The sequence below is a fragment of the Muscardinus avellanarius genome (genome assembly GCF_963383645.1).
Source record: "Muscardinus avellanarius genome assembly, chromosome: 11".
NCBI lineage: Eukaryota > Metazoa > Chordata > Mammalia > Rodentia > Gliridae > Muscardinus > Muscardinus avellanarius.
The window spans coordinates 5080748-5216763 of NC_137797.1; the positions used below are offsets into that span (position 1 = coordinate 5080748).

At 56.9% G+C, this 136016-nt stretch overlaps 2 protein-coding genes across 2 annotated transcripts; one reads left to right on the forward strand and one right to left on the reverse strand.

Annotated features, from left to right (window-relative positions):
* Nucleotides 1-49295: 49295 nt before the first annotated feature.
* On the forward strand, nt 49296-65805 carry PHF21B (PHD finger protein 21B; the record flags this gene model as incomplete). Its single annotated transcript, XM_080704760.1, has 11 exons — nt 49296-49442; nt 50929-51255; nt 53957-54091; nt 58113-58164; nt 58952-59028; nt 60877-60931; nt 62336-62358; nt 63613-63771; nt 64120-64195; nt 64406-64509; nt 65587-65805. The coding sequence occupies 11 exons, from the start codon at nt 49296-49298 to the stop codon at nt 65803-65805; spliced, it is 1374 nt and encodes a 457-aa protein (XP_080560886.1).
* A 12124-nt stretch (nt 65806-77929) lies between these two features.
* On the reverse strand, nt 77930-110531 carry LOC308269375 (rho GTPase-activating protein 8-like; the record flags this gene model as incomplete). Its single annotated transcript, XM_080704761.1, has 12 exons — nt 110498-110531; nt 108161-108304; nt 102507-102594; nt 100551-100682; nt 99462-99548; nt 94032-94130; nt 92340-92450; nt 82903-82976; nt 81739-81816; nt 81247-81375; nt 79327-79430; nt 77930-78193 (listed from the first exon to the last, which is right to left on the reverse strand). Exons 2-12 carry the CDS (start codon nt 108237-108239, stop codon nt 77930-77932), a joined length of 1245 nt encoding a protein of 414 aa, XP_080560887.1. The 5' UTR covers nt 108240-108304; nt 110498-110531.
* Between the last annotated feature and the right edge of the window lie 25485 nt (nt 110532-136016).

Sequence of the window (136016 nt, forward strand, 5' to 3'; positions counted from 1 at the left end):
TAAAGCGCCTACTGTGGCACCTGGTGTGCGGCAGGTGCCTAATGCAGGCTATCTAATTTGAAATCTGTATGTTCAGACGTGAAGCAGGGGGCGGGGGAGGGAGACCGAGAGGTGGTCAGGGCTCTGCCCAGCTGCTCCAGGATCCAGTTAACTAAAACAGGTAGAGAGTAAAAGGGATTTTTCAAAAGTCTTTGAAAGTTTTCAATAAAATACAGAAAAAATAGAGCCGAACGCAATGGTACGTGCCTGTAATCCCAGTACTTGGGAGGCTGAGACAGGAGAATCACAGGTATGAGGCCAGCAACTTAGCAAAACCTCAGCGACTTAGCAAGACTCTGTTTCAAAATAAAGAGATAGAATGACCCTGGATTCAATCTCCAGTACCCAAAAAAAGAGAGTTCTGGATCTGTGAGTGAATAATCTACCCCGACTAACTTCTCTTTCTTTTTCTTTCTTTTCTTTTCTTTTCTTTTTTTCCTATGGCACTGGATATTGAAGCCAAGGGCATTCTACCTCCAAGCTACACTCCAGACCTTTTCCTTATTTTATTTTTATTTTTTGGTGGTACCGGGGTTCCTGGAAGCCCTTCTACCTCGGGGCTACACTCCCAGACCTATTTTATATTTTTGAAACAGGGTCTCTTACGCCAGCGAGGCTGGCTTCGAACCTGCGTGATCCTCCTGTCTCTGCCTCCCAAGTGCGGGGATTACAAGCGTGCGCCACCACGCCTGGCCCTTTTTCTTATTTTTAAACATGGTCCCACTAAGTTGCTGAGGCTGGCCTTGATCCTGTGATCCTCCTGTTTCAGCCTCCCAAGTACTGGGATCACAGATGTGTGTCACCATGCCCAGATTGACCCCAACTTTCTGCCTGCAAACACAGGCCACCAGGGAGATGTGCACAAGATTTGAGAACAGTCAAGCATAAGGAAGAAAGATGGTCCCTCCTACCATCACGAGCAGAGGGAGGCCGGTCGACCCAGGCCGCTGGAGAGTGGAGGGAAGGTCAGTCTAATGGAGGTCGGGCTGCGTGGCCTGGCTCGGGGATACCAGTTAGAAGAATCAGGCCTGTCCCTCAAGTAAGGAGATTTAGGACTTTGATTCTGGTGGCTAGAGAAGGAGGGGACTACCAGAAGCAAGATGAGCCTGGCTGAAGAAGAAAAAGGAAGGGAGTGTATCAGTTTGCCATGGCTGCTGTAACAAGCTACCCTACTACAAACCAGGCAGCTTGAAAGAGTTCTGGCGGCCAGGAGTCCGCACTGTGGGGCTGTGTCCCCTGGTCCCTGGGGTCTGCTCCAGGCCTCTCTCGGCTTTTGGTGTCGCTGGTGGCCCTCCGTGTCCTCTGCATCTGCCAGCACGTGACATTCTCCCTGTGTCCCTGTCTCTGGGTCTTTTTTCTTCCTATGAGAACACTAGTCATATTTGATTAGGGCTCATCATCAACTAGGAAGACCTCCTCTTAACTTGATGACATCTGCAAGACTATTTCCAAAGAAGGTCACATTCTAAAGTTCTGGAAAGATGTGGTTTTGGTAGGGGACACCATGCCACCCAGCACAGGGAGGGCCTGCAGGGGCGAGAACAGGACAGCAGGCTGGTCACAGGCCCGCTTCCTTCCCCTTCCCGTCTGCCCTTCACCATCCACAAGGTGACCCCACACACCTCTGTCTCCTTCCCATGCCCCAGGCTGCTTCCTGGGCCCTCTCCTTTGCTCAAATAAACTTGGAGATCCGTGTCTGCCTTCAGTCCCTACTGAGCCCTGCCGCCCCCGCTGCCCCCTCTCCAGGCGTGCCTGGCCCCAGCCCTCCGTGCACTGGAGCCTCCACACCAGGCTCCCCACGCCCCTTGCCTGGAGCAACCTGGCTCCCCACATCTTCAATTCCAAGGGAGCCCACATCTCTGGGAGCTAGGTCCTTGCTGACACCCACCAACTAAGAGCCTTGTGAATCACCTGGGCACCCTGAGCCTCAGTTTCCCTGGATGCATCCTAGAGATGAAAGCAGCACCCCCACCTCTGCCCGGGTCGTCGTAGGCTCAGTGGATGAGGAGGGTCAAGCTGCTGCCCTGAGCGGGGCGCGTTTGTGGGGCTCGGCAGCCCCACTTTGTATCTCTGGAGCAGTTCATGAGACAGGCTGAGACCTGCTGGTCCCCACAGCCCAGGAAGCTCCTCCAGCCAGTGCCCGACACGGGACCTGGCAGGCCCTGGTGGAACGGAGCAGGTGCTCCTCACCCCGTCCCCCATCGACTTCCAGGGGCCCCTTGGCGTGTCCACAGAGGGAAGAACCAGGTGTCCACTCAGAGCTGGACAAGGGGATGACTGACTAGTTCTCTCTGAAAAGGTCCCAGGATCAGAATCCCCGCGGCCAGGTGCAGAAAGCCGCGGATGTGAAGAGGAAGGGCGGAGCAGTAGTTCCGCTCTGTGGCCCCTCTGGGTTCCAGGCGCAAAGGCGAAGGAGTCAGGACTTATCTTGTGTGTCAGAGGGTTGTTTTTTTAATTCTCCTTTTAAAGGGCATCCTACATACATGTGCAACACGGTGACTCACTTTCACAGGGGAACTGAATGGCTGATCTGGAATGTGCGAGGACGTGGGTGGGAAGGTACCAATTAGGATGGTTCTGCTAATAATAGCAACTTTGGGACAAAACGCTCTTAGGTGGGGTAAGGGCTGGGCTCCCATCGCCGCAGTCTTTGTGGCCCCACTGGGAGCCTTCTGGGCAGCTAGGTCCTGCCCTGGCCATTTCCCCACCTGACCTCATTAATCCACTTCTGTGGGTGGGGTGGATACTGGGAATTGAGCCCAGGAGTGATCTACCTCTGAGCCACACCCCCAGCCCTATTTTTATTTTTTATTTTGAAACAGGATTCACTAAGTGGCTGAGGCTGGCCTCAAACCTGTGATCCTTCTGTCTCAGCCTCCCAGTTACAGGCGTGTGCCAATACACCTGGCTCAGCCCACTTCTTTGTGCTCAAGAGAAAAGCAAAACTCCCAGACAAGAAGCAAGGACCCCTCAGACACCTGGTGGCCTTGAACCCACGGCTTCTGACTCCAAGCTGGCGCGCTACCTGAGGGCGAAGGCCTTCCCTGCTGGGCTCCTTCCTGCTCAGGCATCCTCCTCCCTCCTGTCCCTGGGAATGCTGGGCTCCCCAAGAAAGAGTCACAGACAGTCCAGGCTCCCCATCTGGCCCCGCCACTCCCGAGCCCCAGGAAGCCCCCTCGGAGGGCTCCCCAGACACTTGCTCTGGGAGTTGCTGGGGCAGGTGTTTGAGGGTCTGGATTCAGGCAGAGGATCCTAGCTGGACGCTGTGGCTCACAGCTGCAATCTCAATGCATGGGAGACTGAGACAGGAGGACGGCAGGTTGGAGGCCAGCCTCAGCCACCTAGTGAGACCCTCGACAGCTTAGTGAGACCCTGTTTTAAAATAAAAAAAACAAAGCCGGGCATTGTGACACTCATTTGTAATACCAGCACTGGGGAGGCTGAGACAGGAGGATCATGGTTGAAGGACAGCCTCAGCTACTTAGTGAGGCCCTTTGCAAACCAGCGAGACCCTGTTTCAAAATAAAGAATAAAAAATAGGGCTGAGGGTATAGCTCGGAGGTCGAATGCCCCTGGGTTCCACACCCAGTACTGCAAATAAATAAATAAATAAGTAAATAAATAAATAAACAAACAAACAAACAAAATAGGGCTGGGGACGTAGCTCAGAGACAGAAAATGCCTGGGTTCAATTCCCAGTAACAAACACACACAATAGATAGATAGATTGATCGATTGATAGACAGGTAGATGGATAGATAGGTAGATAGAAGGATGGATAGATAGGTGGATAGATAGAGCTAGCAGTACAGCTCAGAGGCAGGATGGTCCTGGGTTTGATCCCCAGTACCAAAAAATAAAAAAAGAGGGCACCCAACACGTTGGGGGTGCCTCCGGGCAGTTTATCTTTGCTGCGCCCCAGGGTCCCCATCTGTAAAGGGGGCATAACGTTAAGGTCTCCAGGGGTGTCAGGGGTCGGCCATCAAATAACATAAGTACTATACCTAACCTGCGCAAGTCCCCTCTCTAAACGCCAGCCCCCTCTGGCCACGGCCTCTCCCCTCATGTTGTGACCCTCTAAGAGCCAGAGCCCGGGGCCGCAGGTCCCCCCGCTCGGCTACTCCGACCATCTCCTGCGCAGAGCCACAGACCCAGGGCGAGGACCTCGCTCCCCCACGGCCTCAGCTCCCTAGTCAGCGAAGTGAGCCCCCACCAGAGGCGCCAGGCGAGGCCAGCACCACCAAGGGGTCTAGGACAACCCGAGTGAGTGTCTCTGTCCAGAGGCTGCAGTAGGAATCCTCATCTCATGAGCGTGCTCTCTGGGGCTCAGAACACTGGTCCCCAGGGCAGCCCATTCTACCAGGCGTCCCCGAGTAGGAAAGGGTAGAGATCCTGACCCCCATCCTCATAGAAGGAAACAAGAGAACCCAACACTAGGCAGGGAAGACACTCTGCTGCCCGCTGCGCCCTGAAGTGGGAGGGCCGGGTCTGCCCAGGGCCCCGGGGCCAGCCTTTCTATTTTGTATTTGGTCAACACTGCTGGTCCCTGGCTGGTGCCAGGCGCTGAGTTAAGGGATGGGGTGCCCTGCACGTTTGGAGAACAACTCGCTAAGTCATTTGTGGGAAAAGTCCTAATAGGGCCAGAACAACTCCGGGCCTTTGCCTGGAAAAAATAAAATAAAAGAGTTCCGATTTCTGCTGACACTAGAAGGTACGTGTGACGCGCTGGCGTTTGTCCAAGGCGCGTTTGCCGGCAGCGCTTGCCTGAGTCATTCGGGGCTCTGGAGCAATACGAAGTTGTAACGAGGTATCAATCTAAACGTTTACTTTGAAATGCAATCGCGCCCCTTCCCCCAGCGCCCCTCCAGCGCCCGCGAGCTGCCAGCGGGGCACAAAGCATTCCGGCATTAATTGATGAGGACCGTCGCTCCTCGACCGTAATATCGACTCGGAGGCATTAACCTCCGGGCTGGGAGTTTTGAAATGCGATCTGCGCGGCTGTGGTTATAATTGTTTGATGTCACATTGACCCGGCATGTTTACGAGTTTTAACAACTGTCTTAAAAAGTCCAGTGACATCTGTTGAGGGTTTAATTGTGAGTGTAAAAAAAAAATCATTAAAGGAAGAGCCGAGAGATCGATCTTCATAGCCTAACCAACGCGGTGGCCATCGGCGGCGGGGGAATCTGGCGTCTGGACAAGTTGGTCTCCCGAGTCGCAGGGCGGGGAGACCGAGGGGACGGAAGGCCGCTTCCACGAAGCTGGGGAGAGAGCAGGGGGAGGAGACGCGGTGAGCGCTAGGGGCGAGGGAATGAAGCAAACGGGCATTTATTTCCCTTCCCGCCCGGGTCTCCCCCGCCCTGGAGTGGGGCTGAGCGCCCAGCGGAGGGGATGGGGCGCCTCGCTTTCCTCGGAGGGGACGCCGCGCGCTCTCCTCGAGCTCGGCCCGAGCTGGCGCCCCTCTCCTCCGCCACTTTTGTTCTCCGCTCCCGGCGCCCGGCCGCGGCGGGGACGCAGCGCGCACGCGCGGGCGGGCGGCGGGGGCGGGGCGAGCGTCCCGGGCCCCGCCCCCGGCCCCGCCCCCGCCGCCGCCCGGGCCCGCTCCATCCGGGCACTGCCGAATTAGCCTCGCGCCGAGGCACAACTTTGCCGCGGCCCAGCGAGATCCAGGCGCGCGCCGGAGGAAATATAGTCCCTGCCCGCGGCGGCCGGGCGCGGGGCTCCGGGCGCCGGGGGCCATGCCTCGGGCCGCGCCCGCAGCCCGGGGACCCCGCGCCACCGGCCGGGCAGCTTGAAGAGTGGGGGCGCCCGGCAGCCGTTCTCCCGCCCCGCCCGGCCCGTGGAGGCGGGGGCTCGGGGCCCCCCTCGAAGGCCCGCCCCGCCCGGCCCGGCCCGGCCCGGCCCCCGCCGAGCCCCGCAACTTCCCGGGAGCCGGGGCCAAAGTGACCGCAAAGTGCCGCCCAACTTGCCGGGATGGAGCTGCAGAGCCGGCCCGGGGCGCGCGCCGCCGCTCTCGCGCGCCGCCAGGTAGGGGCCGGGCGGGGGGGCGGGGGGACCCCCGCCCGCGACCCCCGGGCCCCGCGCTGAGCCGGCCGGGGCGGGGCGCACGGACCGGGCCGCGCTCCCGCCGCCCCCGAGCCGCGCTGCGGGCCGGGGTGCGCGGCCCGGCGGGTGCGGGCTGCGTGCCGGGGGCCGGGCGCGGGCCCCCCGCCCCGCACGGCTCGCCGAAGTAGTTTGGGGGCGCTGCCCGGCGGCGCGCGCGCGTGGGGGAGGTGAGCACGCGACTTGAATATTTATGAGCCGGCTCGACGCGCACCCGCCGTGTTTACTTGGCTCTTTGTTCCTCCCCCCCGCACGCGCGCCCGCCGGCAGCGCACCCGCGGCAAACTTGCACGGCCGCCCCGCCCCGATGAGGCGGCAGCCACAGGTAAGGGCCGCCGCGCCCGGGACGCTCGGGGCGCCCCGCGTGGCCGCAGAGCGGGGGCCGAGAGGGGGCGCGGGCCCGGCGCCCGCCGGCAGGGCCCCCCGGGGCGGCCGCCGGGCACTTGGGCAGCGCCCGGACAAGTGCCAGCGTGGGCGCCGCTCGCGCGGACTCCCGAGGGGCCGGGCTGCCGCCCTCAAAGTTGCCCCCCCTTCTGGAAAGGAAGAGCCGGCGCCGGCCCCTCCGTGGCCGAGGGAGACGCGCTGCCCCCCGAGGCGCGGGCAGCCCGGCGTCCATTTTGCGTTGCTTGGTGGACATGTTTTTGGAACGCGGACCTCCCCCGGCTCGGCCCCCCGGCCCGGTGCAGGGGCGCGAGGGTGGCGACCCTTCGCGCCGGTCCGACCCCCGGGGAGCCGTGCCTGGGTTCCCCGGGGCCGGTCTGCAGACCCTTCCTCTGGGGTCCCCCCCCCACTTCTCCAGCTTCACTTTTGATTCTTGGAGCCTGACGCCAGCTCCCGGGGAACAAAAGAAAGGCCCCCCCGGGCCCCCCCGCTTCTGCCCCAACTTTGGTCTCCGGGCCTTCGGGGTCGGCGGGGACCCCCGGGAAGCTCCCGTGCGGCGGGCACGGCCGCCGACCCCCCCCCCCCCCCCGGCGGCCCCCGCGCGGAGGAAAAGTTGTCCATTGTGACTTAGTTGCGCCGAGCTCAGCGCCCGGGTTTCAGCACCACGAACAGATGCCGCCGCGGGAGCCCGGCCGGCCCGCCCCCCCCCGCCCCGCCCCGCCCCGCCGGGAACTTTGCGGCCCCCCCCCGCCCCGCGCCCCCCGCCCCGCGCCCCGCCATCGATCGCGCTTCCTTCGGAATGCAGCCGCCGCCGGCGCCAAACTTGGCCTGCTCCGGCCCGCCGCCTCCCTCCCTGCCCTCCCCCACCGGCCCGCCCCCTCGGGCGCCCCCTCCCCAGCGGGGCTCGCCGGGGGGCGGCGAGGCGCCGACCCGGCTGGCGGGGCCCCGAGAGCGAGAGCCCGCCGGCCCCGCGGTCCTCCCGAGTCTTTAAAGTTGAGAAGTGGTGGGAGGGGGCCGGGAGGGAAGATGGCTGTTCCGCCCGGCCTGCGCCTGCTGGGGGGCGCCGCGCTCCCGCGGGCTGGGGACGCAGGCTTAACCCCGTTCCGTCGCCGCGGCCCCCACCCCCGGCAGCGCGCCCCCGTCCGGGAGCGGAAGCGCCCATTCCCGGCGCAGGGGGGCTCGGCGCGCGGCCCCGGGGAAGTCGGGGAGTTCGCGGGGGGAGGGGACCGGCCCGCATTACCATTTTGATTGCTTCGAGGCCATTTTTGGAGGGGGAGGGGTCGGAAGACCCTTCATCGCAGAGCACAAAGATGTTTAATCACTGCGTGGAATCAAGTCAGATAGTTTCTTTAAAAAAAAAGAAATCCGCCAAATCTGGCGCTGCGTGATAGCGAAGGTCGCGAAGCCCTTCCCCCTGATAAAGCGGCAAGTTGTGGACTGAGGCTGGAGTGGATTCGAGAGGCGCGGAGAAGCGGTAGCCGGGCGCTCACGGCAACCATGTCTTTATGTCTGCCTACTTTCACTAGTTGGAGTGGCTCCGCGGAGCTTAGGTGTGATCGCTTCTTCTGGATTGTAGCAAGTGTTTCAAGGCTGTTTACATTTTATGATAGTAAAGGAGTAGCTGTTTATTATCCTTCATCCCGGAATTTAGATAGGGCCAAAAGGGACATTTCAAAATCCTGCGTGAGGCGGTGGGGCTGCCGGGAAGGAGCTCGCCTACCCTGGCTGCCTTTGCCTTTAAATTGGTTCAACTCGGCAAGGAGGTCTGTGAATGAACACGCCTCCATCTTTTTTTTGTGTATGTGTGTGTGTGTGTGTTTAAGAAGAAAGGAAACAAGAAAACTTTTGTTCTCTGGCCTTTTAAAAATGTTTCTCTTTTAGCTGGCTAAAAATAACATCCGGTAGGCTGGCAGCCTTCGGACTTGTGTTTGTAACCGCGAGTGTGTGGCTCTTCTTTCCCTTTGTAGGATTTCATACAAGGGCTCATAAAGGGGAGGGAGGCTGAGGCCAGCCGCATGCTAATCAAGCCCGGAGCGCTGTGGAACTGCTCAGGGCCGCCTGATGTCGGAGTTGGGGGGACTTAACATTTACTCTCTTCTGGAGAGACTTTGCTGGTGTTTGGCGTCTGGGCCTGGGAAAGGTAGCTCAGGAGGTGACTCTGGGCAGAGCCCAGGCTTTGAAGAGCCTCTGGCAGGGGAAGCTTAAATGGAGGGGTGAAGAAGCTTGCTCAACATAACACAGAGAATCCCAGTATGGACCAACGTGGGGAAAGAGTGTTACCAGGTCCACCTCTGGGGATGTTGCCCGCTCATCCTCCACGTGAGATATCAGCTGTAAAGGTTAAGTTCAATCGAAAGTGCAGGTGCAGAAGATGACTTGGCCAGGTCGGCCCCTGTTCCCGTTAGTTATCCACGTGTTAGGACAGCAGCAACCGTGTGTCCCCCATGCGCAGCCGTCGACTTCCCACCCATGCCCTTGGCACTGGCATTTGTTTTAGAAATCGAGCCTGGTGTTCAGAGGGCTCACGAAAGCCGATACCTCGGGGGCCCAGGTGGGCAGGTCCCTGGTGCCCAGTTTTCCTCTCACCATTGCGGTTAGAGGGCAAACTGCCTGCCTCGGAAGCTTGCTGCTTGAAAAGGGAATTCATATTTTTTCCTTGGGGAAGGAAAGGGGCTTGGAGGAGTTGATCTAAGCTGAGTGTGGCCCCCGGGAGACAGGCCAGGCAGCATTCAGATGTTAACACAAGGGTTCTGAGTCCGGTAGAGGACGCACTGACCCCTCTTCTTCAATAGGATTGATGTGGGAAGACACCAGCTCCGCTGGTTTTACCAGGAGTCTGCCGGCCAGGCCGGGGCAGGAACATTGTATCTAAACTGCCAAGCAGCACATTTCCACATCAGTAACAGGCCGACCATGACCGCTGGGGGTCTTTCCCCCTTGGGAAGTTCTCCGCTCCGCACTGGGTGCTGCCTGTGGGGGCATCTGCAGGCCTGACTTCCCCCAGGCGCAAGAGCCTGTGTGGGGACTATGGAGCATGCTGCGCCCGCCAGAGAGACCTAGGGCTGAACTCGGGGCTCTGAGCACCGCCAATCTGTCACTTGACAGACTGGATTCTGAGGGGCTGCCCTCAAGCGGGGCAATAAAAATCTGTCTTCCTGGAAGGCATTATGTCTGCGGTGCCTGCCCAGGCCCTGGATCTTCAGCACAGTTCACTAGCCCCCTCCCGTGCCAGCGGGTGTCCACTCAGAGGTCTCCGCCAGAGGGAGCGGCGCTGAGGGCTCACAGAAGATGGTGTGTGTTCGCTTGGTCAGAGGACATTCTGTCTTCCAGGCTCTCCTCCAGGAAGGTAAATTTTCGTCTTCCTCGTTTATAACAATATTCAGACCAAACCCAGGCTGGCTCCGAGAACCCCACCTTCACGCTGTGTGGGGGAGTGTGTGGGGTCAGCAGCGAGACCCCCATAGGACTTCAGCTAGCGGGAGCCGCTTGTCCCCACAGTCATTGGAGCCCTTCCCTGGTCCCTGAGCCCCATTCTCCCCCAACTCAGGGTTGTAGTAGCCCCCACACTACCTGCTAAAGAAAAAAACTACTTTATTGAGATAGTCTGTACACACACTGTTCACCACCGAAAGCATGCCGTTCAGTGGCTTCGTACATCCTCGGTTCTGGGCTCCCTTGCCTTCATTTTAGAACATTTTTATCACCTAGAAAGAACCCGCTGCCTGTCATTCCCTCCCCGGCCCCAGCCCAGGCACTTCCTGCCTGGACGTCAGTATGAGCAGAATTGGAGGTGCACAGATGAGTCCTGTGGAGCCCGGCACCTTCACATACCACAAGGCTTCAGGGTTGGCCTGGCGGCGGCCTGCACCAGAGCCCCCTTCCCTTATGTCTGCATAGCCCTTCGTGCAGGTGGAACAGATTTGTTGAGCCATTCACCGATCAATGGACATTTGAGTGGCCTCTGACAGCAACGTGCAGAGCCTCCCTTCCCCTTCTGGTGCATTGGGGTTCCCAGCCCTCTCTGCTGGAGGATGGGTTCCCACCCCCTGCACCTTCTCGCAGCTCCACCCCACCTTCGCCCGCTCTGGGGATCTTTCGGGCCACTTGCTTTCTGGGTGGACTGTATGCTACACGCAGGTCTTTTCTCAGTGTGGCTGGGAGGAGGGCCAGGATCCAGTGAGACCCAGACTGGCAGGCACGCGGTGTGGATGGTAGAATACTTACCACTTAGGTTTTTAACTTTATTGGTTTCATTTTATTGCCTACGCATAGTGTATTTAATGATAAATAATAGGTCTATGTTGGTTTCTGCCCCCCCCCAAACTCATATACAAAGCCTACATATAAAATCAATCCAGAATAATGTTACTAGAATGGAGGTCTGTTTTTGATCTCAGGAAAATAATTACCATTTTTCTGCTCTGTAGTAAGATCTATCTAAGGAAGACAGCAATCAAGATTCTACTCTGGAACATTTAGGGTAAAAAGTCCTACATTTAAGAAATAGTTTGTATAAAAGCGATACATGTTTGCCGAGGAACTCACAGTCCAGGCGTGAAGACTGCACTCTTGAGTCCCCTTCTCCGTTGCCTGTCCCGGCCTGGGTGTGCCAAGGCGTGTCCCCTGCGTTCTGTCCCTACACACCCCTGTCCCTTGATGTGAGTGTGGTGCCCATGTCAGTGTTCCTGACCTTGCTGTTCACGCTTGGTGGGTGCTGCAGACGTCTGCTGGAGAGAACCCAGGTTAATTCTGAGCTAGTCCAGGCTCTCCCGGCAGACCCTGGGGGCGCTGCGGTGGCGGGGTGGGGCGGTAATGGTGACGTCTCACTTTATAACCAGGGCTTCCGCTTGGGCGCTGCTCATGCCCTCTCACGCAGTCAGGGAGACAGGTGTCTGTCCCCGAGGGCCAGCAAGGTCTTGGCCTGAGCCATCTAGCCACCTGCAGCAGATGGGACCATATGCCCCGATGGCATCGGTGGAGGTGACCTCAGTCCTTGTGGAGCAGCCGGGGGGTGACTGCACGCACGCTGCAGCGTGCCCTCCTTTCGGATTCTGTTCTGTTGCCTCGTTGAGTCTGAGCAGATCAGAGAAGGGCAGCTTCCCAAGGTCAGATAGCTTGGGACCGCAGAGTGTGGGTATGTGGTTCTGCCTCAGGCTCGGGCGCCCTCTGCTTGGTCCCCAGTCCCCCATCTGGTGTCCCCCATTACTGGGTATAACCTGATGCAGCCGAGAGAGCACAGGCCCCACGTCGAGCTCCGTGCACCCAGCCCTGTAGCCTTGGGCAGGCCATGGTGGGGAGTAATGAGAGCCGCCTGCCCGGGATGCTGAGATGAGATCAGAGAGGGTGTGGAAGTGCCCTGAAATGGCAGAGCAGGTTCACACGGGGCTCAGCCTGACCGCAAGTTCAGCACTGCCCAGCCCGCTCAGGGTGGTCTTATCCACGAGAGGTGGCTTGACTCTTGCCAGGGAAGGCCTACGGAGACCAAGCTCCCCGCGTTGTCTCCCCAGCCCGTCCAGAGAGCTCACTCTGATATCTTGGCCTCCTAAAACACCTGCTGTCAGAACTGTACAGTTGATTTCAATTAAGTTTGAATTTTTTCAAGAGACGACTCTGATAGTAACTTTGGTAATCCCAGGACGCCTCATTAGGGCTGCTGGCTATGAAGATTAGTGCCGTGTTTAGCAAGTTCTCTCACGCCTTTTGTCTCTTCAGGAACCCAATCATGGGCTCGGCGCCTTTATATCTTACTCGTAGGAGCCAGTGGTAAACTGAGGCCTCTCTTCAGCAGCAGGGCCTCGGGGTGCTGCTTACCTGCGGGGTAGGTCAGCGAGGCCCCTTGAGTGTCTGCCCACCCAGCTCTCCCCTCTACGATCGCCCCGCAGGACGCTTCAACTTCTGTCTCTGAGAGGCTGTAAACAGAGCTGTTGATGGCACAGGCTTTAAAAGCCGGCCAGACCAGCCGCAGCTCTGAAGGTTCCAGTCCTTAGTGTGTGCTGCCAGCCAGCCGGCACGGAGCTTCGTGTGTGGCTAGCACCGAGAAGTGTTCTAAAGAGGCTGCAGGAGGGGTGGCGCGGTGTCCTCTGGGCCCGGTGCGTCCTTGAGCAGTGCAGCTCTTACCACACTCACAGCCCTCCAGGAAGCCCCTTTCTGCTTTGCTCTGGAGACGGCTGAAGCCCAGAGAGGTTGGTGGCACCTTGTGGTCACACAGCTCCGGCTGCATCATCTTTTTTTTTTTTTTTTGGTAGTACTGGGGATGGAACCTTGGGGCATTCTACTTCCGAGCTACACCCCCAGCCTATTTTTTATTTATTTTGAAACAGGGTCTCACTCAGTTGCAAAGGGCCTAAGTAGCTGAGGCTTTCTGCAAACCTGCAATCCTCTGGTCTCAGCCTCCCAAATACTGGGATTATAAATGTGTGCCACCACGCCTGGCCCGGCTGCATAATCTTAACCCCTGCACTGGCCTGTGTGTGGAAGAACGGCAGTGCTTTATACTGTGAATGTGGACAGTCACGTGTGGAACCTAACTCCTGGGGTAAGAGTCAGTGGAGGTGACCAGTGGCAAGGGCGGTTCAGGCGGCCATGAGTGGGCGTTTGTTTCTAAAGGAGAAATAGCAGAACTTTTGAGGCGGGTCTAGACCCCTTCTCCTGGGAGTCTTCTGCTGGCTGAGTACTGGCTTGGGGGGCATGTGGCAGGCGGGGGACAAGGGCAGGACCCTGCCGTGTCAAGCCCAGCCCCCAGGAGCCGGGGGTGAACTGACCCAAAGCAGAGTCCCTGGAAAGGCGCGGGCGAGGCCCGAGCCCTCCGAGCCCTCCCTCCGAGCCCTCCCTCCGAGCCCTCCGGTGCCGCTGTCCTTTGATTATTGTTGGGATGCTACGATTTCATGCTGTAAGGTGGAGGGAGGCGTCTTCTCATTTAGGAATGGCCTCTGTTCTTCGAAAGCACAAGCATGCTTCCTTAAGAGTTGGTTTATTGGCAGTTACTTATTGTTCAGTAGCAGCAGCTCCAGCCCGGGAGAAACCGCTGAGGTGGCTTCATCCTGCTTCCAAACTCCACTGCCAATGGCGGGCGTCCCTGGTGGCCTCAGTTGGGCCCTGCTTTACGTCATTATTTGTTTTCAGCTTGGCACTTGTGCTGGTCTTGTTAAGACACCGAAGGAAGGGCTGCAGCTGCAGGAGACTTGCACCCTTAGCCTGGAGGTGATGGGGAGGGCTGGCCTGGCTGGGCCCCGTCCTGGGGTTGTGCCGCTGCGGGGCAGGATCGTCCCGGGAGGAGCAGGAACGGGCATCCTTGGTGCGGTGAAGGAGGCTGTTGTCTATTTTACTTCATTAGCGTTTGTATTACGGGAAGCTGGTGGGCTGGAGGCCTTTTTTTGTGGTACTGGGAATGGAACCCAGGGGCATTGCACCTCCACGTACACCTCAGTCCTATTTTTTAGTCTTTTTATTTTTTGAAACAGGGTCTCACTGAGTTGCAAAGGGTTTCACTAAGTAGCAGAGGCTGCTCTCTGCCTCCCGAATGCTGGGATTACAAGTGCCCAGCCTGGCTGGAGACATTATTACCTCGGAAAAGTAGAGGCCACTGTGGCGTGCGCACGTGTGTGTGTGTCTTACTGGGGGTGGAACCCAGGGGCACTCTACCTCTGAGCTACACTTCACAGGGTCGCTCTAGGTTGCCGAGTCTTGCTAAGTTGCTGAGGCTTTCATCAAAGCTGCAGTCTTCCTGTGTTAGCCACAGCACTGGGATTACAGGCATGCGCCACCGTGTCAGGCTAACTGGCTTTTGTTGGGACTGAATCCTCTGAGTTGCTTTTAGTTTCCGTGGGCTGGTGTGTCTGGAGCTGGGGTTGGGAAATTGATGGTATGTGTCCCTTAGACCCGGCCGATAACTTAGGGCTAAAGTAGTAGGTATGAGAGTGGGGGTGGCCGGCTTCGCAGGGCACCTTGTTTACACAGGGGAAACCAAGGCTGCAGGTGAGGTGAAGCATAGGGATGGAGTCTGGGAACCATAACTAGCCCCAAGGACCCAGTCTTCCACCCACCACACCACGGTGGCGAGAGAAGCCTCCCATGTGCGTCTCTGCAGCAAGGCTCGGGTTCTGGAGTTTTCTCTTGGAAGCTGTTTGCCTGAGAGGTGGCCCTCTGAGTGAGACGTGGCCCTCTGAGTGAGTCCTGCATGGAATGCTCCTGTGTACCGGCAACAGGCAAGCAGTGGAGAGGACCCTGGGCGACACCCTGGCGCTTTCAGTACGGCTGTCACGTCCCGGGGCAGTTGACTTCAGCGTGCGCAGTTAAGAAGCGCTGGACTTCCGCAGGGCCTGTGCGCTGAGGGCTGTCCATCTGCAAGGCTCGTCCATCAGAGTGGCTGCAGGTGTGTGCGGTGTCGGGCCTGGTGTCCCGGCGAGTCAGAAGAGGACCTGCGTGCTCCGTGTGTGCGTGCCTTTCTGCAGTCAGAGTCTGCCCTTGGGGAGCGAGTAAGCCCCCCAGAGAGAACAGGAGCTGAGCACTGGGAATGGGGAGCAGACGCCTTTGGGGGCACAGTGCCTGACTGTCGGTCCCTTGAGTGGGACCCTGGGGTTCTTGCGAGGCGGCAGCACTGGGATCTGTGGCTGAACCTGGGCAGAACTCGGATATGGAGCTGGGAGACTTTCTGCCTCTGGAGAGAGAGCCGGGAATGGGGGCGGGAGAAGGGGCTCTTGATGTTGTTCAGGCAGAAAGCCAATCTGCTCATGCAAATGAACTTGAAAGCGTAATTAAAAACATATACATATTAGGGCCTGGGATCTAGGATTTCGTGGGAGATGCAGCTCACTGGCGTTCCCACAATCAGCGATCCTGCGGTGATTAACGCCCCGGTGGTGCTGCTGCGTTCACTGTGCGGGAGGGCGCTGGGTGAGTCCCAAGTGCCACCGACAGCCCGCGGCGTGCAGAGCGCTCTGCCTACACCCTAGCTGATGCCCTCCGTCCAGCTGCCACTACAGGGTCCCCCGAGAGCTGGTCCTGGCTTGGCCGGAGAGCTGTCACTGGGAACTGAGGCCAGAGGGCCCTGGAGGTTGGCACAGATGAAGATGCTGGGAGATGGCAGGCATGGGCACCTCGGAAGGCTGGTTCAAGGAGCCGCTGCGGCTGGTGTTTGAAGCCCAGACTCGAGTGGGCCAGGATGTCCAGCATGGGGACTGGACAGAACCAAGTGGGCCAGCACTCTCTGCGTCTTAGGCGTATTCCCCGGGTGTGCCCACTGGCTTGAGGGTGCCTCCGGGGAGGGCACCAGCACCACAGCTCTCGAGCGTGTGCTGACATTCAGCACATGTGGGCTGTGTGTCTGCTCCGGCCAGCTCTGTGCCGGGGACGCCGAGGGGTCCAGGCCAGGCCAGGCCAGGCCTGGGGTGCTCCAGTCTCCGAGCAGAAGACTGCAACAGATACGCAGAGTTGGTGGATGGGGCAGAAGGTGGCAGGTGCTTTGGTGCCGCCCAGCAGGGTGACGTGCGGGATGCGGGGGTGGCGGTTCTCTGTAGGGTGCTGGAAGGCTCAGTGAGGAGGCCTGCGACGCTGGAGGAGCTGGGCACCGCGCGTGGGGGAGCCTGGTTTTTCCAGTGGTGGTCAGCATGGCTGGAGGAGAGGAGCCAGCCAGGACAGGTCTCTCATGGGTCGCCTCCACGGGGCAGGGTGGGGTGGGGGTAGAGTGGGGTGCAGGGCCGAGTGGGGGTGTGAGCTGGGACTTGGCTAGAGGAAGTGTGGGCAGTGAGGACTGGCTGTTGGAGACTCCTGCCCCTCCAGCAGGCACTGGGGTGGGGCGGGCTGGCTCGCTCCCTCGCTGAGGTTCTGGGTTCAGAAGCCTGACACTGTCAAGGGTTCTGTGTCTACCTAATGAGGGCCTGGGGCTCCCAGACGTGGGGTAGGGAGGTGGACCTGGCCTGGCTCTGTAGCCCTGGGGCCTGTGTGTGGGTGCAATCTCCTGGTGTGAGGGTGTGCGAGGAGTACAGCTTCCCACACTGCTGGCCAGAAGGGACACTCGCACAGGCCTGCTGACGGCGCTCTGGGAGTTTCCTGCTGTGTTCGCTCTCAGGGCCCTCCACATCTGGCCCTGCCTCCCGCAGGGCTCAGCTGCAGGGGGCAGGCTCTGAGCGTGCTGGCTCATAACTTTGGCCCATAACCTGCTTTGCTCTGGCCCCCCACGTGGGGGCTGCTTACAGGGTGCCGAGACCCTTGCTGAGTGGGTCTGTCCTGAGATGTTTGGGGTCCGTGGTGGGCCCGTGTGCAGAGGCCAGGAGACTCGAGGTTCTAGAATAGTTTGAGAATCCCAAGTTGAAAGGATGCTGTGGTCCTATGGTGAGACTCTGGAGGCAAAAACTCAGCCTGGGGAGCCCGGGCTCTCAGGGTGTCTGTCGCCCCTTTAGAGAAGTGCGACCCCGGTGTATTTCTGCGTGCCCGGCGCTGGCCTGAATCCGTTCCTTGAAGTTCTTTTATTAATACACTCTTCCAAGTGGACCTGAATGGGCTGCGCTGCCCGTCATCCTGCGGAGGTAATTACAAACGGACGGTACCAAATAATCTGCCTGGGAGGGAGGCGAGTCTGGCAGCCCGGCGTAAAGTGTCCTTTAATGAACTTCTTTGCTACTTGTATCTTAGCAACACATTTTATTACATCCCAGCGCGGCTGGACTCGCCGCGTGGTAATTTATCCCCCCACGGGCCCCCGCTCGGTGACGAGGAGAAGTGTGCGCGCCCGCTTCCCCCAGGCTGTGTTTGTTTCTCCTTAGCTTTGTTTAATTGATGAAAAAGGTAAACACGGCACTGGCGGGGGCGATGGCGGTGGGGCGGGCGCCCAGGCCACCACACAGGCTGCCTCGTGGGGGCTTTTTTGTCTGGACTTCTTGTGATCACACCAACTTGACGACAGTGTGTGGAACTGGGACACGCGCACTCTTGGCCGTGAGTGGGTCCCCTCCGGGGACGTGGCTGTGTTCCTGGGTGCCCCTGCTCCCAGGTTCACTGGGCTGGGGCTGTGCTCTCCCCTAGTCCCCTGTCCTGGGCCCCCATTTTTACCCTCCCGCCGGGCATGCCAGGCCGGGCATGCCTCCAGCCGGGCATGCCAGGGCCCTGCTGACGTGTCCCTGGACCCACCGCCCTGGACACCCTACTCTGCTGGGACTTGGTAGGTGTGGGTGGCCCGACCACAGAGGCCCTGTTCCCGTAGCTCCTTTATAAAGCGACTGTTCGTCTGGGTGTGAGCATTTTAAGCCACTCTAGTTCAGGAATCTCGGTTTGAACTTCTGGAGAACATTGATTGAAAGACCAGTGGGTGATTTGCTAGGATCCCTGGGATGAGCGACCGCTGGGTGGCGTGGCCGGTGGGAGGAGGGGGAGTGGCCGGGGAATCTGGCTTCTCCCTGGCAGCCCCAGAAGCAGGGAAGTACTCAGTTTCCTCTGGGAAGCACTGGTGTGGGGGGCACGATTCTCTCTTGACCTGCGAGGGGACCCAGGCTTGAGAGCCGGCGTGGCAGCAGAAGCCTCTGCATGAGCCCTGGAGGCATCACCTCCATGGAGAAACTGAGGCACTGAAAATGTCAAGTCACCAGGCCCGAGGCGGGCCAGCGCCGGGAACCCTGAGCCCTGCGGTTCTGGGCCCGCGTTGCTGCCAGCAGCTGCCGCCTTTGCGCTGCCCTCTCCCTGCGCCCCCTGGTCTGAGCCCTGCGTGACAGGCTCTCTCTGGTCCACCTTCTGTGTGCTCTCGGGGGGAGAAGCAGGTGTTTGACAGGTGGGGTGTGGAGTTTGGATCCCCCCGGGCAGCTCCGGAGGTCTTCTGCCATGTCCAGTTCGCGAGCATCTGCACAGGGCCGAATGGTGAGCGCGGTGGCCCGTGGGCCGTCCGGCTGTGCACATGGCGGCCGTCCGACCTCCTGCTCCCGAGATGGGAGCACCTCTACCGCAGGTCTCAAGGCTGTTTCTTGCCGGTGCCTCCGCCACCTCGGCCTCCTCCGTCCCTCTTTGAATTTTATTGTGGTGGGGTCAACATGAGCATCGCTGTTGAGGCGCGCAGGGATGCTGAGCAGTCGGTTCTGAGCGTCGCCTTCACCCCCGTCCCTGTCCACTGTCGCCTGGGCCTCTGCTGCCCCGGTCCCTTCAGCGGTGGCCTCCCCTGCAGTGTGGTTCTGGGCTACTGCTCGGCACTCATGGATTCTCCCCCAAAAGGGGCGCTTATGGTGCAGACCATGACCTCGGGCTGACCCCAAACCAAGTTTCTGCCTAACTGATGGACTTGTAAGGCTCAGGTGTGCGACCAGGGAGCGGCCTGTTCTGGAGGTCCCAGTGGGTCAGGATGGAGGGATATGGAGGAGGGGTTTTGACACCTGAGTCTCTTGGCCCCTGTCCTGGGGCCTGGCCACGGCTTCATCTCAACACTGGCAGAGGCGAAGATGTGAGGCTTCCCGGCCGCCCCCTCCCCTAAACCAGCAGGAGAAGCCTGGGCGGTGGCCGTGCCACCCCCCATCGCTGGGTGAGTTTGTGTGCCTGGATGAATCCAGCAGTGCGGCCAGGTGGCCAGCAGGCCTGGGCGGGGGGCTGTGGGCACAAATCGGAGACAGAGACAGAGCCTGGCAGCCAGAGAGCCTGGCAGCCGGCATGGTGGGGCATGGCCCCCACTTAGGGTCCCTGGAGCTCTCTGTGCTGCCCTCTGAGGCGTCCCGGCCCTGCCCCCTCTGCCATCTGGCCTGCCAGGCTGTGGCTGTGGGACCCCTGCCCTAAGGGGAGGGGGCTTGGCAGGACCTGTCCTGCTGCCCAGTCGCCCACGTGCCCCGCGTCACTGGGTGGCGAGCTGCGGCACCATGGCTCGCCTTTCCTTGGTGCATTGCCTGTGATGTGCCAGGTGCTCGCCATTCTGCAGGGTGACCGGTGTCCGCCTGGCCTTTGCCCGCCCAAGGGTTCTCGCGCATCTGGGCCCTGCTTGATCCAGGCGGGGGTCCACATCCAGCTCTGCCCTCTCGGTGCACGGAGGCTGCTAAGCCTGGTGGCCTGGCGTGCCATCGTGCTTGGGACCCCTTGGTCCTGTCTCACGGGAGACCGAGGATCCGGCCACCCAGTGCCCGCTGTTCTCCTGCGGCCACTCAGGGCGCGCCTCAGACGTGCTGTTGGCCGGCTCTTGCTTTTTCTTTTCTTTTACCTTGTCAACACATCTTGGCTTTCTTAAATAACAGGGCTTAGAATTTTTTATTAGAGCAAACTGTACAACACGAGGTCTGACGTTTCTAGGCATGCTGCCCAGCGACCGTGAGTCCGCTCACAAGGGTGCACCGCGGTCACGGCCATCTGTCTCCAGACCCCGTCATTTCCCAGAGCTGAGCTCTCTCCCCTTCAGCTACGCCTCCCCCTCCTCCCAGCGCCCTGCAGCCCCTGGCCCGCCTTCGCCTCTGCGAACCTGACTCCCCCAGAGCCCTCGTGCACGTGGAGTCCCACGGTGCGTTGTCTGTTGTGGCTTATTTCAGTTGGCATAATGTCTTTAAGGTTCGTCCGTGAGTGACATGTAGCAGAATCCCCTTCCTTTTTAAGGCTGAATAATATTCCACTGTATGGGCAAACCACAGTTGTATTTGCCTGTCTGTCTGTGGACACTGGGCCTGCCCTCTGGCTGTTGTGTTTCTGCTGTGGATCCTGTGAGCAGGACTGTGTTTTCGGTTCTTTGGGTTTGTAGCCAGAGGGCTGCTGGACTGGACTCTAACCTCTTCTCCAGGGCAAACGCAGCCGTGCGCCTGGAAGCCTGAGAGAAGCCTGGGGCATCTGTGGTTGCGCTCTGCGGAGGCCAGTGTTCACCTTCTGTCAGGCTCTGTCCTGTGACTGAGGGAGCCATAATATTTTGTTTCTTTTTTGGTACTGGAGATTGAACTCAGAGGCATTCTACCTCTGAGCTACACCCCCAGCCCAAAGTTATTTATTGTTTATATTGAAACAGTCTTACTAAATTGCTGAGGCTGGTCTCAAACCTGTGATCCTCCTGTTTCAGCCTCCTAAGTACAGGGATTACAAGTGTGTGTCACCATGGCTGGCCGGAGCCATAGTTTTGATGTCACTGGCTGATTCAGGGTGCCACCCGGCTGGCTCTCCAACCCCGGGCAGGTTTCTGCCCTGGAGACATGGGTCTGGAGGGGAGTGGACCCGGCAGAGGCATCCGCAAAGCCTGTGGGCTTCCTCATGGGCACTGAGAAAGGGCTGAGGGCTTGGCCACTGAAGTGTGCGCTGACATTAGAAGCGGGACGCCAGGCATGTGGGCCCATGGTGTATGTCCAGGCTTCACGTTGTGTGACTGTTTTGCTGTTTCTTCCTCCTCATGCTGATTAATCAACACCCGCGTGGGACGGATTCCCTGAGAATTTCATTCACTAGCAATGGCTAACATTCGTCCGGCAGCGTCTGGGTGTGCGACACGGCCGGAACAGGAGGCTGGCGAAGTGTCGCGTGTTGTGGTGCGAAGGTCGAGGGTGAGGGCCGGGGAGGGATCGCCGCACCTTCCACCCTGCTCACGCCCGCACCTCGTTGGCTCCCAGGCCAGAGCTCGTCAAGGGTGGATGGAAGAGTGGGGCGTGGACCAGCCTCAGAGTAAGAAGCACCTCTCGGAAGAGCTGTCTAGACCTGAACACGACGAGCTGCTTGTCTCAGAAGGCAGCTAGCGGAGGGGATGACTGGGGACTCCGGAGGATTCGTCGGCTTCGTCAGACTCATGTGGAAGCTGAGCCCAGGGCAGCATCTGGCACGGGGTCCAGCGCATGGAGAGGTGGGAGGTGGGACCGGCCGAGTCTCTTGGTGTTGGTCTTCTGGTGCTGGCATTAGAGACGCCGTCTCCCGGGGCTCCCGCTGGCCCTCCTCACCTCTGCCTGCGCCCTTCCTCCTCTTGCCAGTCTCACCTCCTGAGTATCCTCAGCTGGAGTAGACCAGCAGCCTGCTACCCGGCCGCCTTATCTCCGGCCTCTGCGCTCCGCGCTCTTACCAAAGCTCGGCTCTCACATGCGCTTCCAGGGCCGAGTGCACTCTCCGGCTCCCCGTTGGCTAGCGCGGTGGCTTCCAGCGTTTCCAGGTGTGAACCTCAGAGAGGGAGCACTGCTCTGCTGGGAGCCGCGGCCAGGGCCGAGAGCCAGCCCTGTCTGCCTTCTTCCCCCAGTGTGGGGCCCCTGGCAAGTAGGAGGCACCAGGGGCTCTGGGGAACGCGGTTCAGAAGCCAGTGACTTGAATACAACTCAAGAGGTGGTTGCAGGACCTTTCACGATCTGGCCTCGGATCTCGTCTTCTGCCTCATCTTCCCACATAAATGGTTGACCGTCCCAGCTTGGACGAGACACCTGAGGGTCCCCGAGCCTTTGCCCAGGGCAGCTCTCCTGCGTGGGTGCCCTCTTTTTGTTTTAACAAGATCCAGCCCAACCCAAAGCCTAGATCACCTTACCTCAAGAAAGGACCTCTGGATTCATCTGGACTGTTCATCGTGGTGGTGGTGGTGAAGATGGTGGTGAGCACGGTGACGGCGACGACCACGCTGGTGATGCTGAAGGTGAAGATGGTTGTCACGGTGACACCGGCAGTGGCAGTCACGATGATGTTGGTGATGATGATAAAGGATGACGGTGATGGTGGTACTGGGATGATACGGGATGGTGATGGCGACGGTGGTGATGGTTGTAGTGATGGTGATGATGGTAAAGGGTGGTGGTGATGACAGTGGTGATGTTGGTGATGAGAAAAGATGGTGTTGGTGGTGATGGTGATAGAGGATAGTGGTGATGGTGGTGGTGATGCTGGGGATGGTGATAAAAGATGGTGGTGAAGACAGTGGTGATGGTGGTGACGACGACAATAAAGGGTGTTGGTGGTGCTGCTGGTGACGGTGATGATAGAGGAGGGCGATGGTGGTGGTGGTGATGACAGCGGTCATGTTGGTGGTGATGAAGGATGGTGGTGATGGTAGCGGTGACACTGGGGATATGATAAAGGATGATGGTGACGACCGCAGTCATGGTGGTGATGAAGGATGACGGTGATGGTGACGGTGGTGGCCCTGGTGATGGAGACAATGATAAAGGATGATGGTGGTGACGACCGCGGTCATGGTGGTGATGAAGGATGACGGTGATGGTGACGGTGGTGGCCCTGGTGATGGAGACAATGATAAAGGATGTTGGTGGTGATGCTGGGAGCAGTGCTAAGGGGTGCGCATGACGCTGCTGAGGCTGGTCTTGGTCGCGGAGGCTGTGTGGTGACGGTGATCATTCAGTGGCGGCAGTGACAGCTACCACTCACTGGCTGCTTCCTCTCACAGGCGAAGTGCTTTGCAGGCTGCTGACCCGCACAGCACGTCCCTGCGGGGAAATGCGCAGTGGAGGAAACGGAGACGTGGGGTGCTGAGGTGCTCACCTGGACTCTGAGTGTGCCACGAGCTGGAGCTCACCCACCCCGGTGACGGACCAGCCTGGAACTGCAGTGCCCTCGTCAGTAGAGGTGACGACGGGCTGGCTGACAGATGCACCTGTGTGAAGGCTGGGTGTGAGAGAGTCTTAAAAGTGCTATTGCTGTCATTTTATGTCTTATAGACACGAACTGTGTGTGTGTGAGAGTATGTGGTATGTGTATACGCGCACATGTGCACAGAGGAGAAGCAGAAGTTTTAAGTTCTAAAGTCACCGGGTTGTTTGGGAAGAGAGGAAGGTGTAACAGGGGAGTGTGTCGTGTTCTAGAGAAGGCTCCCCACGCCCTGCGGCGTGGCTGGCGAGACGGCATAAAGCATAAGCCGCCACGTCGTTCTGAAGGTGGTAAATTCAGGTGGCATTTTCCTGGGCAAGAGTGTCCTGTCGGTATTGCTGCGTAGTAGGTCTAACAGTCCCCGCCCGGTGTTGGAGACGCCATCTCTTCCTCTTTTTCTGCCTGTATCTGAAGCTCTTGGCTGCTCACAGGTAATGTTTGAGGTCCTAGAAGGAAATACCAGGAATAGAGTACACTCTTAATGTCATTTTCCTGGACAAATGAAAGATTTTAGTGAAAAATGACAGAATAAACAATGCTACCACCCTATAAATTAAAGTGATGTCAAGAACTTTGGCCACCATGCTTAGCGGTATGTTTTGAACTCTCAGTCCCTCTGCACCTGCTCCTCGGCCGTCTTCATGTGCAGCTGAGCACCACCCAGCAAGTGCCTACCAGGTGGGCTGGACCAGGCCGCTTCTAGACTGTCTTCTTCTCTCCCAGCCATCCCACTCCTAGGGGCTCAGAAGCTCCGCCATCTGTGTGGGTCTGTGTATAGCATCCTCCTCGCAAGGTGCTGGAGTCCCTGGAGTTTGGGGACCCTGGCTCTGGGTGGGGTTAGCCCTTCCCTGCACACTTGACAAAATGGAGAGGTATTGGTGTTAGGCTTCTTTAACTCTTATTGTCTTTTACCTCTTCCATGATGATGGTAAATATTATGATGGAAGAAATGGTGGTAGTGGTGGTGACGGTGATGAGAATGGTGGTGGCAATGATGCTGACAGTGGTGGTGCTGGGATGAGAGTGTTGATGCTGGTGATGCTGATGATGGTGCTGGTGATGATGGGATCCTGATGGTGATGATGGTGTCGATGCTGGTGGTGATGATGTGGTGATCATGATGATGGTGACGGTGACGGTGATGCTGATGATGGTGCTGGTGATGATGGGATCCTGATGGTGATGATGGTGTCGATGCTGGTGGTGATGATGTGGTGATCATGATGATAGTGACGGTGACGGTGATGGTGATGGTGATGCTAGTGGTGATGATGGTGTTGATGGTGGTAATGACGATGTGGTGATACTGATGATGGTTATAGTGGTGGTGGTGATGGCTGCCATGCCTTTTAACCTCAGGGTAAGACTGAGGAGATTGGGGCATCAAAGAGGGGCCCTGCTCCAATTTCTCTGAATACTAATCAAGCATAATTGAGTAAGATGGATCCTCTTGAATTTTGGTTTCCCTGTATGAAAATGGAAATAATATCTTTTTTTTTTTTTTTTTTTGCGGGTTTGCTGATGAAACCCAGGGGCATTCGACCTCTGAGCTACACCCCCTGCCCTGTTTTTTATTCTTTATTTTGAAACAGGGTCTCACTAAGTTGCAGGCCTCACTAAGTAGCTGAGGCTGTCCGCGAACCGCGATCCTCCTGTCTCAGCCTCCGAAATGCTGGGATTACAAGTGTGTGCCACCACGCCCGTCTTGGAAATAATATATTTATAAGCTATAAAGAACTATGCAAATACTGGTGGTTTTATGACGATAACTAGGGGGACTATACTCAATTTTAATCCTATGATTAAACAGCAGGAGGAAAAATGATACAGAGTTCATAAACAGTCTGTTTCATTCATATTTTATGTTATCATCTCCAATGGTTTTTCTTAGATTCGTGTGTATGAGAGAGAGACTGGGGGCACTCTGCCTCCGAGCTTCTGAGCCCCCTGGCTCCTTCTCATCTTATTTTCTTATTTTGAAATAGGGTCTTGCTAAGTTACTCTGTGCTGCTGGCCTCCAACCTGCTATCCTTCTTGGCCTTCCAAGTACTGGGGTTACAGGTGTGCGTCACCACAACAACCTTTTTTTAGGTTAGATTTAAAAACATTTCTTCTTTTTGCCGGTTGTGGTGCATGCTTGTAATTCCTGTGCTTGGGAGGCGGAGACAGGAGGATCGCGCAGGTTTGAAGCCAGCCGTGCTGGCTTAAGAGACCCTCTTTCCAAATAAAAAAGTATAAAATAGGTCTGGGAGTGTAGCCCGGAGGTAGAAGGGCTTCCAGGAACCCCATTACCCCCCCCCACACACACACACAATTTCTTCTAATTTTTTTTTAAATACAAAAAGTAAACTGGGTGTGGTGGCACATGCTTGTAATCCCCACACTTGGGAGGCCTGTTTCCAAATAAAGTATAAAATAGGTCTGGGAGAATAGCATGGAGGTAGAAAGCCCCTGAGTTCCCCCCCCAGTACCACCAAAACCAAACAGATAGTACCAAAGATGGCCTAACACGGCCCCTGAGCTGCTCTGGGCCAGGAGCCGGAGGCCCCCAGCCGGGCCAGGCTTGCCTGCCATGCCAGTGGGCGGCTCCTCCTCACGGTCTGTGCTCGGCCTCCCTGGACCTCGACTCCCCGAACCAAGGGCTGGACTTCCCGAGGCGCCCAGCTTTGCTTGCAGTTACCTGCTGAGCAATGGAAGGAGCCCAACTTAACTTTTTCCCATCTTAGACTCTTAAGTGGCCCTACCTGGCCCGCACGTGCGGCTCTGTCTCGTCCACTGAGCTTCCTTGTGAGATTCTCCTGGCTTTGAGCGCATCACAGTCCAGACACTTTCCCTCCCTCCGCGAGTCGCCTTGTGCCTCCAGGTACCTCCTTCCTGATCACACCTGCAGCTGGAATACACACTCACCCCTAACCAGCACTTAAAAAATAGTCATTGATTTCTAGATGAGAGTCACAATTAATTATAAATGCCTTCTGTAAACAGGAACATAAAAGTCTGAAATTAATTAGTCGACAGCCTCCTTTGACGTGGGATGTGCACCTCTTTCCTGGTGACGTATCTGAACTCTGTGGCTATTGCATGGGCAGGAGCAGCGGCCCTGAGGTGCCAGGGATTGGGGGAGCTTGCCGAAGAGCCAGCTGGGCTGCCGGGCCCTGCAGGGAGTGGGGAGGGCCTGGGCTCGGGACCATCCACGCCTGGCCAGCAGCCCCACACTCTCAGGCTATTGACCTCCCAGCTCCAGGCTCCCGCCTGTGAGATGGGCTTAGCAGTAGCAGTCTCGAAGGGCTGCCCACAGGTGGTGGCGAGCAGGTGCCGGTGCTCATCCTCCCTCTTAATACGTCCTGTCCCGGGCAGCACGATTTAATTCATTCACTCACCCACTCCTGTCCTGAGACATGGAGGTGGCCAGGATCCTGGAGTTCACACACTGTGGGAAGCGGCTCGGCCCAGCCCGTCCTGGCAGGGCTAGGCGAGAGCCAGGCAGAACCAGCCGCCCTGCCCAGTCCACACTCACTCCAACACACTCCCATCTCTGCAGGCCAGGGGGTGGGATTGGCCTTTGCCCATCACAGGAGCCCCCAGGGGCCGTGGCTGGGGATCCTGTGGTCCCGGGGGCAGCACCCCTTCTTGGGCGTGGGATGGGTGAAGGGCAGTCAGTTCTTGAGCAGGGTTGCCATAGTAACCAGTGCGTTTCTATGAGGTTACATTCGTGGTCAAACTTTGTCCGTTTCCATTCCAGTGTCTTAGGCTCGCGGTCCTTGAACAGAGTGCCCCGACGTTGCCGACGCCGTCAGGTCTCCTCATTGGTCCTGTGGGTGGTTGTTCAGGGCCACGGAGGTGCGGGTGCCCCTCCCCCTCCTCTCTGGACGCGCAGGTGCAGGGCCAGACCTGGCCAGGAGTCGTTCTCGGGTCCCCTGCTGATGGCGGGTGGTGGGCAGGCACTCGGAGTCTTGCTTTCCCCATCGGATATGAGAGCAACACTTACGTACCCCTGGGGCTCTCTGCTCCCGGAGCTGTGGCCTGCTGCGTGCAGGGTCTTGGGTAGGGTGCTGCTGGGGAAACAGACCTGGAGGCAGAGGCTGCCCTCAGCAAGCTCAGCCCTGTACCTCAACTTGGTGAATTCAAGACGGAGCGCAGAGGCCTGCGGTGACCTGGGAGAAGCTGCCATCCACAGGGGCTGTAGGGGACAGCGCCTCTGCAGGGTGCAGCTGACCCTGGGGAAATTTTTTTTTTTTTTTGGTGGTACTGGGGTTCCTGGAAGCCCTTCTACCTCCGGGCTACACTCCCAGACCTAATTTTACATTTTTATTTGGAAACAGGGTCTCCTAAGTCAGTGCGTGCGGCTGGCTTCGAACCTGCGCGATCCTCCTGTCTCTGCCTCCCAAGCGCGGGGATGACAAGCGTGCGCCACCACGCCCGGCTCGGAAAATTTTTTTTTTATAGTACTAGGGATTGAAGCCAGGGGCATTCTACCTCCGAGCTACACCCCAGCCCTATTTTTTATCCTTCATTTTGAAACAGGGTCTCACTGAGTTGCAAAGGGCCTCACTAACTTGCTGAGGCTGTCTGCAAACCCGGATCCTCCTGTCTCAGCCTCCCAAATGCTGGGATTACAAGCGTGCGCCACCACGCCCAGCTCTAGAAAACTGTTTCACAGAAAGACAGGGCTGTTCAGTGATGAGGTCTCTCCTCCCGGCTGCCGGTCTTTCTCCTGCTGCTCTGTCTCTCCTCCTCCAGCCAGATGGGAAGCTTGAGCAATCGCGGCTGGTTCCTCATCAGATTCTTTCTGTGTCTTTGGTCCCAGCGCAAATGACCACCCCTGTCTCCTCCACCCTGTGTCTCTGCAGATAGCCGCTGTAGAGAGAACAAAGCTTGGAAGTTATTTCTCACTTTGCAGCGAGGCAAGGTGGAATGGTTTGATTGGATTAGCAAGTCTAAATGTATTAGCGGCAAGACAGAAATGATATTACAATTAGCAGTAATTAGTTGTGCTGATGGCTCTGGTGGCGGTGCGGTGCCCCCTGGGCCCGGGTGGGGCTGGGAGGGCAGATTACCCTGGTGAAGGTGCCTGGTTCCCTGGGGGCTAGGACCCCAGCCTGCTTGTTGTCAGGTCTGAGTGTCAGCACCCCGCTCGTGTGTGGAGCACCTTGGTGGTATCTGGCGTGGGTGTGGGCCCAGCATTTGCAGAGCCAGGGCCTTCCCAGCTGCTCTGTTAGCAGCACCGTGGCAAGGCTTCCTCTGCACCCTCATCTGCTTAGGGCTCTCTGTTGTAGCACAGCCCCCAGACCCATTTGCTCAGGGTTGCTCCAGGGCTGTCCCCGAGGCGGGCCTGTGCTGTGTCCCGGGGCTGAGGACACACTCCACCATATCTGTTGGTTTTGTGTTGGGTGCCCGGTGACCCTGCCGGGGCTGGACACCTAGGACAAGCCAGGAGCCCTGTGGCCATGTTGTTACACTTTCTTCTGCTTCAGAGGTTACCAGCAGTGGCTGAAAAGAAGGGCGCTGCCCCAGAGCCTGGGAGGACCCGTCCTCCCCTCCTGAGAGGAGCCAGTCTTGGGGAGATGGAGGTATTGTAGAAGTAGGGGTGTGGGTAGCCCTGGGCACCTCCTGGCAACTATGAGGAAGAGGCTGGAGAGGGAAGTGGGCAGAGGCGAGGCAGGCATCCTTTCTGCCGCCTCTGCCCTCCAGGGTTGGCAGGGGGGGGCCCACACATGCTGTGATGTGGCCAGCAAGAGGAGGCCGGTGTTGACCGGCCTCAGGGCCACTTCTGACTGCCCCTGTGCCATCTCAAGTGTGTGTGCTGGAGGCTATAGAAGTTTCTGGCATGTTCTGGGCTGTTTCCTGGTATCATGGGCAGGCGTGGCCTCAGCTACTGCTTGTGTCTGGCAGCCAGAGGCAAGAGTCGGTCAGAGCTGTTCAGAGGGGCAGCCCTCACATGGTTCTCCCCACTCGCCACTCCCCACTGGCCCCAAACCGCCAGGAGGACCTCTAGGCTCCAGGTTCTGTGGGCGCAGCAGAACCAGGCGCTGCGTTCCTGCAGCTGTCCTCTGGAGCTGCCTGGCGGGCCCGTGGTTGGGGCTTGGTGGTTTTGGAAAGAGTCTAAGGGGAGATCTTGTAAACTCCAGGTGCCTTCTGGTTCGGGCATTCTTGTTGGGGTGGGGCTGCGAATCGGGAAGGGGTATTCCTCTGTACTTTCTCCCTGGGTGGATGGGCCTGCCTCTCCTGGGTTCTCCAGACACGGGGGCTGCCTGCAGAGTCCACTCAGAACCCCAGCCCATCCCGTCCCCCAGTGCATGCTTCCTTGGGGTGAAACTGTGGCGGTCCAGAGCCTTCCAACGGGAGCCAGGCAATTGGTCAGGCTTCCCAGAAGAGGAGGAAGGATGATTGGTTTGTGGAAATGCACCTGGCTTTCCTCGTGTCAGGGAAGGCAGTGAGATCAATCCCCCGCCCTGCAGATTGCCTGATGGAGAGCGAGGCTTGCGAGGTGGGCGAGCATGTGGCGTGGCGGCAGGGCACTGGCCTGGGCGGCTGGCGTCTTCCTGCGAAGCTGTGGATGGCTGCCACGAGCTGCCTCACAGGCCCCGCGCCGTGCCTCCCGAGAGGGCTCCCAGCCGTGAGCTGACGTGAATGTTCCCAGATGCCAGAAGGGAATGAGACACACAGAAATGAGAACCTGGTAGTTGGTGAAGCAACGCGCACCGTCCCCCGAGCTCTGCGAGGGCCACGTTCTGCGCAGTTGAGTCCAAGCGAAGCCGTGGAGGATGCGTCCCTTCCCTCCAGCCTCTGTAGGTCCAAAACACAGAGTGGGCTTTTTTTTTTTTTTTGTGGTACTGGGGTTCCTGGAAGCCCTTCTACCTCCGCGCTACACTCCCAGACCTATTTTTACATTTTAATTTGGAAACAGGGTCTCCTAAGCCAGCGCGATCCTCCTGTCTCTGCCTCCCAAGCACGGGGATTACAAGCGTGCACAACCACGCCCGGCCGGAGTGGGCTTCTTGACATGTGCAGTAAACTGCAGACAAAAGTAGGGACTGCAAAGGGGGGAGGATTTTTGTTTTTGTTTTTGTTTTTGTTTTTGTTTTTTTTGGTGGTACTGAGGTTCCTGGAAGCCCCGCCAGGCTACACTCATAGACCTATTTTATACTTTTTTATTTTTGGAAACAGGGTCTCTTAAGCCAGCGCGATCCTCCTGTCTCTGCCTCCCAAGAGTGGGGATTACAAGTGTGTGCCACCACGCCTGGCGTGGGGGCAGGGGTTGTTGTTTGTTTTTGGTCCTAGGGATTGAACCCAGGAGCATTCTACCTCTAAGATACACCCCTACACCCCCAGCCCTTTTTAATTTTTTTTTTTTTTTTGCAGAACTGGGGGTGGAACCCAAGGGCATTGTACCTCCGAGCTACACCCCAGCCCTGTTTTTTAGTCTTTTTAAACTTTTTGCAACAGGGTCTTATTGAGTTGTGAAGGGCCTCGCTCATTAGCCGAGGCTGTCCATGAACCGCAATCCTCCGATTTCTGCCTCCCGAATGCTGGGATTACAAGCAGTGCACCACCATGCCCGGCCTTAATTATTGTTTAAATTTTAACGGGGTCTAACTAAGTTGCCGAGGGTTTGGCTAAGTGGCTGCAGCTGGCCTTGACCCTCCTGTACTCCCTGGGATTATAAGTGTGAGCCACCATGCTCTGCTCTGGTTTTTTCATCTTTCATGGAAAACTCTCATGGACTTTTGATCAAAACAGTGCCCTTTTGCCCTCTACCTGTTTTCGCTGCATGTCAACATCAGAACAGAGCTAGCGGTGGCCTCGTGGACCTCCAGCTCCAGGGGATAAAGCTGCGCAGCCTTCAGAATCAAGACAAACGTCTAACGTGCATAAAACCAGCGGTGGGGATTGTGAAGCGGGTTGTGATTTTTGCCTTCTTCCCCTTCAAGTGACATCGAGACTACATTTTGTTTTGTTGTGAACTGAGGTAAAATGAATCAAGACGGGTTAGCACCCTCTCCTGGGCAAGGCCGGCGTGGAGCTGGCGTCCCTGGGTGGCAGGGCGGCGGGCCCCCTTCAGCACCGCGGACAGCACCGAGCCGGCTCTGGCCTCTGGGGAGGAGGAAGGCTGAGTCCGCCCTGCCCTTGGCTGGAGGAACAGGAGCCGGGTGTGGCTCTGTGAGGCACCCACCTGCCCACCCTCCACAGCACTGTCTGCCCCCAGCCAGAGGAGGAGACCGAGGCTGGGCGGGGGCTGTATCTCCCCAGGCTCATCCCAGAGTGAGGCCGGTGCCAGGAGGGCGGGCCCTAGACCCTCAGTCTCTAGAGAAAAGGTGGGCGGGAGGCACAGTGGGGGGGCTCCTGGAGTGTCTCCGCCCTCAGCCAAAGGCTCAGTGAGGAGCAGAGGGAGGGGCCAGGAGGGCTGGCTGGAGACGCAGAGGGCAGGATTCTGAGGATCCTCACAGCTTTAAATTCTAGGATGTCTGCTGCTCTCTAGAATCGGCACCCTCCCGCCTGCCCATTTGTGAATTCATGGTTTGCTGAGATTTCCTTGCGCGGTGATTGGGTGCTGAGCCGTGTCAGGTGATTGAAACTTCAGTGACAGTGAACGCCGTGGCTTTCATTGAAACATCTCCACCTCGTGGGCCTGCCTGTCACTGAGTCACGTTACCTCCACACTCAGCAGCTCTGGCGTGGCTGCAGCCCAGCACGGGAGGAAGACTCCTGCTGCAGGCACAGCCGCCTTCCTCTCTCCCGGGTCCAGTTGGTATGTGTCGTAAGCACCAGGCACGCCGGTCAGAAAGCGGCCCGCTGTGGGCCTGGCACATTTGTCCAGCACTAAAGCGCGTTACAGGTTGGGTGGGTGAGGGGCTTTGCAGTGTGATCCCAGCACCTGTGGTGTGTGAGTTGTGTGTGAAGATGTGAGCGTGTCTGGCTGGGGCGCGGGGACTCCGGGCTCCCGCCCATCAGCGTCCACTCCTGCACTGGGTGCCATGTCTCTGGTGCCGTCCTCTCTTCCGCGTCCTCTAAAGAGCCTTCCCAGACCTCTCAGCCCAAGCTGGGTCTTCAACTAGCTGCGCAGCGTCTGGAAGCAGGGCTGCTCAGTGCCCTCCCGGGAGCCTGGCCCAGGCTGGAACTCGCTGTGCCGTGCGGGCGTTAGCATAGGGACACGGCTCTCCCGCTCCACTGAGCATCGCACTGGGAGAGCCTTGTGGGGTCCTGGAGGTAAAACCCCTGAGCGCGTGGCCTCCTCTCTTACACTGCGCCCTAGAGCTCTTAAACTCTCACTAGTCGGCACCCGGCTAAGGACCTACGCCAGCTAAGTCCTCCAGGTGCCTGCTGCAGCGCTTCTGTCGCAGGAGGCCGTGCCCCTGGCTCTGCCCCCCGCCTCAGCTTTCAGGCTGCAGGGCCATCCCACGGCCTCAGCTCTCTGATGGGTTAGAGAAAAACCACTGGTTTTCGTCCTGCTCAGCTGCTTTGGTGTGAACGGCATCGGCTTGCCTGGACAGGGCTGTGAGTGTTGAGTGGGCTTCACAGCCTCTTCACCTCCTCGGAGGCCCAGGGTGGAGGCCAGCGGGCCCTTCCTAGGTCTGGTGCCCAGCACTCGGGCGCAGCCCCCAGGACTGCTGTGTTGAAGGCAGATGCACACGCAGGAGGGCTGTGACTTAGTGGCGGTCGTGGTATTTGCGCTCAACTCAGGATAAGCAGAGGGGCCTCAGCCTGGGCGGGAGCTGGTTATAGGAACTTCCCCCATCACCTGGTGTAGCCCGGTGTCGTAGCCTGGTGAGGAGGACGTGTCCTGCCTGCCTCTTCCCTCCGCCCTCCTGCTTTTTCCTCTTCCCACGTCCTCTCCCTTGACCTGTAGGTGCCAGGCCCGTCTGTAGGGGACGGACCCACAGCTGCTGTGTCTGTCGGGACGAGCCCTCCATCAGTGTTTGTTGGCTGGCTGGCTGGCTGGCGGAGACGTCTCCAGCAGAGCCTGTGCCATGCCCGGCCCTGTCCAGTGCATCCTGAGCTGACCCACGCCGAGGCAGTGGCCACCACCGGCTTTCTGGGGCCAAGGCATCTCGGTGAGGCTGGGTTGAGACGTCGTGGGCTTTTCTGGTTCCCCTCCCTCACCAAATGATGCCAACACGGTACACAGGCTGGAGTGCCCGCTCTGAACCCATTATGCAATTTCCCAAAGTAAAGAAACAGCGAGTTCTCCGTAATCACCTTTCACATTTTCATTAACGACATCAAAGCCGCGAGACCTGGAAAGTCCCGTGCAGATCACAGTCCTCTGAGAAGCTGATGCGGAAGGCAGAGGAATTTGAATTTCAAAGCCAAGCCGTTATCTCGCATTAATATTTTCTGCTGTGAGGGCTCCCCCAAGACCAGCGGCCTCCTCAGCCTCCTCGGGGACCTGAACGCGGCTGCCCGCTGAGCTGCCCCACGCGAGCCCCACCGCCCCATCCTCCAGCCGGGGCCAAGGGCTCAGCCTTCTGCTTCCTCTCCTCACAGATCTGGGCATCTCCGTGATGTGTGGGTTCCCGTGTGCAGGACAGAACACCTGTAGTCCACAGCTCGGCTGCCCTGGGAGGATCAGGGCGGCCTCAGATCAGAGCACATGGTGTCCCGGAGGAGGGAGGCTGCTCCCGAGTCCGCCCTGAGGGGCCCTGGAGCCAGAGGTGCAGCAGGTCTTGACCAGTCAAGGTGCGCTGAGCTCTGTGGGAGGCTGCGGCAGTGTGGAGGCCGGGCCAGCCCCACCTCCGTTTCCCAAGGCAGTGGAAGGCCCTGAGTCACGGTAGTTCTGGTTTCTGCGGGGACCTGGGACACTGCGTCATTTGGTGTGCCCAAGAGTGGGAGGCTTAGTCCCCTCAGCACCGTGTTCTTGGGCAGCGCTTGGCCCCTGGGGCCTGGAGTCCTGCAACCAGCTCAGTAGTGGGGAGATTCAGAGCCCTGGCTTCTGGCTTCTGCCTTCTAGGGAGTGGCAGGGAGGGAGGACGGGAGACCTGAGGACCTCGGAGGCACTGCAGCCAGGCTGGGCTGCTTCTGAACAGCGCTGATGGTGCACAGAGCCAGCTGCACGTGGGGAGTGGACTGGAAGCCCCTCCCCACCCTGGCTGGCCTGGAAGCTTGAGCCGTGCACTGTGTAGGTGGGTCTGGAAGCTGGACGGTGGCTGCTGCCCTGTGCTCCTGGCCTCACCTTCGCCTGGCGCAGGGGCCACCTTTGGCTGTGCAGCTCCGGTCACCAGCTTCTGCCCAGGGGCTTTTGCAGGATGAACTGAGAGATGCTGGAGCCTGTCCTGAAAGACAGTGTGCAGGACAGGATTTCCGTGCCCTTGCCTGCAGAGCAGGACCTGACCAGCCTGGAAATGCCCAGGAGGGAGCAATTGCCTGCAGTCTCAGGAGCTCAGCTGCGGGAACGCGGGGGAGCAAGTGTGGTCCAGGCTTTCCAGAACGTGAACCAGAGAGGTAGCGGCAGCTTCAAGCTCAGTTTGGAGTTTGTGGAGGGAGAGCAGGCAGGAGAGGCTGCATCCCACCTGGAAAGTGTAGGCAAATGGATGGGTGGGTAGATGGATGGATGGGTAGGTGGGTGGGTGGATAATGGATGGACAGATGGATGAATGGACAGACATATGGGCAGATAGATGGATGAATGAATAGATGGGTGGGTAGATGGATGGATGGACAGATAGATGAATGAATAAATGGGTGGATGGATAGATGGACAGATAGGTGGGTGGGTGGATAGATGATCAGAAGGACAGAAAGATGGATGGATGGATGGATGGATGGATGGATGGATGGATGACAGATGGACAGGTAGATGGATGGATGGAATAGACCTTCTTGTCTAAAGTCAAAGAACAGATTTTTTCTCTAGAGATCTCACCCTGGGAGATATCTCTCTGTAACATGTAGTTATTAACCCCTGTAGGTGAAATTAGCATAAATGGTTCATTTAAATGCTCAGCCACAAAGAGTGGAATTCTTCTCCTGTGGAGTCAGGGCCGCTGTTTTTGGCTGCAGATCAGAGGTGGAATAAGGGAGCCTCTGCCGCCCAGTGACCAGGCCTCCCACTGCAGGAGACGAGCTGGTGCACACGTGGCCGCTGTGGGGCCTGGGGCGGGCCGGACAGGATGGGGTGGATGCCCGGCCTGCGTAGGAAGCGCAGGCTGACTGCTGAGCGTGTCTCCCCGTGGTGGACTTGGGGGTGGGGAGATAATAGTTAACAAAGAGGCTGGGGCCTCAGTTAATGTGACGTGAAGCTGGGTTGGCGGCGCACACCTGCAATCCCAGTACGTGGGAATCTGAGACCGGAGGATTGCAAGTCTGAGGCCAGCACTTGTAATTTAGTGAAATGCTGTTTCAAAATAAAATAAAGTAAGATGGCCCTGGTGGCTTATGCTTGTAATCCCAGTACTTTGGAGGCTGAGACAGGAAGATAGCAGGTTCAAGGACAGCCTCAGCAAGTAGTAAGACTCTCATCTGCCTTGTGACCCTGTTTCAAAATTAAAAAAAAAAAATAGGGCTGGAGTATAACTCAGAGGTAGGATGCCCCTGCGTTCCATCTCCAGCACCACAATAAATAAACAATAGAAATCAAATAAGTAAAAAGCTGGGGGTATAGTTCAGAGGTGTAGAATGGTTCTGGGTTAAATTCTCAGTGCCATAAGAACTATCCGGTATTATAAAAAGTCTCTCTCTCTCTGGGGAGGGAAGAAGAAAGGAAGGAAGGAAATAAGCAAATTCAAGTTCATCCACCAGAGTTCTACCTGTGTACTATAAATGTCTGAACCGGGCATGGTGGCACAGCCTGGGATCCCAGTACTTTGGAGACAGAGACAGGAGGATTGCAGGTTTGCAGCCAGCGTCAGCAACAAAGCAAAACCCTGTTTCAAAAAAAAAGGGGGGGGGATGCTGGGGGTGTAGCTCAGAGGTGGACACCCTGGGTTCAATTCCCAGCACCAAAACTAAAACACGAGCACGTGGAGTCTGTGTGTGCTCACCACCGCTGTGTGTGAGCTCGGTCAGGTGGACGGTCGGCTCCTGTTCCCGGCAGCCCTGTGCCCCCTGCTCACCTGCCATCCCTGACATGCGCCCAGCCCTTGGGGCCGAGGTCAGCACTGGAGGGCGCAGTCAGGGCTGGAGAGGGTGCCCGGGACACAGGCACCCATGCGCTCTGAGGGCTCGCAATGGTAGTATTTTGAGAATGCTCTGTGTGGCTGGTCCTGTGGGACGGGGAGGGAAGCGGGGTCAGAGGTGGATCTCCTGGGAGCCTGTGACCCTGATCTCCTGGAAGTCCCTGGCTGCTCCTTGCCCGCCCTGGTGGGGGCTCCAGTTCTCCAGGGAAAACGATGGTGTGCGTGGCCATAGTGAGCACCTCCTCATCTCTTCTCCTTTGGCCCTGAAGCCCTATTTACTGGGGATGGCCCCAGGGACAAGGAGGGCGGCTTGGGAAGACAGTAGGTCGCTCCATCGTGGGGTCCTCAGACCCAGCCCACAGTGACTTCATAACAGTCCCTTTTTTGGGTAAAAACAAAACTAAAATCTGTTGGCACTGGACCAGAATGGGTACATCCTCACTCTCTGCGCATGCCCAGGTGCAGCCCAGGGCCATCTGTCTCCCAGCCCTGATAGGCAAGCTCTTGTGCACTCTGGGCCCTGCCAGGTACCCTGATCTCATCCAGACGCCCCCTCACAGGCACCCAGAGTAATGCTCGGCCAGGAGTCAGGGCACCCTGTGGTTTAGTCAGGGTGACACAGAATTCACCAGCTCAGTTGTATAGAACCAGTGGCTTCCAGCAGCCGGGCCGGTCTGACACAGGGCCCGACCTCCAGGAGCAAGGCAGGGGCAGGGGCAGGCGGCCTGGGCCTGAGGGTGACAGGTATGCGCTGCGTGCACGGGGCTGCCAGGCCTGCTGCCGTCACTGCCAGGGACTTCCCGTTACTTAAGGCTCTGAGGGAAAGAACCAGGTGCCTTGATGTTATGGTTTATTTTATTTTTGAAGTACTGGGGATTAAACCCAGAGGCTTTCTACCTCCAGGCTACACCCCGACCCGCTTTTATTTTTGCTTTTTTTTTTGTGTGGTACTGGGGTTCCTGGAAACCCTTCTACCTCCGGGTTACACTCCCAGTACCTATTTTTATACTTTTTATTTGGAAACAGGGTCTCTTACTCCACCTCCCAAGCGCGGGAATTACAAGCGTGCGCCACCACTCCCAGCCCGCTTTTATTTTTATTTTGAAACAGGGTCTCTGTAGGTTGACGAGAGTCTCCCTACTTGCTCCCTACTGGAGATCAAACCTGTGATCCTCCTGTCTCAGCCTCCAAATCCTGGGATTATAAACAGCCACGGTGCCTGGTGGGTGTCATCATTTACTTAGTTATTCCTCTATTCATGGAACTGGGGATGGAACCCAGGCGCCTTCTACCTCCGAGCTACCCCTCCAGCTCTATTTTTATCCTTTCCTTTGAAACACTAAGTTGCAGAGGGCCTCACTAAATAGCAGAGGCTGGCTCGACCCTGCGATCCTCCTGTCTCAGCCTCCCAAGTACTGGGATTCCACGTGTGTGCCACCGCGCCCGGCTGCTGTTGTCTTTTAGAAGCGGTGAGGCTTGGCTCTAGGATGTCCCTGGACGAGCTCATGCATGACTGCAAACGCGTTCCAGGGTGAAAGAATTGAGTCGTGAGGGCTCTGCCTCCTCGGTGGGGAAGCCTACTGATGGGTGATTTGAATGGATTTACCGGGTGGGCACCGAGGCAGGTGGGGTGTGACCTTGGGGCCTGTGTGTGTCCCAGGCCGCCTCCTCTCACTCTGCGCCCCGGCCCCCATGCCCTGCCACCATGATCAAAGCCAGCCCTGTAGGGCCTGAGGCTGGGAGCTGCAGCAACCCTCCCTCCCTCCAAGTCTGTGCGGCAGGTGTTTAGATAGCAGCAGGGAGCCGGGCGTGGCGCACGCTTGTCATCCCAGCATTCGGGAGGCTGAGACAGGAGGATCGCGGTTCGCGGACAGCCTCAGCTACTTAGTGAGGCCTGCAACTCAGTGAGACCCTGTTTCGAAATAAAGAATAAAAAAATAGGGGTGGGGGGTGTGGCTTGGAGGTAGAAGGCCCCTGGGTTCCATCCCCAGTATTTCGCGCGTGTGTGTGTGCGCACGCGCGCGCACACACACACACACACACAGCACGAGTGAGAATGGAACAGGCAGCTGAAACAGAGTGTGGCACCGAGCGTGGGTGGCCATGGGCAGGGCACCTATGCGGGCCGGGACGCCCTGAAACGGGTACTGAAAACAAGGGGCTTGCCTCATCCTGTGGGGGCTGGCATCTAGGGGTTTTGTGGGATTCTTAAAATGCAGGCAGGGTTACTTAGCAGGGTGCGGTGTGGAGAAGCGTGACTCCAGGAACCCACAGGAGGGCACACCCTCAGCCCCCGTGGGTCCCTGTGCCGCGGGGCGCTGGCCTCACCGCCGGCCCCTCCCGTTGTCTGGCCAGGCCGGGCGCTTGCTCCTCTCTGGACACTTCGGCCCGTTTCATATCCAAGATGGATTCCAGGGGTTGAAAGCTGGGCCCCCGCGGCCCCTCCAGCAGTCCCCAGGGACCGTCCAGTGGCCGTTGCTGTGCCTGCGCTCGTTGCTATGGCAAGGCTGGCGAGGCTTCGGGCACCTCTGCTTTTACACCCTTGCTCCGTCACAGATGGGGAAACAGGCTCAGGACGGCCGCGGCTCACCCCAGCCCCTCAGGCCCTGGTTGTGAGCTTTTCCAGGATGGGACGATCTTCATATCTCTGTCCTGCAATGTAACTGCAAGTTTGTGTGGGCCCCACAGTCCCGGCAACATCCCTCCTGGTGCCACCATTACTCACAGTGCGCCAGCTGCCAGCCCCTCCTGGGATGCGCCTGGAGTTGAGGGGAGGTGTTTGCTGGGGGCCAGTGCCTTTCTCGTCTTATTTAATCTTGACAGGGACCGATGAGAACTGTCTCCAAGCTTACTCTCCGTACAGTGGCCTCACAGGTCTTGGCAGGAGGTGGTGGGTTTGCACCTGTGTGGGCGTTGCCACCGATGGCTGCCTGCGGGTGGTGCCACCGATGGCTGCCTGTGGGTGTTGCCACTGATGGCTGCTGCGGGTGGTGCCACCGATGGCTGCCTGCTTGGTGGGTTCGCACACTGCCTAGCCTGGGAGGTGGAGTGGGGTTTCCAGAAGTCCTACATTTTTCTCAGCCCTCGGCCGCTTCCCCCTCTCCTGTGGTTCTGGTGCTTTCCATGCATATCTGAGTAACCTTTACATTCTCTTGGTAATCACTGAGACCCTGTGCACGTTATTGCATATAAGGGCATGTTATTCGTATAACAGTCCACGTTGAGCCCAGTGCTACCCAGAAATCTTCCTGGTCCTGATCCCGGTCCCAGTCCTGGGTCCCATCCTGGACGTGGCCCTTATTTTTTGGCCTGATTGACATGGCAGGAGAATTGGTTCTATTCAAATGGCTTGAAGCCACTTAAAGTGTTGGGGTCTGCCCCCGGGGCTCCGCAGCCACCCCATCCCACCTTCCCGTGACACTGGAGCTGGAGCTCCTGCCTTTTAAACCATGTATTCTTCTGAGAGATAATTTACATACGTTGGTATTCACAGATCTTAATTGTGGCATTTGATGAGTTTTGACAGATGCACACACCAAGTAACACACCCAATGCAGGTACAGAACACGCCTGTCGCCTCTGGAAACCCTCCTGCACGCTGCCCCCTCAGTCCTTTAAAAGAAGTAGAAAGAAACGGACTAAATCCATTTCAGTAATATATCTTATGTAACTCAGCATGTCCACGTTATTATCATTTCAACATGTAATTAAGGTTTTACTTTTTTGTGTGTGTGGTACTGGGGAAGGAACCCAGGGCCATTCTACCTCCAAGCTGCACCCGCTAAACGCCTCAACTACCGCAGCACAGACCATCCGCACACAGCTTGCTCAGGGGGCCCCGGGGCCACCCACAGGCCCACCTTTGCCTGAAGTGCTGTGGATTCTGAAAGTGTGCCGGGCGTGGGTGGGGTCGTGTGTGCGTGTGTGTGTGTGTGTGTGTGTGTGTGTGTGCGCGCGTGTGTGCGTGTGCGTGTGTGTGTTTCTTCACCTAAAGCCTAATGAGACTGAAGAGAGAACGCGGCAGGACGAGGTTTGGCCTGGGGCCCCGCAGGCTTGTCTTCCCACATCATGGAGGTATGTTAGATGGCTTTCCACCACTGCGACCCGAATCCCTGGCACAACTTAGAGGTTTATGTTGAACTTCAGGGCGTCAGAGGTTCATCCGTGTTGGGCTGGCTCCACTGGCGGAGGGCATGGTGGAGAGCTGCGGGAAGCAGGGGAGAGAGGAAGGACGGGGAAGGTACGCCCTTCTAGGCACGCCCCAGGACCTGCTCCTCCAGCTGGACCCCACCTCCTGCTGGTCCACTCGGCCGTCAGTGGCTGTCCTGCTGACCAGGCGCCTCCCAAAGCCCCACCTCTGAACACCAGACCTTGGAGGACCTACCAGCCTCAGCGAGGGGACATGGGCATCTCCCTCCCCAAAGGGAGGGCCATGTAAAAACTGAGATGCAAGTTTCTTCCAGTGAAAGCCTCACAGCTGAGCAGATTCTGACAAATGTCTACTCAAGTGACCACACCCAGACCAAGACAAAACATGCCAGCAACCCGGGAGGCTCCCGAGTTCTCAGAGGAGGGCCTGCATCCACCAAGGTTCTCCCTGGGGCAAGCGGTTGAGCCTGAGGCCTCTCCAGACAGAGGGGCTTGGAGGGGGCTGTCCTGAGCTTCCATGGTGCTGGCACTCATGGGCGCCCCCTGAGCTGGGTTCAGGCGATGGAGGGGCCGGGTGACAGGTGATGAGCAGGAGGCGGGATCGGGGTTTCTGAGTGACTGCTGGCAGTGAGGGGCTGGAGGAGAGTGGGCAGGGAGTCTGCGGTGTCGCCCTGGGGCCACCCTGGTTTGTTCTTGGGGTCGCACCTGGCCATGGCGGCTGCTCCGGGTCCGGGGACCCAGGTGGGGGCCTCTCACCGAAGGGTGGGTGCAGACACTCCTGCGTCCCTGAGCCAGGTCGCTGGGTGAGGTGGATGGCAGTCTGAGGACACGGAGATGAGTCGGCACCCCCATTGCTCTCACTTCTGTCCTCGGGTCCAGGGAGGCAGCCTCTCTCCTCTCTGGGGGGGAGTCCCCCAGCTGCCCCCTTCAGGAGGGCACTTTGTCATGTCATTCCAGGGACAGATGGGAGGAGGCACACTAGGCACGTCCTCCCACCCCTCGCCCCGAGTCTCGGGGATGGCTGCCTCAGCACCCTGAGGACCGGCCGCTTGCTTCTCTGGTCTGTCCCCCCCGGCCCCTCGGCACTGGCATTCCCAGCAAATGCAGTCATGCCCGTCAAGGCCCTGGGGGTGGAACCTAGGGCTGGCCGTAGGCGTTGCCTCCTCGGTGGGCGGGTGGGTGCCACTGGGCAGAAGGCCCCGCTGGGCACTGGCGTCGAGGCTGTCGTCTTCCGGAGACCAGTTTACCTTGCATTGGCATTGATGGGTCCCTGATGTTTGAGTTGGTCAGTGGGCTCCTGCTGTGCAGCCTTGTGACTCCAGAGGCTGCCGAGTCTGCGCGGAAGTTTCCAGAACACCCCCATCCCACCCCGCGGTTGTCAGGACCATGGCCGCCCCCCAGGCACAGCCCATCCTTCATCCGTCCTGCCATTTAGAGTGTGTGTTTCCAACTCAATAGCATAAAATCACATCCTTTCGAGTTAATTAAGCCACTTTGCAACTCCAAGGGCCGCTGAAAGTGTGTCTTAAATGTCAGCGTGGAATAGTCACTTGTGTTCTCTGGCACACTCTGATTGAGAGTGGCCCCTGTGGGGGCGTCTACAGTTGGTTAAGTGTCTGGGCATCCTGCTGCAGCCGGCCAGGGCTGGGTCAGGGTCACCAGGACTGCAGGCCACAGCAGCCACATGTCCTCATCCCATGGTTCACCTTGTGGACTCTCGGGAGCTGCCCTGCTCTGGGCTCCTCCCAGCCTCCCAGGAGAAAGCAGGTAGGACAAGACATGGAGGCCCACACACCGTCAGCTCCATGGTGGAGCATGCGTGCTCCCTGCCGTGCTCCTCCCTGGAGCCGTGAGCATCCGGCCAGCGTCCAGCAAGAGCCCACTGCTGCCTGCCCGGAAGGCCCTGCCCGGCTTGCACTCAGCCGCTGCAGCCTGGCCCGCTGACCTGCTAAGGTGTCACCGCAGTTCCCAGAGCCCCTGACTGCTTCTGGGAACCTTCCAGGATGGCTTTCCAGGCCCAGCTCAGACCCCACCTCTTCCTGGATGCCTCCCTGTTCCCTGCTCTCTACAGAGCTGTGCCTCTGCCTGCTTTTGAGCTTATTTTGTAATTATAAAATGTGCAAAGGGAATGATAATACACCTCCGTATGCTCTCCACCCAAGTGAATAGCATGGGCCTTTTGTCAAATTGCTTCTGACCGTTTTTCCCAAGGGCTAAATCATTAATGGAAGGAATGGGTGTCCTCTGCGCCCCTCCCTGCCTCTCCCCTGGTTTTGTACCATGCATGGCTACATGTTGCTACCCCACACGTGGTCCTGCAGGGCTCACTACCAGGGAGTACCAGGTGGGGCATGCATGGCCACCGGGGTTCGACCTCCTGATGACGTGACCCGGCCTGGCTCACTCTGGCCGCAGCCCATTCCCCGGCCCAGGGATGGTCCTGCTGCTCCCAGCCTTCCCAGATGCAGGCGCCCCTGCGCCCTGCGCAAGGTCACCGGGCGTGCGATCAGAAGGGGAACGGCAGGCTGGGCTTGCTGGTCTTCATGTCTGTTGACCACGGCTTCCCAGCAGCAGCTGGGCCCTCAGGTCAGCAGGGCGCCCTGCTCTTCCTCTCTTGATGCAGTGGTTGTGTGTTCTTCCTGGGAGCATGTTTGTTTCTTCTTGTGGTGTTGTACCTCCTATCTACACCCCCAGCCTTATTTTTCGTCTTTGAATTTTTGAAACACGGTCTCACTGAGTTGCGAAGGGCCTCATTAAGTAGCTGAGGCTGTCTGTGAACCGTGATCCTCTGGTCTCTGCCTCCCCAGTGCTGGGATTATAAGTGTGGGCCACCACGCTTCTAAGGGGAGCTTTTAACGTACTCTGGGCCAGAGGCCTCCTGCCCTCCCCTCTGAGCCTGTGACGGAGAAGGCAGCGCTTATACAATCCTGCTCTGGAGATGGACGATCAGGGGGTCAGAATGCACGCGTCAGCCAGATGGTCTCTTCCCACTGCCATTGCTGGGCTGCGCCCTCCGTGGCCGTGACCCCGTCGACTGGAGAGGCCAGTGTTTCTCTGGGTTTTCATACGAGGTCCAGCTGGCCCCCGACGGCTCCTTATGGACAAGTTGGGGTTAGTGGAGGCTCGGGCTTGAGGGAGCAGAAGCAAGGTTTCCGAGGTGCCGAGCACCCGGCTGCCAGCAGCAGCAGAGCAGGAGGGGCGCGTTCGCTCCAGACAGTGTAAAGGCAGCGGTTGGGTTTCATCTGTGAATAATAAGCTGGTCCCACACGACAGCGAATGTGGTGCTAATGTTCTATTAGTATTTATTAGCACTTTTGATGTTAGGGCCTGCTTGTTATCTTGGCTGCACATCACGATGACTCTGGAAAGATGCGAGGAAAATTGCAGCCCCAGAAGCAATGAAATGTCCATACTCGGTGGCTGTGTGCACAGCGCCTCGGCGGGCCTAAGGGGAGACAGGGAGGCCACCTTCCTGTGAGCTGCCTGCCCACTCCTCTCTCAGCTGGGCAGAGGCGGGCACGCTGTGGCTGTGAGAAGCCAGGGTCCTGGCCCTCGTCAGCTCAGCGAGGGCTGTCCCGGATGGTGACCCACTGGAGGAGCAGGAACTCAGGACCCTGCTCTTGCTGTCCTAGAAGCCCCATTGGTGAGCGTCCCGGGGCTGAAGCCATGTTGGTCCTCGCGTGCCTGTGGATGAGCGCACCAGTGACGAGCCCTGGGTGGCCTCGCGTGGCGGTGACAGGTCCAGGATCTGTCTCACTCCTCTCTGTCTCCGAAGGCGGGTTTCCGAAGCTGTGAGCGGCTTTGCCCTGGGAGAACACAGCGCCGGCACCTGTCTCCTGTGTTTCTGGGCTGCCCGCGGGGCTCAGTTAATGCAGGGGACTGGGAAGTTATCTTTGACTTTTATGAGCCTTTTTTTCCTTATTAAAATGCTCAGAGCTGTAAAGGCAGTCATCGGAAGTCGTTCATCTTGATGAAAGCGTGGCCGTAAACGATCTGGTGCTCGAGAAACGACCTCTGAGTTGATTGTTGCTGCTGCTATCGATAAATTTCGAGGCGCAGCAGAAAGGTTAGCCTCGCTGGAGAAAATGTCTCTTCAGCTTGTTAATGAGAGGTTTTTAAGGACGTGAAAGAGCGCACTTGGCGGGTAGGCCCTGGAGCAGAGAGAGACGGAGATCGAGTGGGGAACACCCCAAGCCGGTGAGCCTTCAGGGGGAGGGGCAGACAGTCCCTGGAAGGGCACTGGGCCCCCCCCGGGAGGAAACCCACCTTGCTGGGGAACCGTGCTGGGGAGGGGCCCCGCTCGGGGACTGTGCTTGGATTCGGAATCGTCAGGTCCCTGGGGCCTGGCGTGCGGCCCTGGATTCCCAAGGCGCAGGGGAGTCTGCGTTCAGAGGCACCCCACAGCAGGTGCACCCTAAAGAGCTGCGGGTGCCTAGGCGGCGGCACCCACACAGCTGTGGGGGGGGTTGCAGTCCAGTGCTACTTCAATTGAGAGTCTGCAGGTGAGTTAGCAGCAGGCGGCGGTGCTGTTGGAGCCATGAGCTGCAGGTGCGCGCCGCGATCCCTGACGTGGCTGTGTTTCTTTCTTGGTAACTGAGTACTGAGCACGAGGCGGAAGCAGCTCTCCTGTCTTGGCTGCCCCTGGGCTCCGCAGCTCCAGCCCTACCCTGGCTTCCCGCTTTGTCCCTCTCTGAGTGGGTGGACGGGGGTCACCGTGTCCCAAGTCAGGAAAGAGGGCCAGCCCTGATCAGAAATCAAGGCTCAAGCCCGCCGGGCGTGGTGGCGCACGCTTGTAATCCCAGCATTTGGGAGTCTCAGGCAGGAGGATCATGGTTTGAGGACAGCTTCAGCTGTTTTAAAATAAAGAATAAAAGCTGGGCGTGGTGGCGCAGGCTTGTTATCCCCGCACTTGGGAGGCTGAGACAGGAGGATCGCCAGCCTCAGCTACTTAGTGAGGCTCTCAGCAACTTAGTGAGACCCTGTTTCCAAATAAAATAGAAAAAAATGGGTCTGGGAATATAGTCTGGAGGTAGAAAGACTCTGGGTTCCACCCCCAGTACCACCAAAAAAAAAAAAAAGTAAAGAATAAAAAATAGGGCTGGGGTGTAGCTTGAAGGTAGAATGCCCCTGGGTTCCATCCCCAGTACCCCCCCCCAAAAAAAAAAAAAGTAAAGAAAAGAAATAAAGGCTCAGAACACTGGTGCTGTGCTCACAAGACACACAGGAGAGCCAAAGAAGTGCCCAGGGGAGGAGCGTGGGGACAGAAGCCTCCTCCGTGCGCAGCCCAGTCTGGTCTCCGTGCTCTCCACGCCGTGAATCAAGCGCCACTCACACCGGCGCCCGAGTGAGTTCCAGCTCAGCAGAGGTGACTTGGCCAGGCCAAGAGGCCAGCGCCAGCTCGAAGGACGCGCGCCTCTCTGAGCTTTGAACTTCAGGGTGGGCAGCAGAGAGGGGAGCAGAAGCAGAGAAGCGGCTCCGCGGCTCGCGGGGCCGGAAGCCCTCTGACCAGCCCTTTGGGGGTAGATCTGCTCATTCTAGGGATGGGCAGATACTGGATGAGGGGGAAATAGGGAAGGGATTTTTAATTTTTTTTGCAGTACTGGGCATGGAACCCAGGGGCATTCTACCTCCGAGCTACACCCCCAGCCCTATTTTTTAAAATTCTTTTTTGGAAAAAGGTCTCACTAAGTTGCAGAGGGTCTCAGTAAGTTGCTGAGCCATCTGCAAACCCGCGATCCTCCTAACTCAGCCTCCCAAGTATTGGGATTACGAGCGTGCACCATGCCCTTCTGGGAATTTATTTTTAACGGCTTTGTTGAAGTATAATTGACATATAGTAATACTACTGTCTTCCAAAGTGGTTGTCCCCAGCGGTAGCTGAAGAGAGTTCTAGTTGCTCTCCATCCTTACCAACACTTGATTTGGTCGGCCTTTTTTATTTTAGCCATCTGAGTAGATGTGTGGTGGTATCTTGTGGTAATTAAATTATGAAAAATAAATAGTCCTTTGCAAATACTGAATGATGTCTAGTTTATGTAATTGCTGTATTATCTCTATTTTTGTTTGTTTTGTTTTTTGTTTTTTGCTGGTCTGGAGGTGGAACCCAGGGCATTCGACCTCTGAGCTACACCCCCTGCCCTATTTTTTATTCTTTATTTTGAGACAGGGCCTCACTAAGTAGCTGAGGCAGTCCGCAAACCATGATCCTCCGGTCTCAGCCTCCCGAATGCTGGGATTACAAGTGTGAGCCACCACGTCCGGCTTCTGTATTTCTTCTTTAGTGAATATCTGTTTTTGTTTTCATTTTTTAAAAAGTGTCATTTGTTTTCAGGTTGAATTTTAGAGTTATTTCCTGGGTTCTAGATACAAGTCTTTTATTTTCCCCTTGTGATACTGGGGATTGAACCCAGGGGTATTCTACCTCCAAGCTACTCCCCCAGCCCTATTTTGTATTTCTTATTTGGAAATAGGGTCTCAGTAGGTTTCTGAGAACCTCACTGACTTGCTGAGGCTGGCTTTGAACCTGCAGTCCTCCTGTCTCAGCCTCCCAACTACTGAAATTACAGGCATGGACCACCATGCCTGACTTTTTTATTTTGAAACAGAATCTCATTAAGTTATGAGGGGGCCTTGCTAAGTTACTGAGGCTGGCTGCACTCAGGTACTAGGATTACAGCATGTACCGCCATGCCCAGCTGTTATTTACTTTTTTTATGGTGTGAGGTATGAATTGAAGTTCTGTTCTGTTTTTAGAATACAAGTCTCTCCTTGTTTCAACACCCTTGGAGGAGACTGTATTGTACCAAATAGTCTTTTCAGTCTTTGCAGAAAATTAACTCCATATGTTTGGCTGTAGTTCAGATTAATTGACTGCGTGTGCGTGCGTGTGTGCGTGTGCGCGTGTGTGCGCGTGTGTGCGCGTGTCTGGTTGGGCCTCTTCCAACGTAATCTACTTTTGCATCTTTATGCAAGTTTCACCAGAATGTGACTCCTGTGACTTCATAGCAGATTGCAACCTAAGGTGGTATCAGTCTTTCCCTTTCTATAGTCATTGTTTCTGTTTGCTTAAGAGTTGTTTGGGGTATTTAAGTCTTATGATTCTGTATGTGTGTTCAAACTGTCAATTCCTTAAAAAATAATTTTGATTGGGGTGGTTTTAAATCTCTAGTTCCACTTGAGGAGACTTGACAGTTTAACAAAATGGAGCCTTCTGATCCATGGATATAGTATATCTCTTTCATTAGTTAGGTCTCTCAGTGGTATTTGGAAGTTTTTAGTGTATAAGTCTCATGGCTATTGTTGGACTTATCCTTGAATCTTGTTTTTTTTTTTTTTTTTTAATGCTCCTGCAAATGGGGTATAACTTTTTTAAAGATACAGTTGCTTTCTGTATGTTGTTCTTGTATCCCACAGTCTTGCTGACCTCATTTATTGGTCCTAACATCTTTCTCGGCCTCTTTCTTCTTCAGTGTCCTTACAGGGAATTACATCAACTGGTTTTCCACGGATGTTGTGGCTTTGCCTGCTGGGATAGGTTCAGCTTGCTCTTGCTGTATTGTCCTTTCCATTGTTGTTGGAATTGATTTGCTAACATTCTGTGAAGACGTTTTACATCTGAATGTAAGAGAGAATCTTACTGGTTGCTGGCCACCGATGGTTTGGCTGGCTCTGAGAAAGGGGTGCCTCTGCCCAGTCAGGCAGATTCATGGGGTACAAACATGGCCATGTAGAATTGTTCCGCCACCAGGGTCTTGGATAGTGGTGGTTCCCACAGAAGGAGAACATAGAGGTAGGCACCCCAAAACACATAGGCTGTACTTGTGTGGGCCCAGAGTCCCTGAAGGATATCCCCTCTTATCTCCCCACCCCAGTATCCACCTGTGCTGTGTTGGTCATCCGTCACATGCCGGAGAGTCCCACATGGGGTGCTGGGTTCAAAGGCTGTGCTCTCTGGTCACTCCCCGCGCTGAGATCTGAGACCTGAAAAACTTTCCTATGTTTTGACTCATTAATTCCTGTTTTCAGACTCTTTTCTAGGAAAATACTCTGTTTTATGGCAGTGACTTTATCCACAGGGATAGACCTACAGCAATGCTTATCAATTGGAGGAGTGGGATTAATACTGAAGCTCCTGAGTGCAGGGAGCAGAGTGGGATTAAGGAAATACTCTCATGTCTGCCTTATGAAAGACTCCGTAGCTATTACAGTGGCATCCGAAGATCTCATGTGTGTGCCGGGCATGGTGGCACATGTTTGTAATCCCAACATTTGGGAAGCTGAGACAGGAGGATCACGGTTCGAGGACAGCCTCAACTAGCTACTTAGTGAGGTCCTCTGCAACTCAGTGAGATCCTGTCTCAAAGAATAAAAAATAGGGCTAGGGCCGGGTATGGTGGCACACGCTTGTAATCCCTGCGCTTGGGAGGCGGAGACAGGAGGATTGCGCAGGTTCGAAGCCAGCCACGCTGGCTTAGGAGACCCTGTTTCCAAATTAAAAAATATATAAAAATAGGTCTGGGAGTGTAGCCTGGAAAAGGGTTTCCAGGAACCCCAGTAACACACACACACACACACACACACACACACACACATATTTTGTGGGGGTGGGGCTAGGGGTATAGTTCAGAGGTAAAATGCCCCTGGATTCCACACCCGGTACCACCAAAAAAAAAAAAAAAAAAAAAAAAGAATCTCATGTGTGTGTCCTGCATAAAAATGGAAAAACAGGTTACAAAGTTCTGTCTAACCATATGAAAACTTAAAAAAGGAAGCTTGGGTACTTGGGAGGCTGAGACAGGAGCAGCACAGATTTGAGTCCAGCATGCAGTAACTTATTCTGTTTCAAAATAAAAAGGGCTGGGATGGAGCGCAGAGGTAGAATGCCCCTGGGTTCCATGCCCAGAACCCCACACAAAAGCTTATGTGCAAGGTAGCGTGATTTCTGGTCAGTGGCATCCTTTCTCTGGTCCCCCAACTTTCTTAAAGATGACTCTTGTGATTACAAACAGTGATAGTATGGAATTTGCTGTGTGCGGGCCAGCCCCAGCTCAGGGCCTCTGTGTCTTGCAGGCTTCGGGCGCCATCACCGCAGTGCCTGTCACGGGTCCTCAGGTCAGCTCCTTGCAGAGGTTGGCCGGGCAAGGAGCGCCAGTGCTACCTCAGGTAAGCATCCCGCGGCCCGGGCCAGGCCGTCCCCAGCTCGCAGCTCCGCCCTGTGGCCCTCCTCCTCCTCCCTTCCCATGACACACTGCACCAGGCTTTTCGTGGTGTGGAATACGGCTGTGTACGCAGCGAGAAATTTTGAGACCAAGCGGAGCACGGTGGTGCACGCTTGTAATTCTAGCGCTCGGGAGGCCGAGACAGGAGAGTTGCAGGTTGTAGGACAGCCTTACCACATAGAGACTCATATCAAACTAGCGAGACCTTGTTTCCAAATAAGAAATAAAATCAGTCTGGGGTCTAGCTCAGAGTAGAATGCCGCTGGGTTCAATCCCCAGTACAAAAAGAAAGAGGAGGGAGAGAAATATTACAAGATCAGTTTAGTGGATCATGACCTGAATTTTTTTTTTTTTTAATGGCATAGCTAGGCTAGACTAGAACAGAGCAGAAACTGCCCACGCGCCTCACAAGCAGTTTCTTGAGTGGTTAACTTCTGTTCTGAGTCACGACCTGGTGGTTGTTTTTGGCTGTTGGAGGGTAGCCGAGGTGACTCACTTGTATGTGGTGCGGAAGGTGCCGTGGTCTAGGCCACGCCCCACAGGCTCCAGGTTCTGGAGTCACCCGGCTCCTTGGCCCTCCAGGCCGAGGCTGCTCCCGCAGCACCTGCTTATCGCTGACCCAGAGGGGCCTCGGCGCTGATGCCGTGTCTGGGGCGCAGCAAGCACCCAGTGACTACTGACCTTAGCATCGGTCACTCGGCTTTGAGCACTTGCTATACGCACCATCCCTGCCCAGGGGCCATGGGCACAGAGATGACCGTCCTGTCCTGGCTGTGGGGGTGGACAGATGCCCCTGGCTCCAGGGCACCGCGAGGCAGCTGCCTGGACCCTCATCCATGCTGAGAGTCTCAAGGGAGCAGCTGAACCAGGGGGCTGGTTCTGCGAGGAGGCTCTGTGTGGCGGGTACTCAGGGTCAGGTCTCGGAGGCAGTCCATCGCACCCCGGGGTGGGGTTCCGAGAAGACTCCCTGGAGGAGGGGCTGCTTGAAACTCCCCCCTCATGCTGGGAAGATGCTACAGGAAGAAAGGGGAGGCAAATGCCAGAGAGAAAGCACCCACGAGTAGGGTGCAGGGGGAGAAACTGAGGCAGGGACATGGAGAGGCCCGTGGGAGCCTTTGGGGGTTCCTATATTGGTCCCCAAGCACAGCTGGGCACCCTGCCCGGCTATGGCAAGGCCTCTAGCAGGGGAGGGCAGGCCCCGTGTGCTGAGGTGGGGGGACGCAAAGGCCTCCTGCATCCAAGGTGCCCAGTCTTGAGCGGCTCCCCCAGGGCTGCCAGTGGCCAGGGCAGGCCCGAGCGAGGAGGCAGGGACCGAGGGCAGGTGAGCCCTGGGCAGGTCTCCGGGCTGGTTGTGCTCACGGCTGGCCCTCGCTGGCCCTCTGTGTCCATGTGTGTCCGTGTCTCACCACGCACCTGTCCCTTTCTCCCAGGTTAGGCCAAAGACTCTGATTCCAGATAGCCTCCCCGTCACCCCGGGCAGGGATCGGCCGCCCAAGCAGCCCCCTGCATTCCAGAAAGCCACTGTGGTCAGCATTAAGAACCCCAGCCCAGCCCTCCCCACCGCCAACAACACCGTCAGCCATGTGCCAACGGCCAGCAGCCAGCCCCAGGCCCTCGCCGCGCCCGCCGCCATCACCTCGGCCCTGAGCAGCGCCGGCGTGGCCTACGCCGTCATCTCCACCTCCCCCAGCGCCGCCGTGCCCGTGGTCGGCGACTCCGTCAAAGTGCAGCCCCTGCTCCTCAGTGCCGACAGCAAGGTGGGTGCCGCGCGGCCTGGGGACACCCTAGGAGCAAGCAACAGGAGCCTGGGTAGCAGAGAGGCTGGTGGTCAGGGGGTGAGGATGGAGATGCAGCAAGAACGATTTGGTGTGGAGGGGAGCGGTGCATGGGCACACCCCATGACTGAGGGAGTGGGTGGTGCGGATGAATGGAGGTGCGGTCGCCGAGGTGGTGGGCGGGGTGCCACAGCCCGCCTGGTGTGCGTAAGCTATCAACTGCACAGATCAGTGTAGGAACCCATGAGGGCACTAGCAGATTGTGTGTTTAAAAGAAGTGGTAGTTGGGTGTGGTGGTGCACACTTGGACTCCCAGCATTTGGGAGGCTGAGACAGGAGGATCATGGTTCAGGGACAGCCTCAGCTATACTACTTAGTGAGGCCCTTGCAACTTAGTGAGACCCTGTTTCAAAATAAAGAATATAAAATAAGGCTGGGGTATAGCTTGGAGGTAGAATGTCCCTGAGTTTCATCCTCAGTACTGGGAGAAAAAAAAAATGCCAGTGGAAAGACAGTAATTGGTCCAAGCAGGACGTGATTACATTCACTTGTAATCCTAGTACTTGGGAGGCTGAGACCGGAAGATCAGAGGTTTGAGGCTAGCCTCAGCAACTTAGCAAGATCCTGTTTCAAAATAAAAAAAGGACTTGGGGGGTTAGCTCAGAGGTAGAATGCCCCTGGGTTCGATCTTCAGTATGAATGAAAGAATGAATCGTGTATGTGATTGCTCAGTTGCTGCGGCCCGTTATCGGGGGAGTAATCAGCTCTCGACTGTGTGTCGTCGTGCCCGGCTGCAGGAGAGCCCGGCGCTCACGGTCCTCTGCTGGTGGCACCGGTGTCAGGGCGCTTCTGCATCCCAGGTGCCTGGTGGAAATGCCCTGCGATTTCTTGCCACGGTTTGAACCTGAGGCCGAGGCGCTCTCCCTGTGCCCTAGCTCCGTGCCCAGGCCACTCAGCCTTCCAGGCCTCCTTCCCTCGACCCTCCCGAGGTGGCACAGCTCTTGCTCGGGTCCTGTCAGTTTCCATTTTCCCAGCCCAAATGTCGATGTTTCCCCGTCCCGTGACCTTATGTCCTTGCATCGTTTATATACTCTGGGAGGATTGTGCTTCTGGGCCCGCCCCGCACCGTGGAGACCTGGAAGGACCCCCCCAAGCTGAAAGCTGTCCTGGGCCTTGGTCAGTGACAGCCGGGGTGCGGGGCTGCACAGCAGGGAGCCCGGTCCAGGCTGGGTGCAGGGAGACGTTCAGCGCAGCCACGCCAGCACTTGGTGTGCGCATTGTGGACACTGCTCAGTTTGCGCTAATCGGTGAAGCAGGTGCCTGGTTTATTTTGTTTGTTTTTGGTGGTGGTACTGGGGATGGAGCCCTTCTACCTCTGGGCTACACTCCCAGACCTATTTTATATTTTATTTGGAACCAGCGCGGCTGGCTTTGAACCTGCGCGATCCTCCTGTCTCCGTCTCCCAGGCGCAGGGATTACAAGCGTGTGCCACCACGCCCGGCAGGTGCCTGTTTTTTGAGCACTGAATTCTCAGTCACAGAGCCGAGGCCTCTCCCCAGGTCTCTGGGTGTCCTGTCTCTGCTGGGCAGCTAAAGATAATTGCCCCCCCCCTTTTTATTTTTTCAGGAGAGCTTAACATGTATCTTCCCTTGAACATCAAGTGGAGCATATCTTTTCCCATAGACTTTTGAGTTTGTTTTTGTCCTGGCGGCACTGGGGGTGGAACGCAGGGGCACTCTACCTCCGAGCAACACCCCCAGCCCGATTTTTTAATTCTTTATCTTGAAACAGGGCCTCACTAAGTAGTAGCTGAGGCTGTCCACGAACCATGATCCTCTGGTCTCAGCCTCCCAAATGCTGGGATTACAACCGTGTGCCACCACGCCCAGCTTGACTTTGGGGTTTTAAAAATGTTATACGAAGAACAAAGGGTTTTCATGAATCCCACAGAAAAGCAAACTGCATTTTGAGTTTGTGCTTAGCAGCCTCAAAGTCACTAGAAAGTCACTGAGTGTTCTTAGAGAAACAAAGACAAGTCGTTTCTGGCCCGAGCCAGGTCCTGGCTGGCTGTCCTGGTGAATTCTCTTCTGGGATCAATGAAAGACAAACAGTCTTTTTCCTCCAATTCCCTGTCCAAGATAAACGAATGAAACCGAGCAGTACAGGAGGAGGCCCCACCCAGAGAGGCTGGCGGAGCTCTAGACAGGCTGAGTGGGCTCCGAAGCTCCCCGATCTCCGAACCCTTGGGCCAGTGTGGAAGCAGGCCATGGCCCCCTCTGTCCCCTAGTTTCAGACACAGTGGCCTGGGTGCACCAGGCCGACCAGAGCATCCAGGCCCTTGAGCTTCCTAACCTGCTGCGCAGGCAGGGAAGCCTCTGAGCCCTGGCCTCAGTTTACCTCTGTTTGAGCTCCAGCTTCTGGAGGCTGTCCTGGGCCTTCATAACTGCCTGGGTGTGGGTGTTCAAGGTTAATCCACGAGAAAACAGAGGCTTAAAGAGGAAGAGTGGCCTCCCAAAGGCCACACAGCTGGGCAGTGGGCCTAGAGTTTCATGCTTCCTAAACCCGGGTCCTCTGCCCACAGGCCCTGGGCACTGGGCATCTCGGTGCCCCTGAGCCTCCCAGGCCCTCCCTCCCTCCTTGGCCCTCCACCTCTGTCTCTCACCCCTGCACCCCATCTTCTAGGTCATTATCCTTCAACCTCAAGTGCAGACGCAGCCCGAGAGCTCAGCAGAGCCGCGGCCGCCCACAGAGGAGCCGTCTCAGGAAGCCCAGGCTACCAGGACAGAGGACCGGCCTGCCAGCCAGGAGAGCCCCGAGGTAGGACGTCCGCGGGAGGCCCAGCTAGGCTCTGCTGCAGGCCAGGGGCTGGGCAGGGTGGCAAGACCCACGGGGGACGGTCCCACCAGCCCTGCTTCCCCGCCCGGTGTGGTAGGTGCTGCCCGGGTCCTTGTCTGTGAGCGGGATCGGGAAGGCTGCTGGAGGGTCCTGAGTGATTCGCAGCCAGACCCCACGTCAGGGTTGTCACGGCGAGGCTGCGGTGTGGTGTAAACCAGGTCTCCCTCTGTGGCGCAGGCCCCAGCTGCCTCGGGCTGAGGGCCCTCCTGTCCCGCGGCCATGTCGACCCCGCGGTGCCCATGGCGGGCCCGGGCTGGCTTGCTGCCCGAGGCTCCCTGTCCTCCCTTGAGGTTCGCTGTCCATGCCACTTGGAAAGAGTCCCTGGCGGATTCTTTGTGCTCTCAAGAGTGTGCCTTTGTCAGTCATCGTGTGCTTTTACAATTAGGATAATTACATCTAACTACGCAATTAGTGTAAACACTGTTAACATTTAAGTAGGATTTGCTATTGGGACATACCCTGGTGTGAAACCCCTTGTTGGAGTTTATTATTTTTTTTTAAAGAGGGCCAAAGCCAGGCACAGTGGTGCCCACCTATAAGGAGGGCTGAGACAGAAGGATCCCAGGTTTGCGGTCAGCCTCAGCAACTTACTGAAACTATGCTTGAAAATACAAAATCGAGCCGGGCATGGTGCTGCACACTTGTAACCCCAACATTTGAGAGGCCAAGACAGGAGGATCATGGTTCGCAGACAGTCTCAGCTACTACTTAGTGAGGCCCTTTGCAACTCGGTGAGACCCTGTTTCAAAATAAAGAATAAGAAATTAGGGCTGGGGGCGTAGCACAGAAGCAAAAGCCCCTGGGTTCACTCTCCAATTCCAAAGGACAAGGATTCCAGGAGGTTTCAAAGACAGAGCCTGAGCTTGCCAGGCGCAGAGGCCGCTCTGAGCAGGCGGGCTCAGCCCCCGCGGCTGCTCCTGCCCCGGCTGGCCTCGTTCAGCAGCCTCCACCTCCGGTCTGTTCCCGGGCTGTGTGGTTAGGCTTGGACTGTGTGTCTGCCCCAAACATGTGGGCATTTTTTTTCTTATCTTTGCTCCCTAAACAACGCGGTATTAACAATCATTTACGTTGTATTGGGAACGTAAGTCGTGGAGAGGTGATTGAAAGCACACCAGAGGACGTGTGTAGGTATAATGCACCCTTAACACCGTGTGTGTGTGCGTGAGAGTATAATGGGAGAGGACCAGGGCTCTCTTCCACTGAGCTACACCCCAGCCCTGTTTTGTTATTTTTAAGCAGGGTCTCTTGCTCAGTAGCTGAGGGCTCTCTAGGTTGCCGAGGCTGGCCTTACACCTGCGATCGTCCTGTGTCAGCCTCCCACATCCTGGGATTATAACGCCATTCTGTTAAGCAGCCCTCGGGCTTGGGATGAGGGATCTGGATCCAGGGGAGGACTGTGCGGCCCGTGGCCTGCGGTCTGGGCCCCTCTGGCTCCACGTTCTCCCATTCCTCCTCCGTTCTTCCCCCTTACTTTGTTTTAACGTGCTGTGCATACGCACCGCGGGCCCTTCCCTGGAGTCAGCGGTTCTTGGTTCTTGGGAGGCAGTGTGGACCTGCTGGAGTGTTCCGCTCCTCCTGTGCCTTGGGTCAGATCCTCCCGGCAGGACCTTCCCTCCCTTCCTAGTGAGAGCTAGGGCTTGCCCGGCTTGAACCTCCTGGACACCTGCCTGTTGCTCTGGTCACAACTAGAAAAGTCGTGGCTTCTCAGGACCATGAGCACAGGGTCCGTGCTTACACACCCGCTGGGAACATGCTGGACGCCATTTGCACAGCTGTCCTGTCCACCCACGCAGTCCCTGTGGCGGGGAGACGAGGCCCCTAATCCAGGCAGGGCAAGCCAAGTCCTGAGCAGCGGGGGAGTGGCCGAGGCTCACGGTAGGGCCTGGAGCGCGCCAGGTCCCCGGCTTCCGCGCCTGCGCCCTCCGCTGTCCCGCACGTGCCTCCTGGGTGCGGGGCGACTGGAGGCGGCGGCTGTAGGAATACATAGACAACAAAGGGGACAGAGGGACGCAGCAGAAGGGCGAGGCCGGGCAGGCAGGCCTGCGGTGTGCTGGGGCCCCGGGCCTGCAGTCGGTGGAATTGCAGGGCGGCCTGGGTTTTGCAGCAGGACTCACTGCGGTGCAGTGAGGGAGCTGAGGCTCAGGACGGGTGGCAGTGCCCATGCAGCCACGGAGGGGACGTGTAGGCCACCGCCTAGGAGACCCCGGGAGATGTGATGGCTGAATGTCACATGGGATCCTGGGACAGGAGAAAGGCAGGAAGTAAAAACTAAAGCGGTCACCTGGGCGTGGTGTCGCACACTTGTAATCCCAGCACTTGGGAGGCTGAGACGGGAGGATCCCGGGTTCACGGCCAGTCTCAGCTACTTAGAGAGGCCCTTTGCAACTCTACTATTTTGAGACCCTGTTTTAAAATAAAGAATAAAAAATAGGGCTGGGGGTGTAACTTGGAGGTACAGTGTCCCTGGGTTCCATCCCCAGTACTGAAAAAAAACAACAAAACAGTCCAAATAAAGTCCGGGCCTCAGTGGGCAATTGGGCATCGACGTTGGGTTTCAGTTAGGACGAATGTACCAGTTGACGATGGGACTGAGCGTGGATGGATGGGACTTCTCGACTCGTCTCACGACTTCCTAGCGATCTAAAGCTCATGAAATAAATAAATAAGCCACCCCCAAAGTGAAGTCAGCGGTCAAAGATAGAAAATTGGTAAAATAAGCCGGGCGTGGCAGGCACGCTTGTAATCCCAGCATTCTGGAGGCTGAGACCAGAGGATCGCGGTTCACAGACAGCCTCGGCTACCAGGCCCTTTGTAACTCAGCAAGACCCTGTTTCAGAAATGAAAAGACTAAAAGTAGGGCTGGGGGTGTAGCTTGGAGGTACAATGTCCCTGGGTTCCACCCCCAGTTCACACACAAAAATAGGAAAATTGGTCAAACATGCTCACAAGATATACCCAGAGGGAGAAACGTTTTTGTCCATCATTTTGGCAAGTGCCGAGCCCTGCGGTTTGCCCGCCTGCGTCCGGTGCCAGGGCCCCATAGCCTGGTGTCTGCGGGACTTGGGCTGGGCGTCCCGAGCTCACGGCCAGCCCGGGACGCTGGCTCCACAGCTCTACACGGCTCCGCTAACATCGTGTCTCACAGGCATGGCTGCCATCTCCTGTGCCGCGAATGATCTTACCTGTGGTCTCTGTCCTGTCCACACAAGGGAAGTTGACCTGACAGGAAGATCACACGTGGGGACGGGCTTTGAAGAGACACCCAGGGCGCTGGGCATAATGTGGGCTGTTTTTTGTTTTTTTTTTTTTTTGGTGGTACTGGGGTTCCTGGAAGCCCTTCTACCTCTGGACTACACTCCCAGACCTATTTTTTATATTTTTATTTGGAAACAGGGTCTCTTAAGCCAGCGCGGCTGACTTCGAACCTGCGCGATCCTCCTGTCTCCGCCTCCCAAGCGCGGGGATTACAGGTGTGCGCCACCACGCCCAGCGTATAACGTGGGCTGTTTGTAAAGGAAAAAACCAGGCCAAACTCGAGTACTGTCACGTTTGGGAATACGTAAATAGGTGATGAAAGCATATACGTGTATAGAAAAACACAAGAAAATGGTAATTACTAAGCTCAGGTTGGCCGGATGGAATACCAGGGCCAAGACGGCCGGTCATGAGGAGGAGCTGGATGGACTGGTCAGTGGGTTCCTGGGTGTGCGATTGGTTATTGGTAAATCAAATAGAAATAAACCAGGAAGGGCCCGTGGTGTGGATGTGTGGCCGCGCCAGCCTGCGCTTGTGTGTTTTCCAGCGTTTGCAGGGAACCCAGCAGGTTGCCCTGTGGTGAGCCGGTGTTTCCGGGGCACGCGCTTGGCACCTGGCACTGTAGCCGGGAGGCCGGGCCTGCAGAGGGGCAAGTATGGGTTGACAGCCTGTCCTTTCTTTCCCACAGAAAATTGCCTTCATGGTAGCGCTAGGCCTGGTCACCACAGAACACCTGGAAGGTAAGGCGGCAGCGCAGGGGCCAGCTGCGGAGGCGGGAGGGCGGGATGGGCCTCAGGCAGAAGCAGCTGGTCTCAGGATGTGGGCAGCAGAGGGCAGCATCCGGGTGGGAACTTCCTTCTGGGAGGTCCACTCCAAGTGCCGGAGGGTGGGTAGTTGTCACCAAAGACAAGCCAGGCCGGCATGGTGGTACACGCCTGTAATCCCAGTTCTTGGGAGGCTGAGGCAGGAAGATTGAAGGTTCAAGACCAGCCTCAGCAACTTAGCAAGCGTCTCAGCAAGAGTCTAGTGGGACCTTGTATCAAACTAAGAAATAAGCCGGGCGTGGTGGCGCACGCTTATAATCCCAGCATTTGGGAGGCTGAGATGGGAGGATCGTGGCTCACAGATAGCCTCAAGTACTACTTAGTGAGGCCCTTTGCAACTCAGTGAGACCTTGTTTCAAAATAAAGAATAAAAAATAGGACTGGGGGTGTAGCTCAGAGGTAGAATGCCCCTGGGTTCCATCCCCAGTACCACAAAAAAATAGAAAGGAAGGAAGGAGGGAAAAGGGCCGGGATGTAGCTCAGAGGTAGAATGCCCCTGGGTTCGGTACCAAAATAAGGACTAAAGGAGACAGGCCACCAGAGAAACCCTCTGGCTCTCCGTGCTCCACAGACCTCTCTGAGGAAAACCATGTTCCCACGTAGGGAGCGCGGCCGGGCGGGAGGGCCAGCGTGCTTGGGCCGGGGAGGAAGTGTGTGGATTCCGGGCAGGAAGGGCCTGAACTACTGTGCCTGTGCCTTCCAGAAATCCAGAGCAAGCGGCACGAGCGGAAGCGGAGAAGCACGGCCAATCCCGCCTACAGCGGCCTTCTGGAGGCCGAGGTGGGGCCCGCGGCCGGGACTCGGGGCGTGCGCACTGGGCGGCAGTGGGGTTCTGGTGGCCGTGAATGCTCCCTCCCCCCGGGTCAGAATTGTTGAGGGGAGATGCAGGGATGACTGTGTCCATGGCTTTCCTTGTAGAAGCTGCCCTGCGAGCGCCTTAGACATGATGGTGCTGGGCTTCCTGAGCTGGCGGGGCTGCTCCTGCCTGGGAGAGGCTCAGGGCACGTGTGGCCTGGAGAGGAGGCCCTAAAGAGAAGCCCAGAGCGGGCAGCCCAGGCACGGCTAGCTCTTCCTCCCCTGCTCCCATGGAGAGGGCCATCCCTTCCTGGAAGGAGGGTCTGGAGGGGGCTGTGACTCAGCTGTAGGTCCTCTGGGTGGCAACAGGAGCCCAGGACCACCTGACACCCTCTGGTCTGCCTTGAGCCTGCACCCCACCTGCTAGGTGCACTGCCCCTCTGGCAGAAAAGCAAGCGCCCTCCTTCCTGGGTAGCACCCTGGCTCCAAACTCTGCTTCCCCGTGTATCCCCTGGGGTGCTGGTGGGCAGCACCCGGCCCCCAGCCCTGTGGCCCTGAAACAGGTCAAATAGGACTTGGAAAGGTAACTTCCAAGCCAGGAAGTGCTCATCCAAATCCCGTCCAGCCAGGCACCCCCGGCGTCCACACAGCTAGACGAGGTGAAGACCGGGGCGGGCCCAAGGTCTGCCGGAGCACCTTGCCCCCTTCCAGGACCCTGTGCCCAGGGGGACCTAGAATGAAGTCCAAGCCCCCAATTCTCAGGTTCAGATCCCGATGCCATCTCCCCAAAGGCCAGTGGGTGGCACGGTCCGGGCTCCAGCCCTGCAGGGTCTGCCAGGGGTCAAGAGAAGCCGTCTCAGCACTCCAGGACCCGGGGCAGATCCAGGCATGGCCTGAATCCATGTCTTGTGGCCATGAACTCAACTAGAACGGAGGGCTCTCCCGTGGGCGCTCGGTTCTGGGCTTGTGGTCCTCCTGGCCAGGGAGGACGTGCGTCCTCGGGCTCACCAGCCCGCCCACTTTCCTCTGTGTTGACCCTACCTGCCCCGCTCCCAGGATGCACCCTGTGTGCACCTTCATCCTGCGTATCCTCTGGGGCCTCTGGAGCAAGCCCTGTCCCCAGACACTGGAATCTTCCATGAGAGTTGTTTAAAAATATTGTATCTGGTCAAGGCCCTGTTCTCTTTGATGTATTCATGAAGTAAGATTGCCCACTGCCCCGCAGGCAGAAGCTTACCCTAGACTCCTAAGTCTGGCCGGCACTGGAGCGGCCCATTAGCCGCCACAGATGTCTAGCGTGAAGCCCCATAAACCTGGACCTTGGACGGGCAGCCCTCCCCGTGGCTCCTCTTTGGCCCCCACACAGCCTGAGCGTGTGCAGATTCAGGCCTAGGGCCAGTCACAGTTCTAGAACTATCCTCCAAGCCACTCGGGACCACAGGGTCCAGACCCTGTGGCCTGTGTGGTCGCCGAAGCTGGGACCGAGGCCACCTTTCCAGAACACAAAGCAGCCTCCACAACTCCGGGGCTTTGGGCGCGCCAAGAAATGCAGCTTTCGGGGGCCCAATCCGTACCCCAGTTTCCCCTCTGGACCCGGGACTGGCTGAGGAAGGAGAGGGGGGCGGGCGGGGGTGTGAGGTTATCTCTGCTACTGGCCCTCGCTGCTTGGGACCCCGGCGCGCCCCTCTCACGTGAGACGCACCCTGAAGCAGAGAAGGTGCCTCCGGGTCCCCTGGTCTCTGCTCCAGCCACGTCCCCTGGGGGGCCCGGCAGGGCGGTGGCCGAGGAGAGCCCGGGCCATGGGTCCCTGTGTTTTGTTTTCTGTCCCTACAGAGAAAGCGGCTGGCCTCCAGCTATCTCAACACCCCCCTGTTCCTCACAGCGCGAGGTGAGTCCCAGCCTGGCCGCGCTCTCCCAGCGGCCTGGGGCAGGGTGTCATGGCGCTCAAGGCCCCTGCGGCCATGGACTCTCTTCAGTGTTCCTAGGGAAGGAGGCCTGGGGGAGTGGCCTCCACCTGACAGGTGGGGAATTAGGCTGTGAGCAGTCAGTAGCCAGGGCACACAGGTCTCTGCCCTGTTGCTGGGGTCCTGAGCAGAGAACCAGGCTGCTCTGGCGGGACACACCCACCACAGGGTGACGTGGGGGCCTCTCCGTCCCTCCTGGTGCCGACATCTGTGGCCTGTGCCCGAGCCCTTGCTGCATCTCCTCCTGGGCCGCTGCTGACCCCAGGCTGGGTGGGCCCTCAGCCCTCACCTTTACCACCCTCTGTGCCAGGCCAGCCATGGGAGGTCTGGCTCTCCACCCCGCTCTGCAGCAGGGGCCCGGCTCTGAGGGCAGTGTCTGGGATTGCAGCAGGCTTTTGCGTCCTCTGCCCCTTGCCCCACTGCCGGAGCCCAGGGGAGACACCCCATGTAGACACCCCAGCAGGCTTGCTTGCTCTTCAGCTGCAGACCGTGGCTAGTCCTAGAGCAGGTGTGTTAGTTTCCCGTCGCTGTGAGCACAGCGCCTGACAAGCACCACCTAGAGGAAGAAAGCTTCATTGGGCTCCTGGCGTCAGAGCTCAGTCCGTGGCCAGCACGCCCTAAGGCGGAAAGTGGCGCAGGGCCTTCGGGTGTGGCCGAGGAAAAGCTGCTCAGCTCACAGTGGCCAGGAGATGGAGAGCGGGAGGAGGGGTCCCAGCGCCACGCCCCAGGGACCCCACCTCAGGACCTCAGGACCTCAGGACCTGGCTGCCTTAGTACCTGAGCTTTGCTGGAGGCCATTTCTTATCCAAACCATACCAGCAGGTGTGGCTTTCAGCCTTCAGGACGTTGCTGAGCCTTGGCGCTCTGATCTGTAGACGGGCTGCAGCTGCCTGCTCCTCCAGGGGGAGCTGCTGACGGACTGGACGTGGGCACTGTGAGCCCAGGCACTGGCGCGTGGGGCTGAGCCAGACGTGAAAGGAAAACCATTTCTGTGGTCATGGAAGTGTGGTTTGACATCATTTGCTAGAACGAGGATGGGTTCCGACAAAGAAGAGCTAGGAACAGTTCCCTGCAAAGGGGACCTGGGGGGCCGGCTCCCTGCCAGCTGGGCCATGCCGAGCCTGCGCTGTATAGGTCCTGGCTGCAGCCAGGGCAGAGACCCTTCCTCTTGTCATGCTCTGGGTAAGGACTGGGGCATCAGCAGACTTTGTGATACTCCCATCATGCCCTCGGGTGAGAGCTCCGCCATGCCAGGCCTCAGGGCCTCTGGTCCTGACCTGTGCTCCTCTGGTGCCCACTAACCTGTTCCCCCTTCCTCCCTGTGCTAGCCAACGAGGAGCCCTGCTGGCAGGTACGTGCCTTGTCTCACACACCAGGGGGCGGGGTCAGCACAGTCCAGGCTGCGGCCCTCCTGGTAAGGGTCAGCTCCATCCCCACTGCAGGGAGCCTGATTTCTGTTCCTGCCCAGTCCTGAGGGTACAGGGATGCTGCTGGCACTGGAGGCCCCACTGGAAGCAGACAGTGCCAGGCACCTGCTGGTCTCCAAGCTGGCTCTGCCCGGCCTTGCTCTGTGACCCAGGGCAGAGCTGGTCCTCTCTGCCCACCCATCCACGCACACCGCGTCCCAGCTCCCAGGACACTGGCCGATCACTCCCAGGCGCGGTGTTCTCTACGCAGTCTGGGGCTGAATTCTGGATGAGTTTCCTGGTGCCTACAAGCTCGTACTGGCCAGGCCACTCTGGCTGGGCCCTGCTGCCGTGTGTAGGTGCCAGTGCGCCTGGCAGTGTGTCCACACACATCTGGTGCCTGGCCCAGGTGGACGTGGGACGGGGCCCCAAGCTGAAGCTTCACGCCAAGGCCCACAGCTCTGGAGGGGCGTTGGCCGGAGTCTCAGGTGCGGGTCCTGGCCATCTCCAGTGTGCTCTGTGACCCCAAGCAAGCGCCTTTCCCTCCCTGGCCCTGGCACTGAGCTGAGGGCTCTCCGTTTGTGGGTGCTGTGTCTTCCTTTGTGGGCGTGGCTAGTATCCAGGTCCTTGTGTGGCCATTCCAGATGGGTGTCCTGAAGTGGGGGGCTCTATTGAGCCCCGAGTAAGGAGACGCGTCCTGGTGGGGGGAGCTCATGAAGGGCCCTCCCTACTGGCACACAGATTGCTCACGCTGCAGCTGGCTGGGAAGGAACCCTGTCCCTGGAGGGCACCGAGGCCCCTGTGGGGGCCATTTCCAGCTGGCTCTGGCAGGCTCTATCCTATCCGTCTGGCCCTCCAGTGCGCACAGGGCAGCCTTGGTATCCAGGTGGCAGGCATGTAGATGGCTGTGTGACTCATGTAGGCCAGGGGCCCAAGGGGTAGTCTCCTGGGGTACAAGGAACCCCTTTGCATGCCCACCCCTGACTCCTGGTCTAGCTGTGGAAGAATCATGGTACCAGGACCATGTCATGTGGGCTGGTACTCAGTGCCCCAGCCCCTGGCTGGTGCCCTGGAATCCTGCCCAGCAGGTGACCAGGCCTCCTCCTGGGGGCCACGCCTGTCCCTGCACTGTCGCCCTGGGCCCTCCCTGTGCCCGGTGCGCGGCCCGCCCGGCTGAGCTGCCTTGCCTTCTCTTCCAGAGCGAGATTGCCCAGGATGAGCAGTGCGCCATCTGCAGGCGGGGAGCCAACCTGCAGCTGTGCGGCGCCTGCCAGGGGGCCTACCACCTCGGCTGCCTGGACCCGCCCCTCAGGACGGCGCCCAAGGGCGTGTGGCTGTGCCCTAAGTGCCAGCAGAAGGTGTGGGCGCCCTCCCCTCCCCACATCCCGCTCGAGTGTCCTGGGCGATCCCCTCCTCCAGAGCAGTGGCTGGATTACCCAGGGCTGTCTCAGCACAGCTGACATTTATGCCCAGAACCCTTTGTCACGGGAAGCTGTCCTGGGAATGTGGGGCGTCCAGCTGTGGCCCTCATGGATCTGTTCTCACGGAGCAGCCTCTGTGATCCAGGCCGGTGTGGCCAACACCACAGTCACAGGCGGGGACCATGGGGCTGAGGCAGGGAGCGTGTCCCTAGCCGCACAGCCGGAGTGTGGTCCTGGCAGGCCCCAGGGCCCGGCAGCCTTCTCATCTCCCTGCCTGCCCACCAGGCCTTAAAGAAAGATGAGGGTGTGCCCTGGACCGGGATGCTGGCCATTGTGCACTCCTACGTCACCCACAAGACCGGTAAGGCACCCTGGGGTGCAGAAGGGCGCCCCACTGGCCTCCAGGACCCGTGGGAGATGGGTGGGGACATGTGGGCAGACCATCTCCAGGCCCAGTGCCCGCCAGCCACCGACCCTGCAGGAGGAAGGGCGAGCCTCGCTCCCTGCCGTATCCCGGGCTCCTCCGAGCCTGCTCACCTGTCACCGGCGGGGTCTGGTCCCTCTCTCCTAGTCAAAGAAGAGGAGAAGCAGAAGCTGCTGCGGCGGGGCAGCGAGCTGCAGGGCGAGCACCGACAGCTGGAGGCGCGGGACCGGCAGCTGGCCTCGGCCGTGAAGGTGCGTGGGCTCGGGCCGCCTGCGGTGCCTGTGTGGAGACCTGGGGCTCGCTGCCCGGTCGAGCTCAGGAGGGAGACGGGCCGCGGCGTCCCCGGCGTCCCCGGCGGGGCCTGTGCAGCCTGCCCCTGGCTCTGTGACCTTGGCGAGCCCAGCCTTCTCTAAGTGTAAGGAGAACGTCGCCGTCCTCTGTGCGGTGCTGAGAAGCAAGGCAGTGGTGACGGTGACAGGGTGGTGATGGCGATGACTGTGGCGGTGGTGACGATGGTGATGGTAGTGATGGCGTGAAGGTGGCGAGGCGGTGGTGGTGGTGGTGAGAACGTTAATGTGATGGTGATGGAGGTGATGATGGTGGTGGTGGTGGTGGTCATGAGTGTTATGGGGATGCTGGTGATGGTTGAGGTGGTGGTGGTGACGTTCATGGTGGCGTTAAGGTAATGAAGCGATGTGGTGGATGTGATGGTGGTGACTGTGACGTGGCGATGGTGGCGGTGTGATGAGAGGTGGTGGTGATTGATGGCTGCTGCTGCTGCTGATGATGATGATGATGGCTGTTGTGGCAATGGCCATGGTGTGTCGGCGATGGTGGTGTGGCGATGGTGATGGTGGTGGTGGTCATGGGAGTGACGGTGATGCTGTGGTAGTGGTGGTGATGGGGATGTGATGGTGGTGGTGGTGGTGGCGGCATTATGGTGGTTGTGATGGTGTCGTGATGGGTGATACAGTGGTGGTGGTATGGTTGTGATGGCAGGGTAGGTGTGGTGGTGGTGATGGTGGTATTGTATGATAATGGTAGTGGTGTGGTGGTGATGGTGTTGCTGGCGGTGTGGCTGGCAAGGCAGAGGTTCTGGGGAGCTGCGCAGGAGCCTGCTTCTTCTAGCTGCACGTTCTAAAGCACACTTCTCCTGTGGGTCTGGCTGCTGTTTAATTCTCTGCTGCCTGGGTTTTGTGAGGCCCTCTGCCTGCTTCAGAACTCTGTGGTGGAGGATAAAGGCTTTGGAGGGTGGGCAGGGCTGCTATCCCAGGATACCTGCAAAATTCAATTCTGAGACCTTCTCTCTGACCTTCTCCTCCTGACAGAAGTGCTTGGAGCTTAAGACAAGCCTGCTGGCCCGCCAGAGGGGCACCCAGTCATCGCTGGACCGCCTCCGGGCCCTCCTCAGACTGATACAGGGCGAGCAGATGCTCCAGGTTGCCATGACAGCCACCAGCCCTGCCCCACTACTGGCTGGGCCCTGGACCAAGCCCTTGGCTACCACCATGCGTTCCACCCTCCAGCACCCCCAGGGCCACAACTGACCCCAGGGACCTGCCTTTATGCCCACGGAAGTTACTGGGACCCTGTTCACATGACCTGGGGGTTCTCTCGGCCTTAATTCATAAAAACTATGAATTTCAGACAAAATAAAACCAGACAGGAAGACTGAGGAAAGAGCCAGACACGTATCTGAGAGCCTGTGCCCCACTGCTCGGGACGCAGGGGCAGGTGGGGCGGTTGAGCCCCAGCCTCACCTGTCTCAGGGCTGCGGGCTTCAGTCGTCTCTCTCCATGGCCTCACGCCGGCCACAGGAAAGGGAGGCCGCGGCAGACTGGCCACCACAGCTAGCTGAGTGGTAGGGTAGCTGGGTTGAGCCATTGGGTAGGCGTGGGCAGCAGATCGGGGTAGCCCTCCTCTGCTGCCCTCGCGGGACCCGCTGGGGCCCGGGGCCTGGTGCTCCCCGCGCTGCTCCAGAGCCTGCCTGTCAGTATTACTAGGCTGAGCATCGCAGCCTCTTAACTTGAAAAGCCTGGCGGTGGCTCCCCGCCCCCCTGCTGCTGCCCCGCCCGGCGGGCGCAGTCCTAGGTGTCAGCCCTCGCCCCAGTTCTCGCCTCGGTTTTGCTACCCAGGTATTTTTGTCAAGAAGTTTTGGGGGCACGATGGAGCTGCAGCCGCAGCCGGGGAGGCGCTTGGCAGAATTTCTGTTCTGGGTTGAAGCCTTTTCTCCACTCTGGCAGATAAGTATGGCAGCCTTCATTTCTTGCCAGTCCAGACACTATGCCAAAAAAACAAAACCTTTACACTTTTGTATGGTATTCCTATTGTAAGATATTTAATGTGAAGGGGGCGCTCACTGGCTTCTTTTTCTGCGTTTGGCAGCCTCTGCTTCAAGGTACGAGCAGGAAACCTCCTTGGGAGGCCAGCCAGACCCAGAGACCCAGAGGGGCTTCCAGAACAGGGCGGTGGGTGGGCAGAGGGGAGGCGCGCTGTGGCCTACGAATGGTTTGGCCTTTGGGGAGTCCTCTCCCTCCTCCCCGCTCCTCTCCCTTCTCCCCCTCCTCTCCCTCCTCTCCCTCCTCCCCTCTCCTCCCCCTCCTCTCCCTTCTCCCCCTCCTCTCCCTCCTCCCCTCTCCTCCCCCTCCTCTCTTTTCTCCCCTCTCCTCTCCCTCCTCTCCCTCCTCTTGCTAGCAGAGAGCCAGAGGGCCGGCCAGTCGCAAGGGCTCCCGCGCCCCTCTCCCAACGGCGTCCAGGAGCCGCGGGGCCACCCCGACATATCACACGGTGCCGAATTGTATCGAACACGCCACGCACGCGCGTGTGTGCACGCCGTGCGGCCACAGACACCGGGACCCAGCGGGGAGGCTCCGGGACCCCCACACCCTGCCATTCTCACGACCCTGGGAGAAACTGTGCTGTACGATACAGATCTATTTTAATACGCTCAACACTGGGTTGAACAAGATTTTTATATTCTTTTATTGATGGACCACGTGAACGCTGCGCACACATCTCTATATTATAGCTCACTCCGCCGACGGCACGGACCAGTACGCCATCTTCCGGTTCCTCTCCGGGCGGCTTTCTTTTCTTGGATGGATTGAGTTGACAATTTTTCCAGTGCGATAGGAGGCTATGCGAGGCTGGACCCGGGAGGGGGAGCGGCCGGCGTGTCTTGAGACGTAGTTTTGAGCCGAAGAGGACCATCCAGTGGGTGGTGAGGTAGAGAAAGTGTTTGTCTTAAGTTTACCATGTAGTTTTCCTCTGTGCATTAAACATGACGGATGGTTCCAAGCCTGGTGGTCTTGGTGTCTTTGCCTTCAGTGGGGGGGGGGGGGTGTGCAGGGGCCACCAGCGGCACTGAGAGGGCAGAAATCAGGGCCCATGTGCCAGTCCTCTCCCTCCTCTTGCTAGCAGAGAGCCAGAGGGCCGGCCAGTTGCAGCCTCAGAAGCTGCGGGCGCACGTGTGTGTGTGTGTGTGTGTGTGTGTGTGCACGCGCGCGCGCACGCGTGAGGGGGGGGTGGGGGTGGGGGGTGGGCGCGAGCTTTGGTAGTGGAAGTTGAACCCAGAGGCAGTCTCCCTCCCAGCTACACCCCCAGGGTGAAACAGGGTCCCGAAGGACCTTGCTAAGTTGCTGGCGCTGTACTTAAACCAGCAATCCTCCTGTCTCAGCCTTCCAAGGCCTGGAATTCCAGGCATTGCCCCCTCCCTGACTCAGGTACACCTGTTAGTGAGGGGGCTGGCGGTGGGGGTCACGGGAGCCCACCCAGTCCATCCTGCGTGGGGCTGGGGGGCGCCTCCCCCGCTGCTCCTTGGCACCCTCTCTCCCTGCCCCGATGCAGCAGGCTCCAGAGCCCACCCAGGCTGGGACTCGCTCCTGGGGTGTTTGAGAGAGTAGCCAGACAGGGCAGACCCCTAGGCCCGGCTCCAGGCACCTTGCAGGGGGCCTCAGACTGGCCCTGGGGACAGAGACAACCCTGGAGCCCGGAGGCCAGACCTCGAGGCCCACACAGCAGGGTCTGCTCCAGCCTGTCCTGCTGCACAGGGCAAAGTGTGGTAGGCCTGCCCCGTCCCCACTGTACGCGCACGTGCACGTGCACACACACGCAGGATGCCTCCCTGGGCGGGCTCCCAGCCTCCGTCCCTGGCTGTTGTGCAGAGCCGCTGTGACCTCTTGGTAGTCACAGGCCCATCTGTACTCGGGGTCCCCAATTCACTTCTGGTCTGACCCTTGCCAGGACGCTGCCCTCCCAGACTCCTGCAGCCAGACCGGGTGGTACCGGGTCATCCCATGACCTTGACAACACCGCCTCCCAGGACCCTGTCATGGGCCCTGCCCCGTCTGCCCCAAGCACCTGTCGCTCTGCCTGGTCACTGAGGCTGCAGGTGCTGGTGTGCAGCCTCTGCCTGTCCTCCCTAGCCCGTCCCTGCCAGCATCCAACCTATGGGCCAGCTTGGGGGTCCCCTTGAGCCCCCTCACCTCCACCATGAGGACATAAGGGGATGGGCAGGTCTCCTGATCCCTGCCGCCCACCTGTCCCTGCGCCCCCAGGCCACTGCAGCCTTCTTGCCCAGTAGCCAGGGTGATGGCTGTTAAGAGCCTGTGGCTATGCCCAGCTGCTCGGCACGAGCCAAAGGCCTTACTTGGTTTCCCTGCTGTGGCCTCCAGGGCTACCGGGCTCTGCACATCCCCGCTCTGGCCTTTGGTTGCTTCCTGTTACTTTCTATTGTTCCCATCACATTACTCAACCTTGAACCACCAGGCACACACCCATCACAGGGCCTTTGCACATGCCTGGCAGGGGCTTTTCCTCAGCTGTCTTCCTGACAGGCTCCTGACCTGCCTGGAGACCTGGCCCTGACCACTGTCACCCCTCAGCGGAGCTGTCCAGCCACCCCACGAAGCCCCCGCGTCGCTGTGCTCCCCTGCTGGCTCCTTACTTACAATTCACAATGGACGGTGTGTTTTTGTCTGGCTGCCCCAGGAAGGCAGGAGGCTGTTCCATGGCTCACAGAGGCATGGCTGGCCTCTGTGGACAGTACCTGGTATGCAGCTGGTGCTCTGTGTAAATGTGAAATAAAGCAGCCTTCTGGGGTCAGAGCACCAACATGGCCTCCATCTTGGCTTCCATCCTGGCCCAGGGCTGTTCCCTGTGGAGGCCCGGGTGAGGCCACGTGGGCAGATGAGAAAATGGAGCCCAGAGAAGCTAAAGGGCTGCCCGAGGTCTACAGAGGCTTGGGGGGGTGTGCCGGGTGCCTCCCAGTCCTTGACCTCAAAGCCTGGGCTGCCCTGAAACAGCTCTCTGCCCCCACGCCACCACAGCAGCTCCCCGAGGCCCCCTCCACAGGGGGGCTTGGAAAGCTTTGGGTGACCAAAGCGTGGTCACCCCGGCTTCACACACCCCACTCCCGGTGACTGTGCTGGGACAGCCCGAGGCTGGGACACTGGTCACCGCAGGATTCCCTTGCCTCCTGCCTCCGACCAGCCTGGGGGGCGGCCCAGGGCGGAGGCTGCCTGGCAGGCCAGTGTGTGCCCGCCTGCCCCCGTGATCTGTTCCCAGAGGGCCTTGGCGCTGACTCTGGGCAAGTTTCCTGGGACTGCCGCAGCAGGGGACTTGGAGTGGACAGATAAGTTATCTCAGTTTTAGAGTCAGCAGGTGTGGTGGGCACGCTTGTCATCCCAGCATTCGGGAGGCCGAGACAGCAGGATCGCGGTTCACAGCCAGCCTCAGCTACTGAGTGAGGCCCTCCGCAACTCAGTGAGACCCTGTTTTGGAATAAATAATAAAAAATAGGGCTAGGAGCTGGGCGTGGTGGCGCACGCTTGTAATCCCCGCGCTTGGGAGGCCGAGACAGGAGGATCACACGGGTTTGAAACCCACCTCAGCTGGCTTAAGAGACCCTGTTTCCAAATAAAATATAAAATAGGTCTGGGAGTGTAGCCTGGAGGTAGAAGGCCCCTGGGTTCCATTCCCAGAAACACACACACACACACACACACACACACACACACAGGAGGGCTCCTCCCTGGCGAGAGGATCAGGTGCTTTGTGCAAGGGAATTGGCCCCTCCTCCTGCCTTCCGCCGCCCGTACACCTACAGGACCCAGCGTTCCTCCTGGGGGATCCCTGAGGGAGCAGAGCAGCTCTCAGCTGCCAAGCGAGCCTGCCTGCCTGGACCTCGGACTCCCAGTGCCAGCACTGCACAAGTAAGTACATTGCTGTTGGGTTTTTTTTTGGGGGGGGCACTGGTGGGGGTTGAACCCAGGGAGGGGCATTCTACCTCTGAGCTACACCTCCAGTCATTTTACTTATTTATTTATTTATTTATTTATTTATTTATTTATTTATTTATTATGAAACAGGATCTTGCCAAATGGCAGAGCCTCACTAAGTTGCTGAAGCTGGCCTCAAGCCTGAGATCCTCCTGTCTCAGGATTACAAGCGTGCAGCACCGCGCCCGGCCCTCTAGCCCTCCTACAGGGGCCCAATCCATTCTTCAGAGGAGCCCTGCTGCCCACTCCCCTTCCAGAGACCATCCTCTCTTCGCTCGTGCCTAGGGCTCACTTTCAAGATGAATCTGGGGGCAAAGCCCACAGGGCTGGAGCCACGCTGGGATTCGGATCTGCCACCGGCCTTGGGCCACGGCTCCTGCTCTGTTTCTACAGATCGATGGAGCCACCGGGAGCCTCTGCGTCCGGCCTGCCGGTTCACTCAGTCCCTGTGGGTTCCTGAAAGCCAATGTTTGGGTAACTCAGGCTGGAGTCTCGCCAACAGAGACGCCCGGAGCCTGGTTCCCGCAGGGATTCCCTTCTTAGGCTTCTGGAGACGCCCAGCATGGCCACACCTCCGGTCTCCCTTGAGCAGGCAGAGGGGGCCGCACAGCGCGGTGTGCTGAGCGGGTTACAGGTGGGCCGCCCACCCGCCCTCGGCCCCTCAGCAAGGAAGCAGCTGGGGCGTCGCCCTGTGCATTTAAACTTGGTCCGTTATTCAAAGTCCCGGTTATCTCCGCAGCCCCTTCCCCGCCACGGCCTAGCCAAAGCCGGGGGAGTGTGAGCTCTGCCCAGGGCGTGCGCCAGCCTCCCCAGGCAGAGGGCGGCACCCCGGCGTGGGCCGGGGCTCTGCAAGATTCATCCTGCAGCCTGGGAGTAGAGAGAGGAGAGGGGAGGGGAGGGGAGGGGAGGGGAGGGGAGAGAGAGAGTGTGTGTGTGTGTGTGTGTGTGTGTGTGCGCGCGCGCATGCGTTTTTAAGGATAGAGCCTAAGGGCATTCTGCCTCCAAGTCCTTTTTCTTTTGAAACAGATTCTCTCTACCTTGCTAAGGTCTCACTGAGCTGCGGAGGCTGGCCTGGAACCTACGATCCTCTTCTCTCAGCCTCTCAAGTACTGGGGTTACAGGCAGTGCCCAGTTTACACCAATCCCTGCTGAGGCCACGCCTCCAATGGCCTCCCTACTTCCCATAAGACCCTGCCTCTTAAAGGGTCCGCCACCTCTCAAAACCCTCACACTAATGGCTAAGCTCCAGCTTGTGAGCCCTCCGGAGAGGACACGCCTAAGCTAACATACACTGCCTGCTTTTTTTTTTTTTTTTTTTTTTGCAGTACTGGGAGTGGAACCCAGTGCACTTTACCTCTAAGCTACACCCCCAGCCCTATTTTTTATTCTTTATTTTGAAACAGGGTCTCACTGAGTTGCAAAGGGCCTCACTAAGTAGCTGAGGCTGGCCTCAAACCCTGACCCTCCTGTCTCAGCCTCCCAAATGCTGGGATTCCAAGTGTGCGCCACCACGCCCGGCTTTGCTTGAGTCCTTAAAAACACTTATTTGTAGCCAGGTATGGTGGTGCACGCTTGTAATCCCAGTGCTTGGGAGGCTGAGACAGGAATTGCAGGTTCAACCTCGGCTACTTAGTGAGGCCCTCTGCAACTTACTGAAACCCCATTTCAAAATAAAGAATAAAAAAACAGGGCTGGGGGTGTAGCTCAGAGGCAGAATGCCCCTGGGTTTAATCCTCAGTATGGAAAAAAAATTGTGCATTTATTTTCTTGTATTCTCCCCAACTATTTAGCAAGACCCTTGGGGGCAGGAAGAGTGTCTTACTTGTTTCCATAATTGTGAAACCCTACAAAACAGATGCTTAGAGGCACACAGGACATTGCAAAGGGGCGCTCCCTCCCCCACGGTACAGATTAGAAAAAGGCTCCCAGTACCCCGAGCTTATGGGACAGGATGTCTAGCTGAGTCTTCCAACTCTGAACTTCTGGCAGGCTCAACGACTTGCCGGGGGGACCCGCGGCCATGCATCTGAGCTGGTTCCAGAAGTGGGGTGCCCTCTCTGGGCTCCTCCAGCGACAGCAGCCGGGCTCTCTTCGGGGTGGACCCATTCATTACTTGGTTAGTTACAGACATTTCGGCCTGGACAGAGTTCAGTGATTCACGGTGGTGTCAGCCACGGTTCTGGGCTGCCTGCCCGATCTCTGGAGTCACTTAGAGTCTCCGTGGTTTCTGCAAAAGCAACTGTTTGGATAATTCATCCGTGCGTCTTGTCAACAGACGCCTCGGAGCCCTCGTTCCGCGGCGCGGTTCCTTGTCCTGGGCAGCGCCGCGCCGTTGTGCCCGCGACGCGTTACACCGCAATCGCTTTCTTTTGCTGTGGAAACGATCGGGAAATTGCGCTTTGATACGCTGGAAGGGTGACGAGGCCGCGCCGCGCTGAGCTGGGAGTCCACGGTGATGGCTTGTGAGCAAGAAAGTGCCTTGAAAAAAGCCGCGGGGGAACGCCTGGGGCCCGCTCGGAGTCAGGAAACCTGAGACATAGATTTCGCAGACGCGCGTTTCTCTGTCAACCTCTCTGCATGGGATTTGATTTAATGTTGCTGATAATTCTGGAGCTCAGGATGGTTCACGCTTCAGGGAGCCATCACCTTTCCTTCCTTCCTTCCTTCTTTCTCTCTCTCTTTCTTTCTTTCTTTCTTTCCCCTCCCTTGACAAGAACACTGAGGCCGTTTTGGGGTTGTGTAGCACAGCCGCCTTCCTGGGGGGCGGGTGCAGATGCTGGGTGGCTTTTCCAGAGACTGACGGGACACGGCGATCGCCTCTGGTGCCGAGCCGCTGTTGGGGAACCCAGTTGCGCCTGGCCCAGCTGGCGCCTGATTTCGGAGGTCAGAGCTGGAGGGCGGTTAAAAAGAGGATGGAAGGAAGAATAATGAAGGAAGAAAGGGAAACAAAAAGGGTTTGTAGCAGAATAGAAATGGAGATAGAATCGGGTGTGTGTGTGTGTGTGTGTGTGTGTGTGTGTGTACACACGTGCACAGCACTGGGGGTTGGGCCAGTGCTCTACCTCTAAGCTAGGCCCCCAGCCCCTTTTTTTAAAAAATCTTCAGAGTCTTGCTAAACTGCTGAGGGCCTCACTGAACTTGCCAAGGCTGGCCTCACACCTGCAATCCTCCTGCTTCAGCCTCCCAAGTACTGGGTTATCTGCGTGTACCACCACGCCCTGCTTATATGATCAGTTTTAAGGACAGGAAATCCTGCCACGGTGGCGCACGCTTGTAATCCCAGCGCTCTAGAGGCTGAGACCAGAGGATCACCGTTCACAGACAGCCTCAGCTACTTAGTGAGGCTCTCAGCAACTTAGTGAGACCCTGTTTCCAAATAAAGTATACAGTAGGTCTGAGAATATAGCCTGGAGGTAGAAACGCCCCTGGGTTCCACCCCCAGTACCACAAAAATAAAGTAAAATAAAATAATTTTAAAAAATAGGGCTGGGGGTGTAGCTTAGAGGTAGAATGCCCCTGGGTTCCATCCCTAGGACCTCAAAAATAAAAATGGACAGGAGATCTGTTCTGGTCTTGGTCTGGGGTGACTGGGAGTGACAGACTGAGAAAAAAGACCTCAGTGATTTTGATTGGGCGGCATGGACTGAGGGGCGAGAGAAGATGTCGATACTGGACCAGAGACCACAGAGGCAGAAGCAGCTGGGGAAGTCTAGAAAACGCTGCTCAGGCCAGCAGGCCCCGACGGCGCCTCCAACGCCCAGGGCTCAGGCCGACCCACAGTCCGGCCTGGAGGGCCCCAGCCAGCGCGGCGTGGACCGTGCCCACAGCTGGGCCAGCCGGGGCTGCAGCCTCTCGGGGACGTGGCACAGTGGGCCTTGCACTCTGGGGACACCGGCAAGCCTCGGTCCTCCCCTCAGGCAGCCGCGGAGAAGCCGAGCCCAGGGCGACGGCATGGAAGCGTGGGTGGCTGACTCAGAGGACCAAACCTACTGTGAACTTCAAGGTGGTCCCCGCAGAACCAGGAAATGTCCCGGGTGCGGTCCAGGGTGCAAGGGCGTCCTCATTCCGTCCTCCCACTGTGCACTGGGGAGGACGGAGCGCAGGGCCCCCTCTGGCTCCAACCCCGCCCTGCCGCTCACCGCCTCTGACTGGGCATGCGCTCCTGCTGCCCTGGGTCTCTGGGCCCTCATTAGTGGACTAGGAATGAGGACGTCTGAGGACACAGAGACTCCGTCCCGCAGGAGAGACCTCACGGCAGAATCGACACTCCTCCGCCTCCCCAGAAGAGAGGAGGGAATGTCCCAACTGGTGCGTGCGGAGGGAGCCCGTGTGGCCGGGTGAGCTGGTGTCTACAGGGACGACGACTATAGGGCAGGTCTTTCTGAATCGGTGACTGGTCAGCAAGGTCCTTGGCCCTCAGAGCTGGTCAGCGGTGGGGAGCCGTTAGGCCTCCATCCGTGAGACTCCTGAACCCTGCTCTCCCAACTCAACTGGTTCCAAACCTGGGCAGAGAAGAGGGATGCTATTTACTAGGGCCTCCTAGAGCCCCAAAAAAGAATACCTCCCCCTGCTGGGTTACCATGTGGCTCCCAGGGAGGCTCAAGGGCCACTGTGCCCCTCGCCAGCTCGTGGCAGGGCCCTGCAGGTGGGGCGCGGTCTTCCCCCAGCCTGTTGCCCATGTCGCCCCTGTTCTGCAGGGGACACAGCTGTCCTCCCAGCAGAGGCAGGAGTACTGTGTGAGTAGCCACCAGAGCTGGCAGCCACTTCTCCTCTCTCTGGAAACAGCTTCTAGAGATTTCGCTAGGACCCGTGTCCAGGCCTTATGGCCATGCTGCCATGGCCTGGGCACAGGCAGCCTCAGTGTTGGGGGCCTGTTGGGGAGCAAAGTCATCCCTGCTTGCAGATCTAGTCTGTCCTGAGGTACAAGGTGCCGTCGTCTTGGCAGCGGGCTCAGGTACAGCTCGGATGTCGCCCGGCCCCTGCCCTTGAAGGCCTCAGCACTGTGGTGGCCCAGGCCTGTAATCCCAGTGCTGGGAGGCTGAAAGAAGAGGTTCACAGGTTCAAGACCAGCCTCAGCCATGCAGCAAGACTCTCAACAACCTAGTGAGACCCTGTTTCAAAAGAAAAGGTAAAAAGAGGCTGGGGGTATAGCTCAGAGTCAGAATGCCTCTTGGTTGAATCCTAGTGTTACAAATAAAGAGCAAAGACACAAGCGGGTAGAAAGTACCTGCCGGGGGCGGGAGGCTGGCGTGCAGAAGATGAGGGAGGAGGGGAGGGGCACCGGCACCTCCAAACGGGCACCCAGTCGTGGCACTGCCCAGGCCGGGGGACGGGGGAGCACCGGCGCCCACACCCAGAGTCGTGGCACTGCCCCAGGCCGGGGCACGGGGGAGCACAGGTGCCTGCACCACACACCTGTCCTTACTCCGGTGCCCCTCCCCGTGCCCCCGCACACAGCGGGAGCTGGAGGAGATGGCAGCTTGGACAGAGGCCTCGTACCGTGATGACTGCTGCCCACCCGGGTCCCCGTCCCCAGCCCTGTTGTGTGCGTCCCTGACACAGGCCTGGCTGATGGATCGGTGCCTTCCCTGGTCATGGTGACTGGGCCAGGCTGGGCATGTGACCTCAGCTTGTCCAATCAGGATAGCTCTGGAAGGTGCCCCCAAGACGTATCTCTGTCTCCACCACATTCCACAGAGACAGGGCCCATCCTGCAACCCACATCACAGAGCCTCAGACAGCATGACTGTCCCCAGTTCTCCCCTCCCGCCTCCATCTCCTCTGCGGGACACTTGCCGTGCCCTCCCACTGGCCCCCAGGCGGGGCGGGAACTTGCCTTGGCTGGTGTAACCAGAGCATACAGATGCCAGCTGAGCTGGAAAGTGTTGGTGCTCACACTGACACAGGCACCTCCAGCTGCATCCTGAGGTGCCCCGGGGAGCACACTGGAGGATGTGAGACACTTCCCTGCGGGAGGGCTGACAGCCAGCTCAGTCCAGTACCCAAGAACCATTAGCCGACCCACTGTTAGGTTGGGATCTGAAAGGCTCATGTGCTGACAGGTCTGGCAGCCGCCATGGAGCTACTGGAAGGCAGCAAAACCTTTAAGAGGCGGGGCCTGAAGGGAGGAAGTGAGGTCGCTGGGGCGTGGCCTTGAGGGGGAGTTTAGGATTCCTTCCTCTTGCTCTTTCTCTTCCTGGGCACCCCAAGGTGAGCAGTCACCTCTGCCAGGTGCTCCCTGCCACAGAGCACAGCCTCACCACAGGCCTGAGAGCAGCAGGGCCAAGGACCGTCGCCTGAAATCTCTGAGACTGTGAGCCAAGATAAACCGGCCTCGTTCATTTCGGGCACTCTCACGGTGATGGAGAGCTGACTGGCATGGCTGCTGGCCGCAAGGCAACTAAGCGGCCGTGTGGAGTCCCAGGCTGGGGTTGTTACGCAGCGCCGCGGCAGTGGTGACTGCTACAAGTCTCTTGCCAACGGCTCCTCCTCTTCCTTTAGGCTTCAAAAGAGCCATCCTAAAGGGTACATCATCATCGTCATTATTACTATTATTATTACGGCACTAGGGACTGAACTCAGGGGCATTCTACCTCCGAGCTACATCCCAGTCCTATTTTATTTTTATTTTGAAACAGGGTCTCACTAGGTAATGAGAATCTCACTACTTGCTGAGGATGTCCTCAAACCTGAGCCTGTGATCCTCCAGTCTCAGCAAAAAGACACTTAGCGAGTCCCTTCACACTCTGTGAGACCCTGTTTCAAAAAATAAAACGACTAAAAAATAGGGCTGGTGGTGTAGCTCAGAGAGAGAATGCCCCTGGGTTCCACCCCCAGTACTGACAACAACAACAAAAAAAAAAAATCAGCAAAATGATACATTGTCCTCCTGTCTCAGCAAAAGGATACATTATTTTATTCTAGCCATAGCCCTGGATCCAGGAGAGAGATCAAGAATCAGAAGCATGAAATCTTCACCAGAAGGTTCTTAGTTCATTTAATGCCAGGTTCTTTTCTTTTTTCTTTCTTTTTTCTTTTTTTTTTTTCTTTTTTTTTTTTTTTTGTGGTACTGAAGGCGGAACCCAGGGCCATTCTACCTCCGAGCTACACCCCCAGCCCTGTTTTTTATTCTTTATTTTAAAACAGGGTCTCACTGAGTTGCAGAGGGCCTCACTAAGTAGCTGAGGCTGGCTGTGAACCGCGATCCTTCTCAGCCTCCTGGATGCTGGGATGACAGCTTGCCCGCCACGCCCGGCTTGCCAGGTTTTTTCAAAGATGGCAAGTCTACAAAATATACAGCGAAGACACAGACGCGCAGGCTTCAGCGGGCCATTTCCAACACGGAGCCCTCCTGCTGCCTCGGGACGTGGAGGCGGGACTGGTGCAGCGAGGCCTAGGGCCTGTCCATCCTGGCGCGCTGTCTGGGGGCGGGGCTGCCCTGTTCGCCCGCATCTGGGGCATCCGGGGCGCGGCTCCCAGGGGCCTCCTGGGTGCTGAACACCTTCCCGTAATACTCAATGAGCAGCTCTGTAAACAGATTCAGTGGCACGAGGGCGCTCAGCGAGGATGCGCCCTGGGACGGCCAGATCAAGTTCAGCCCAAAGACGCAGGCCAGGTTAGAGCTGTTCATTTTGTTAAAAATGCTCTCTCGGGATACCTGGAAGAGATCACATGTGGAATGGGGGGTCATACGGGAACCCCGAGGGTGGCGGCAGCAGCCTGGAGTCCCTCTGGTAGAAAGAGCTAGATGATGGCCACCTCCCAGCCACCAGCCTGTTTCCCCATCTGTAAAAGGCCAGTCAGCATGCAGGGCTCCTTGGACGGATGGTAAGAGTGTGGGAGCTTCCTCCACTCCGGGGTCCCCCTCCATGCCGAGGGAGGGGAGGGCGGCGGCTGTTACAGGCAGAGCTCTCTCTCTTTGCCCTTCGCCCTAATGATTAACCTACAGTGAAAGCCTTGGAGACGATGAAAGCTTTTGGCCCTAAGACTACAGAGGGCAGCCAGCGCCTCCGCTCGCCTGTCTCCTCTGTGACCCGCCTGGGTGTAAAGGAGGCTCCTGCGCTGCCCGAAGCCCCCACAGCTGATGAGCAGCCAGTGCTGCCCAGACAGATGGGCGAAGGCCTGCAGATCCCTGACCCGGCATGGCGAGTGCGCGGTCCAGAGGCAAAGAGGCGCCCCTGGCTGAGGGATAAGTTGCTAGCCTGCTGCCTCGGTAACGCCCTTAAGAAGATACCAACACTAAATCTACTTAAAGGCTGGGGTCCCAGAAGGGTCAGAGCTCCATTTTGGGGCTCCCCAGCACGCGGCCAGCCGCTGCCTCCCTCCTCTTCTCTATCTCCTACGGATTCTGTGATAAACACTTGTTAAAGCTGCACTGAGCTGCCAATTAGTTTTAACTTCTCTATTCAACAAGAACCCCCCTCCATTTAGACCGTAACAGGGAGGACTCCCCGGAGCCTCCCGGGGCCCCTGCGCCCCCAGTGGGTGGCCCTCGGCGATGCAACCTGGCACCTGTCACATGTGGGGTGGTTTCTGCCACAGAAAGTGCTCGCTCCCTCCAAAGAGAGGCCTACTGTGCGCCAGGCGCTGAGCTCTGGGCTGGACCCCGCTCAGCCCACGGGAAGACGCAGGGGCAGAGGAGCCGGCCATGGGGTCTCTGGCAGGAGCCCGCGGCCAGGCCCGGGGTGGCCTGGGCGGGGAAGGGGGAGTTCCCAGGATGTGACCTCAGAGCCAGCTGGGATGAGCCGGGGCTGGTCTGCGCAGGCAGTGGCCCAGGGCCGCGCCACTCACCGCGTGCAGGAAGCCCATGAGGTAGCGCAGGACGGCGTAGTTGTGCTCCGGGAGGCTCTGCACGATCTGGCGGCAGCGGGTCACCCGCAGGCTGCTCTCCACACCTGCAAGGCACAAGGCTCCCGGGTGGGGAGGACAGCCCGCCGCCCGCCCTGCGGCTGCTCTCAGCACACCCGCTTTCTTTGGGGATGGAACCTAGGGACATTCTACCTCCGAGCAACACCCCCAGCCCTATCTTTTTATTCTTTGTTTTGTAACAGGGTCTCACTGAGTTGCAGAGGGCCTCACTAAGTAGCCGAGGCTGGCTGCGAACCGTGATCCTCCCGTCTCAGTCTCCCAAGTGCTAGGATTACAAGTGTGCGCCACCACGCCCTGCAGCACACCCTCTGTCTTCAGGCTCCCTTCCTCCTCTCTCCAATATGCATAGTAACTACCACCTCAAAAGCCAGGAAAGCTGAGTCTCCTTATAGACCAAAATGGTCTATTTTTTAATTTAATTTAATTTTTTGCGGTTCTGGAGATGGAACCCAGGGGCATTTTACCTCCAAGCTACACCCCCCAGCCCTATTTTTTATTTATTTTATTTTATTTTATTTTATTTGGTGGTACTGGGGTTCCTGGAAGCCCTTCTACCTCTGGGCTACACTCCCAGACCTATTTTTACATTTGTATTTGGAAACAGGGTCTCCTAAGCCAGAGCGCGGGGCTGGCTTCGAACCTGCGCGATCCTCCTGTCTCTGCCTCCCAAGCGCGGGGATTACAAGCGTGCGCCACCATGCCCGGCTTATTTATTTTATTTTTTATTTTTTATTTTTTTGTAGGTCTGGGTATGGAACCCAGGGGCATTTGACCTCCGAGCTACACCCCCTGCCCCTATTTTCTATTCTTCATTTTGAAACTGGGTCTCACTGAGTTGCAGAGGGCCTCACTAAGTAGCTGAGGCTGTCCATGAACCGCAATCCTCCGGTCTAAGCCTCCCGAATGCTGGGATTACAAGCGTGAGCCACCATGCCCAGCTATCTTTTCTTTTTTTGTACTGGGGATGCAACCCAGGGGCATTCTACTTACAAGCTACACCCCCAGCCCTATTTTTGGTCTTTATTTTGAAATACAGTCTTACTGAGTTGCAGAGGGCCTCACTAAACAGCAGAGGCTGTCTGAGAACCGCTATCCTCCTGTCTCAGCCTCCCGAATGTTGCAATTAGAGGCGAGTGCCACCAAACCAGGCTGAACCAGAATGGTCTAGACCAGGGATCGGCTAACTACCGCCCATGGTCAAATGTGGCCTGTGATTTGATGTTTTCAATAAAGTTTTATTGGAACACAGGCCCTGGTCTACAGCTGCCCAGGCATCGTAATAGCAGGGCTGAGCACTTGCTGTGGAGTCCACATGGCTCAGGAGGTCTGTTTATTTTCTGGTCCTTTACAGAGTTCACTGGTCCTGCTGGAGCCTCAGGTGACCTGCTTTGGGGCCCCAGCGCACACTCCCCCAGGCCGTGCTGCTCCCGGGGATGTGGTGCCCTGCCACGAGCCGAGCCGGGGCGTGACTGTCCACACTCGGAGACCCATCCGTTTCCCTCATAGACACACCCTCCAGTAGGAGCATCCTGAGCCGGGCATGGTGGGCGCGCTTGTCACCCCAGCATTCGGGAGGCGGAGAGAGGGGGATCGCCGTTCACAGAGAGCCTCAGCTACTCAGTGAGGCCCTCTGCAACTCAGTGAGACGCTGTTTCAAAATAAAGACTAAATAATAGGGCTGGGGGTGTAGCCTGGAGGTAGAACATCCCTGGGTTTCATCCCCAGTACTGAGAAAAATAAATAAATAAAGCCTGGGCAAATGCCACCCGGCGGGCCAGAGCTCCACCCGGGGCCAGCAGGCAGGGACACCCCGGGGACCCACAGCTCCCCCCAGGTACGTACTGGTGATCCCGAGAATCTGTTCGTAGGCCTCGAAAGTCAGCAGAGGCTGAGGCAGCTCCCGCAGGAAGGTCTTCAGGACCACAGCAGGGACGTGGACGTCCCCGTAGTCGTCGAAGTTCACGGGCCTCCCTGCACACAGAACAGAGCTGTGGGCGAGGCGACAGGCGTCCTGGCGCGAGGGACGCTGCTTGCCAGGGATGCTTGGGGCTCCGCAGCTCCGACACCTGGGCTCCCTACCCGCAGGGCGGGGCTGCCTAGTGAGGACCCCACAAAACAACTGCCCCGCCCTCTGGATAGGAGCAGAGAAGCCCTAGAGGCAAACTGATGCTGGGGACAGCCGGCCGGCTGGGCAGGGTCCTGCCCTGGGCTGCGTCCTTGGCTGCTCCCGGCAGCTTCACCCCGGGCCTTTTCTTGGGTCAGTGGGCTGGGAGCCACGCTGCCTTGGGCGACGGGAGGTGGGGGGGGCTCCGGGCGGGGGCTCTGGGTGCTCACCTTGGTCGTAGAGCTTTTGGACTTGGCGGACAGTCTGGGCGCTGGCTGACCTCCGGAACAGCCCCTCGGTGCGGAGCCCTGCCCAGAGAAGAGCCTCGGGCATCTCACAGGTCCCAGCACACTGGGCTTCTGGAAGGTTCTGACTCCCCACCCACAGCATGGCAGGGATCACTCTCCAGCCTGGCTCTAATTTCTCCCACTAACATCAACCCACTTTTATTGGCTCCTCTGGAATCCTTTCCATATACACCAATCCCGCCTGGCTTCTCCCTCTGGGGCCCCCAGAGGGGCAGAAAGAGATAGATGCTAAAGTCAGGGAGACCCGGGTTCTAGTCCAGCTCTGCCTCCTGCCAGCGGAGTGGCCCTGGAAAATGTGCTCGGCCTCTCTGGGCCTCGGCTGACTTATTGGCTGACAGAATTAGGCCATAGACTCTGCCTCTTTGGCTGCAGAGAGGCCTGGCAGGGTGACGCCTGGTGCACGCCTGGCACCCAGGATGCCTCTGAACACGTGGTGTCCCAGGAGGGCCCAACTGAGCGTCCAACAGGGCAGCACAGCTGAGCAAGGTCACTGAAGTGTGACCTCGATTCATTAAAATCAGATAAGATAAAAGGCTTAGGCAGAGCCGGGCGTGGTGGCACATGCTTATGATCCTAGCATTTGGGAGGCTGAAACAGGAGGATCACAGTTGGAGGCCAGCTTCAGCTACTTAATGAGTCCCTTTACAACTCAGTAAGACCCTGTCTCAAAATGAAGAATAAAAAATAGGACTGGGGGTGTATACTGGAAGTAGAATGCCCCCTGGGTTCTATCCCCAGTACAAAAACAACAAAACAAACAAACAAACAACTCAGGCAAAGCTGGGCATGGAGGTGCACGCTTGTAATCTCTGTACTTGGGAGGCTGAGACAGGAGAGTCACAGATTCCAGGCCAGCCTCAACAACCTAGCGATACCCTCAGCAACTTAGCAAGACCCTGTTTCAAAATAAAAATAAGGCCAGGGCCAGGGGTGAACGTCCGAGGTAGAATGCCCACGGCCACACAGTGGGTCAGGAACTGGGATTCAAGGCCAGGCCGCGAGGCCACACCTGGAGCCGCTGCGCGTGCCCCCTTCCTGGCCACCTCCGCCTCGTGTCCTGCGGTGCTGCCCGCGGCTCGCGCTCACCTCTCTCTCTCAGGTAGCTCACCGTGCTCCTCAGCACCGGGGGAATGATCTCTCCTTGATTTTTGTCTTTGAGGCTGAGGAAGAGAAAGAAAACAGCAGCTCCCACCGGAGCGCCGCGGGCTGCACTCCCCACAGCTCCCAGAGGTCGTCCAGAGAGCGACGCAGCCTCAGCTCCGGGAGGCGGGACACAGAGGCCAAAATAACAAAAATGGTAGTGGCGTGCCGGAACTGCATTCCTGTGGATGGTACGGGGAGGACTGGGGCACAGGAGGGCTCCCCTTGGGGGCAACTTCAGAGCTGGGTTTTGAGGAATGAGTAGGAGCTTCCCAGAGGATGAGAGAAAGGAAGAAGGCCACAGTGGAAAGGATAGTCGCTGACCAGAGTCCCTTGCTTGGGCTTTGTATCCCCGAAGAGACTGGCTGCCACCCTCACTGCAGTCCCCCTGGGGAATGGCATGTCCTAGACAGAGGCTGCTACCCTGGCCTTGCTGTCAAAATAACATGACACACGGCTCTGGGCTGAGCCCCAGCTGCCTACACATGTCATGGAACTAGGCACAAAGGAAACCTCTGTTCCATCACACACAGAGATTGAGGTCCTTTGTTACGCAGCATCACTAGCAAGAGCTGACTGAGACACACGGAAAGCTGATGCTGCTCAGGGCCCATGTCCAAAGCTGCCAAGAGGACATGTCAGGGTCGCCCTGGAGAGGAAGGTGGGCATGGACACATGGAGACAGAGCACACCTGGGACATGGGGAACAGGCAGAAAGGCAGGAACAGCCTGTTTTGTGAAACTGGGGCGAATTTTTCAGCCTGGCTAGAAGTTAGATGTCAAAGCTGAGGCAGGGAATTGAGAACTGCAGAGTTAAGTGTGGAGCTAAGGTTTGAAGGTCTGCCAGCAGACAGGCTCAGAACCCAGACTCGAGGCCACTCGGCCACCAGGCCTCTCCCATGTCAAAATCCTTTACATATCAAGTCACAAACTCCGTGGTGGTACACACCTGTGATTCTAGTACTTGGGAGGCTGAGATAGGAGGATCACAGGTTTGAGACCAGCCTCAGCAATTTAGCAAGACCCTTGGGAACTTATCAAGACTTTATTTCAAAATAACAATAAAAAGGGCTAGGGGTATAGCTTGGGTTCAATCCCCAGTAGCACACACACACACACACACACACACACACACACACACACACACACACACACACACACACTGAACGGGCTCTCCCCACCTGTAATGGTTAGGAGCCAGAATGTCCCCAAAGGCTCATGTGTTGAAGGTTGGGTCCCCAGCCCAGCAGTGTTCTGAAATGGGTATTTAGGGATGTGACCGGGTCCTGCCCGTGGCACTGACCACACTGATGGGCAAATCCACCGATGGGCTGTAATTTAAATGAACTATTAGGAGGTGGCGGATGCTGTAGCAAGTGGGACCTGGCTGGAGGGAGTGGGTTCTTGGGGCGTGCCCTGCCCCTTCCCCTCGCTCTGTCGTGTGCTGACGGCTTTCCTCTGCCCTGTCTCCACCACCATGTTCTGTTCCTCTCGGGCTCACGGCAGTGGAGCCAGTCTGCCATGGACTGAGGCCCTGAGCCTGCGGGCCAGAACAAACTTTTCTTCTCTTTAGTTGGCTTTCTTGGGCATTTTGTCACAGCAACAAAAGCTAATGTCCCACCAGTCCCTTCTTAGCTTCCTATGCGTCTGCTCTGTGAGGGAGGAGGCGATTTGGAGCCGCGCAGCACGCAGGCCATCGACTCTGGTTACCCGGGAAGGGAGGACTGTGACAGCTTGGTCCTCCTCTCCCAGGATGCCCTAACCAAAGGCGCTTCTCCTCTTCACTGATTCCTTGAGGGGCCAGGCAGCCCGCGAGCCCTGGCCCTGCGCTGTGGAGCGGATCGCCATCCCAGTGGCCGTTCTCCAGCCTCCCCAGCCCTGGTTTCCCTGTGTGGAGAGCAGGGATGCTGGCCAGCCCTCTCCACGGGGCCGAAAAGAGAAACCCGGAGGCACAGGAGGGCTCTGCCAGCTCTAAGCCAGTGCGGCATTCTAGTGGCCGGGGCTGGACGGCTTCCCCAGGACAGAAGCGGGTGGCCCATTTCACAGACAAACCCCCGGCCCAGCAAGCTGCAGTGACCCGCCCGAGTCACAGAGCCCAGGCACCTGGCCCTGTGGACACCGTGTCCCAGAGAGTCGCCATCCCTGATAAATGAACAGGCAGACCTTGAGACAGAAGGTGGTCTTTAGGAGATCCAGCCCCACCTCCTGGGCAGATAGACTAACCCAGGATCTCAGTGCTCCCAGCCAGACTGGCTGTCCTCCACCCATCATTTAAGGAGCACCGCGGTTAGTGTGCACCCTTTGCAGCTGAACACAGAAGTGGGCTCTGGCATAAGATGACTGTTCCCGATGGAGCGGAAACCCGCAATTTGGATTTCTCCTCCTCCCAGCCCCTCCTTGCTGGCTCAGAGCGAGTCTCATTCAGTGGACTGGAGAGGTGGTGCGGGGAATAACAACGACCCCAGGGGACGGGGCTGGCAGATGTGCCGCGCTTCCGGCTGGGCGGGAGGCCGGGGCCAGCACTGCTCTCACTCCCCTTCCCTCCCCGAGCATGTCAATGCATGCGCGGGCCGGACCAGGCCTGGGGCCACACGACAGGAGGGGTCTGGGGACAGAGCGCAGCTCGCTGGTCAGCACCGCGGGCTCCCAGGCCAGCGGCTCCAGCTGGGTTCCTGGCACAGAATTCCTGCTCGTGGGCCCCCCTCGGACAAGCGTTCGGAGTCATTCAGAGCATGTTCATTCCTGCTTTTGTGTGAAAGAATACACAAGTAAGCAGATTGTGGCTTTTTAGAAACACTAGGAGCTGGGCGTGGTGGCGCATGCTTGTAATCCCCGCACTTGGGAGGCGGAGACAGGAGGATCACGCAGGTTCAAAGTCAGCCGCGCTGGCCTAAGAGACCCTGTTTCCAAATAAAAAATATAAAATAGGTCTGGGAGTGTAGCCCGGAGGTAGAAGGGTTTCCAGGAAGCCCAGTACCAGCAAAAAAGAAAAAGAAAAAAAAGGGGAAAAAAATCAACAAAATCAAAAGTCGATTCCTTGAAAAGATCAATGAAATTGGTAAACTTTAAGCTAAAGAAGAAAAAATGTAGGTGACTGAAATGACTAAACTCTAGAATAAAAGCAGAGACATTATGAGTGACGTTCGAGAGAAGGATGATGAGGGAGAATTATGAACAACTTGGGCCAGACAACCGGAAAAGCTCGAGGAAACAGACAAATGCCTAGAGGTGCACAAAGTAAAACAAACAAACAAAAAACCCACCGGACTCACTCAGGAAGAAATAACATATGACTAGATACGGCAAATAAAGAGATTGAATTACTAAGCCAAAAATTCCCCACAAAGAAAGCCCACACAAAGAAAGCCCCACAAAAAAAGCCCAAGATGAGGTGGTTTCACTGGCAAATTCCACCCAATGTTTCAAAAAGGATGAATCTAATCCCGTTACAAGCTCTCTCCCTAAATAGAAGGAACAGTCCCCAATTCATTCTGTGAGGCTATTCTCACCAAAAACTAGACAAAGACATCACAAGACAAGAAAACTAGAGACAAATATCTCTTGCAAATAGAGACAGAAAGCGGGATGAGCGTGGCGGCAAGTGCCTGCAGTCCCAGTACCCGGAAGGCTGAGGTCCGCGGCCAGCCTCAGCAACTTAGTGCGACCCTGTTTCAAACAATTAAATAGGGCTGGGGTGTAGCTCAGAGATAGAATGCCCCTGGGTTAAATCACCAATATCACACACACAAAAACAAACCCCCAAACCCAGAAACAAATAAAAATAAGTCAATAAAGACATAAAGTACTAGCAAAGCAAACCTAGCGACATATGAAGAACACATATGAACACACAAGATTAATCCTAGAAATACAAGGCTCACTCTACATACAAAAGTCAATTGAATATGTCATAATACTATACAGGCCAAAAGCCCTTTATTATCATCTCAACAGAGACAGGGGAAAAAAAGCATTTGACACAACTGAACACCCTTTCGTGAAAACACCACCACCAACAATACTCAGTGAACCTAGAACATAAATAAATATGAAGGCTCTTTCTTAACCTGATAAAGGACGTCTACGAAGGCCTACGGCTGACCTCGCACTCGGTGTTCGCAGACTACAAGCTTTTCTCCTAAGGTTGGGAGAGAGACAAAACGTCGCCCCTCGCCATTTCGCCATTTCTATTCCACACTGCAGCAGAGGCTGCAGCCGGGTCAGTTAGGCGAGAGAAAGGACCCCAAGACACCGCGCTGGAAAGGAAGACGGAAAACAACGTCCATTTGCCAAGGAGATGAGGTTGCCAAGAGCAAACCTCGAAAATAATCACAAATAAATTCGCTAGATCTAAGGAGTAGGTTCAGTAAGGTTGCGGGATAAAGGGCCAATATACAAAAATCAATTGTACTTCTGCTCGCTAGCGATAAACAGCCAAAATTAAGCCAAGAGAACATGTCCGTTTATCGTAGCCTCACAAAGAATAAAGTACCTGCAAATAATCGTGGTGCAAAACAATCGTGGAGCACCAAACACTACAAAACATCACTGAGAGACCCAGATAAACGGGAAAGTATACTATGTTCATGGATCAGAAGACAATATTGTTAAGATAGCTGTGCTTCCACCAATGGCTCTACAGATACAGCGCTAACCTCAGGGAAATCCCAGCTGCCGTTTTACAAAAATTAACCACCTGACTCTTTTCTATTTTTTTATTTTGGAAAATAAAACCAGGGTACTCCACCCTTGAACTACATCCCAGCCCTCTTTTCTTTCTTTTTTTTTTTTTTTTTTTGGTGGTACTGGGGTTCCTGGAAGCCCTTCTACCTCCGGGCTACACTCCCAGACCTATTTTTGCATTTTTATTTTGGAAACAGGGTCTCCTAAGCCAGCGCGCGCGGCTGGCTTCGGCTGGCTTCGAACCTGCGCGATCCTCCTGTCTCTGCCTCCCAAGCGCGGGGATTACAAGCGTGCGCCACCACGCCCGGCCCAGCCCTCTTTTCTTATTTTGGAACAGGGTCTCGCTAAGTTGCTGAGGCTGACGTCAAACCTGCGATCCCCCTGCCTCAGCCCCACCAAGTATTGAGATTATAGGTGTGCAGCACGCTGACAGCCTCAGCTACTTAGGCCCTTCGCAACTCAGTGAGACCCTGTTTCAAAAATAAAAGGTCTAGCCGGGCGTGGTGGCACACGCTTGTAATACCCGCGCTTGGGAGGCTGAGACAGGAGGATCGCGCAGGTTCGAAGCCAGCCTCAGCTACTTAGTGAGGCTCTCGGAACATAGTGAGACCCTGTTTCCAAATAAAGTCTAAAAAATAGGTCTGGGAGTGTAGCCCGGAGGTAGAAAGCCTCTGGGTTCCACCTCCAGTACCACCAAAAATAAATAAATAAATAAATTAATTAATTAATGGTCTAAAAATAGGGCTGGGGGTGTAGCTCAGAGGTACAATGCCCCTGGGTTCCATCCTTGGTAATGCAAAAAAAAAAAAAAAAAAAAAAGAATTGAGATGGACCACCCACCCACGACGTGCACAAAAACCTACTCAGAATGCATCCATGCCCTAAGTCTGACGGACCTCACCAAGACAGTGTGGCGGCTCCCCACAGGGTGAGAGAAAACACTTGCAGAGCATTCCTGTAGGAATCTGGCTCTAGAGAACATACAAAATCCTTTATAATTAACAACCAAAGGACAGGTGACACTAATAAAGACGGGCCAAGGGTCTAACGAGCAAACTTTCTCCAAAGATGGACAGGTGGATGTAGAGAAATGCGGAGCATCGCCTGCGAGAGAGGACTGCCCGTCCTAGCCACAGCGGCCACGTGCAAGATAGCCCGGAGAAGGGGAGAGTGAGGGCGGGCGTTGGTGGCCACGTGGAGGACCCAGAGTCTGCTGGGAACGTGAAATGCTGCAGCCACTCTGGAAAACAGTGAGGTCCTCGAAAAGTTCAGGACAGCCATCGTCACCACGTGACCTGGCAATGCTGCTCGCAGGTGTGATCCAGGAGAGCAGAAAACATAGGTAAACGCGAAATCCTGGACGCGGACAGCTGAGCTAGCTCGAACGCTCACAACTCATGAATGCACAGAACCGGCAAACCCACATGACAGAGGAGACTCAGCTACGTCGTGGATGGACTTTGGAAATAGGATGCTGACTGGGCTTGGTGTTGCATGCCTGTGGTCCCCATGCTTGAGAGGCTAAGATCGGAGGATCGCAGGCTCAAGGCCAGCCTCGGCAACTTAGGGAAATTCTGTTTCAAAACAAAACATTTGCCGGGCATGGTGGCGCACGCTTGTAATTTGGGAGGCTGAGACAGGAGGATTGCAGGTTCCTGGTCAGCCTCTGCTACTTAGTGAGGCCCTCAGCAACTTAGTGAGACCTTGTTTCAAAATTAAGAATAAAAGCTGGGTGTGGTGGTGCATGCTTGCAATCCCAGCATTTGGGAGGCCTCAGGAACCAGCTTCCACTGTCCACACGCCCTGCTATGAGCCCCTGTGGGCCTGCGGGAGGAGAAGGGCAGCCATCCATCTCCAATGACGGAGAAAGACAGAAGCAGAGGCCTTAGCTCCACTCCCAAAAGCTGGGCCATGTCCAAGCTGGGACCTGAGCCGCTCCCCTCCTGAGGTGCAGCCCGTCCTCTGCCCACACCCCAACAGCCGCCGTCGGTATCTATCTCCCCTCTTCAGCGACGGCGAGAGCCCGGGCGTCCCTGACTTCCCCGGGCCGTCTTAACCGAGTTAGCGCGTTCTGGGGCAAAGTGTTCTGCTGTGCGCTTTTGAACTCAACTCAGCAAATTAGCATTTGTGAATAGGATCTGGTTATGAATTTTAATGACTTTCATTCATTCACAGTCCAAACAAATTACATATCTGGTGCTTTATTTAATATGTTTATTGCCATTTTATTATAGTCATTGGCAATGAAACCGCATAAAATATTAATTTAAATAGGCAATCGCATGGATTATCTCTCAAACTGGCACACGCCTGATGTTCCTCGCTGTTCCCTAAAGAGACGCTGCGTAGAGCTGAGCTTTTCCTTTTGCAGTGACTAGGAACCGAACCCGGGAGCCCTGTAGCCCAAAACCGGCGCTCTGCCGCTGAGCCACACCTGGCTTCGCATCTAAGGAACTGGTTTCCACAGTTCTAACTGGAGCCTGAAGAGGACTGGGCCGCGGTGAGCTGACAGAGCAGAACCCGACGCCGCGGACAGCTCCAGGTGCACAGATGACTGACGGCCCCACGCGTGGCCCAGGCCGTCGCTTTGGAAGTTTGTGAATTATGCTTGGCTTTGTTTTCCAGTTTTTAAGTATTTCTATTGTGTGTGAAAGCCTCACATCATCACTGGTTTCTACTTGGAAGGTTTTGGTAGATAGGAAGACGACAGTGGCCCTGAAGGATGCAGCAGGCCAGCGGGCAGGCATGCTGGCACCTCCAGGCTAAAGACTGAGGAGGGAGATGGCCCTCCCGTGCTTGCCTGGCCCCCGAGGGTCCGAGCTCACCAGGTCGGCCGGGCCAGGCAGAGCCACAGTGGCCTCAGCGTATGAGCAGAAAAGTTGAGCCTTGCGGGGCTGGTCCCCACATCTGGGTCCTCACCAGCGCCCCCCAGAGAAGCCCATGGTCACTGCAGATACCCGCTCTGCCCCGGGAGGCACCTTCAGGTGGAGAGGTGATCAGGGGTCACACAGAACATTTCCCAGGGTTTGAAACAGGAGCATGCTCAGTGGTGAGATCTGTGATTCAGATATATCTGGGCTCATCGCACTTCAACACATGCGCTTCTCCCTCTTTGGGGAGATACCAGGAATTAAATCCAGCACTGGCCTGCCTTTAAGCTGTACCCCTAGCCCTTTATTTATTTATTTCTGTGGCACTGGGGGCTGAACCCAGGGACATTCTACCTCTGAGCTACATCCCGAGACCTCTTTTATTCTTATTTTGAAATAGGGTGTCCCTATATTAATGAGAATCTCACTATTTGTTGAGGCTGTCCTTGAACTTGCATTTCTCCTGTCATCTCCCAAGTACTGAGATTACAAATGTTCACCACCGTACCTGGCTATAATTTGTGTGTGTGTGTGGTGCCTTCTACCTCCGGGCTACACTCCTAAACCTATTTTTATATTTTATTTGGAAACAGGGTCTCACTAAGTTGCTGAGAGCCTCACTAAGTAGCTGAGGCTGGCTTCGAACCTGCGCAATCCTCCTGTCTCAGCCTCCCAAGCGCGAGGATTATAGGCGTGCGGCACTGGATCTGGCATGACCAAGTTAAATGCCTGCTAATGCAAGCTTTATCCGCTTGCTGATATAGTCCCAAAGTGCTTACAGAAGCCTCTCAGAGTGAACGTTGCTGTGTGTGTAGCTGGCTGGGGAGGCACCGTGTCGCCCACAGGCAGCCACACGCGCTATTCCAACTCAAGCTAAAATTATGTACAATTAGATATCGGGTGCCTCAAGGGTGCTGGCCACACGTCGAGTGCCCAGTAGCCACATGTGGCCAGCGACTGATGTCTCAGACAGTGCAGACTGCGTCCATCATGGCAGAACATTCTATCAGAGAAGCTGGCCAAGGTCTGTGTCTGTCTGTCTGTCTGTCTGTCTGTCTGTCTCTCTCTCTCTCTCTCACACACACACACACACACACACACACACACACACACACACACACACACGTCTCATCTTGCTGTGATGAGGCCCACTCCCGCCTCCTCACCCACCAGCCCAGCCAGGTCTCACTGGGAACACAGTTGGACGCCCCCCCCCCCTCCGACACTCTCCAAACCTCTCCATCCCCCGCCTCCCCTTCCCAAGGCTGCCGTGGCCAATTACCATAAACTTTGTAGCTTAAAACCAAGCAAGAAGCCTGCGTGGTCGCCCACGCCGGAATGCTAGTGTTGGGAGGCTGAGCCAGAAGGATCACGGGTTTGTGTCCAGCCTCAGCTACCTAGTGAGGCTGTAACTTAGTGACAACTTAGTGAGACGTAGTGAGACCCTGTTTCAAAATAAAATAAAAAATAGGAAGCCGGGCATCACGCACAGATCTTATGTTCCGGTTCTGTAGATGTCAGTGGTCTAAAGAGAGTGGGCTGGGCTGGTTCCTCCTAGAAGCTGGGGAGGCTGGGGAGACTCCACCCCTCACCTTGTCCAGGTCCTAAGGCACCCACACTCCTGGGCTTGTGACCCACATCGCTCGGGCCTCTGCTTCCACCCACAGGTCACCTGGTCCGACGCGACCCTCTTGTCCCCGCCGCACAGACACTGGGAGCCGGGGCTCTGGGCCTTTGCTGTCCCTGCAGGGTCAATCTCGGCTGCTGGAGGCAGAGGCCCAGGGGTCCCTCCCTGGACACAGCGTGGCGTGGGGCGGGCTGTCCACTTACTACTGCAAACTGACTCCGAACTGCTGGGTGGGCAGAGGGGGCCGCGGTGGGGGCTTCTTGGAGGGAGGGGGCTGCAGGCCCTTGTGTAGATTTCGGAGCTTTTCGTCATATCTGCAGACAGAATAGAAGCAGGGTCACAGGGTACAGGGGAGAGTCCAGGCTGGGGAAGGCCGCCTCCAGGTGCCACCAAGGGACCAGATGCCCAAGAACACCTGCAAGGTGCAGGAAACCGACGTCGGGCGTGGTGGCGCACGCTTGCAATCCCAGTATTCGGGAGGCTGAGACAGGAGGGTCAGGGTTTGAGGCCAGCCTCAGCTGCTTGGTGAGGCCCTCTGCAACTCGGTTAGACCCTGTTTCAAACATAAAAAGGACTAAAGAATAGGGCTGAGGGTGTAGCTCAGAGGTAGAATGCCCCTGGGTTCCATCCCCAGTATCACAAAAATAAGTAAGTAAATAAATAAACAAACAAACTAAAAAATAGGGCCAGAGGTATAGTTCGGAGGTACAATGCCCCCGAGTTCCATCCCTGGTACCACAAGAAAAAAGAAAGAAAAAGAACCAGGGGTGTAGCTCAGAGGTAGGATACCTCTGGGTTCGATCCCTAGTACCACCAATTTTAAATACCAGCGAAATGGGCAACCCGACTCTCCCGGCGTGGACAGAAGAGTAAGATAAGCTGCGCGGGGCTGGGACTGAAAACTTAGAGCTTCCGAGAGCCTCAGTTTGGCATTTCATGGACTGCCCGCCTGCAGCTCCCCGTGAGCTCACCCCAGCGCCCACACCGCCTCACGCCAGCCCTGCAGGAGCTGACCGCTCCGCCCACTTTACAGATCGGGAAACCGAGGCTTGGGAGGGTTCGGGTTAACCCTCAGCCGTGTCCAGCTGGACACAGTCCTGTCCTGCCCGAGGCCAGTGATCTCAGGCTGCCCGGTGCTCCCACCCTCTGCTGGGCCACACCTGAGGTCTCTTGTCACTGCATCCTAACGTTTCATGAGGACTAGAAGGGCTTCCTTCTGTAGGAAACCTCCTCCCCTGCCTCCTGCTTCAGCCAACTGAACCTTGGAAACACACTTCAAGAGTCATCCCCTCCAGTAAGTCTTCCAGCATTTCCTCCCCACTGCTGCGTTCAAAGCTTCCTCTTTAGCGAGGGAGCCACACTCACACCTGTGTAACCGGAGTGAGACGTGGCCCAACCTCTCACCGCCCTGCAAGTCCTCTGCCCTCCTTGTGCGCATCTTGGCACGGGCCTGCTCCCCAGAGAGGGGGCGCAGCAGAGGGCAGAGGGAGCCCAGGCCGCGGGACCCCGGGCCCTGCACTGGCGTCAGTCTGGGCTGCTGCTCCCTGACCCCGCACTTCAGCCTCACAGGAAGCAGGTGTGTCATTTAAGTGTCACCAAAGAGCCGAAACAAGGGACGGATCGTGTTGTAGGACACCTGCCTGGGCGTGCCCCGGAGGTCTCATTCATCCCCGCTCCTGACACCCCCCATCTCCTGCATGCTCGCGCGCAGCTTTCCGGGGCTGGCCGGCCGCGTCCTGCCGTGCACACCCCTGCAGCTCGTTTCTCTGCGTCAGCAGTTCACATCTTTGTTGATGCTGCAGATTCCTGAGCCAAATGTGGCCGGATGCGCATTTGAAAATCGAGGCTTCAGCAGGGGGGGGACCTCCAGGGCCCGGGGGCTCCCGGACACTCACCGCAGGACTTCCGGGGGGATGAGCAGCTGGTCGGACTGGAGGTGCTCCCGGAGCTCACTCAAGTAGCTGAAATAGGTGACTTTTTTCCCAAACTTGTGGCTGAGGACGCAGAAGCAGAATAGACACATGAGGAGGCAGAGACCGGCTGGGCTGCGGGAGGCCGGGCAGCCGGGGCCTGGGGACCGAGCGCGGACGTGTTTCATAAGGAAAGGCAAATGCTGGTGGGACCTGAAGCCGGGGCATCACGGAAGCAGCGCACGTCGGAGACGCTGCGCTTTCATGAAATCCTCGTGCGCTGAGCCCAACACTCCGGAGAGTCCATCTGCATAAAAATAAATATCTGCCTCCAATTTGAATCTGCCGTGGATTTGCATGCATATAGGAGATAGTGTGGGAGGGCCGGGGAGCAGAGCGTGTTCCTGGGGCGCAGGGGACACTATGCTCAGAGAGGGGGGGACCAGCCTGCGCCGGGCAGCTGCAGATGACGGGGGGGGGGGCTCCTCTCTGAGATGGTCCAGAGAACAAGAGTCAAATGAGACGCTCTGGGTTTTTCTCTGGAGACCCGGGGAGCCAGCGCAGCCACAGGAAAGACAAGCCCTGAGCGCGTCCAGCAGCCCCATCTTGTGCCCTGGACAAGTCCTCCACCTCTCAGGGCCTCCTCTAAAAAGGGGGGTCCCCCAGGCGAGGCAGGAAGAGGAAGCCAGACCGTTCCCATAAATGATCCCATGCCCGACACCTGGGAGGCACTCTGCCGCTCTGACAATTATCGTTGATGCGGCTCTGCCTCTTCAACTACCAAATCCATTCTGGTTTTGTTATTGATTCTTAGAATGGGGTTATCGTGTGTGCATGTGTGTGTGTGTTGCGAGAAACTCGGCCCAAGGGCATTCCACCTCTGAGTCACACCTCCAGCCCCGTCTTACTTTTCATTTTGAATCAGGGCTCACTAAGTTGCCGAGGCTGGCCTTGAACCTGTGATCTCTCTGTCTCAGCTTCCCTGTCCTGGGATCACAGGTGTGCACCACCGCACTCTGCTGTATTGTATATATTCAAGATGCATGGCTATGTTGTGGATAAGGAATTGCAGAGTTACCGGGAGAGGAGTTACATAGTCAGCAAAACCACATTTTGTTACTATGACAAGTCTGAAGTCCTAAAATAAGTATTCGTGCATTTCAACATTGTATACATTGTGAAATTAAAGTAATCCAATTTTCCATTGCAAGAAACAATCCCCCCCCCCCAAAGAATGGGGATGGTGGCGGGAAGCAGAGCAGATGAGCAGATGCCCTGGTCGCAGGAGAAGCCGGCTCTCTTTGGTACCCACACCGCGGGAAGCCCAGCTGCGTGCACTGGCTCCCCCTAGTGTGCGAGTGAGAACTCGCGCTGAGGACAGGGACGGCTAGCTGCGGGGTGGCTTACATGGGGTGCCTTTGAGCCAGGGACCGAGGCTGAAGACTGGGGCTGCTGGGGAGCCACCAGAGTGCTGGTGCCCTGCACCCTGAGGACGAGGACCCGTCTGAGTTGCGGGTACCAGACGCTGGGAAAGGGGCTGGTGAGGGTCCTAGGGGAGGGTCCTTGCCACCTGTCCATTCAGATTTCACAGGACTTGGGGGCAGTCTGGCCTCCATGGAAAGGACCCCAGAGATTGTCATGGGGCTGCGAAGTGCTGTGGACACCCAGAGGGTGGCCAAGGACCCACTGAGGGCCACCGGGAGCCTGGCCGTCCAGCAGGAACCACCCGGAGAGAGAGGGGTCTGCTTCAGAGCCACAGGAGGCCTCGGTGGCCCCCTGCCCCTGGGAGGCCCTTCCTCTGCAGCCTGGATAGTGTAGGCCTCTGTGCCCCTGGAGGGGCCTCAGGCCGGGCCATCCCCAGGGTCTTAGCACCGGCCTGTGGTGGGGTCACCAGGGCTTTCATGAGCTGCAGCTGCCAGGCCCCATATCCAGGGGCGGCTGAGTCAGGAGGCTGGGCAGGACCTGTGTGGGCATTTGAGACCGCTGCATTCACCCACGTCCTCTACTTTCAAAGAGACTCAGTTAACCATGCTCTATTCATACTTTTACACATATTTGGGAGGAGGGGGAAAGGGGAACGGGGGTGGGAGGGGGCACCAAGCACAGTCTAGATGTATACCATTTTCAATATGTTCCACATATAAATAAAATTTTAAAAAGATTAAAAAAATGAGGACTCAGGGGCTCAGAGAGGCCATCAGGCTGCCCAATGACACAGAGCAAACAGACTCCAGAGTGCTGGCTTCAGGGCTCCCGACCCTGACTCCTGAGGCAGATGAGGGGCAGAAGCACTCGGGTTGGAGTGGAATCGCAGTCCTGAGCCTTTACTCGCTGTGTGGACTCGGGCAAGCTGCTTAACCTCTCTGAGCAGCGACCTCCTCTTCTTTGAAATGGAAAAAATATGGCTGACTTCATAGGATTTGGAAGGAGGGGTTTCTTGACACAGAGGCACATAAAATATTGTGATTAAATAAACCACAAAAGAGTTGGACGTGGTGGTGCACACTTACAATCCCGGTGCTTGGGAAGCTGAGACAGGAGGATCGCACAGGTTCGAAGCCAGCCCCAGCTACTTAGTGGGGATCTCGGCAACTTAGTGAGACCCTGTGTCCAAATAAATTAAAAAATAGAGCTGGGAGTGTAGCCCAGAAGTAGAAAGCCCCTGGGTTCTACCCCCCAGTACCACAAAATAAAATAAAATAAAATAAATCAACCACAAAAGGATAATTAAAAAATAAATGAGCCGGGCATGGTGGCACACGCTTGTAATCCCAGTATTTGGAAGTGCCCTCTGGAACTCAGTGAGACCCTGCTTCAAAATAAAAAATAAAAAGTAGGGCTGAGGGTGTAGCTCAGAGGCAGGATGCCCCTGGGTTCCACTCCTATTAATTCAAAATAAATAAATAAATAAATAAAATATATAAATAAAAATATCAGCACTGACAATGAGCATTTGCTGGTGCCTGGCAGGCCCTGTCCCAAATCTTCTGTGAGGATCAAGCCAGAGACTGGTTAGTACATTAGAATGGCTTAAGTATCGTTAAGCCACATGGGGAAACTGAGGCAGAGCAGTGCACCTCTTGCCTGGGGTGATGGACGGCCAGCAGGCGGCAGAGGGGCAAGCCCTGGCAGCCTGGCTCCAGAGCCCTCCTGCTTCAGGCTACAGACGGGCAGGCACGGGGGAATTTTTTCCCCCAAGAAGATTAGCAGTTTCTAGAAAACTCTAAAAAGACAGAACATCTGGAACAGAACACCGAGGCCCGTCCTCGGATCGCAGGGCCACGGGGTCCTGCTTCCACACGGTGCCGTCTGCCAAGTACGGCCACAGCGCTGGTCCTGGCCCAACACAAGCGCCTGAGCCCCTCCCAGAGAAGCCAAGCGAGCGCCTGGCCACCAAATCTGCTTGGGCGCTGCCTCCAGCCCGCTGTTCCCAACCCTCCAAGAAGAGCCTCCCAGGGCCACACGCTCCCTCTCTGCACTGAGGGAGAACAGGCTTCCGGGGCAGCGGAGCAGCTCAGGGCGCTACGATGCACCCATCGCCTCTTATAATAGTCCCGTTCTGTCTGGCGTGGTGCCGCACGCTTGTAATCCCAGCATTCAGGAGGCTGAGGCCGGAGTATCGTGGTTCATAGATAGCCTCAGCTACCTAGCAAGGCCCTTTTTGACTCAATGAGACTGTTTCAAAATTAAAAAGACTACGCACGCTTGTCATCCCCGCGCTTGGGAGGCAGAGACAGGAGGATCGCGCAGGTTCGAAGCCAGCCGCGCGTGCTGGCTTAGGAGACCCTGTTTCCAAATTTTAAAAAAATGTAAAAATAGGTCTGGGAGTGTAGCCTGGAGGTAGAAGGGCTTCCAGGAACCCCAGTACCACCAAAAAAAAAAAAAAAAATTTTTTTAAAGACTAAGCTGGGTGTGGTGGTGCACGCTTGTAATCCCCGCGCTTGGGAGACTGAGATAGGAGGCTTGCATAGGTTCGAAGCCAGCCTTAGCTACTTAGTGAGGCTCTCAGCAACTCAGTGAGACCCTGTTTCCAAATAAAGTATAAAATAGGTCTGGGAGTATAGCCCAGGGGTAGAAAACCATCTGGGTCCCGCCCCCAGTACCACAAAAAAACAAACAAACAAACAAACAAAAAAAAAAAACTAAAAAGACTAAAAAAATAGGGCTGGGGATGTAGCTCAGAGGTAGAATGCCCCTGGGTTCCATTCCCAGTACTGCAAAACAAAAAAAACTCAAAAACAAATAAACAAAACCAGTCCCATTCAAGGTCACAGCTGAGGCCCGCAACCTCTGTGGCCCGGCCTGTAAGACTGGGGTGCAGGTGCCCAGGAAGGACAGGCAACGGGGAGGGCGGCCATGGCACCCGCAAGACCCCGCATCCCGAGCGCCCCAGTGCACAGCAGGTGTCTGTCCGCCTGTCACTGGGCTCGGGGACCCAGGGCCCCGCCAGAGCCTAGCAGAGAAGGTGCAAGGTCTCCATGTCCACAGAACGAGCAGAATTGAGGCCGGTGGGGGAGGAAGGCCCCGGGTGGAGGCTCAGGAGGCGGGGGAGGCCATGACGGCGTCCAGCGCAGGTGTGAGCGGGTGTGGGTGTTTGCTCACACTGCTTTGTCCGAAAAAGGGGCCAGTGGGACCTGAGGCACCAGAGGACGACTGATGGGGTGGACGGCTGGTCCCCAGCCAGGCCAGCTGCACCCGTGCCACATCCTCACGCCATCTCAGTCCCCTGTGGGTCTGTGGGTCCGTGGGTGTGGGCCCAGTGCAGGGGTCACTCCCGGCCTTTTCTAGCCCTTGGGGTGCCACCTTCCTCAGCTCAGCGCCCTCCTGGACTGCGCCCCGGGCTGGGCCAGCACCTGTGGTCTGTGCCTGGCTCATCGCCTGGCTCCATGCCGTTTAGCAAAGTGGAGGGAACGAGAAGATGGCGCGTGGGCCCTGACCCCCGAGGGAGGGAGGAGTCGCTGCGGTGGCTGCGTGATGCTCCGTGCCGCTGTGACCAAAGCCCAAGGAAACCGGAGGCCGGGGCTCAGCTGGGATCCCCAGGCAGCAGCACCCGGCACGGGCCACACTCCTGCCCAGGAGCTAAGCGCTGTCTGCAGGACTCCGCTGGGAGGAGGTGGGGGCCGGCGCGAGGGCCCTCCCACCGCTGACCCTGAGCCTCCTCTGCGACACAAGACACACTGACACACCGTGGGGAGGAACACCGCTTCTCTCAGTCCTGCGGATCCTCTAGCAAGTCACTGAACTGGAGTAGCGATACAGGGTTTAGAATGCCAGGTGTGACCCTCACAGGAGCCATGGCGGCACTCCTGCCATGACCCAAGACCCAGTCCTGTGAGGCAGACACACCAAAGCCAGGCCCTCCTTGGTGCCGAATCGGGAAGGTGCCCCAGGGGTGGCGGCGGGAACCGCGCCTACCTGATGAGGGGCTTGAAGATGGTCCACAGGACTTTGATGAAGCTGGTGGGATGCACCACATAGAGGGCCTTCAAGTTCTTCTTGTACCTGAGGAGGAATCGGGGATGCCCTTGGGCCCCGGCTCAGAGATAACCCGTGGCCATGCATCTCAGAACACTCTGTCCCTCAAGAGGGGCCAGTTTAAGGATACCAAGAGACACTTCAAGGGGCTCAAACTCAGGGGAAATCAGGTCCCCTGCCCTGCATCAGGCCGGCACACGGCACTTTATAGTTTGCAGCCTGCATGTAAAGGTGGGGCCGCGCCTACAGGTGCCCTCTCACTGCTGGGTGGGTGTGGTGCAGACAGGAGGGCGAGGGGGGCCACAGCTCTCCAAAGCACAGGCCTCTCGCCCAGCAGGGTCGCCATCAGGAGCGGCCTGGACAGGCGAAGGTGAGCTCGCCCTCCATTCCCAGCAGCAGCCCAGCCGCAGCCTCAAGCCTCCATGACACGGGACTGCTGAGCGCTTCCCATCCTCCTCCCTCCCCCGGGCTCCACCTCTCTTTGGGGAATACTTCAGCCCAAAGTCCCCACTTAGAGCAAGGGAGACAGGCATCCGCCTGCTCTGAGAGGGGAAGGGGCATCCGCCCGCTGGCCAGGCCAGAGCCAGCCCTCACCACCCGCAAGAGCTGACCGCCAGTGTTCCAGGAATTCTGGAGACTGGCTGTAAAGACAGCTGCTATTAAACAGGAAATACTCTAAGTGTACAATGAACTTATTAAGTTCAAAGGCCCTAGCTGCTCACACTGGCCGCCCACTCATCCTACACCGCGTGTCTCACGCCCCGTGCACTGTAGGACGTGGTGCACATCTGTATGAAGGTGGCCTGACCCAGCTCTGCCTGACTCCATGGGCAAGGATGTAGCTGGAACCAGACCCCAATGGTGGGGCTCAGACCACTAACACCTGCAAAGATGACTACCCTGCCCCCGGGGGGCCAGCTGTCAATCATGGCTCAGCATGCCGCCAGGCCAGCACCGGGTGGGCGCCCCCTCCATGCTGGGCACACCAGGTGCAGCCCACCCCGTGTCCCGCAGGCGCTGGGCACGCACTTCCTGTCAAACTCCTTGTAGGCGCTCTGCAGCCAGCTCAGGGACGGCTTGTTCCGGCTGTTCAGGCCGTAGTGGAAGTAGACGATGGTGTAATCATTCTCCACGTACTGGTCCAGCGTGTACTTCAGATACCTGGCCACAAAGCACAAGGCGCGGTCATAAAGAGCCCGGGCTCACTACTGAGAGGAAATGGCTTCCTGTAACAGAAGCATTGGTCACCCTGAGGGCTTACCCCAGGCCCCGTGGGCCCACGTGCAGGGCACACAGACCCCGCCAGGGCCCATTCCTTGTTGGCGACGAGATGACATATGAGGTCAGATATGAGGTCACATATGAGGTCAGATGACATATGAAGTCACATACTCAAGGTCACACCACTAGGAAGTGGATGCAACAAGGTTTCTCCCCCAACCCCGCCAAAAGATCTCCATGTCCAGCTGGACGTGGTGGCGGCGCACGCTTGAAATCCCAGTACTTAGGAGGCTGAGACAGGAGGATGGCAGGATTGCAGCCAGCCTCAGCCACTTAGTGAGACTCTGTTTCAAAATAAAGAATAAGCCGGGCATGGTGGTGCACGCTTGCAATCCCAGCATTCAGGAGGCTGAGAAAGGAGGATTGCAGCTCGCTGCCAGCCTCAGCTACTTAGTGAGGCTCTCCGCAACTTAGTGAGACCCTGTTTTATTTTATTTATTTTTTTGGTCTGGGGATGGAACCCAGGGGCATTCGATCTCCGAGCTACACCTCCTGCCCTATTTTTTATTCTTTATTTTGAAACCGGGGCTCACTGAGTTGCAGAGGGCCTCACTAAGTAGCTGAGGCTGTCCGCGAACCACGATCCTCAGGTCTCAGCCACCACGCCCGCTTGAGACCCTGTTTTAAAATAAAGAATAAAAAATAGGGCTGGGAGTATAGTTCAGAGTTAGAATGCCTTTGGATTCCATCTGCAGTACAGCAAAGAAAGAAAGAAAGAAAGAAAGAAAGAAAGAAAGAAAGAAAGAAAGAAAGAAAGAAAGAAAGAAAGAGAGAGAGAGAGAAAGAAAGAAAGAAAGAGGAAATGACCACAAACCAGGTGAGGTTGTGCCAGCACTTGGGAAGCTGAAACAGGAGGATCACACGTTTGAGGCCAGCCTCAGCAACTTCAAAATAAAAAATTAAAAAGGGCTGAGGGTGTAGCTCAGAGGTGGGATATCCCTGGACTTAACACCCAGGACCAAAAATTAAAAATATTAAAAAATAAAACCTGGGGTGGTGACACATATCTGTCATCCCAGTACTTGGGAGGCTGAGACAGGAGGATTGCAAATTGGAGGACGGCCTCAGCTTAACCTAGGAAAATTCTACCTCTGGGCTATACCCCCAGCCCTTTTTATTGTCTGTTTTAAAACAGGGTCTCGCCAAGTTGCAGAGGGCTGCTCTATGCTGCTGGGGCTGGCCTTGAATCTGTAATTTGTGTGAATTAGAGAGAGATTCCCCTTCCTCTGGACAGGTGCTGGGTCCTAGGGGTCTGGCAGTTGTGTGGCCCCTCCTGGGGACCCAGCTTCAAGCGACATAGCCTTGGACTCCAAGCCTCTACTGTGTGCTGAGCCCTAGACTCTGTGTGTGTGGGAGGGGGTGTGTGCAGAGAGGAGGTGTGTGTATAGAGAGGGCATGTGCATGGGGGTTTGTGTGTGGAGGAGGCGTGTGTACAGAGGAGGCATATACATGAAGGGGGTATTGCACAGGATTGTGTGCATGGGGGGTGTGCACGGGGCTGTATACAGGAAGGGGCATGTGTACAAAAGGGCTGTGCATGAGATGTGCAGGAAGGGCGTGTACACAGAAGGGCTGTATGCATGGGGGTGCGTTCAGGGGTGGACGGGCACGGCGAGGCACACTCTGAGTGGCAGGGTGTGGGCACAGGAGAGGCGTGTGCAGGGAGGCCCGCGTGCAGAATCCAGGAGAGGAGCCGACACTTACTCCAGCAGCCGCTGGTGGTTGAGCTCGTGCGACGGGGGCAGCCGGCAGCAGCTGAACGTGACCACACATCTCCCAAAGCGGTCGTCCCCTGCAGGACAGACGCAGGTGTGAGCTCCGTGCCACCTTCCTGGGGAACACCCTCAGGCATGAAACAGCCCCCTGACTAGCCCAGCCTGGGCTAGGAACCCGAGGAGGCCAGGGAGCCCCAGAGGATAGTTGCTCTGGCCACGACCTCAAGTCCAGGATAGGGGCCCTCTCAGAAGTCCGGGCAGCTGGGCATGGTGGTGCACGCCTGTAAACCTAGTACTTGGGAAGCTGAGACAGGAGGATGGCAGGTTTGAGGCCAGCCTCAGTAAATTAGTGAGGTCCTTAGCAACTTAGTGAAACTGTGTTTTAAAATGAAAATTAAAAAGAGCCGGGGGTGTAGCTTGGAGGGAGAATGCCACTAGGTCCAATCCCTAATACCAAAAAAAAAAAAAAATGTCCGGATGCTTGGCCCTGCTCTCTGGTCCTGCCCTCCGGACCTCTTTTGTTGTGACTACCCCTTGACACAGGGCAGCCTCAGGGGCTGTGCTCTGAACCCAGGCACCTAGCAGGCGCTTGGTGAGAGAACAGGCAGCTGGCCTCTTCCTGCGGGGCGGTCCCTGAGCAGCCCGCCTGCCCCTCCTGTCCCAGCCCCCTTCCCACAACTGTGGCCTTGAGGGTGGTCAGGAGTCCCACAGCCCCCTCTTCCTCCTCCCCATCCCCTGGCCCAAGAGAGAGCGGACTCTGCATTCAGGGAGGCTCGGGACTGACCAAGGCCACTGGCTGGGGCCCTGCAGCTCCGGTCAGCCTGCCCAGAGCTCCCTCACTTCATAGCCCTGGCCGGGGATACAGGAGAAAAGAACAGGCCCCAGCTCTCGGCTCCTTCACTACAAGCAAACACACGTGGACCCCAGGTAGGTACAACCCGGACACGCACCGCCCGCCAGGCGCAGAGGCCCGGGACCTGGCTGGTGGGGAGGGTGTCGGCTCCACAGCGGCCCTGCTGGCCTGGGCTCCTGGGACCTGGCTGCAGGGCCCTCCCTCACCCTCATTCTGAGGACTCCGCTGCCTGGCCATCCCACCACCTGCACATTCTCTCTCCATCCTGGCCCCGCACCCCTGGCCCCTGAGTGCCCGGCCCCCCACACCTCCCCAGGAGGCTGTGGCCCCACCCAGTGCCCACAGTCCCGCAGCGCCCGCTGGTGGTGGACACACAGCAGCGTCGGTGGCCCCAAGGGCAGGGGCAGAGGCTCCTTCCCTCGTGCACAGCGCACGGCTAAGGCACTCCATCCTCCTGCCAAGGACCGATGTGTGGAGGGCTCCGGGCGCTGGCTCCATGTCTGGGGACAAACAGGCATCACGGAAGGCTCCGATGCTGGCTAGTGGCCCCGGCACCGGCCGAACCCCTCAGCAGGCTCTGATCCCGGCCTCGGAGGCCCCAGCACCAGCCTTGCCTCGTGGCAGGCTCCGATCCCGGCCTCGCTGGCCCCAGCACTGGCCTAACCCCTCGGCAGGCTCCAATCCCGGCTGTTGGCCCCAGCACTGGCCTAACCCCTTGGCAGGCTCCGATCACAGCCACGCTGGCCCTGGCACCGGCCTGACCCCTCGGCAGGCTCCAATCCTGGCCTCGGAGGCTCCAGCACCAGCCTTGCCTCATGGTATGCTCCAATCCCAGCCTCACTGGCCCCGGCACCGGCCTAACCTCTCGGCAGGCTCCGATCCCGGCCTCGGAGGCCCCAGCACTGGCCTTGCCTCACGGCAGGCTCTGATCCCAGCCTCGCTGGCCCCAGTACCGGCCTAAGCCCTCGGCAGGTTCCGATCCCGGCCTCAGAGGCCTCAATAGCGGCCTTGCCTCACGGAAGGCTCCAATGTCAGCCAGTGGCCCCGGCACTGGCCTAACCCCTCAGCAGGCTCCGATCCCAGCCTCGGAGGCCCCAGCACCGGCCTTGCCTCACAGCAGGCTTCGATCCCGGCCTCGCTGGCCCCAGCACTGGCCTAACCCCTCGGCAGGCTCTGATTCCGGCCTCAGAGGCCTCAATAATGGCCTTGCCTCTCATGGAAGTCTCTGATGCCGGTCATTGGCCCTGGCACCGGCCTAACCCCTCAGCAGGCTCCGATCCCAGCCTCGGAGGCCCCAGCACCGGCCTTGCCTCACGGCAGGCTCCGATCCCAGCTTTGCTGTGTCCGTCGCTGGCCTCAACCCTCGGCAGGCTCTAATCCGAGCACCCTCTTCGCCCAGCCATTTGTCCCACGTTCTCGAGGGTGCATGGTGGTGGTAGCATTCTGCCTCTGGGGTCATTACTTCAAAGGTTCCAGGTGTAATGCATCAGATTTCTGCCTCCCCTGAGTACTGGCCACTGCCATTGCCACTGCCTCCACCATTTCGAATCTTTCCCAAGGTTTTTTTCCACTCTGAATGTTGTCCAGTCTTCCTAAGCATGCGCGACGGTAGCATTCAACCTTTGGTGTAATTTCTCAAAAAAAAATAAATAAATAATAAGGTTGGTAGGCTCCGATTTCTGCTCCTCCTGAATACAAGTCTCCACCGCCAATGCGGAGACAGCTTTCAGCACCGCCTTTCTCCTTGGTCTCCGCTAAAGTCTCTCTCCTTACAGGTGATGTCCAAGATTCCTAACAGTGTAGAGAAGGAACAGTCCTCCTTAGCAGGGAATTTTTCCAATAATTCCAGTTCATTTGGATAAGTTTTGTCTGCATCTCCAGTATCCTGGCATCCGCCACCTCGTTGACCCCTCTCCGATATTTTCCTTTTTTCTTTTTCTTTTCCTTTTTTACAGGGTCCTTCCAGGTGGAGAGGGGTTCGCCCAGGGGTGCCCCGCCAGTGCCTGCCCACCCACCCAGGGTCGGGGCCCGGGGGCCCAGACCACGGGGTCCTTCCGGGTGGAGAGGGGGGTCGCCTAGGGGCACCCCACCAGCGCCTGTCCACCCACCCAGGGTTGGGGCCGGGGGCCCGGACCACGGGGTTGGTACTGGGAATTTGACCCAGGGGCTCTCTACTTCCAGGCTACACCCTCAAATCTTTTCTTTCTTTTAAAATTTGAAACAGGGCCTTATGAAGTTGCTGAGAGCCTCACTAAGTTGCTGAGGCTGACCTTGAGCCTGCGATCCTCCTGTCTCAGCCTTCTAAGTACTGGAAGTACAGGTGTGCACCATCATGCCTGGCTAAATAGGCTATTATTAAAGGCTTTCGACTTTTCCCAAAACTAGCCCGCCCCTGCCTGCCTTCCTTTATTTTTCTTTTTAATTAGACCCAGGGCCTGGTACCTGCTAAATGAAGGCTCTATCTCTGAGCTCTGCCCCCAGTCCTTTTCAAAAAATAATTTTTTCAAAAAATAATTTTCTACTGGGGATAGAACCCAGGGGCATTCTACCTCTGAGCTACAACCCCAGCCCTATTTTTTATTCTTTATTTATTTTTTATTTTATTTATTTATTTATTTTTTTGGTGGTACTGGGGTTCCTGGAAGCCCTTCTACCTCCGGGATACACTCTCATGGGCTACACTCCCAGACCTATTTTTTACTTTTTTTATGTGGAAACAGGGTCTCTTAAGCCAGCGAGGCTGGCTCCGAACCAGTGCGATCCTCCTGTCTCAGCCTCCCAAGCGCAGCGATTACAAGCATGCGCCTCCACGCCCAGCTCTTATTCTTTATTTTTAAACAGCCCTCCTCTGCAGGGTGTAGGATCCCAGGACCGTGCCCCCCGCCCCAAAGCCTCAGCTCTGTGTCCTTGTGAATGACATCAGTCAACGTGGGCAGCGCTCTCTCCTGGGACGCAGGCCAGCAAATCTAGATAGAACCACCTTCCAAATGGATAACAGGTAAGAAATAAACATGTCTACAAACTGCAAACTCTATGTTAATTCACAATCCCCACTTCTCCTCTTGCTGTTTACAGCATGGTACCACTCGCTGTCTTGGAGATAAAAGAAGTGGATCCTGAAGCTGCCCAGCCCCAGATGCACTGTCTCCTCCTCCACCTTCTCCAGCTCCTGGACCACCTCCTGCTCCATCATCTGCTCCACCTCCTGCTCCAGCTCCAGCTCCAGATCTTGGACCACCTCCTGCTCCATCACCTGCTCCAGCTCCTGCTCCATCACCTGCTCCAGCTCCTGCTCCAGCTCCAGCTCTACCTCCTGCTCCAGCTCCTGCTCCATCACCTGCTCCAGCTCCTGGGCCACCTTCTGCTCCAGATCCTGGACCACCTCCTGCTCCAGATCCTGGACCACCTTCTTCTCCTCCTGCTCCAGATCCTGGACCACCTCCTGCTCCAGATCCTGGACCACCTTCTTCTCCTCCTGCTCCAGATCCTGGACCACCTCCTGTTCCATCACCTGCTCCAGCTCCTACTCCACCTCCTACTCCAGATCCTGGACCACCTCCTGCTCCAGATCCTCCACCAAGGATGATTTCAAATGTGTGGGAAAGCAACGACCCATGCAGAGCAAGGTTTTGTTCCTGGCTTTTGTTTGAGGGTTGCTCTAGGTCTTTGTGGTAATGGAAAGAATTATTTTTTGTGGTATTGGGGTTCCTGGAAACCCTTCTACCTCTGGGCTCCACTCCCAGACCTATTTTTATACTTTTTTGATTGGAAACAGGGTCTTTTAAGCCAGCACAGCTGTCTTCGAACCTGCGCAATCCTCCTGTCTCCATCTCCCTAGCGTGGGGATTACAAGCGTGCACCACCACGCCCAGCAATGGAAAGAGATTTGAAGATGACTTTGGGTCTGTGTCCTGCAGGAAAGCCCAGCTGGACCATGCATGAGCCATGCAGAAAGATCGCAAGTGGGGACGGTGGGCGCGCCACCCAGCACCACCAGCTCAGTGTCCTATTCCTCTTCCCCACCGCGTGTCCCCTCTACGTCTCTGAGATCCCACCTCCCCTGGCTCTTGGGTCTAGAACCTTCCATCTCCCACCCTGCTTCCTACCACCTGATCTGCACTCTAGCCCCAGACCCCGACCCAGGCTTTGGATGCCTGTGGTTGGCTCTGAAATGTTCCCCAGAAAAGCTCACGTGTTGGAATGCAGAAATGTCCAGAGGTGAAACAACTGAATCAGGGCCCCAAGCTCCCCGGGGAGCCCCCGAAGGCTCATCGCTGTGTGGGCTCACGGGGTGGGAGCTGAGGAGGTGGCCTTGGGGACTCTCTCTGTCCCTGTCCCTCACCACCTCCTCCGTGGAGATGAGAGCTGGTGGTGATGAAGCTGAGTGCGGGGGGCCTAGAGGCAAGCATTAGGGTCCTCTTCTACAGAAGAAGCACAGGCTGACGGCCCCTGGTCCTCAGGCCTAAATTAGGTGAAGCAACCCGGTCCCTCTGACGCTGCGGGGCGCGGGTGGCTTGTCTTTGAAGGCTGTGCAGTGTGTGCAGCTCCGGCAGGGATTCGGCGTAACAGTTCCCTTAGTTCCAAAAGCCTGTTGGACCAGGGGGTCTGGAGGGGCTGGACGCCGCCCCGGATGGTGCTGACAAGCGTGTCACTGCTGCCTCGGAACACTGGGCTCCTGCGCTCCACAGTTCTCATTCCCCAGCAAGCCCAGCTGGGGTGAGAGTCCCGAGGACCACCCACCCCCGAGGCCCAGCGGAGGCCGGCACTGCCGCCCGGGGCTGGGGACCCACCTGCCACCTGCAGGATGCCGTGTCTGGCCACGTCATAGAACGGGTGACTCGTGCTCAGCGTGGGGTCCTGGCCGGCCATGGGGATGTCCGAGGGCCTCCTCTCAGCGCCCAGCGTAGCTGCCGCCTCCTCGTCTCTCTGCAGCTCTGCAGCACGGGGAGGAGTACTGGGCTCAGTCAATTCAAAACAAGGAGGGCGATGAGGGACCCTCCCCAGGTGCTGGTGTAAGATGGTCAGCAACCTTCTGCTATGAACTATGTGCCCCCCCTGCTGCAGACCCACTATGTGCCCGCCTCTCCTGCAGGCCCACTATGTGCCACCTCTGCTGCAGACTATGTGCCTGCCTCTGCTGCAGACCCACTATGTGCCCGCCTCTCCTGCAGGCCCACTATGTGCCACCTCTGTTGCAGACTCACTATGTTCCCACCTCTGCTGCAGACCCACTATGTGCCTGCTTCTCCTGAAGGCCCACTATGTGCCCACCTCTCCTGCAGGCCCTCCAATGTGTCCACCTCTCTGCAGACCCACTATGTACTTGCCTCTCCTGCAGACCCACTAGGTGCTCGCCTCTGCTTCAGACCCACTATGTGCCTGCTTCTTCTGCAGGACCACTATGTGTCTACCTCTTCTGAAGACCCACTATGTACCCTCCTCTCAGGCAAACCCATTATGTGCCCACCTCTCCTGTGCACTCAGTATGAGTCCACCCCTGCTGTGCACCCAGCATGGGGGAGAAAAATGAGACCTGAGGGCTGAATTTGGCTACACAGACCGGAGCGGAATCTGAGGCCCAGAGAATGACTTGCCCAAGGCCACGCAGCAATGCTGGCCCTGGACTCCGGCTGCCCAGCTCCCCCTAGACGATGCGGACTGGCAGCTGGCAGGAGGCCAGACAGAGTGGGAGCTGAGGCGGGTGCTCCGGGGAAGCAGGAGAGGGAGCTTCCGCAGAGCTGTTTTAACAGGCAGGCTCTGAAGTCAAGCCTTGGCGCCTACAGACCCGTGTTCAGAGGGAGAGAGAGGGAGCTTTGGATTTCAAGGCTGGAGCAGACTCCAGTCCCCGGACGCAGTGGGTTGGAAAGTGCCCCTCCAAAATGCTTCCCCACCAGAACCTCATCTGCAAATAGGGTCTTCTGTTGGTTGGTGGGTGGGTGGGTTTTTATACTGGAGATTGAACCCAGTGGTATTCTACCTCTGAGCTACACCTTCAATGCTATTTTATTTTTTATTTTGAAACAATGTCTCGCTACGGTACTGAGGGTCTTACTAAGTTGCTGAAGCTGGCCTTGAACCTGTGACCCTCCTATCTTAGCCTCCCAGGTCCTGGGATAACAGGCGAGCACCACCAAGTCCAGCTGGAAATGGTCTTTAGAGATATAATTAGTTAAGGTCATTCTGATCAAATGCAGTGACTGGGTCTTTCTGGGAGAGAGGCCCACAGAAGCCCTCCAGGTGTGGCGGAGTCAAAGACCGGGGTGACGTGGCAGGGGTCCGAGGACTGCCTGCGGCCCCCAGGAGCTGCCAGGCAGGAGGGGCTCCCACCCCCACACGGCCTTTGGAGGGAGTACGGTCTTGTCCACACCTTGATTTTGAACTCTGGCCCCAGAACTGTGAAAGCGTCACTTCCTGTTGTTTTACGCTACCAAGCTTGTGGTCTCAGCCATGCGGGAGCCGCAGTGAAGAGCTGGGTTCACCCAGGGAGGACTGGAGGCCGCCGTGAGGCTCAGGAAAGATGGAGGGAGTGGGCAGAGCATGTGTGCTGGGCCGCCGGGGCTTGGAGAGACGGAGGGGAGTGGGCAGCGGGCTGGGCAACGCGCCTGCGAATCTACCTCGGCCCTGTCACGCGGACACCCAGCACCGTGCTCCGGGAGCACTTGGCGAATCCGCAAAAACCTAAACGAAGCCCGTGCACCCCTGTAATCTCAGGACTTTGGAGGCTGAAGGTTCAAGAACAGCCCCGGCAACTTAGGACCTGTTTCATGTCGTGTGAATTCTGACTCAATGAAAAGGGGAAAAAAAATGCTATGGTAGGTTGGGGTACAACACGAAAGAAACAGATGAGCCAGAGGGGGAACCCCTCTTCAGGACCCAGAAACACAGCCCAACCTCCGCTCTGCATGGACAGCGCGCCCTGCTGTGAACCAGGCCAGGAACAGCTGTAGCCGCTGCTCTCGCTAAACAGATCGGTAAACAGGAAGGGGATTGGGGGTTCTGGGGAGCAGATAGTGCAGTGGGGCTAGACTGCACCGGTGGGTGACCCGAGCCTGCAGGAAGGGGGTCTGGGAAGCCATGGTCTGTAGGGTTTCCACGACAGGCGGCCCAGGTGGCCGAGCAGCGGTTACCTCTCTCGGCTGCCTCCTCCAAGTCGCGCCCCGACATGCTCTCCCGGCAGGCGGGGCGGCCTGGCCAGACCCTCCGGAGGCCGCCCTGGGATCCCAGCATGGAGGTCGTCCGCACCCTGAGGGGAAGCAGAGGGAGCTGGCACCCCACACACAAGCACGCGCGGGCGGAGCAGCCCTGCGGGACCGAACCGTTCTAGCTCTCCTTATAAAGGGGAGACAGACACTAAGAGCACTGCCATCTAAGGACAAACGTTTTGTTGTCATCGTTAGTTTCTTTGTGGACTTGTTTTATTTTTTATATTTTGGTACGAGGGATTGGACCCAGGGTTGTTCTAAACTACACCTCCAGCCTTTTAATTTTTGAAACAAGGACTCTTGGGCCGGGCGTGGTGGCTCACGCTTGTAATCCCAGTACTTGGGAGGCTGAGACAGGAGGATTGCAGTTTGTGGACAGCCTCAGCCACTTAGTGAGGCCCTCAGTGAGACCCTGTTTCAAAATAAAGAATAAAAAATAGGGCTGGGGGTATAGCTTGGAGGTAGAATGCTCCTGGGTTCCATTCCCAGTACCGCAATACATAAATACATAAATAAATAAATGAAGCTGAGCATGGTGGCGCACGCCTGTAATCCCAGTACTTGGGGAGGCTGAGACAGGAGGATCGCACAGCTTCGAAGCCAGCCTCAGCTACTTAGTAAGGTTCTCAGCATCTTAGTGAGACCCTGTTTCCAAATAAAAACATAAAATAGGTCGGGGGTATAGCCAGGAGGTAGAGGCCCCTGGGTTCCATCACCAGTACCAGCACAAAAAAAAATTATATGTTAGTTACTCATATGTACTATTAATGTGTTTTTATATTATTAATATATTACATATTATATTGTTCATTATTTATACCAATTATGAAAATAGTCAATAAAGACAAATAGTTTTAATGGCATATTCCCTAAGGTTTAGAAATCTGAGAACATAAAATAAAAGCAATTGTTTTTTAAAAAATAAAAAATAAAACTGTAACTGGCTGGGCGTGGTGGCGCATGCTTGTAATCCCAGCATTCGGGAGGCTGAGACCCGGAGGATCATGGTTCGTGGACAGCCTCAGCTACTTAGTGAGGCCCTCTGCAACTCAGTGAGACCCGGTTTCAAAATAAAGAATAAAAAATAGGGCAGGGGGTGTAGCTCGGAGGTCGAATGTCCCTGGGTTCCATCCCCAGACCCGCAAAAAATAAATAAATAAATAAATAAATAAATAAATAAATAAAATAAACTATACTGGGCATGGTGGTGCACGCTTGTGATCCCAGTACATGGGAGGCTAAAACAGCAAACTCACGTAGGTTCAAAGCCAGCCTCAGCTACTCAGTGAGGCTCTCCGCAACTTCGTGAGACCCTGTTTCCAAATAAAATACAAAATAGGTCTGGGAGTGTAGCCTGGAGGTAGAAAGCCCCTGGGTTCCACCCCCAGAACCACAAAAAAAGACAAAAAAAAAAAAAAAAACCCAAAGAAAACTATAGTTAACATCAGACTCAATGGCAAAGACTAAAAACTTTCAGAGAATGATGGTGCCTGTAACCACTTCTGTTCTCTGCTGTACTCTACACCCCGTTCACCCAATAAAAACAAGAAATAAAGGCACGCAGATTGGAAAGGAGAGTAAATCTTTGCTTATAGCCCACATGACATCTCAGTAGAAAATCCTAAGGGATCGCCATAAGAGCTACTCAAACCAATAAACAAGGTGGGCAGAAAGGTTAGAAAAAAAGTCAAGATATAAAAAATAATGGGAGCTTGGTGTGGTGGCGCACACTTATAATCCCAGCACTTGGGAGGTTGAGACAGGAAGATCAAGGTTCTCAGCCAGCCTCAGCTACTTAGTGAGGCCCTCTGCAACTCAGCCAGACCCTGTTTCAAAATAAAGGATAAAAATTTGGGCTGAGGGTGTAGCTCGGAGGTAGAATGCCCCTGAGTTCCATTTTCAGTACCACAAAAAAATTAAAAAATATAAATAAAAAATAAAAACCAATGGTATTTCTAGATACAAACCATGAACTGGAAATTAAAATGTAAAATTCATTAATAATGGTATCAAAAATTATGAAATGCTTAGGGATAAAACACAAGATCTATCTAACTTGAACACAGAAAACTACAAAACATTGTTAAAAAAAAATCAAAGGGGCCTAAGCCGAGCGTGGTGGCACACGCTTGTAATCCCAGCACTTGGGAGACGGGAGGATCATGGTTCGAGGACAGCCTCAGCTGTTTAGTAGGTTCTTTGCAACTCACCACACTGGGCCTGCACCTTACTTTCAAACAGTTCAGGAGCAAAAGGGTTGGGGGGGAGCATTCATAAACAAACGGCCAATTTGGAATGGAGGTAAGGAGCGCATGTGTGCTCTGGGTCATTTTCCTCAAATGTTTCTGGAATCTCAAAGTTTTCGGAGAAGCAGAGGTGGAGGGAGGAGGCACTCTGCACAGCCCAGTACCCAGCCAAGTCCAGCCCCCCTATTTATCAGAACACAAAGCTGAGGCCGCAGAGGTGTGACCCTCACTTGGGGTCACACAGCAGGCTGGCCCCAGGACGCTGGTCACTGGGCCGCGCTTCCCCTGAGCCCGGGCGTAGGTAAGCCGGCCAGGCAGCTGCTTGCTCCCATCGGTCCTGCACTGCTGCTGAGTTCCTGCTTTGTCCCTGGGAGGCTCCGGTTGATAGGGGACCGTTAAGGGTGATTAGGATTAAAGCTGCCCCTGTCCTGCCAACAGTGCCCGGAATCCTTTCCCGTGTCAAGCCGCCCCTCCTCCCGCCCCTGCTGCCCCTGCACTCCCGGAAGGCCAGCCCCAGCCCTACTGCCTCAGGCTGTGCGGCCTCGGCCCAGAGTTTCGCCCCATCTGGGCTGTGAGAGGAGCGAGAGCTCTGCCTGCTGCTCATGGGGTTGCCGCCAAGTCCGCGAGGCTGCCAGGGCGCTGCTGGCAGGAGGCCTCCCGGGCAGAGCACCCGAGGGCACCCGGAGGCGGGCAGAGGGCGGAGGAGCCCGGGCACCGCAGGGGAGGCCGGGGCTTCACCTGCAGGTGTTTCTTCGTACCACGCACACAACACACAGGAGTCCTGGGTCCTTGTGCCTGCAGTTCTGGGCCGTGGACCTCCAGCCCGCCCCACTGTGACAGTCGCTCCTACTCCAGGGTAGACACCTGACCCCATGCAGGTGTCAAGGACCCAGGTCTCACACCAGGAACCTGAGCGCGGCCGCCCCCGACCCCGCCTCTCCTGGCCCGGGCCCTGGGTCTTTCCAGCACCGCGCCATCCCAAAGCTGGGGCTCTGAGCGAGGAGGCCGTGGGCAGAAGGGCAAGGCTGTGTGCAAACCCACGATCGCGGAGCAGGGCGTCGAGGGCTGGCGGGTCCCACCTGGCCAGGAGCCCAGCACCCTCCAAGTCCAGCTCCCCCAGGCCGGGGAGCGGCTCCCTGGGGACCTGGCAGGGCTGCGGGCGGCCTCAGCCTAGAGCCCGGAGGGGCCGCCCTAACCGCTGTGGAGCCAGCGAGGGAACTCAATCCCCTATGCCTGGCCGGCGCAGCCATGGCAGCTGCTTAGGAAGGAGGCTGCCCGGCCCCGAGACCTTGGTGTGTGTCCGTCATTTGTCCCTGGCTGCCTGGCGCGGGGTGGTGAGAGCTGCTCCAGGGCTCAGGGGCCACTCGGGTCCATGGGACCCACCACCGGCCTGTCAGTCCATGTTTGAAGGTGGGAGGAGGGGCTGGTGAAGCTGGGGACCGGCCCTGCCCTCCAAGACCTCAGTGCTGCCTCCTCCGCCCTTCCAGAGCCCCTCCTGTGCCCACTCATGGGCTAGCCTGGAACCCTTGTCTTTGCCAAGGGCCTGCTTCAGTTAAACACCAGTTGCAAGTGAAGCAAACAGCTGGATTTCAAACTCCTGAAGGCACCAGGTCTCACGTGGAACCACCCCCTCCCCAAAGGCAGGGAACCATCCCAGAGGGGAGCACCCCCAAAATTCTTGTTTTGGAGCCTTGCAGGACACAGCAAACACCCCGCTCGGCCCCGCGGCCTGGCCTGAGGCTGGTGAGGCCCTGGGGCCCTGCGCTGGTCCTCACGAAGCCACACTCCCACGGCTGCCCAGAGCCGGAGCGTCTGAAGCAGGGGCTTGGTCTCCTCCAGCCTCTGCCTTGACCCAGCACAATGACAGTGAGACCCTCAGAAACTTAGCAAGACACTGTTTCAAAATAAAGAAGTAGCCAGGTGTGGTGCTGCACTCTTATATCAGTACTTGGGAGGCTGAGACAGGAAGATTGTGGGTTTTCAGCCAGCCTCAGCTACGTAGTGAGGCCCTCTGCAACTTAGTGAGACCCTGTTTCGAAATAAAGAATAAAAAATCGGACTGGGGGTATAGTTTGGAGGTAGAATGCCCCAGGGTTCAATCCCCAGCACCACAATAAATAAATTAATAGATGAATAAGTAAGTGTAGCTGAGCAGTAGAAGACCCCTGGATTCAATTCCCAACACAGAGAGAAAAAGAGAAGGAAAAGGAGCAATGTGAAGGCAGACTGGATCGGCTGTCCTGAGGTTGCGTGCGTGCCCGGTGTGAGCACGCTGCACGAGACCCGCGCCTTGCTGTGACAGCATCGTGGGGTGCCGCGGTGTCCCGTGGGCCCCTCCCTGCAGTGCCATGGTCGGAGCCAGCCAGGTAAGGCTCTCACGTGTCCCGGACCCCGTGGACTTGGACTAGAGGCCTGCAGCCTCCCCTGCCTCCAGGCCGGGCGGGGGGCCAGGTGGCAGGACCCAGAAGAAAGCCCAGCCTGTGCTCCAGGGCCCAACTCTACCTGCACCCCCAGCCTCCGGGGGAGCATCCCGGGCCTCCGGCTGCCAGCGAGGTGCCCACCCTGACACCAGGCTGGGCCGCTGCTCGCAGGTGCCCAGGTAGTTGGTGCTGGGAAGGTATTTGCGGATGAGGTTACATCTAAGCCGGTGACTTTGAGTAAGTGGTGACCCTCATTGGCGGGCCTGGGCCAATCGGTGAGGACCCGAGGGAAGTCCCCGCCCAGGCCCTCCTGAAGCTATGGAGGGGCCTGCCCTGCTGGGGCATCTGGAGGGCTCACAGTGAACAGCAGAGCGGGCTGGCACTCAGGCAATTGCAAGGATTTTAGGAGCTTTGCCAGGAGCCAGAGACAAAGAACACACACACACATACACCCACACACACAGAGATAAACACACACAGACACACAAATAGACACACATGCAGACACAGAGATACACACACATACAGACACACAGATACACGCACAGACATACACGCAGATACACACACAGAGATAGACACACACACACAGACACACAAATAGACACACATGCAGATACACACACACGCAGACACACACAGGTACACACACATACACAGACACACACACACAGACACACAAACAGATACACACACACACATTTTCACCATGCTGGGGATCAAACCCAGGGTCTTGTACACACTAGGCAGATGCTCTATTACTAAAGCTACACTCCCAGCTGCCAGAAATAGACGTGTGTGTATGTGTGCACGCACACGCGTGTGTGTTAGTTACTAAGAAATGAACCCTGGGGTGCTCTACCTCTGAGCAACACCCTCCAGCCCTTTCTTTCTTTCTTTAATTTTTTTTTTTTTTTTTTGCAGGTCTGGAGATGGAATTCAGGGGCATTCAATCTCCGAGCTACACCCCTGCCCTATTTTTTATTCTTTATTTTGAAACAGGGTCTTGCTAAGTTGCTGAGGCTGTTCTCGAACCTGTAATCCTCCCATCTCAGCCTCCCGAGTACACACGCCTGGCTACAGACTTTTCTCTATCAGGCCCTAGCCCCACCCACAGGCCCAGCCTGCCCTCCCCGGCTCTGAGAGAGCTCTTCCTTCCCACCCAGGGGGCGCCAAGCCCGGGCTCCACTCTTGGCACCCGAGCTCCTCGTACACAGGGCTCAGCCAGGGACGGGTGTGCCCTTATCTCGGGAGCCGCTGGCTAATGTTTCCACGGTCTCACTCACCAGTGAAAGTTTCATGAGGACCCAGCTCACGGCAGGACCTGCCCCGACAGGACCCTGGTACCCCATACAGGACGTGGCGCGTGCCCGCTCCCCACGGGAACCCAGAGACCGTGGAAACAACCGGACATTGCAGCAGACCCTCTCCTGAACAGCAGCTTCGAGGGTCCAGCCCGTGGCTCCCACCCTGCCTCCCCCTGAGCCCAGCCCGCCTTTGAGCCTCACTGACAGCTCGGGGTCCCGGGCTCAGGGAAGCCGTCCGCACCCGCCTGGCGGAGCCACTGCGCCAGGCGTGCAAAACACACTTCAAACCACCCAACGGCTCTAGTTATAATTCACAGCGAAATGGTTTGTTGCTATAAAAATATATTTGCACATTACACAAATAGACCCTCACGGCAATTATCTTAATGTCGTAGCTACAAATTAACACCTACTGACCTTGGGCAAATTAGCACCCAATTTAATTTGAGTGACGTGTCCGCTGTGTGGGTGTAGTAGAGAGGAGGGCTCCGGCAGCAGCCCCGCTCTCGTCTTGGAACCGGGGGGCTGTAAAGGGCTCTGGGGAGAAGGGGAAAGCCCCCCCAGGCCCAGTCCTGCAAGGCCCTGGGCACGCGGGCTGCGGCACAGACGGCTACTTTCTGGATAGGAACTCCGGGCGTGAGGGGCGGGGCTCCTGCTTGCGGCCTTCAGGGGTCACCTCGGAGCTGGGGGCCGGGGTCCCCCGCGCACCCCACGGTCAGCAACTCTCGCCCTTGTCTCAGCTACATCGCTGATTTGTGAATGCAGACCCCCACTGCCCACTCATGACAGGTCCAGTGACGTCCCGAGCGCTGGGGAGACCAGGCACGCAGCCCCTGGCCCAGGTGGGGGCGCCCCTGGAACCTGGGCACCACACCCGAGTGAGGCTCCCCACGGGCCGCAGCGAGACCTACGAGGGACCAGGATGGGTTTCATGCGCCCCAGGACCTGCACACGACCCCTGGGGCCCTGGGTGGGTCCTGCTCCTGCCTGGCCTCTGGTTACGCCCTAGCACCCCGCGCCCTGCCCGAGGGTGCCCAGGCCTCATTCTCTGCACGGCCCCCCCACACAGCTAAGAGCTGAGCCGCCCCCTCCCCGGGCCTGTCTGATCAGGCTCAGAACAACCCCCGGCCCTTTCTTTTCTTTTCCTTTTTTTCTTTTCTTTTGCAATACTAGGGATGGAACCCAGGGGGCACTCTACCTCTGAGCTCCATCCCCAGCCCTATTTTTTATTCTTTATTGTGAAACAGGGTCTCACTGAGTTGCAGAGGGCCTCACTAAGTAGCTGAGGCTGTCCGCGAACCACAATCCTCTGGTCTCAGCCTCCCGAATGCTGGGATTACAAGTGTGCGCCACCACGCCCAGCTTAAAAAATATATTTTGAGTCAGGCATGGTGGTACATGCCTGTAATCCCAGTTCTTGGGAGGCTGAGACAGGAGGATTGCAGGTTTGAGGCCAACCTCAGCTACTCAGTGAGGCCCTTGGCAACTAAGGAAGACTCTGTTGCAAAATTTTTAAAAAATAGGGCTGGGAGTCTAGCTCAGAGGTAGAATGCCTCTGGGTTCAACCTCCAGTAACAAAAACATAATACATAAAAAATACATGAAAAAACACATAATAGTATTTTGAGACACGGCCTGGCTAAGTTGCTCAAAAACGTGGGAGCCTCCTGCACTGGCCTCCTGGGCCCTGCATAATCCAGGACACCGGGCCGCTGTGCGTCCTCCGTGCCCCAGCACCGGGTGTGCCCGACAGCTGGGTCCTGTCTGACTCCCAGGAGACCTAGCGCTCAGCCGGCCCAGGGTGGGGGTGGGAGCGGGGCCGGCGAGCGCGCGTCAGGACGGGTGAGACGCTGTCCCACTCCGGGCCCGCGGCCACCTCTGGCCTTGCTCTTCGCCCCCAGCCCCCGAATCCACACGAGTGTGGCCTCTGCCAACCTCGGCCAGAGCCGGAGCGGAGGGCGCAGCCCTGACCCCTGCGCACACCACAAGGACGCGAAATCCTGAGCCCAGCTCTCGGGCCAGACCTCTCCCCCGTTCCCGCTCTACAGCCCAACACCTGGACCACTTCCCACGACAGCCCCCTTCCCAGCCAGGGCTTCCTGTAGCTCTTGGAATCAAACTCAAACCCCTGCTAGAGCTGAAAGACTCACGCTGCCTCCACCTTCTGCTCCGGCGGCACAGGCCTGGGCTGCTCCGCAAACACCAAGCTGCCCCTGCCACAGGGCCTTTGCACCTGCGTCCCCTGTCTGAACTGCACAGCCCCTGAGCACAGCAAGTGGTCCATAAATGGTTTTGAAAACCTTCATTGGCTCAAGTCCAATCAATCCTTCAGTGTGAATTTCAATATACCTCCTCATGGCCTCTTTGGGAACTGAAAGGGACCCCCAGAGCCTCAATAAACCCTCCCTGACCCACAGATACCTCTTTACAGAAAGGCCTGATTACACAGGTTGGGAGGGCTGGGTCAAAGGCTGCCTCAGTGCATCCTGGGAGAAGAGTGTGGCAGGTTCCCAGGGAGTTCAGGCCGCCTTGTCCCTCCAGGGATGGGGCCCTGTTCTTCGTGACCCTGGAACCTCTGTGAGCAGCACAGACAGAGGAGGGGACGTGGCCAGGGCGCCTAAGGAATGGCGCCCTCCCCGAGCCCACTTCCTCATCTGTGCGGTGGGTGCAGGAGCTGCCTGCCCCACGAGGCCACGGCAGAGGTGCCCGGGTGGCATCACGCCCAAAGTGTGCCGGTACTGTATGTGAAAATAGCTTTGGTATTAGGAAGGCAGAGCTTGGGTGGGGCAGGGAAGGGACCCTGCAGAGTCCCAGGAACCAGGGCGATTAGCAAGAAAACAGAGGGAGCCCAGCGCCTTTGCATCTTAAAGACCAGTTTACATAGATAACTTCTAGCAGACAGACTAGACGTGGGAGGAGGGCACACGCCTTCAAGAGATCCCTGACTTCAACAATCCTGAGGAAGTAACACAGTTTATACCTCTGGGGTCTTCAAGGTCTGAGCTCTGGGAAGAAGACTTTTGGTCCGACAGGACGCAAGACAGTGAATCCCCACATCAAAAGACCCGCCCCGAGAAGGGGCGGAGCTACTCGGCTCAGAAGACGATTGGTTGAGCAAGATGAAGGGTGATGTATCTTTATAAAAACCGTTCTGTAGTGTTGTATGAAAGGAGAGAAGGTTAGCACTTCCCTTGACAAGGATGGAAGAGGCCCTCGGGCCTGACAACACGCACACGGTTAAGGCACTGCCACCTACTTCGTGGCATCTAACCATGTTTTTACAAGGAACAGATGCCAATGAAGACAAATATGCGCATTCAAAGCTCTGACTGTGAGGATCTGTAGCAATGTGGAGGTGTATGCTGTTGAATGAAGTATACATTTGTAACACTGCAAAGTATGGAAATGTCATGAGGGAAAAATAACCCCCGTAAGTTGTTAGTTGGAGAGGCACCAGTTACAAAATGTAATTAGCAAGAGAGAAACAAAAAGAAGTTATTGCCACGAATACATTCACACCCACCTAACACATTTCTTTTTTAAAATTTAAATTATTATTATTATTTTTATTTTTATTTATTATTATTATTATTTTTTGGTGGTACTGGGGTTCCTGGAAGCCCTGCTACCTCCGGGCTACACTCCCAGACCTATTTTTACATTTTTATTTGGAAATAGGGTCTCTCAAGCCAGCGCGCGTGGCTGGCTTCGAACCTGCGCGATCCTCCTGTCTCTGCCTCCCAAGCGCGGGGATGACAAGCGTGCGCCACCACGCCCGGCTAAAATTTAAATTATTTTTATTTAATTTTTAAAAGATTTTTATGTGGATATATTGAAAGTGGTCTACATTCAGACTGTGCTTGGTGCCCTCTGCCCCCACCTAACACATTTAATTTAATTTAATTTAATTTTTATTTTTTGGTGGTACTGGGGTTCCTGGAAGCCCTTCTACCTCCAGGCTACACTCCCAGACCTATTTTTTTTTATTTGGAAACAGGGTCTCTTAAGCCAGCGAGGCCGGTTCCTGGCTCAGAACCAGCGCGATCCTCCTGTCTCCGCCTCCCAAGCACGGGGATGACAAGCGTGCGCGACCGCGCCCGGCCCGACCTAACACATTTTAATGGATGAGAGATCACATAGCTGTGGGCCCCGGACCATCATCGTGAACCTGGGAAATCCTCGCTGCCTCGAGATGCCATTTCTGTAGCTACAGCGACCCCACAGCACGATGCACCGCTGCCACTGGTGCTGCTGGGGCGCCGCCTGGGCTGCCACTCATGACATATGTGCTGTGCTCAGCACTTGATAACAGACAACTGTGTTCACCTATTTACTGCACTATACTTTTATTACTGCTTTAGAGTGTAATCCTTCTACTTATTTAAAAAGCAAGAGTTAACTGTAAGACACCCTCAGGCAGGTCCTTTGGGAGGGATTCCAGAAGGCCCTGCTATCAGACCTTCCAGGGACAAGACAGAAAGGTTAGAAGACAGTGATATGGATGGTCTTGGATTTTAACAAAAAAGTGTTTTTTAGTTTTTTTTTTTGAGGTACTAGGGATGGAACCCAGGGGCACTGTGTATCTCTGACCTACACCTCCAATCCTATTTTTTAGTCTTTTTGGTTTTTGAAACGGGGTCTCACTAAGTTGCATATGGCCTCCCTAAGTAGCTGAGGCTGTCGGGAACCACAGTCCATTGGTCTCCGCCTCCCAAATGCTGGGATTACAAGTGTGTGCCACCACGCCCGGCCTAACAAAAAAGTTTTGAAAGTTAAAAAATGTTAAAACAGAAAAAAGTTTATAGAATAAGAACATAAAGAAAATATTTTGGGCCGGGCGTGGTGGCACACTCTTGTGGTTTCAGTACTCGGGAGGCTGAGACAGGAGGACTGCAGCTCAGCAGCCAGCCTCGACTACTCAGCGAGACCGCAGCAGGTTAGCAAGACCCTGTTTCAAAATGAAAAATAAAAAGGGCTGGTGGGTTGTAGCTTAGGGGTTCAATACCCAGTACAAAAGAAGGAAAGAAGGTGGAAGGAAGGATGGACATTTTTATTGGTGCATTGTAGTCGAGCATCTTAATGGAATACGAAATGGTAGAGGCATGCGTGCACACACCACTCAACTAGCCCTTCCCCATTCCCATCCCATTTCCCTCCTCCCTCCTTCTCAGGTTTGGCTTACTGACTGACTTTGATATGTTTGTGAATGAAGAAAACATCTGAATATGGTTGTACAGTGTGTGTTTAAAGCTAAGTGTTTCAAAAAGTTGAAAAAATTTAAAAGTTTATAAAGTAGAAAAGTTATGGTATGGTAAGGTTCATTTGTGATCAAAGAAAAAAACTTTTAATACAAAAAAAATAAAAAATAAAAACTGTTTTCTATCCAAAACTTCAGCAACTTATTTTCAAGTGGCTTCGCTGCATTTATCCCTCTAAGGCAGTGCTGTGGCTCTGTCCTGTCTTTTTCTTTGTAATAATAAAATTGCTTAAGCTTACAGCAAAAAAAAAAAAAAAAAAAAAAAAAGAGCTGGCTATTTAGCTCAGAACAAGAACCCACGGCTACATCTCACACTGTTCGTTTCGGAGTCCAGTAGGGGCACCGGGACAGTGTCACTGTAACACAAAGGTGCAGGCCCTCCCTTTCCGAGCAGGACACTGCGGCGTCCCCGGGCGAGGGGCTACGCAGAAGACACCCCAGGGCCAGGAGGCTGCAGCTTGGAAGGATCTTAAAAGACAGATCACCCTGGGCGCGGTGGTGCACACTTGTCATCCCCTTTGGGAGGCTGAGACCCCAGGATCGCAGGCTCGAAGCCAGCCTCGGCAGCTTAGCAAGACTCGGCAATCTAACAAGGCCCTGTTTCAAATAAAAAAACTATAAAGTGTTGGGGGTGGGGGGGTATAGCTTGAAGATAGAATGCCTCTGGGTTAAATCTCTAGCACCACACAAATAAATAGATAAATAAAAAGAATTGGAGGAGTCGGGCGTAGTAGCACATGTTTGTAATCCCAGCATTTGGGAGGCTGAGACAGGAGGATCGTGGTTCGAAGTCAGCCTCAGCTACTACTTAGTGAGGCCCTTTGCAACCCAGTGAGACCCTGTTTCAAAATGAAGCATAGAAAAATAGGGCTGGGTGTAACTCAGAGGTAGAATGTCCCTGGGTTCCATCCAGAGAATAGCAAAAAAAAAAAAAAAAGTGGGGTGTAGCTCAGCGGTTGAGAGCCTGCCCCACTAAGTGTGCGTATGGGGGTATTCAAGGGGCTTTCTACCTCCGGGCTACACTCCAGTCCTATTTTATACTTTATTTGGAAACAGGGTCTCACTAAGTGGCTGGGAGCCTCACTAAGTAGCTGAGGCTGGCTTCGAACCTGCGCTCCTCCTGTCTCCGCCTCCCGAGCGCGGGGATGACAAGCGTGCCCACCATGCCCGGCTTGCATTCAATTTGATTTACCTGCTTCACAGTGCGTACATAATACATGTATCAGAACCGCACCGTGTACACTGTACATCCATACATAATTTTTATTTGTTGATTATTCCTTACTAAAGCTGGAGGGAGGGGGCGCTTTTTAAAAACCAGGGAGTCACACTACAATACATGCAGAGTGGGCCTGGGATGTCTGGGTGGAGGAGGGGAGCGGGCGGGAAGGGGTAGGGGCATACCCAGAGGGGCTTTTTTTAACCCCCCCCCCATACTGGGGATGGAACCCAGGGGCATTCGACCTCCGAGCTGCACCCCAGCCCTATTATTTATTCTTTATTTTGCAACAGGGTCTCACTGAGTTGCTGAGGGCCTCACTAAGTAGCTGAGGCTGTCTGCGAACCACGATCCTCCTGTCTCGGCCTCCCGACGCTGGATCCCAGCGTGCCCACCGCGCCCGGCTCTGGGGTCCTTCTCTCCACATCCCTCTGAATATCTGAAATCCTCTACCCATTAAGCAACAACCACACAACTGGAACAAACACACCCTGTACGTACCATGCGGGCATCCTAACAGGGTGGCCACCGGGGCTGGGGGCACGGGCGGGCGGGCGCTGAGCTGCAGGTGTCTGAGCTGCAGGTGTCGGGAGCAGCCCAGCCAGGGCCCCCAGGCTGATCCACAGATAACAGGCCTAGCCCAGCAGCCTCGGCCCAGCAGCCGCCGCCCTTCATGGCTCCTCTGTGCGTTTTAAGGTTAGGACCCGCGGGGGAGGGGCAGCTCCCAGGCCCTGCTGGAATTCTGTCCAGCCCAACCAGTTCCCTCAGGCCTCTAACTGAAAGCTCATTTCTTGCTTTGAAGAAAGAAGACCCGCTGGGCTTTCACCAAGGCACACAGTCCCTCTGACCTGTCTCCAGTGCGCTCGCTCCGGGTCAGTTGATGCCAGGCATGCCCGTCGAGGTCCACAGTCACAACACGCGCCCCTGTTGGAGGCGCTCTGCACAGCGCCCTCAGCTACCTCTCCCAGCAGCCTTGCGCGGAGGCAGTAACACCGTCTCTGCTTCAGAGGAGGAAACCTAGGCGCAGAGGCCGGCAACTCCCCAGGTCGTGCAGCCGGTGGGCAGGGGTCAGGCTCCAGCCCTGGCTGCTACCCAAGCAAGTCAAGGCTCATGCCAGCCTGGGGCTCACGATGCCCGCTAGAGAGGTGGAGAAAACGGGCACCCAGGGAAGGGACTTAGGGAGATCACTCAGCCACGTCCCCCAGAGGGCTGGGCAGGACCAGGGCCGCTCCAAAGAGGATCGTCAAGGCCACCACCCGGCTGAAGCCAGGCGCATTCTACCTCAGAGCCCTTTTTATTTATTTTTGTTTTTGGTGGTACTGGGGTGGAACCCAGAGGCTTTCTACCTCTGGGCTATACTCCCAGACCTATTTTATATTTTATTTGGAAACAGGGTCTCGCTAAGTTGCTGAGAGCCTCACTAAGTGGCTGGCTTCGATCCCGTGCGATCCTCCTGTCTCTCGGCCTCCCAAGCGTAGGGATCATAAGCGTGCGCCACCACGCCCGGCTGAGCCTTTTTTTTTTTAAACAGAGTCTCACCGAGAGTGGCTACGGCTGGCCTCAAACCTGTGAGCCTCCTCCCTCGGCCTCCTGCGTGCTAGGATTACAGGCTAAGAGTGTCTCTTAGGAATACCGGGCCACCAGCTTCTCCCAGGGGTGGGGCGGTGAGGAATGTCCAGGGCTGCAGCACAGCCCGCTCTCGCTCTCTGGCCCCCTGACGGTCACCGGAGAGATCCCCAAAGATGGACAGACGGAGGTTCCCAGAAAGAGAGGAAAGTGACTCGGCACCAGTGAGGTCGCATCCAAAACAGAAAATTTAGGGAGAGAAAGTGGCCGTTTCAAGGGGGCGAGACGCGTGCGCCTCGGGGCTGCCGGCTCTTCTTTCCAAGGACCTCAGAGCTTCCTCACCGGATGGGTGGGTGGCCACTGGTCACGGGAAGGCACCGGAGGGTGACATCGCCCAGCGAGAGGAGATGTCTCCAGGAGACCGGTCACTTCCTGGCCCTGACCAGGTCTCCATTGTCTGATCAATAGATACTGCCTGCTGGAAAGTCCCTGGTTAACACGCTTCTCAGGATATCATGTCTCTCTTGCTTAAACTATTTATGGGGAGAGTGAAGAGGACACAGGGTAACTATCAGAGATGAGTGAGGTTATTTTTGGTTAACTTTAAGATTTACAGATTAGAGCCAGGCCTGGGACAGTAGCAGAATTTTACTTCCCGCCGCGGCACAAGCCTGTGATCCCAGTACTTGGGAGGCTGAGAAGGGAGAAAGACAAAAATTCTGTAACACCAGCATCTGGGAGGCTGAGACAGGAGGATCGCGGTTAAAGGCCAGCCTCAGTTACTTAGTGAGGCCCTTTGAGACTCAGTGAGACCCTGTTTCAAAATAAAGAATAAAAAATAGGGCTGGGGGTGTCGCTCAGAGGTAAAATGCCCCTGGGCTCCATCCCCAGAACCGCAAAAAATTAAAAAAAGAAAGAAAGAAAAGAAAAACAAAAGTTAAATAGGGCTGGGGGGTGTAGCTCAGAGGTAGAATGCCCCTGGATTCCATCCCCATACCACACAAAATGCTTTTGTTTTTATTTATTTATTTATTTTGCAGTACTGGGGCTAGAACCCAGCGGCATTCTACCTCCGAGCTACACCCCCTGCCTTATTTTTTATTCTTTATTTTGAAACAGGGTCACACTGAGTCGCAGAGGGCCTCACTAGGTAGCTGAGGCTGGCCGCGAACCGTGACCCTCCGGTCTCAGCCTCCCGAATGCTGGGATGCCAAGCGTGCGCCACCACGCCCGGTTTAAAATGTTTTAAAAAATTATTTCCAATCAGGTGTGGTGGCTCATGCTTGTAATTCTAGTACTTGGGAGGCTGAGACAGGAAGACTGGGTTTGAGGGCAGCCTCTGGTTAGCCTAGTAGAGACCCTTCAAAATAAAACTAAAACCAGGCTGGAAGCGTAGCTCGGAGGTAGAATGTCCTGGCTTCCATCCCCAGTGCCAAAAAAAAAAAAAAATTTCTTTCTCCTTTATGTCTTTCTACCTGTTACTTTTACTTCTCCTGTCTCACCTTATGACCTGGGCCTCCCTCTTTTCCTCGTCTTTATAGAGGACAGAGTGCCCCTCGGGAGGCTGGTGGCAGTGAGGGGGGAGGCCTCATCTGGCAGGCAGAGGGCTAGAGACACTGGGCTGGGGCTCGGCACGCTGGGCAAGATGGCCAGCGGGGTGGGATTTTTTTGTTTTTGTTTTTTGTTAGGTACTGTGAATAGAACCCAGAGACCTTCTACCTCTGAGCTACACTCCCAGTCCTCTTTTAGTTTTTATTTGGAAACTGGGTCTCACTAGGTTGATGAGGGTCTCACTACTCGCGGAGGCTGTCCTCGAGCCTGCAATCCTCCTGTCTCAGCCTCCCAAGTGCTGGGATTACACGGGCGCGCCTGGCCCACCGGGAACCTTTTGCAGGTGGGGAGGCCACTCCAGAGGAGCGTGACCTGCTCAAACCCTTGTTCTCCTGACTTCTCTCACCTGCGTGCTTCCTGTGCCTCAGTTTCCCCACCGGCATGATGAGGCTAAAATTGGAGACCAGGATGGGACTCCAGTGTGGCGGGAGGGACGAGCTGAGCTCTCTAGGTCCTCACTTTAGCCGAAGCTGCCTCCAGACCCACGCGCGGTGACCAGCGGGCTGCACCAGCCAGCGCCGCGGTATCCCCGGGAGGCCTACTGTAAGGCCCAGGGCTCGACATCATGACTCTGACTCGATCCCGGAGCACTGATGGCCACCCACCTGCCTGGGATGTGCCGACCACCTCACCTGGCGCCATCCCGAGCCACCCGGGAGCCAGCCCTTCTCTGCTACCTCCCGGCCATCATCCAGCCCCAGAGTGCCCTCCTCCAGGAAGCCCTCCTGGCCTCCGCGAGAGTCCATCACAGAGACCAGACTCTGAGGGCAGGAACCGGACAGGCCCCTCCCCACCCGGGTGTTGGCTGGGGGAAGGGTCAAGGCGTTTAAGGAGGAATTCACAGCAGAACGCAGAGGCCCAGACTGAAGGATGTTGACTTTCCAAACCCTCGGGCCAAGTTTTGAATCCTCGCCGCTGGGATAAATGGCCAGGCTGCGTTTTGCAGACGAGCCGCAGGCGCGCGGCCTCCCCACGAAACCTCAGAGTCGGTCCCCGCGGGGCAAAGGGGGCTCCGATTCCGCCCCCTCCGCCCTCCCCGGGCGTGCGCAGCCCCTCCCGCCCAGGCTCCTCGGGCGCGGAGCTCGGGGCGGGTGTGGACGCCTCCTAAGGAATCCCGGGGCGGCGCCAGGGCAGAAAAGCCAAGGGGCCGCCTGCCTCCCTCCCTAAGGGCGGCTTCCGAGGCCCGCGATCTGCGGGGGCCCCCATCTCGTGGGGGCTCCGCACCCCATCTCGTGGGGACCCGCCCCGAATCGGCGCGACACCTGCTCGGACCTCAGCGGCGTCCGGCGGGAGCGAGGCCGGGGCGAGCCCCCGTCGCCGAGGCAGAGAAAGTTTGGGGGACCCAACCCAGGCCAAAGCCAGGCTGGAGGGAAAGAGGGGTGCGGGAGGGAGGGGCGGGCGAGAAGGGAGGAGGGAGCGCCCGAGGTCGCCGCGGCCAGCAAGGGCAGGGTGTCCGGCGCCCCGGGGTCCCCACCCGGCCGGGACCCCCGCCCGCCCGCCCGCACCAGACTCACCGGCCACCGCGCCGCCCGCGCCCGCGCCCGCCTGGCCGGGGCGCCCCGGCTCACCTGGCCCCGCCCCGGACGCCGCTCCGGCCGGCCCCGCCCACCGCAGCCACGCCCACCGCGCGGGCCCGCCCCTCCGCCCTGGCCCCGCCCCTCATGGCCCCGCCCCGGACGCCGCTCCGGCCGGCCCCGCCCACCGCAGCCCCGCCCACCGCGCGGGCCCTCCCCGCTCTGGCCCCGCCCCGGACGCGGCTCCGACCGGCCCCGCCCACCGCAGCCACGCCCACCGGGCGGGCCCGCCCCTCCGCCCTGGCCCCGCCCGTCCTGGCCCCGCCCCTCCCGCCCCGACAGGTGTCTCCGGCCCGGGGACGGCGCCGCGGGCTCCGGCCGCCTCCGCGCTCCCAGGTGCCCCCTCGGCGCGTCCCCGCCGCCGGCCCCCCAGGTCCGGGCGCAGCTCAGGTGGGAGGACCCCGCCCCGCCGCCGCCGGGCGCCCGGAGCCCGCGCAGGGTCGCGTGCCAGCCTGCGGCCACGGGCGCCCCCACCAGGGGCCCGGCTGGGCTCAGAAACGCCGGGGGTGCCGAAGACACCTGCGTCCGCGAGGCGGGCCTGGGCCGGGGGCGGCGCCGGCGCGGCCCCTCCTCCTCCGCGGCGGTCGGCTGCTCTCCCCGCGCCTGACGACCCGACTGAGTCCTTGGCCGCGGGCCGCCCCACCTGTCCACCCACACCTGCGGCCCGCAGGCCCTAGCGGGCAGCGCCTGCAGCGGCCCCGCAGGTCCCCCCTGAGCCCTGGCTCATTCCTCCCGGGAGCCCAAACCCTGGGGTCATCGTCCGTGGCTCCTCCCAGTCTCTTCCGCTGCTGGTGACCACTGACCACTCTTGTCTCCGTGTGTGTGTGTGTGTGTGTGTGTGTGTGTGTGTGTGTGTGTGTTATGGGTGATTAAACCCAGGGCATTCTACTTCTAAGCTACCCCAGCTGAGGCTGCTTACAGCCGTGATCCTCTGGTCCCAGCCTCCCGAATGCTGGGATCACAAGCGGCGCCACCAGCCCGGCTTGAGGTCTCCTGTTGACGTGTGCTACCCACTACCCCACTGGCCTAGAGGTCCAGGTGCCCTCCTTCTCAGGCAGGGGCCACCAGTTTCCACACAGCAGCCAGGGCCCTTGCCCCAGCACCCCTCTCCCTCCTCCCTCTCTCTCTCCTGCTCTAGGGCAGCTCCGCAGTCCCCAGCTGCCCTGCATGGAGGAGTCCACCATTGTCCCTGGTAGCCAGTGCACACTTGGGGGTGTTGACCCATTGAATCTGAGTGGGGTGATCTGATAGCAGAGGAAGTCAGGCGTGGGGTGACTTACACACAGCCCCTCTTTCTGTTTCCAGAAGTAACTGGGCTTAAGCTGAGCCACTTCGGCCTCCAGGCCGGGGCTCCTTCCCAGGCTCAGGGTTTTTGTTTTGTTTTGTTTTTTGTACTGGGGATGGAACCCAGAGGCATTCTACCTCTGAGCTACACCCCAGCCCTATTTTTTAATCTTTATTTTGAAACAGTCTCACTGAGTTGCAAAGGGCCTCACTAAGTAGCTGAGGCTGTCTGCGAACTGTGATCCTCCAGTCTCAGCCTCTCAAGTACTGGGGTTACAAGCGTGCGCCACTGCGCCCGGCCCAGGCTCGGGTTTGGGGGAGTGACGGGCCTTGGAGAAGGGCGGCTGGAGGGCAAGGGCTGCAGTCCACGTATGGGCTCGCGAGGCCTGTGTGTGCAGACTCTTCTCTGAAAGAACATTCTCAGGACGCTCCTTTCCTCTGGGCGCAGGGAGGCGTCTCTAGAGGAGGCTTTGAGATGGGTGGGGAAGGGAGCCAATGGACGCGTTTATGAGAGCACGCTTTCTGCTTCTCTTTTCTCAGCTGCCAGGGTGCCGCGTGCGGGGTGGTATGTCCTGAACCCCATCACTAGGAAGCTGTCTGTGGAAATAAAAGGATCTAGCTTTAGGGTGAAGCAGAGATGACAAGGAACGGGGCTCCTGGTGACACTGCAGAGATCAAACCTGGCCTGAAGTATCACCTACCTCTGTACTTTAGCTAAGTGTGCTAAAAATTTCTCCTGTTGTTTAAGCTAGTTTGAATTTTCTATTTTTCAAGGTCCAAAGCCATCCTCTGATAGAGTATCCTTGTACCTTTTAACCATACTGCCAAATTGTTGTCTCCTGGCAACACTAGTGGGAAAAATCCCAGGGCGGTCTCTGATTGGCTGAGCCGGAGAAATACAACCGCTCCGGAGGGAAAAAAGGGTCAGAGAGGCCAAGACTTCACCCTCCCCAGAGTCCTGACAACCCTTTTGCCGGCTTTGCCAAAGATAACCAGGAGGCCAGGCTAGGTGGTGCACGCCTATAATCCTAATACTTGGGAGGCTGAGACAAGAGGATCTCAAGTTCAAAGCCAGCACGCCTGTCACTTAATTGAGATCTTCACAATACTTGGGAGGCTGAGACAGGAGGATCACAGGTTCGAGGACAGCCTCAGCTACTTAGTGAGGCCCTTTGCAACTCAGCGAGACCCTGTTTCAAAATATAGAATCAAAACTAGGGTTAGGGTTGTAGCTCAGAGGTAGAATGTCCCTGGGTTCCATCCCCAGTACTAAAAAAAAAAAAAAAAAAAAAAAAAAAAAAAAAAAGAAGAAGAAGAAGAAGAAAGAAAGAGAAAAGAAAAGAAAAAGAAAAAAAAAATAAGAGCCGCATGTGTGTAATCCCAGAACTTTGGAGGCGGAGACAGGGGGATCTCTGGTTCGCGGCCAACCTCGGCAACATAAACCTAAGGATAAGGAGACCCGTTTCCAGTGCGGTTCCTATGCCTGCTGGCAGCCGCCTCGCCCGTGGCCTGAGCAGCCCCATGATGGAGTTCGCACGTGGTGATGTCTACCCTCCTGCACCCCAGCAGTGTGAGACGCCTGGGCCAGCGGAGCCGAGGAGCTGGCTCGCTAGTGATACGCGTGCGCATCAGAGCCTCCGCTCAGATCAGGAACAGGGCCTGAAGTCCGAGGAGAGGCCTTTCACCCAGCGCCGTGTGCAGATTTCTCTTCCTCTTGCAAAATGTCAACTTTTATTTTATTTTGTGTGGTACTAGGGATGGAACCCAGGGGCTCTCTACCTCCTGGCTACACTCTCAGACCTAGTCTATACTTTATTTGGAAACAGGGTCTCACTCAGTTGCTGAGGGCCTTGCTAAATTGCTGAGACGCCTCAAACCTTTAATCCTCCTGTGTCAGCCTCCCAAGGACTGGGACTGCAGGCCTTTGTCACCATTCCCGGCTCTGTAGATGCCGTTAAAATAAAATAATAATAATAATAATAATAACAATAATAACAATAATAATAATCTCCTGTATTATCAGTCCTTCCTAGAAGGACAATCTGCAGCTTTATGTTGTAAAAGTCAACTTTGGACAAACATAAGAGAACGCACGCGCACACACACACACACACACACACACACGCAGTCCTCCTGGGCCAGCAGCATAATTTCATGGCATCAGGAGATGTCGGATGTCTTCCTCCCTCCCTTGCATCTGTTTTGTGAGGATCTCATAGAAATTCCGGAGGCAAAGCTTAGAGATATTAAAACGCGCGCAATAGAGCTGCAGTGCCGAGGGAGGCCCGTGTGCACAGCACGCGGGCGTGCCTGCCATTCCCAGCCAGAGGGAGGGAGTGTGAAGCCAGAGCCTTCCCTGCGCTCCCCGGCTCTGCCGGCTCTGCCCGTCAGCGTCAAGCGGCTGGGCATTTCCTCGTGTTGAGGGAACCACCACCCCTTGCATTTCAAATACGTTTCTCAGTAGAAAAGCGAATACCATGCCAGCCTTGGGGATCACCTCTGAATGCTATTACTCCAGCTTTATTAAATTTGCTCTTACAAATGTTCATGAAGTGGAGAGCTGGTTCTCCCCCAAGCAGCAAATTCCACTGTAATAAGTGCTGGGGGATGGGGCGAGCGAGGCAGATGGAGGGGGAGGCCCGCCATCTGAGGTCTCTGGCTTTCCCGTGCTTTCTTCCAAATAGCTCTCACCCTGCCAGCTGCTCCAGCTACTGCCTGGCGTGCCTCGAACCTCATTAAAACCATGAAATCGCCGGGCGTGGCGGCGCACCCTTGTCATCCCAGAACTTGGGAGGCTGAGACAGGAGGGTCACAGGTGCGCAGCCAGCCTCGGCTATTTAGTGAGGCCCTCTGCAACCCAGTGAGACCCTGTTTCAAAATAAAGAATCAAAAAATAGGACTGGGGGTATAGCTCAGAAGTAGAAGGCCCCTGGATTCAATCCCCAGTACCGCAAAAAACAAAAACAAAACAAAAACAAAAACAACAACAAAAACATGAAATCAAGCCAGTGTGGTGATTTGCACCTGTAATCCCAGTTACTTGGGAGGCTGAGACAGGAGGACCTCAGGTTTGAGGTCAGCCAGCAACTCAGGCTCTCAGCAACTTAGCGAGACCCTGTTTCCAAATAAAATAAAATAAAAAAAATATGGCTGGGCATAGAGCCTGGAGATAGAAGGCTCCTGAGTTCCGCCCCCAGAATCACTAAATAAATTTAAAAATAAAACTATGAAATCAACCAAGCGCAGTGGCACATTACTCTCACTCCAGCACTTGGAAGGCTGAGACGGGAGGATTTGGGGTTTGAGGCCAGCCTCAATAACTTAACATAACCTGGTTTCAAAACAAAGGGAGGTGGCTGGGGGATAGCTCAGAGGTAGAATGCCCCCGGATCGACTCCCCAGTACAACTGAACAGAACGACCATGAGATCAACATTTATTCCCCACTGATGCAGGGGTGCGCCCGCGGGGGGAGCCCAGAGGACCCCGGCAGGCCCCCTGCAGCCCTCCGAGGGCCGGGATGGAGCCCTCGGGTTAAGAGCTGGCTTTGTGTTCGTGACGTCCAGCCCAGAACTGGCCCCAGCCCCTTGCTTCAGGACAAAGGCACTCGTCCGTCACTGCTGCCTGCGTTGGCGTGGCCTATGAACATTCTCCGCCGTGTTTTCTGGGATCCTTGGGGCCTAATGATTGCGCCCCCTCCCCATATTATGTTTTGGTACTGGAGATGGAGTCCAAAGGCGTCTGCCTCTGAACTACAGCCCTCGTCCTTTGTGTTTTGAAACAGGGCCTCACTCAGTTGCTTTGGCTGGCCTTGAACCTGTGATCCTCCTGTCTCAGCCTCCCCAGTACTGGGACTACAGGCGTGCACAGTCCAGCTGATTGAAGCCCTTTTGATTTTTAGCCAAGCAGGCCCCTCCTCATGCCCAGTTTGACATTAGGGTGGGCACTTGTGGTATAGGAGAGAAAAAAGGGGGCCAGTCTTATTAGAACCCCCCACCTTGCAACCTCACTGTCCCAAGGTGGCCCGCTCGTGGGTTTGCCAGCCTCCTGGGCACCAGGACCCGGTCAGCGACAGGTGCCACCTCAGTGGTGCAACCTTGGGAGGGGCTGCCTGGGGCTTCCTCACGCTGGAGAGGGCGGTGGGGAGACCATGGTGGCTACAGGGATAGGGCCTGGGACCCAGTGGTCGGTCGTTGCTGCCGGGGGCTGTTGTGCCTTCGTGCAGTGCAACGGGGCCTCCCTGTGGCCTCCGTGTGGTGGCTGCAGCTGTGACTTTGGGCGTGTGTCACTGTCCCTGTGGCCGAGGCTGGCCACCGCCACCTTGCCTCCCGATGGCTCCAGACTCTCCCATTTTTTCCTTTTTTTCTGTACTGGGGATGGAACCCAGGGGCATCTACCTTCAAGCTACACCTCCAGCCCTAGTTTTTATTCTTTATTTTGAAACAGGGTCTCACTGAGTTGCAAAGAGCCTCACTATGTAGCTGAGGCTGGCTGCGAACCTTGATCATCCTGTCTCAGCCTCCCGAGTGCTGGGATGACAAGCGTGCCCACCACGCCCGGCTTTGTTTTAAATACTGTGGATTGAACCCAGGGGTGTTCTACCTCTGAGCTATACCTCCAGCCCCTTTTATTATTTTATTTTGAAACAGGAGCTCAGTAAATGGCTAAAGGTCTCACTAAACTGCTGAGGCTGACCTCAAACCTGCGATCCTCCTGTCTCAGCCTAAGTACTGGGATTATAGGCGTGTACCGCTGCGCCTGGCTCTTGCTTTGCTTTACTATGTTTTTTTTTTTTTCCCCCTTTGGTACCAGAGATGGAACCCAGGGGCATTCTACCTCCAAGCTACACCCCCATCCGTATTTTTTATTCTTTATTTTGAAACAGGGTCGCACTGAGTTGCAAAGGACCTCACTAAGTAGTAGCTGAGGCTGTCCTCAAACCTGATCCTCCTGTCTCAGCCTCCGGAATGCTGGAATTACGAGCATGGCCACCACGCCCGGCTCCTGCTTTTCTTACTAAACTTCTCTGTGGCTTGCCTGACTCCTCAGCCTCGTGTTTCTCGCCACCCTGCCCTGCTAAACACCGGCTGATGTGAGTCCTGTCGTGGAAAGAGGTGTCAGCGTAGGAAATCCTGCTCGCAGATGGCAGCCCCGGTACTTTCCAGTTTTCCAGCTCCTGCAGCCCTCCCGCTTCCTGCAGACAGATGGCTCTGGAGGAGCAGGGACCTGGGGGCAAAGCCACTCGCGCATCGCGAAGACGTCCTCACCTTCGGGTCAAAACCCATTAAGCGCGCATGGCCGTGCCCGCGCGCTGTCATCTGTGCGGGGTTCCCGACCCTCGGCCCCTGCTCTGCATCAACCACAGTGCAGAGAAATAGCACCAGGTGCAGAGCTGTGCGTCTCCGAAGATTCCTGCTACAGGAGACACCGAGGGCGGGCGACCTGTCCAGCGCCACTCAGCATCGACTCAGAATCACACCCGGGCCGGCTGCAGTGCCGTGCATCTGTGATCCTGGTACTTAGGAGGCTGAGACAGGAGGAGTGAAAGTTCAAGGCCAGCCTCAGTAACTTGGCAAGACTCCTTAGCTGTGGAGAAATGTATGGAAGAGGGTGTCTCTCTCTGGTCCCTCCTAACCTTTCCATGGTTTACCTCCCTCCCTCCTTTTCTTCTTATTTATTCATTCATTTATTTTGCAGGACTAGAGATCTAACCCGGGGCATTCTACCCTGAGCTACACCCCAGCCCTATTTTTTAATTCAAGGTCTCACTGAGTTGCAAAGGGCCTCACTAAATAGCTGAGGCTGGTAGTGGATCTGATCCTCCTGTTTCAGCCTCCCGAATGCTGGGATTACAGGTGTATGCCACCATGCCTGGCCTCTTCCTCCCTCCCTCCTGCGATTGAACCCAAGGGGATTTTACCTCTGAATGATACCCTCAGACCTTTTTATTATTTTTATTGTGAGACAGGCCTAAGTTGCAGAGAATGGGCATGAACCTGTAATTCTGTCTCAACCTTTCACTTATTTTTCTAAATTATAAGGCAGCGTGATAGTGCGCACCCTGGTCCCGGCCATGCACTTCCAGCCTTCGGAACCCGCAGTCCTCCTGTCCTGGCCTCCTTATAGACGTGCACCACTGGACCAGCTCCAGATGAGCTTTGTGTGGTGCTGGGGTGGAACCCAGGGGCTTTTCTACCTCAGGGCTATACTCCCAGACCTACCTTATATTTTATTTGGAAACAGGGTCTCACTAAAGCTGCTGAGAGCCTCACTCAGTAGCTGAGGCTGGCTTTGAATTTGGGTGATATCCTGTCTCAGCCTCCAAAGTACTGGGATTATAAGCGTGCGCCACCACTCCTGGCCAAAGGAACTTTTTTTGGTGGTACTGGGGTTCCTGGAGGCCCTTCTACCACTGGGATACACTCCCAGACCTATTTTATACTTTTTTGGGGGAAACAAGGTCTCTTAAACCAGCATGGCTGGCTTCGAACCTGCGCGATCCTCCTGTCTCTGCCTCCCAAGCGCGGGGATGACAAGCGTGCGCCACCACGCCCGGCCAAAGGAACTTTTTAAATGATATTTTTTCATTCCCCTCTGGGACCCATGCCTCCTCCCACCCCCTTCCCACCTAAGAGTGGAGGCGGGGGTACTCAAGCGAGCATCCTGCGGCGGGGTGGAGGCCGGGTGTCCTTCCATGAGGGCTGGTCAGTCCAGGTGCTCTTTAGTGTGGTTGCACCTTATGAGCTGTTGACTTTAACTACTTAGCGATTTAGATACCTCCTGTAGCATCTGCCCCAAAGCTAAAGGGCAGCAGCCATACCTCATGGCTCCTCCAGCAGGTCCCCTGCAGGGGCTGAGATGCAGGTGCAGGCCACAGGTAGGGGCCTCCTGCGAGGCAGGCTTTGGCTCTGTAAGACCCCCATCCCCAGGCTGACTAAAATAAGATCCATTCCGGCTAACG